General features: G+C 42.4%; 1 protein-coding gene across 1 annotated transcript; it reads right to left on the minus strand.

The window, feature by feature from the left end:
• Nucleotides 1–25,677: 25,677 nt before the first annotated feature.
• Nucleotides 25,678–60,962, minus strand: LOC106609045 (uncharacterized). The gene is made up of 13 exons (XM_014207387.3): nucleotides 60,197–60,962; nucleotides 52,204–52,377; nucleotides 40,271–43,373; nucleotides 39,578–39,651; nucleotides 38,287–39,099; nucleotides 35,799–36,037; nucleotides 35,508–35,698; nucleotides 34,960–35,192; nucleotides 34,578–34,713; nucleotides 28,911–29,012; nucleotides 27,823–27,993; nucleotides 27,599–27,727; nucleotides 25,678–27,424 (listed from the first exon to the last, which is right to left on the minus strand). The coding sequence occupies exons 2-13, from the start codon at nucleotides 52,257–52,259 to the stop codon at nucleotides 27,266–27,268; spliced, it is 5,406 nt and encodes a 1,801-aa protein (XP_014062862.3). The 5' UTR covers nucleotides 52,260–52,377; nucleotides 60,197–60,962; the 3' UTR covers nucleotides 25,678–27,265.
• Between the last annotated feature and the right edge of the window lie 83,217 nt (nucleotides 60,963–144,179).

Genomic DNA, 144,179 nt, shown 5'->3' on the forward strand with positions numbered 1-144,179 from the left:
CAGACCCTTTCCTCAGTACTTTGTTGAAGCACCTTTGGCAGCGATTACAGCATCAAGTCTTCGTGGGAATGATACTACAAGCTTGGCACATCTGTATTTGGGGAGTTCCTCCCATTCTTCTCTGCAGATCCTCTCAAGCTCTGTCAGGTTGGATGGGGACTGTTGCTGCTCAGCTATTTTTCAGGTCTCTCCAGAGATGTTCGATCGGGTTCAAGTCCAGGCTCTGGCTGGGCCACTCGAGGACATCCAGAGACTTGTCCCGATGCCACTCAAACGTTATCTTGGCTGTGTGCTGAGGGTCGTTGTCCTGTTGGAGGGTGAACCTTCATCCCAGTCTGAGGTCCTGAGCGCTCTGGAGCAGGTTTTCATCAAGGATCTCACTGTACTTTACTTTGTTCAGCTTTACCTCGATCCTGACTAGTCTCCCAGTCCTTGCCACTGAAAAACATCCCCACAGCATGATGCTGCCACCACCATGCTTTACCGTAGGGATGGTGCCAGGTTTCCTCCAGATGTGACGCTTGGCATTCAGGCCAAAGAGTTCAATCTTGGTTTCATCAGACCTTCTTTAGGTGCCTTTTGGCAAACTCCAAGCGGGCTGTCATGTGCCTTTTACTGAGAAGTGGCTTCTGTCTGGCCACTCTACCTTAAAGGTCTGATTTGGGGAAGTGCAGCTGAGAAGGATGTCCCTCTGGAAGATTCTCCCATCTCCACAGAGGAACTCTAGAGATCTGTCAGAGTGACCATTGTGTTCTTGGTCACCTCTCTGACCAAAGCCTTTCTCCCCCAATTGCTCAGTTTGGCCCGGCGGCCAGCTCTAGGAAGAGTCTTGGTGGTTCCAAACTTCTTCCCTTTAAGAATGATGGAGGCCACTACGTTCTTGGGGACATTCAATACTGGTATCCTTCCCCAGATCTGTGCCTCAACACAATCCTGTCCTGGAGCTCTACAGACAATTCATTTGACCATATCTCTTGGTTTTTGCTCTGACATGCACTGTCAACTGTGGGACCTTATATACACAGGTGTGTGCCTTTCCAAACCATGTCCAATCAATTAAAATTACCACAGGTGGACTCCAATCAAGTTGTAGAAACATCTCAAGGATGATCAATGGAAACAGGATGCACCAGAGCTCAATTTCAAGCCTCATAGCAAAGGGTCTGAATAATTATGTAATAAGGTATTTCTGTTTTGCCATGGAACAGATGGTGTTAAACCACCATGACAGGGTCATCTTCAAGGGCTGTTGCTCTCCAGGGGCGGACTCTATCACCCCAGGTATATATATATATTTTTTTATAAATATGCAAACATTTCTTAAAACCTGTTTTCGCTTTGTCATTATGGGGTGTTGTATGTAGATTGCTGAGTATTTTTAAAAAGTGTATCCATTTTAGAATAAGGCTATAACCAGTGACGATTTTAGCATGCAAATCTTGGTGGGGCAAAAAAATAAAAATGTGGGATGCATGCCATCAAAGCCACTACACAACACAACACTAAACAATACAATAATTGCACTATGTGACAAACGGTGCCCACAAACTGTTAGGGCCTACATAAACCTGTCCCAACAGCAGAGACCCAACTGCAGTCCCAACACCTTATCACTGCTACACCTGGCTTTCAGAAGAGCCTTGTCTGGCAGCGAAACAGTTAATTCAGCCCCAGTTACTGCCTTTTAAAAAAGCATAGCTGATATGGCAGATTTGCTTAAACAAATGTGGTTTCTACTGACAATTGAGATTTACAAACTATGGCATAAGGGGACGACAAGTGGATAAGAGGCAATCCGTAATTTTGATTACGACATTAATGAGAGAGCGAGCGACAACAGATGTAGTCTATATAACTATTTGTTACGAAAATCTTAAATGTTCAGCAACAGAATTCAGAACATGGGCCGTTCTTACAGTGTACAACAAGTCAGAACCGTAGCATAAGTAAAGGGGGCATATAAACAGACAATGACAGCTTTTACAATATTCAATGATTACGTTTCTCTAAAACAGGTAATAGGCTACATGTTCACCACCAAATTAAAACAGTAGGCAAAATTAAGAAGTGAAAATAGACCAAATTATTAGGGTGAGACACATTGAACGCCGTTTGGGTCTTTGCATGTCAAAAAAAGATACAAATCATATAACATGATTTGACACACTAAATAGGCTTTTAATTTGACACGTCAAATAACACAATTCTATTGTAGAATGTTGTGTGTGCTGAATTTGCACGTGCAAAACAAGCGTCACCACTACTATCGGTAGCACTGTCAAAGCTGTACACAAAAAGTTGTCAAAACAAGCACACACTGGCCATGAACGATGTGTTTACAATACCGCGTTGGTGAAAATAGACCAAATTATTAGGGTGAGGCACATGGGCTACTAACAGCTTACTGCACAACATACAGTTAGTATTACTTTCTTAGCTACAGTATACATATCTCCCTTGCATATTATTGTCACACCCTGATCTGTTTCACCTGTCCTTGTGATTGTCTCCACCCCCCTCCAGGTGTCGCCCATCTTCCCCAATATCCCCTGTGTATTTATACCTGTGTTTTGTTTGTCCATTGCCAGCTCGTCTTGTTTGTCGAGTCAACCAGCGTTTCTGTTCTCAGCTCCTGCTTTTCCCAGTCTCTCTTTTTCTCGCCCTCCTGGTTTTGACACTTGCCTGTCCTGACTCTGAGCCCGCCTGCCGACCTGTACCTTTGCCCCACCTCTGGATTATTGACCTCTGCTGACCCTGAGCCTGCCTGCTGTCCGGTACTGTTGCCCCACCTCTGGTTTACTGGTTTACTGACCCCTGCTTGCCTTGGGGTCAGTCTATTGCCTACCCCTGTTAGATAATGAACCTCTCTTGGGTAGGGGGCAGTATTTTGACATCCGGATGAAAAGCGTGCCCAAAGTAAACGACCTGTTACTCAGGCCCAGTAGATTTGGATAGAAAACAGTCACGTTTCTAAAACTGTGAGTATAAAATAACTGATTTGGCAGGCGAAACCCTGAGGACAAACCATCCAGGGAAAAAAAGACGTCATAGGATTTTCCAGATTTTCCAGTTCCTATGGCTTCCACTAGATATCAACAGTCTTTAGAAATTGTTCGATGTTTTTCTTTTGAGAAATGAAGAAGTAGTCCTATTCATTGTAAGTGTCACTCCAGGTGGACTCTACTGTTTTGGTGCGGGTGAACAGGAACGCGCTCCACAGTGTTTTTATCCGGTATTAGAAACAGTTTATTCCGTCTTAAATTTGATCAATTATTTACGTTTTAGGGTACCTGAGGTTGGATTAGGAAAGTTGTTTGAAATGTTTGGACCAAGTTTACAGGTAACTTATTAGATACTTTTTAGGCATGTTGGGCGAGTTGAAACCGGTGTATTTCTGAATCAAACGCGACAAATAAATTGACATTTTTGGGACATAAAGAAGGATATTATCGAACAAAAGGACCATTTGTGATGTTTCTGGGAGATTTTGGAGTGCCAACACAAGAAGATCTTCAAAGGTAAGGCATTAATTATATCGCTATTACCGACTTTTGTGTCGCACCTGCCTGGTTGAAAAATGATTTTCATGTGTTTGTATGTGGGGCGCTGTCCTCAGATAATCGCATGGTGTACTTTCGCTGTAAAGCCTTTTTGAAATCTGACACAGCGGCTGGATTAACAAGAAGTTAAGATTTATTTTGATGTATAACACATATATTTTCAAGAATGTAAAATATTTGAATTTAGTACTTTGGAATTTCGCGCTCTGCAATTTCACCGGATGTTGGCCAGGTGGGACGCTACCGTCCACCTGCACATAAGAAGTTAAACCAGTGTTAATTTGACGTGTCTGCATCTGGGTCTTACCTTGATTCCTGATAGTACGAACTGGCCATGACTGACCCAGCAGACCCGGGCCAGCTGCGCAACGCCATCTCCACCCAAGGAGCCACCATCGGTAGGCACAAGGAATTTCTTTGTGGCCTTGTGGAGGGGGTCCAAACGTTACTGGGCATTGGCCAGTTTGCTGGAGCAATTCCACGGGTTGTCTGGGAGGCCGCCTACCACGTTGGCAACCACACAGCTCCTCAGCTGCTAGCAGCGACATCTCATCGGTCACCCCACCTTCTCGGGAGCCCCTCTTACCTCCTCCGGAATGCTTCAATGGAGAGTCGAGCACCTGTCGGGCGTTCCTAGCTCAGTGTGCCCTCGTCTTCGAGCTTCCACCTGGTGCAGATATGGGAAGGGGACGAGTGGAAGACTGCCATCACCATGGCCAGCAGTCACTACGAGTATCTGGTCATGCCATTTGGCCTTACCAACGCCCCTGCTGTGTTCCAGGCTCTGGTCAATGATGTTCTCCACGACATGTTGAACCAGTTCATCTTTGTCTACCAAGATGACATCATCATCATCTTTTCCTGTTCCACCCAAGAACATGTGCTCCACGTCCAACAGGTTCTCCAATGCCTCCTGGAGAACCAGCTGTTTGTAAAAGCAGAGAAGTGCGAGTTCCATCGTTCCACCATCCCTTTTCTGGGTTTCATCATCGCCGCAGGGAGTGTGCAAATGGATCCCGGGAAGGTGAGAGCAGTGGTGGATTGGCCCCAGCCTACTTCCAGGGTGCAGCTGCAATGCTTCTTGGGGTTCACCAACTTCTAGCACCCTAGCTTCCCCCCTGTCCGCACACACCTCACCCAAGGTTTTGTTCACATGGTCTCCAGCTGCTGATCAGGCATTCCAGGACCTCAAACATCGCTTCACCACAGCTCCCATCTTGGTTCATCTGGACCCTTCCCATCAGTTCATGGTGGAGGCCTATGCTTTCGATGTCGGAGTGGTCCTGTCCCAGCGTTCTGCCCTGGACCTCAAGCTACATCCCTATGCCTTCTTCTCCCACCACCTCAATGCCACGGAAAATAACTACAATGTGGGGAATCGTGAGCTTCTTGCGGTGAAGATGGCATTGGAGGAAAGGACGCACTGGTTAAGGGGGCGGAACATCCATTCATTGTGTAGACCAACCACAAGAACCTGGAGTATCTCCGCACCGCCAAGCGCCTCAACTCCAGGCAAGCCAGATGGAACCTGCTGTTCACACGGTTCAACTTCTCCCTCTCATACCGGCCAGGATCCAAGAATGTCAAGCCAGATGCACTGTCCCGCCACTATAGCCCCACTGGTACCTCACTGGAGCCCGAGACCATCCTTCCCACCTCGTGCCTGGTGACGGCACTCAACTGGGGTATAGGGAAACAGGTCCAGGAGGCGTAGCAATCCCAGCCGAACCCTGGGTGGGGCCCTAATAATCGGATGTTTGTGCCTGACACTGTCCGCTCTGCGGTCCTGTAGTGGGCCTATTCCTCCAGGCTTGCCTGCCACCCAGGCTCCCGTTGGACCCTGGCCTTAGTGCAACAATGCTTTTGGTGGCCTACGAGGTTCCGAATGTCGCTGCGTTTGTCTTTGCCTGCAAAGTCAGTGCTCAGAAAAAGACCCCTCGGCAAGCTCCGGCTCCTTCTGCAACCACTGCCTGTCCCACACCCTCATTGGGTCATCGGCCAGCCTGTCCTCTGGATTCCACCCCCAGTCCAATGGCCAGTCGGAGCGAGCCAACCAGGATCTTGAGACTACTCTGCGCTGCCTGGTCTCCGCCAACCCCACCTTCTAGAGCCAGCAGGTGGTGTGGGTTGAATACGCCTGCAACACCCTTCCCTGCTCTGCCACGGACCTATCTCCATTTGAGTGTTCCCTAGGTATCAGTCCCCACTCTTCCCCAAGCAGGAGGAAGAGGTCGGCGTACCTTCTGCCCAGATGTTTGTCCTCCACTGTCGTCGTACCTGGAGGAGAGCCCGGTCGGCCCTCCTCAAGACCATCTCCAGGTATTGATGACATCGGACCCTGGCTCCCCGGTATCATCTTAGGCAGAAGGTATGGCTATCCACCCAGGATCTGCCCTTCCGGGTGGAATCCCACAAACTTTCCCTCCAGTTTATCGGCCCATTTCCCATCTCCAAGATTATTAGCCCCTCTGCTGTTTGTCTTCTGTTGCCCCGTACCCTTCATATACATGTGTCCAGAGTCAAACCTATGTCTCACAGCCCTTTGTCTCCTGCTTCCAGGCCAACCGCTCTCCCCATCTCATCAATGGCCAACCGGCTAATATGATGAAGCGTCTCCTGAAGGTTCGACTTCGGAGCAGGGGGTTCCAGCACCTGGTTGACTGGGAGGGTTATGGCCCTTAGGAGAGGTGCTGGGTCCCACCTCTGCCTACCCTTTGGACGCACTTTGTGAAGGTGGTGATGCAGTCCTTTATGGGCAAATTTTGTTATCAAACTTTGTCATTAAAGTCTGGCATTCTCTGGATTTATGGTGGCCACCCCATTGAATAGCAGGCTAATGTTAGTGGTTGCTTTGCAATTCTTGCATTTAGCCACTGATTCAATTTGAGATTTCCAACTTGTTATGTAATCTTTATGTCCAATGGCCGATGAGCACCGATATGTTTTATCTACATTTTCTATTCATTATTTCTCTTCATATGACAAGGATTAAAAAGGAGTAGACAGTCGACTCGATTCCAGTAGATAGTCGACTTGATTCATGATGATGACGGCTAGCTAAGACTTTGAAAGTAAGATGTTTACATGATCAGTCCAATCAATGCAACTGTACATATAATGTGATTTGACATCATTTGATCTGTGACCAATGACCTTGAGCCTTCTTGGAAGGGCACTTGTACTATAACTCTATGGCAGGACCCAAAGGGCTGACATTTTGGATGTCTACCCTTACTAAGGACTTAAACTTGACGATGACGTACTGTCCACAGGAGCGACAGAACACTGAGCCAATCATGGCGCAATGCTCCTATTTTCTGCTGGCTCCCCCCCCCCCCCCCCCCACCACAGAAAGTACTGAGCTAGGCTGAAACACCTACATTTTGGAGATGCCTTACTCAAGAAAACAAAAAAGAGATCATGTGTGTATGCAGCTTTAATAATTGAATGATTTATTATTTATTTTACATTATTTGCAAACTGATATGTGACACGTATTAATGCCAAAATAACGTGCAAAACAGGCAAGCCCCCAATTGTTATACACTGCTCAAAAAAATAAAGGGAACACTAAAATAACACATCCTAGATCTGAATGAATGAAATAATCTTATTAAATACTTTTTTCTTTACATAGTTGAATGTGCTGACAACAAAATCACACAAAAATAATCAATGGAAATCCAATTTATCAACCCATGGAGGTCTGGATTTGGAGTCACACTCAAAATTAAAGTGGAAAACCACACTACAGGCTGATCCAACTTTGATGTAATGTCCTTAAAACAAGTCAAAACGAGGATCAGTAGTGTGTGTGGCCTCCACGTGCCTGTATGACCTCCCTACAACGCCTGGGCATGCTCCTGATGAGGTGGCGGATGGTCTCCTGAAGGATCTCCTCCCAGACCTGGACTAAAGCATCCGCCAACTCCTGGACAGTCTGTGGTGCAACGTGGCATTGGTGGATGGAGCGAGACATTATGTCCTAGATGTGCTCAATTGGATTCAGGTCTGGGGAATGGGCGAGCCAGTCCATAGCATCAATGCCTTCCTCTTGCAGGAACTGCTGACACACTCCAGCCACATGAGGTCTAGCATTGTCTTGCATTAGGAGGAACCCAGGGCCAACCGCACCAGCATATGGTCTCACAAGGGGTCTGAGGATCTCATCTCGGTACCTAATGGCAGTCAGGCTACCTCTGGCGAGCACATCGCGGGCTGTGCGGCCCCCCAAAGAAATGTCACCCCACACCATGACTGACCCACTGCCAAACCGGTCATGCTGGAGGATGTTGCAGGCAGCAGAACGTTCTCCACGGCGTCTTCAGACTCTCTCACATGTGCTCAGTGTGATCCTGCTTTCATCTGTGAAGAGCACAGGGCGCCAGTGGCGAATTTGCCAATCTTGGTGTTCTCTGGCAAATGCCAAACGTCCTGTACGGTGTTGGGCTGTATGCACAACCCCCACCTGTGGACGTCGGGCCCTCATACCACCCTCATGGACTCTGTTTCTGACCGTTTGAGCAGACACATGCACATTTGTGGCCTGCTGGATGTCATTTTGCAGGGCTCTGGCAGTGCTCCTCCTGCTCCTCCTTGCACAAAGGCGGAGGTAGCGGTCCTGCTGCTGAGTTGTTGCCCTCCTACGGCCTCCTCCACATCTCCTGATGTACTGGCCTGGTCTCCTGGTAGCGCCTCCATGCTCTGGACACTACGCTGACAGACACAGCAAACCTTTTTGCCACAGCTCGCATTGATATGCCATCCTGGATGAGCTGCACTACCTGAGCCACTTGTGTGGGTTGTAGACTTCGTCTCATGCTACCACTAGAGTGAAAGCACCGCCAGCATTCAAAAGTGACCAAAACATCAGCCAGGAAGCATAGGAACTGAGAAGTGGTCTGTGGTCACCACCTGCAGAACCACTCCTTTATTGGGGGTGTCTTGCTAATTGCCTATAATTTCCACCTGTTGTCTATTCCATTTGCACAACAGCATGTGAAATTTATTGTCAATCAGTGTTGCTTCCTAAGTGGACAGTTTGATTTCACAGAAGTGTGATTGACTTGGAGTTACATTGTGTTGTTTAAGTGTTCTCTTTATTTTTTGGAGCAGTGTATATATACTGCTCAAAAATACCTTTGTGTACCATAGAATGCAGCTTGGCATTAGGTAGCACTAAAGGTAGAAGTGAATTAAACAAAAATATGTTGGGAGAACATGAATGTGCAACATATGACTTAAGAACTGAACTAAATGGTCCTCATAATGATAGGTTTACTATTGTAAAAAGTAGATATGAATGTTTCTACAGCTATGGAGATAATGGGATAGATGTGAGAAACACTACAGTTAATTGTTAAACTATTTGGGTGTTAGAAACTGCAGGAGTTAGTACATTTGATGATAAAGGAATGATTATGGATCACAAAGGTCCATGTGGTAATATAACTCAAGTAACACTATCTCTTGCAATATTAAAGAATCAGGACAGAAGTATAGCTGATAGTTTCGGGATGTGTGGGCAGAACAAACTCTTGAATGTTTTACCAGAAGGCTGGACTGTGCCTTGATTAGAGTAACACAACAGGTGTCTATCATTAAATCACAGCAGGATGAGTCTGTAAAGCATAGAGTAAGGGAAGCCTATGAATCAGATCCCAAGGTATATCTAGATGCGATTGGACAGGTGAGAGGAGTTCCTGATGAATACAAACCAAGAGATGAGGTTAAGTCAGGTTTTGAATCAATATTTCTTTGGATAACACCTAATAATAACAATGTACTAGATGGAACTTTTCCTTTAGCTATGACCAAACTGAAGGGATTGTGACAAGAGGTTAAGGACAATGAACCCATGGTTGTGTTCAAGGGTTTCCTGTTTTAGTAAAGCTCCTGATTATTATGTGCTTGATTGAAAACTGGACTGATGCAATGTATATAACCTGGTAATCATTTACTATGGAGTGTATTGTCTATTTCCTTTCTACCTTTGACAAGGGATAAATTAAGTTAGAACTTCTGAATTTTGTATACTTAAACTTGTGGGTAAAATGGGGAAATTCCGGTTACAAGTGTCCATGGACCATGTCCTTAGTCCTTTAGCAGGTGTTTTCATTTGTGATTTCACTGTTGTTACAGAGGTGTCTGCAAGGAAGGATCTTGTTTAAGTGTCGTATTTAGAATGACTTTATAACGGTTTTCTTATTTTCTTTATGTTTTAAATAACTGAGATAACCTCAGGGAAGGCTATGTATTACATGCTAATGCTTTTACATTGTATTTTCAGTTTGATTTTACTTTGTATTGGATCTTTTATTTCTTTCCATTGTATATGGATTGGAGATGTTTGGTCCAGTATATGTCTATGCTTTATTTCACATTTCGTTCAATGTTCATTATTCTGTGTGTGTATTGTTATCATTTTGCCTCCATCCTTGTTGCTTTTATTTAGGTATTGTTTTGGTGTGGGACTAATTAGTCCCAGAGGAGGGATTTATGTGGGAGATAAGCAGCTGTGCTGAAGGAGAAAGAACATAAATACATTGGCTATAGGAGGAGAAGATGACATCTGGTTCCAATAGAGCAACAGGCCACGGTGGGAGGCATAGCGACCTGACAACTCTCCTTGAGTTATGCAGAAAGGGCCCCAAATACATTCAAGATAGTCAGACAAAGGGGCACAGAGAAAAGGATGGCGGCAAGAGGACCACACATGAGCATGCAGTGCATGCATTATTTTTGTACCACATGAGGAGGCGCTGCTAGCATTATAACCTATACAGCTGTCAGATGTGGGCGTTAACAAGCAAAAACTGATATGGAGAGATAATGGTAAAGAACGGTCAAGGGAAGCTATTTTTATATAGAGGGAGGGGACTCTATACGTTATGCAAAGACAGAATCCTATAAAGATAGGACTCTGTAATATGAGAATTTAGTCTTTTCCATGGAGGGGCTTGGCTCTGTTACGTGTGTAATAGGGTCCTTTTATGAAAGGGCTCGGCTTTGCTACTCTGTATTAAAGTCTATATTGAATTCACAAGTTCTTGTGTTCACCATTCAAACAGTTTTAGAAACTTTAGGGTGTTTTCTATCCAAATCAAACAATTATATGCATATTCTAGTTTCTGGGCAGTAGTAATAACCAGATTAAATCGGGTACGTTTTTTTATCCAGCCGTGCAAATACTGCCCCCTACCCTAGAGAGGCTAGGATGTGTTATTATAGTGTTCCCTTTATTTTTTGAGCAGTGTATATATCTGCAGTCATTGTTTTGTTGAAGAAGGATAGAGAGAAAAATAACTACGGTCACTTTCTGTTTACTCCATCCATCCAAAACATATTTTGCTAAAAATATGGGGCTCAAAACAGGTGGGGCTCTGCCTGTTTTGGATGGATGTAAACAGAAAGTGACCGTAGTTATTTTTTTCTCTATCCTTCTTCAACAAAACAATGACTGCAGATATAATATTGTAGCATGTTCTAGGCTAACACACTAAGCCAAAAGCACAGCCAAGCCATAGAGTTTTACAGTAACTCAGAGATGTAAATGTGCTCATCTACTTCAGCTGGTGTGATTGCAATACAATTCCAACGTATCAATGATGGTTGTAAACCTATCCTCTCAATATGGGACCTTTGACTAAGCTTTCACAATGTTGTTCCCTCAGTTAGATGTTTTTAGTGAACTTCAATGGGACTCCTAAAGCTGCAGTCTGTGATTGGTACATACATTTTTTTTTAATGAATGATATACAGCCGTAGCTCCATCTGCCAGTGGTTCTGTTTGCTATTCTTGTGGGTCTAGAACTGTGTGTGTATTGTGCTCTGCCCAAACAATGAACAGATCTGACTATGCCAAACAGATATTATAGGACAGTGTTTTTGCCAGCGTCAGTATGCTAGTGTGTGTGTCTGCTAGTGATTGTGGCAGAAAGTGTTTTAGCCAAATTCCAAAGGACAATACAAGCCAGTGACAGCTCCAAAAACAGAGATATAGTCTTGACTCCAAAACAAACTGTGTGAATCCCAAATGACACCCTATTCCCTATATAGTTTACTACATTTATCCTATGGGCCCCCATAAAGTAGAAAGAACAGAGTTCAGGGTCTGGCTTTAAATAGAGTTGGATGAACATCGATGAGACTGTAGGAAGCAGAAGTGAAAGAGTAATACAATAAATAAATAAACATTTTTGCCAAAAGCTAGGGGGCACTATTTTCAAGTCCGGATGAAAGTGTGCGCAAAGTAATCTGCCTGCTACTCAGGTCCAGAAGCTAGGATATGCATATAATTGGTGGATTTGGATAGACACCACTCTACAGTTTCTAAAACTGTTAAAATTATGTCTGTGAGTATAACAGAACTTATTTGGCAGGCGAAACCCCGAGGACAAACCATCCAGGAAAAAATTTATTGAGGTCACTTGCAGTTCCTATCGCTTCCACTAGATGTCAACAGTCTTTAGAAATTGGTTGATGTTTTTCCTTTGAGAAATGAAGAAGTTGCCATTTCCTATCTGGGTGGATAGCCAAGTGTACTGCTGTGGTTGGGGCGTGTGACCTGAAAGCTCGCTCCACTTTGTTTTCGTCCGGTATTGAACACAGTTTATTCCATCTTAAATTTTATCGATTATTTACGTTTAAAGTTCCTAAAGTTGGATTAGGAAAGTTGTTTGAAATGTTTGGACAGCATTTACAGGTAACTTATTAGATACTTTGTAGTCATGTTGCGCTAGGTAACCGGTGTATTTTCTGAATCAAACGCGCTAAATAAATGGACATTTTGGGGATATAACGACAGAATTTATCGAACAAAAGGACCATTTGTGATGTTTAATGGATATATTGGAGTGCCAACAGAAGAAGATCTTCAAAGGTAAGGCATGAATTATATCGTTATTTATGAGTTGTGTGTCGTGCCTGGCGGGTTGAATTATGATTTTCATGTGTTTGTGTGCTCGGCGCTGTCCTCAGATAATAGCATGGTTTGCTTTCGCTGTAAAGCCTTTTTGAAATCTGACACTGTGGCTGGATTAACAAGAAGTTCAGCTTTAAACCGATGTATAACACTTGTATGATTTATGAAGTTTGCGCGCTGCTATTTCACTGGGTGTTGTCAAATCAATCCCGTTAACGGGATTGGCGCGCAAAGGGATCACTAAGAAGTTAAATGCAACAGTGTTAACCTCTTGACGGTCGCCTAGGATAGGGGGCGCTACAGCGCTTTTTGAAAAAAAATTGTGCCCATTTTAAACGGCCTCCTACTCAAACTCAGAAGCTAGGATATGCATATAATTAATACTTGTGGATAGAAAACACCCTAAAGTTTCTAAAACTGTTTGAATTGTGTCTGTGAGTATAACAGAACTCATATGGCAGTCAAAACCCCGAGACAGATCGAAACAGGAAGTGGAATTCTGAATTGCGGACTCAACTTCATCTCGTTGTCTATAAATCACACCGTGAGCAATGGTTCATTGAGCACTTCCTATTGCTTCCACTAGATGTCCCCAGTCTTTACAAAGTGGTTTGAGTCTCCTACTGTGAAAACTGCCTGAATGACACGCTGTGGAACGTGGTCACATGAGGAGGGCCATCACCATTATGACGCCAGCGCCCCTGGCTACCCTCCCCTTTCGAAACGTTTATAAAGACAATGCAATCGTCCCCCTTGAATCTTATTGGAGCTCTGGTTGAAAAAGGCCCTAAAGATTTTTGTTATACAACGTTTGACATGTTTGAACGAACATAAATAAGAAAAAAATGCATTTTGTTGAAAGAGTAGTCCCGCGGCCGACGGAGCTTTTGGTGCAGCCTTCAGAACGCGCTAACAACAACAAGCTATTGGAACATAAAGGATGAACTTTTTTGAACGAAAATACATTTGTTGTGGACCTGGGATTCCTGGAATTGCCTAAGGATGAAGATAATCAAAGGTAAGGGATTATTGACAATAGTATACAAGACTAGATTTGATATGCGATTGTTCCAAGATGGCACTGACCTGTATTGCTAGCCTATTGTTCTGAGTATCGCATCCCCTTTTATCGCAAAGTGTGATTACCCAGTAAAGTTATTTTTAAATCTGGCATTACAGGTGCTTTCAAGAGATATTCATCTATAAATCTTAGAATGACAATATTACATTTTAAAAATGTTTTCGAATAGTAATTTAGTAAATTGTAGCGCTGTTTCACCGGATGCATTTGAGGGAAAATAGTTAGTCAACGTTACGCGCCGATGTAAAATGCTGTTTTTATATATAAATATGAACTTTATCGAACAAAAGAATGCATGTATTGTGTAACATGATGTCCTAGGTGTGTCATCTGATGAAGATTGTCAAAGGTTAGTGCTGCATTTAGCTGTTTTTTGGTTATTTGTGATGCATGGGGTTGGTCGGAAAATGGCTATGTGGCTACTTTTACGATATATTCCTCTAACATAATCTAATGTTTTGCTTTTGCTGTAAAGCCTTTTTGAAATCGGACAACGTGGTTCGATTCAGGAGAGGTGTATCTATAAAACGATATAATTAGAAAAAAAAATGAAAAGAAAAAATTATTACATTTTGTTATGCTAATGGGATAGGATTTTTCGCTGGATGTAGCCCGACCAGGGGTTAACCCCTGAACTAAAACGTAGGTTTTCACTTTGGAAGTTGATAGTCCTCGGAGTGAGCTTACTCCTTAGCCAGAACATAGTTCAGTGACTGTGTGTGTGTTTGTGCGTGTGTGTGTGCGTGCATGTGTGTGTACCATTCATTTGTGCGCACACCTCTGGTATTCCTGATCCGCAGGCGTAAGATGCAAAGGCCCGGACCAATATAACAGCCAGGAAAGGGAACAGTAGAGCCCAGAACATGAACATTAGATAGTTGACTATGTTTGCTGCCACACCCTACAGGCAAAACAGGGGAAAAGACATGGTCAGTACAGTAACTGAATGCTTAGTTTCGAAAACCCGACCCTGGCCAACAGTGACTAGGACAACTTTCCCAACTCTTACCGAAAAAACTGGCTTCTGACAACAGTTGTGGCAAACCTTTGGCCAATTTGCCGCAAATTTAGCAGCAAGCTCATGTTTTCAAAATTAGTTGTGGAAAACTGTGAAACTTGTGAATTTCTGGCAAACAATTTTAGGACATTTGTGGCGAACATTCTACTGTTTGCTGCAAATTTGCTGCAAACTCGGTATGAATATGCAAATTAGATCATGTTTCTGGTTACTGTGTGTTAACATTGAAATGTATTTACAGAAACCAAATCACATAACTTCAACTTACTTCACAGAGAAAAAGCTAAACATACTAAATTTAGTAAATATACTAAACAACATGTATTCAATGTCTTAACAGATCAAAATAAATTCAATACAACTTGAAATCATTAGCAAAGACTGGATATTTCCCAAATAAAATGTTTAATCTTTTTATGTAGCAACAATTATTTACATGAGAGAAATGTGAACACTATGGGGATGTTGACCTTAGGATGTTTAAAAGTACAACTACATAGTTATTTACATGAGCCAAGTGATAACTGAGCAATAGATTTAAACCAATGGAAGTTTAAAATAATTAGAAACATATAAGTAATTAAAACAACAACAACTAAATCGAACCCAGTTCAGAACTATTGCCATTTTGAGTGAACTTTGGAGATGGTGGCCTATTGGAAATCCTTCATCCAAAGCCAGTTGAATGCCTGCCCTGAAACAATCAGAAAACAAAACAAACACAGTTAGGATACTGAAAACCTCTTAATAGGTAGATATTTTGTTATGCCTAATATGGCAATTCATATTATTTTTCCAAAATTAATTATTGCTTCTTAAAAATTGCTAACCCAATTTGGGTAATTTGGACAACCCAGCGCTGGGTCAATATTGGACAAATATAGCATTGGGTTAATTCAACTCAGTGGGTATGGGTTGTTCTTCTAACCCACCACTTGCGTTGAGCACATGACCCAACTGCTGGGTAAATTAGAGTATATGGCTGGGTTAAAACAAACCAGTGTGTTGGGTTGTGACATAAACCCAGCACATTGGGTTGGGGGACTGACCCATCAACTGAGTAATGTTTTATGTAAACCTTGGGTTATTTTCAGTGTCATATATTTGCTTTCTCTACCACCCCACCTCTCCCTTTCCTACACAATCAAGAATTTCAAATAATGTATTTGCATTGCCTGCATTTCAGAACATACAGTACATATCAGCACGTCAAAGACTTAATATATACTTTTTTTAAATAGCACATTGAAACAAAGCCCTATTGTCTATGTATGTGTTATTTCACAAGATAAGATTTCATAAGATAGGAATGATTATTAAAATGTATATACTGTATATTATTTAATGAACCAAACACTCCAAACATCAGATTAAAGCCTCAGGCTGAACTTGATTAGCACACTTAGATTGCAATCTGAGAAAAACAAACATGTGTGTGACACTGTCAGTATTAATACTGTGTATTAATACTGTCTGTATTAACACAGATCTGTCTATCAGACAGTGCCAGAGCTAATCAATAGATATTGACATTCACTGACACACTTCAGATATCTTAGGTGACAGCACACACACATCATGCTGTTTTGCCATACAATAATAGTCTACATTTGGGTCGAGTTAAAACATTGTTAGACAGAGAACAAGTGTAAAATATGACATTTGAAGGTCACTCTACTAAGGACATGGACTAATGACTGTCAGTACTTAAGAAATAACTGTGTTTCATTCGTAAAGCACTTTACACAATCCCCAAAATATAACATTTTCTATTTAAAATAAATTGTTGTGCTAGAATGAAAGTGTACTAAAACGCACTTCAGTAGTTTAACTAAAGGCAAATGAGCCACATTCTGTAGTGTAAGCAAAAAGCAGGCACAAATTCATAACAAAATATACTGAAAGTTTGATGGCCAAATCTTCAGTTACACAACACCAACCACATTTCCATCCAACCATTTCATGCGGATGAATTACCTGACACATGAAAAATGTCACAACCGGACTGATGGAAACATGAAACGCCAGTACAATTCTATAAATGCCAACAGACAGTATTCGTTTCCTCACAGTGAGATCTTTTGTGTCGTTAAAATTATTTATGCGAGAAATGGTACTGATACACACAAGGGGCATGAATTTTTTAGCTCTACCCCTAGATTTGGCGGTGACGTAGTGTCCCCATAAGTGACAGAACAATGAGCAAATCACGGTGCAACTAGAGAACTTTACCAACCCCAACACTCAGTATTTTCTGCTGGCTGCCCCACCACCACAGAAAGAACTAAGCTAGGCTGAAACACCTGCATTTTGGAGCTGCCTTACTCAAGAAATCAAAAAAGAGACCAAGTTTGTGTGTGGCTTTATTAACTCAATGATTATTAAACATTATTTACATTGTTTGCAAACTGATATGTGACACGTACTAATGCCAAAATAACATGCAAAAAGGCAAACCCAATTTTATAATACTTTTTTTTACAATTATCTTTAGCTAAAAAGGTGGGGCTCAAAACAGCCCCACCTGACCTGAATGACCGGTCGCCACTGCACCTTGTGTATCTGGAGAGAATAATATTTAGTTAATAACTTGATTATTTCAGGCAAAAAAAATTATGAGCATCTGAGGCATCACCAGCAGGGTCAACTACCTGCACTTCAAAGAAAAGATCTTGGGCCTGCTTCTCTCGGCTGGAGAAGCAAAGTTTTTTGTCCTTGAAGACCGCTATCCAGTTATCAGTGAGTTTCCTCGAGCAGACCGAGTTTAACATGTAGAAGTCCTGAGCAATCTGTAGTAAAGCAGACAAACAATTACTTTTTAAAATATTATTATCATTTTATTTTTGGGGGACAATAAACAAAAACATACATTGACAAAACAATAGACAACTTAACATTTACATACATATCCACAAACACTAATGACATCATACTTGCTCAGATCCACATGTTGCCACTGTATTCACACTCAATGCTGTTTCTAATGCTTGTAAGACTGCCCCATATGACTTAAAATTGTGTTATGTTGTAGCCAGACAAACAATTACATTGCAGTTAATCATTAGTCTGGCAAACACCTAACTATCGAAGTCCTCCCGACTTCAGAGTATGGAATGGCTCTTTGAGATTGTTGGCACAATGCGTCGATAATGAAGAGGGCTGTGCTGTTACTGGTTGGCTCTCCTCTATGGGGTCAATATCATGCCAAATGTATTCGCAAATGTAAATCACCAATCCACAAATGTAAATCACCAATCCACAAATGTAAATCCCTTTCCACAAATGTAAATCACTTTCCACAAATGTAAATCGCTATCCACAAATGCAATTCACTGTCCACAAACAAACACCTTTTGATTTGTATTTGTAAATCGAGGGCCTTAAGTAAAATGACTGCCATAAAGATTTGCACATAGATATGCACAAACATGCCAGATATGGCCGACCTGCAAATACATATTTGGAAGCACTTAGATCACCTGACTTTTGGCAGGGATTTGATGACAAAAAAAAGACAAGGCTTCCCCGTACACACAAGTTCCACGCATATGCTGAAGCAGCATCACAGGCAGCCCAGATCTTGATTCCATATTTTGCAGGTTTAGACAGTATGTAGATGGTATCTCTTTTTTCTCTCTCTCTTTCTCTTTCTTTCTTTCTTTCTTTCTTTCTTTCTTTCTTTCTTTCTTTCTTTCTTTCTTTCTTTCTTTCTTTCTTTCTTTCTTTCTTTCTTTCTTTCTTTCTTTCTTTCTTTCTTTCTTTCTTTCTTTCTTTCTCTCTCTCGGAGGACTTGAGCCCTAAGACCATGCCTCAAGACTACCTGGCCTGATGACTCCTTGCTGTACCCAGTTTTTCCCTAGCCACCGTGCTTCTACACCTGCATTGCTTGCTGTTTGGGGTTTTGGGCTGGGTTTCTGTACAGCACTTTGTGACATCAGCTGATGTAAGAAGGGCTTTATAAATACATTTCACTGATTGATACTACGTGAAGGGGCAGCTGCCCCAAAATGGCATAAGCTGTTTATCAACAGTAACGTTGGGCCCAGGGTTATTTCTAAGGCCCTCTGAGCAGAGATAATTTTTGCCTTACTGATTGATTGTGGTAAGGAGTCACACATGCAAAGCTATTTCTTTTTTTGTCCCTCCCCCAATTTGCACCTGGCTGGGGTAGATTGTGGGAAAATACCACACTTTTTACAATGTATCAAAATAATGTATTGGAATTGTCACGCCCTGATCTGCTTCACTTGTCTTTCTGCTTGTCTCTACCTCCCCTCCAGGTGTCGCCCATCTTCCCCATTATGCCCTGTGTATTTACAGTTGAAGTCGGAAGTATACATACACTTAGGTTGGAGTCATTAAAACTCATTTTTCAACCACTCCACAAATTTCTTGTTAACAAACTAGTTTTGGCAAGTCGGTTAGGACATCTACTTTGTGCATGACACAAGTAATTTTTCCAACAATTGTTTGTTACAGACAGATTGTTACAGACAGATTATTTCACTAATAATTAATTCACTGTGGATTCCAGTGGATCTGAAGCATATATACACTAAAATGACTGTACCTTTAAACAGCTTGGAAAATTCCAGAAAATTATGTCATGGCTTTAGAAGCTTCGGATGGGCTAATTGACATAATTTGAGTCAATTGGAGGTGTACCTGTGGATGTATTTCAAGGCCTTCCTTCAAACTCAGTGCCTCTTTTTGCTTGACATCATGGGAAAATCAAAAGAAATCAGCCAAGACCTCAGAAAAAAAATTGTAGACCTCCACAAGTCTGGTTCATCCTTGGGAGCAATTTCCAAACGCCTGAATATACCACGTTCATCTGAACACACAATAGTGTGCAAGTCTAAACACCATGGGACCACGCAGCCATCATACCGATCAGGAAGGAGATGCGTTCTGTCTCCTAGAGATGAACGTACTTTGCTGCGAAAAATGCAAATCAATCCCGGAACAACAGCAAAGAACCTTGTGAAGATGCTGGAGGAAACAGGTACAAAAGTATCTATATCCACAGTAAAATGAGTCCTATATCGCCATAACCTGAAAGGCCGCTCAGCAAGGAAGAAGCCACTACTGCAAAACCACCATAAAAAAGCCAGACTACGGTTTGCAGCTGCACATGGGGACAAAGATCGTACTTTTTGGAGAAATGTCCTCTGGTCTGATGAAACAAAAATAGAACTGTTTGGCCATAATGACCATCATTATGTTTGGAGGAAAAAGGGGGAGGCTTTCAAGCTGAAGAACACCATCCCAACCGTGAATCACGGGGGTGGCAGCATCATGTTGTGGGGGTGCTTTGCTGCAGGAGGGACTGGTGCACTTCACAAAATAGATGGCATCATGAGGCGGAACATTTTGTGGATATATTGAAGCATCAGACCAGTTTCATCAGACCAGAGAATCTTGTTTCTCATGTTCTAAGAGTCTTTATGTGCCTTTTGGCAAACTTCAAGCGGGCTGTCATGTGCCTTTTACTGAGGAATGGTTTCCGTTTGGCCATTCTACCATAAAGGCCTGATATGTGGAGAGCTGCAGAGATGGTTGTCCTTCTGGAAGGTTCTTCCATCTCCATAGAGGAACTCTGGAGCTCTGTCAGAGTGACCATTGGGTTCTTGGTCACCTCCCTGACCAAGTCTCTTCTATCCGGATTGCTCAGTTTGGCAGGGGTTGGCCAGCTCTAAGAAGAGTCTTGGTGGTTGCAAACTTCTTCCATTTTAGAATGATGGAGGCCACTGTGTTGTTGGGTACCTTCAATGCTGCAGAAATTTTTTCGTAACCTTCCCCGGATCTGTGCCTCGACACAATCCTGTCTCGGAGCTCTATGGACAATTCTTTCGATCTCATGGCTTGGTTTTTGCTCTGACATGCACTGTCAAATGTGGGACCTTATATAGACAGGTGTGTGCCTTTTCAAATCATGTCAAATCAATTGAATTTACCACAGGTGGACTCTAATCAAGGTGTAGAAACATCTCAAGAATGATCAATGGAAACAGGAAGCACCTGAGCTCAATTTCAAGTCTCATAACAAAGGGTCTGAAAGTTATGTAAATAAGGTATGTATTTGCAAAAATGTCTAAAAACTTGTTTTTGCTCTCATTATGGGGTATTGTGTGTAGATTGCTGAGGATGTTTTTTATTTAATCCATTTTAGAATAAGGCTGTAATGTAACAAAATCCCTACTGCCTCTGATCTGGCGGAAGTACAAACACAAATATTGTGTTTGTAAATTATGTCTGAGTGTTGTTGTATGTGCCCCTGGATGTCCGTAAATAAAATAAAAAAATGTTTAAAAAAATTAAGTAATCTGGTTTGCTTAATACAAGGAATTTGATATATAACATTTACTTGAACTTTTTTTTACTTTTGCTCAAGTATGACAATTGATTCGTTTTTACACCACTGTACTTAAGTACATTTAAAACTTTTACTCAAATAGTATTTTGCTGGGTGACTTTTACTTGAGCCATTTTCTATTAGGTATCTTTACTTTTACTCAAGTATGACAATTGAGTACTTTTTTTTACCACTGGTTTACAGGTGTCCTTCTTTTCACTCTGTCAGTTAGGAGAAAACTGAGGATGGATACTAACCTATCACAGCTATTAAACTCTGTAACTGTTTTAAAGTCACCGTTTGCCAAATGGTCAAATCCCTGAGCAGTTTCCTTCCTCTCAGGCAACTGAGTTAGGAAGGATGCCTGTATTTTTGTAGTGACTGGGTTTATTGATAAACCATCCAAAGTGTAATTAATAACTTCAAAATGCTCAAAGGGATATTCAATGTCTGCTTTCTTTTTTGCATTTCTTGTTGCACAGGTTAAGGTAAATCCCTCCCTGTTTCAGCCTGTTCTCTTCTGTTTGGTTTCTAATGAACATGACACCGATGTCTTTGTGACAGTTTCCAAGCAGCCAGAAAAGACAGCCAATGACAGAGCTAAACTGCAGGAATTGGGTTAGTGGAACAGATTGGGTTATCTGTGATCCTCTAGTCTAGTCAGGTCAACTAAAGGGATCTTGTCAGTACATTAGGTTAGTTCTTCACGGTATCTGGTTTACAACAAACATGCAAACAATTGTTGGCAAATGCTTGTTATAAATAACATTTGATTATGCTATTGTCAATGGCACATCTAGCCTGTAATTTAGTAGACCTTATTATTATTTATTGATGTGCATTTAATAATCTATTCCACTGTATTGAATATGACCTCAGAGAATATGATAACATGACAACTTTTCTTCAAGAAACTGTAATACCGAACATATATGTACTCCTAGTACCAATATAGCTGTTGATTCACATTCTTAATGTAAGAGAAGCTACATAGTGACACCTTGTGGGAATGGTAGGCTTCTTCTTCTGTGGTCATGAGGAGAATCTCAATTGCATTTTCTTGACTCCGCACATCCTCTCTCCTTGCCTACATCTCAAAACTCATTGGGGAATTAAGACTTTCTCATTCAATGGGTTTTGAGAAGGAGGCGGGAGAGAGGACTCGAGGAGTCAAGGAAATGCAACTGAGCTTCTCCCATGGTCTGGTGGTCCCTGCATAGGAGTCTTTGGTCTGTTTAGTGTTTCTTTGTTTTTCTTTCTTTCTTAAGATAGGTGAGGAGTAGAAGAAAAAGGGAGGTAGCGAGAGACAGTGTGCATGAGGCCTGGTTCATGTCTGTGTCCATGGATGTGTAATCAGCTTTTTCTCCCTCCTTCATTCATCTCATTTTATCTCTTTCCTCTTCTACCTCCCTTTCTCTTGCTCCACTCCATCACCTGCCCACATTTTAGAAAATATAAATATTTATCCACCTTGCCTCCCATAAAGGGTCAAACTTGTCCAGGGGGGAATGCTTTCTTTTATCCCTCTTTTTTATTTATTTGTTTCTCTCTCTCTCTCTCTCTCTCTCTCTTTAGCCAAGAAGAGCAGAATTGGGTTGAACTCTGGAATGCACACCCTGTTACTCTAATGGTGCTTCTTCACGTTCATGCCCCCCCCCCCCCCCCCCCACACACACACACAGAACTGTCTGGCTCTTTCTTTCTCTCCTGCTATCCTTCACTTCACTATCCTTCGCTATCCGCAGCTCATATGTTACCCTCCATTTGCTGTATGCACTGTTTACCTAACTATTACACTCGCACAGACACACACACACACACTCACACAGTTTCTCATTCCCTCTTTCTCCTGCTATTCTTCATTTCCGCTCTGTTTACCTAACTATTACTCCAAAGTGAATGAAATGTTACTAAATGAAACAAACAAAGCTTTACCTAACAGGACATAAAATAAATCACCACCCATGAACACACACAGACACTACACATATCCCGATTCTTAAACACACGGTAGTTTAAAATAGTATTATTAATTATGGTACTCGTCTCACTTGTCTTTTACTGAAAGATTTTTGCAATAAATCTAATAAAAAATACATATCAGAAAATACACAGCAGTATAAGTCTAGAATTAGCAGTGAATCCTAACCTCCACCGAAGAGTAACATTTTCACTTAAGTTTCCCATTGACATCAATGCATGACTAAGTGGATATCTTTTTACTTGTGGAAGTTTGGATTACTTGTGTGGAAGCTTGGAACCCCTTAATTGGTCCCAACCCATCGTTTCCAGTAGTGCACTATGTAGGGAATACAGTAAACAAAAATGTAAAAAAATAAGTAAATACATACACACGTACAGTGCATTCCGAAAGTATTCAGACCTCTTGACTTTTTCCACATTTTGTTACGTTGCAGCCTTATTCTAAAATAGATGAAATAGTTTTTTCCCCTCAATCTACCCAAAATAACTCATAATGACAAAGCAAAAAACAGTTTTTTAGACATTTTTGCAAATAATAAATAAATAAATGAAATATCACATTTACATAAGTATTCAGACGCTTTACTCAATACATTGTTGAAGCACCTTTGGCAGCGATTACAGCCTTGCGTCTTCTTGGGTATGACGCTACAAGCTTGGCACACCTGTATTTGGGGAGTTCCTCCCATTTGGATGGGGATCTCTCCAGAGATGTTCGATCGTATTCAAGTCCGGGCTTTGGCTGGACCACTCAAGGACATCTTGAGTGGTCCAGCCAGAGATCTGTCCTGAAGCCACTCCTCCGTTGTCTTGGCTGTGTGCTTAGGGTCGTTTTCCTTTTGGAAGGTGAACCTTCGCCCCCAGTCTGAGGTCCTGAGCGCTCTGGAGCAGGTTTTCATCAAGGATCTCTCTGTAATTTGTGCCGTTCATATTTCCCTCGATCCTGACTAGTCTCTCAGTCCCTGCCGCTGAAAAACATCTCCACAGCATGATGCTGCCACCACCAGGGATGGCGCCAGGTTTCCTCCAGATATCACGCTTGGCATTCAGCACAAAGAGTTCAATCTTGGTTTCATCAGACCAGAGAATCTTGATTCTCATGGTCTGAGAGTCTTCAGGTGCCTTTTGATAAACTCCAAGTGGGCTGTCATGTGCCTTCACTGAGGAGTGGCTTCTGTCTGATTGGTGGAGTGCTGCAGGGATGGAGTTCCTCTCCACAGAGGAACTCTAGAGGTCTGTCAGAGTGACCAATGGGATCTTGGTCACCTCCCTGGCCAAGGCCCTTCTCCCCCAGTTCCCCAGTTTGGCCCTAGGAAGAGTCTTGTTGGTTTCGAACTCCTTCCATTTAAGAATGATGGAGGCCTCTGTGTTCTTGAGGACCATGAGACATTTTTTCGTACCCTTCCCCAGATCTGTGCCTCGACACAATCCTGTCTCGGAGCTCTACGGACAATTCCTTCAACCTCATTGCTTGGTTTTTGCTCTGACATGCACTGTCAACTGTGGGACCTTATATAGACAGGAGTGTGCCTTTCCAAATCATGTCCAATCAATTGAATTTACCACAGGTGGACTTCGAGTCTCATAGCAAAGGGTCTGAATACTTACATAAATAAGGTATTTCTGTTTTTAATTTTGATAAATGTCATTATGGGGAATGGTGTGTAGATTGCTAAGGATTTTTTCTTATTTAATACATTTAAGAATAAGGCTGTAACGTAACAAAAAGTGGAAAAAGTCAAGGGGTCTGAATACTTTCCGAAGGCACTGTGTGTGTATCTGTGTGAGTGTGTGTGTGCACACCTGTGGCTCAGTTGGTAGAGCATGGTGTGTGCAATGCCAGGGTTGTGGGTTCGATTCCCACGGGGGGCCAGTACAAAAACAAAAAAAAAAATAATAATAAATGCATGAAATGTATGTATTCACTACTGTAAGTCGCTCTGGATAAGAGCGTCTGCTAAATGACTAAAATGTATACTTGTGAGTACCAGAAGTCCTCACAACAACAGTAAACCAACTAGAATTCAAGGAAGTGAGGATATTTGCCAGTCCTCATTTGTAAAAAGGCTATTTTAGGATTAGGGGTTAAGGTTTAAGGAAAATAGGATTTTGAATGGGAATTGTTGGTCCCCAAAAAGTCCTCACAAGTATAGTAAGACATAGCTGTCTTGCAAAAATAAAAATAAAAAGTATATGGTCTGACATTAAGGAGTTAGCATGATAGCACAAACAGACTGGCACTCAGGCTAGTATAGTGTTATATGAGAGTGGAGAGAAGCAGCTGTCTCTCTCAATTTCGGGACATATTACTGTAATAGGATTATATGTAATTATAGAATTGGATAGAGAGCTTTTCTTTGCAATAATGTTTTATGTGACAGCATGGGCAGCTTTTTGGCACATGCACCTCCATTTCTATGTTTTTGGTCAAACAGCCAATAATATATATAAATGAGAAGTTATGTCATTTATATATATATATATATATATATATATATATATATATATATATATATATATATATATATATATATATATATATATATATATACATGTCATATGGCATATATACGTCATATGGCAAAGTTCATCCTAATACAATACGTGCCCAAAACAATTCCTCAAAAATGTAATAAAAACGAAGTATTTTTTTGCCATATGACGTATATATGCCATATGACGTATATATATAAATGACATAACTTCTCATGACATATTTACACTACAATGATGGATTCCAGTTATAACACATGAATATCACTTCTATACACAACATTTAATATACACAATAATAATGAATGCATATACACACTGTAAGACAGTAATTTTAGGGCTCCGGGGTGACATTTCCTAGGATCAGCTTCCCCTCCCCCTATTTTAACCTTAACAATTAGTGTGGAAAATGCAAAACTGACCCAGGATCAGTGTCTAGGGGAAACTTCACCCTACACCAATATACACAATCTAAGGCATGGTGTGGTAGTGTTAAGGTAGTGTGGTAGTGTTAAGGAGGTGTCAATGCAGTGATGTGATGCAGTTATGGAGTATAGGGTTTTCCAGGGCCCAAATCTGTTTGCGCTCTTGGCAAACTCCATCGCTGTCATTGTCTGGCATGACAATAAGCGTTAAGGAGTTAGCATGATAGCACAAACAGACTGGCACTCAGGCTAGTATAGTGTTAAATGAGAGTGGAGAGAAGCAGCTGTCTCGCTCCATTTCTGGACATATTACTGTAATAGGATTATATGCAATCATAGAATTGGATAGAGGGCTTTTCTTTGCAATAATGTTTTATGTGATAGGATGGGCAGCTTTTTGGCACATGCACCTTCTATCCATTTCTATGTATTCAATGCACTCCCTAACAGTTTCATGAAAATACTCTCGTCTAGCACCCCAAATGCTCCCTGTCAGTATTGCTCAACAGAGTAATAAATAAATAAATACATTCTCCAGTCTTGTTCAGTAACACACACACTAAACAACAACTTATTCTTTGGCCTCATTTTGTAGTGCATGGAGTATGCGATTGTGAGGTTACAGTTGATAAGTGAAAGATAGTTGTTACTCTTGGGTGCACCAGTGTGTCTAACACCAAAGAGTAGGTGTGTATTTCTTAATGGACAAATACTGCCAAGTGCAGCCTTAATGCATTCTCTTGTGGGGTTTTAATGGCCACCTCTGTTTAACACAGTGTAGATGTTGGTGTCAGGAAAAGGACTGGAGTGTTTTAGGAAGTAGTGCCCATATCCCATCCCCAACTCTAACCCCATCCCTATTTACCCAACTCTAGGGCCTCCATGTGTGGGTTGGCTGTCTCCCTACAGTTCCCATACTTCACGGACATCCCTCAGCCCTACCCCTAAACTCTACCATAGCTCTCCAGGCTCTCTGTAGGTTGGGTTGGTTCTCTCTCAATAGTGTCCATACCCCATCCCACATCCTAATGTACCCCACTCTAGGGTCTCCTTGTGTAGGTTGCCTGTCTCCCCATAGTTTCCATACCCCATAGACATTCCATGGCTCTCCCAATCCCTAGCCCCATTCCTAAGCCCATCTGCACAACAACAAAGAGGAAGTGAATCACTGGTTGAGGTAAGTTTCTCAAAAACAAGTGAAATCGCAAAAAAAGAGTCTGGAATAGAGAGTTGTTTTTTAAAAAGCAAAATTGACCTTTAAGTTAGGGTTAGTTCTCTCAATAGTGTACATACCCCATCAACATGGACATCCCCAACACAGACTCTCCCTTAAGGTTCTTAACTTCTCTAACTGTCCCTGTTCACTTTCTCTCAATAGTGTCGATACCCCATCCATCTGCCCAGCTTTCAGGTCTCTTGGTTGGGGTTTAGTAGTGCCCATATCCCATGGACATCCCTAATCCCATCCCTAGACTCTCCCGTAGCCCTCTTAGCTGCTCTTCTCCCAGCCTGATCTTGTCCTCCAGCTGCCTCTGTTCTACCAGCAATGCTGCCTTCATCTTGACGTAATGACTGTAGTCACGGTGCTGTGGATCAAGAAGATAAAGATGACTTTACTGCCCAATTGTACACATGGTCCAAGATACATTTTACTTCTGCTTTATCCCAACCCTTCAGAAAGACAAACACACCACACACAGAGGTTGGAAGTTGGAATGGTTGGAGCAGTGCGAAGACAGTGTGTGTGTGTGCGTGTGTACCTGTTCTGGGGAAAGGCATCGTCTTAGCACCCTTCCCACAACCTGCTCCCGTCGGTCTACATGTTCTTTGAGGTCCTGGGCCTCTGACAGCTGCACCAGGAGCTGGCGCTTCTTCTCCAGGAGGGGGAGCTATGGAGGGAGGGAGGGAGGGAGGGAGGGGTGAGACAGAGAACAGAATTTGTTTTAAGGTTGTACTTTTTCTTATTATTTCTTTCTTTCCTCACCCTCTCATAGTGTCCAGTCTCGGCCTCCAGGTTGTCCAGTGAGCTCTCAACCCTAAGTAGCCGTCCGGAGAGAGACAGAAGCAGACTGACCACCTTATCCATATCCCCGATAAACATCCTGAACTTATCCACCTCATTGGGCTTACAGAACGCTAGCACCAGGCTCTCAACCTAGAGGGGAGAAGAGGAGAGGAGGAGGAGAGTTAGATCTTATGGCCTTGGTCTGGGAGGTGACCAAGAACCCGATTGTCACTCTGACAGAGCTCCAGAGTTCCTCTGTTGAGATGGGAGAACCTTCCGGAAGGACAACCATCTCTCCATGGTAGTGTCCAGACAGAAGCCACTCCTCAGTAAAAGGCACATCACAGCCCACTTGTAGTTACCTAAAGGTTACCTAAAGGACTGTCAGACCATGAGAAACAAGAAACAAGATTCTCTGGTCTGATGAAACCAAGACTGAACTCCTTGGCCTGAATGCCAAGTGTCATGTTTGGAGGAAACCTGAAACCATCCCTACGGTGAAGCATTATGGTGGCAGCATCATGCTGTGGGGATCTTTAGGCATCAGGGACTGGGGGAGGAGTGGAGAGGCAGGAGAGGCTTCCGGACAAGTCTCTGAATGTATTGAGTGGCCCAGCCAGAGCCCGGACTTGAACCCGTTCGAACATCTCTGGAGAAACCTGAAAATAGCTGTGCAACAATGCTCCCCATCCAACCTGACAAAGCTTGAGAGGATCTGCATTGAAGAATGGGAGAAACTCCCCAAATATAGGTGTGCCAAGCTTGTAGCGTCATCCCTAAGAGTCTAGGCTATAATCGCTGCCAAATGTGCTTCAACAAGGTACTGAGTAAAGGGTCTGAATACTTAAGTAAATGTGATATTTTAGTTTTTTATTTTGAATAAATTAGCAAAAATATATATAAAAAAACTGTCATTTGTCAAGCTTTGTCATTATGGGGTAATGTGCGAAAAAAACAATTTAATTCATTTTAGAATAAGGCTGTAACGTAACAAAATGTGGAAAAAGTCAAGGGGTCTGATTACCTTCTGAATGCACTGTATATATGTGTGTGTGTACTATACACACCTCCTCTCCCAGCTGTGTGTTAGCCCGTATATCCTCCTGTAGACCTCTCTGTGCCTCTCTCAGAATTCCTAGCTTCTTACGTAGACTCTCCATCAACTGTCTCTGTAAAGGGGGGAGACAGGGGGAGGGGGAAACAGGGGGGGAAGAATGGAGAGAGGGAGTAAAGAAAGGGTAGGTAGAGAGTGTTACAGAGAGAAAACTAAGTTACCGTAATTTCCGGACTATTAAGCGCACCTGAATATAAGCCGCACCCACTGAATTAAAAAAATATATTATTTTGAACATAACCTGTTGGGGCTAGGGGGCAGTATTTGCACGGCCAGATAAAAAACGTACCCAATTTAATCTGGTTACTACTCCTGCCCAGTAACTAGAATATGCATATAATTATTGGCTTTGGATAGAAAACACCCTGAAGTTTCTAAAACTGTTTGAATGGTGTCTGTGAGTATAACAGAACTCATTTGGCAGGCCAAAACCTGAGAAGATTCCTTACAGGAAGTGGCCTGTCTGACAATTTCTTGCGCTCCTTGATCATCTCTAACAAATACAGGGGATCTCTGGCATGACGTGACACTTCCTACGGCTCCCATGGGCTCTCAGAAGGCGGGAAAAAGCTGAACGATGTAATTCCATCCCCAGGCTGAAACACATTAGCGCGTTTGGCAAGTGCTCTATCAGAGGGCCATTAGACTGAGGCTTGTGCATGAGGGGATAGCATGCTTTTACTTTCACTCTCTTTGTAATAAAAAACGATTTCCCGGTCGGAATATTATTGCTTTTTTACGAGAAAAATGGCATAAAAATAGATTTTAAACAGCGGTTGACATGCTTCGAAGTACGGTAATGGAATATTTAGACAGTTTTTGTCACGAAATGCGCCATGCTCGTCACCCTTATTTACCCTTTCGGATAGTGTCTTGAACGCACGAACAAAACGCCGCTATTTGGATATAACAATGGATTATTTGGGACCAAACCAACATTTGTTATTGAAGTAGAAGTCCTGGGTGTGCATTCTGACAAAGAACAGCAAAGGTAATAACATTTTTCTTATAGTAAATCTGACTACGGTGAGCGCTAAACTTGCTGGGTGTCTAAATAGCTAGCCCTGTGATGCCGGGCTATCTACTTAGAATATTGCAAAATGTGCTTTCACAGAAAAGCTATTTTAAAATCGGACATATCAAGTGCATAGAGGAGTTCTGTATCTATAATTCTAAAAATAATTGTTATGTTTTTTGTGAACGTTTATCGTGAGTAATTTAATAAATTCACCGGCAGTGTTCGGTCGGAATGCTAGTCACATGCTAGTCACATGCTAATGTAAAAAGCTGGTTTTTGATATAAATATGAACTTGATTGAACAAAACATGCATGTATTGTACACTGCTCAAAAAAATAAAGGGAACACTTAAACAACACAATGTAACTCCAATTCAATCACACTTCTGTGAAACCAAACTGTCCACTTAGGAAGCAACACTGATTGACAATAAATTTCACATGCTGTTGTGCAAATGGAATAGACAACAGGTGGAAATTATAGGCAATTAGCAAGACACCCCCAATAAAGGAGTGGTTCTGCAGGTGGGGACCACAGACCACTTCTCAGTTCCTATGCTTCCTGGCTGATGATTTGGTCACTTTTGAATGCTGGCGGTGCTTTCACTCTAGTGGTAGCATGAGACGGGGTCTACAACCCACACAAGTTGCTCAGGTAGTGCAGCTCATCCAGGATGGCACATCAATGCGAGCTGTGGCAAGAAGGTTTGCTGTGTCTGTCAGCGTAGTGTCCAGAGCATGGAGGCGCTACCAGGAGACAGGCCAGTACATCAGGAGACGTGGAGGAGGCCGTAGGAGGGCAACAACCCAGCAGCAGGATCGCTACCTCCGCCTTTGTGCAAGGAGGAGCAGGAGAAGCACTGCCAGAGCCCTGCAAAATGACCTCCAGCAGGCCACAAATGTGCATGTGTCTGCTCAAATGGTCAGAAACAGACTCCATGAGGGTGGTATGAGGGCCCGACGTCCACAGGTGGGGGTTGTGCTTACAGCCCAAAACCGTGCAGGACATTTGGCATTTGCCAGAGAACACCCAAGATTGGCAAATTCGCCACTGGCGCCCTGTGCTCTTCACAGATGAAAGCAGGTTCACACTGAGCACATGTGACAGACATGAGAGAGTCTGGAGACGCCGTGGAGAACGTTCTGCTGCCTGCAACATCCTCCAGCATGACCGGTTTGGCGGTGGGTCAGTCATGGTGTGGGGTGGCATTTCTTTGGGGGGCCGCACAGCCCTCCATGTGCTCGCCAGAGGTAGCCTGACTGCCATTAGGTACCGAGATGAGATCCTCAGACCCCTTGTGAGACCATATGCTGGTGCGGTTGGCCCTGGGTTCCTCCTAATGCAAGACAATGCTAGACCTCATGTGGCTGGAGTGTGTCAGCAGTTCCTGCAAGAGGAAGGCATTGATGCTATGGACTGGCCCGCCCGTTCCCCAGACCTGAATCCAATTGAGCACATCTGGGACATCATGTCTCGCTCCATCCACCAGCGCCACGTTGCACCACAGACTGTCTAGGAGTTGGCGGATGCTTTAGTCCAGGTCTGGGAGGAGATCCCTCAGGAGACCATCCGCCACCTCATCAGGAGCATGCCCAGGCGTTGTAGGGAGGTCATACAGGCACGTGGAGGCCACACACACTACTGAGCCTCATGTTGACTTGTTTTAAGGACATTACATCAAAGTTGGATCAGCCTGTAGTGTGGTTTTCCACTTTAATTTTGAGTGTGACTCCAAATCCAGACCTCCATGGGTTGATAAATTGGATTTCCATTGATTATTTTTGTGTGATTTTGTTGTCAGCACATTCAACTATGTAAAGAAAAAAGTATTTAATAAGATTATTTCTTTCATTCAGATCTAGGATGTGCTGTTTAAGTGTTCCCTTTATTTTTTTGAGCAGTATATAACATAATGTCCTAGGGTTGTCATCTGATGAAGATCATCAAAGGTTAGTGCTGCATGTTGCTGTGGTTTGGGTTTATGTGACATTATATGTAAGTATAAGTAAGTCGCTCTGGATAAGAGCGTCTGCTAAATGACTTAAATGTAAATGTAAATGTAAATATGCTAGCTTGAAAAATGGGTGTCTGATTATTTCTGTCTGGGTACTCTGCTGACATAATCTAATATTTTGCTTTCGTTGTAAAGCCTTTTTGAAATCGGACAGTGTGGTTAGATTAACCTGTTATGGCTAGGGGGCAGTATTTTCACGGCTGGATAAAAAACGTACCCGATTTAATCTGGTTACCACTCCTACCCAGTAACTAGAATATGCATATACTTATTACATATGGATAGAAAACACCCTAAAGTTTCTAAAACTGTTTGAATGGTGTTTCTGAGTATAACAGAACTCATTTGGCAGGCAAAAACCTGACAAGGTTTCATGCAGGAAGTGGCCTGTCTGACAAGGTGTCGTTCTTCTTGTCTCTGTTTATTGAAGAGTGAGGATCTTAGCTGTCCCGTGACACTTCCTACGGCTGCCATAGGGTCTCAGAAGGCGGTAAAAAGCTGAATCGTGGCTTTGCAGGCTCTGGCTGAAAAAAAGTAACGTGTTTGGGTAGTGGCTGGTTACAGTACTGTGAGACTCAGGCTCGTGCCCGCGTTGACCGAAAGCTTTGTTTACTTTCCTCTGTTTAGCTAAATGGACATTCCCGGTCGGAATATTATCGCTTTTTTACGAGAAAAATGGCATAAAAATGGATTTTAAACAGCGGTTGACATGCTTCGAAGTACGGTAATGGAATATTTAGAATTTTTTTGTCACGAATTGCGCCATGCGCACGACCCTTATTTACCCTTTCAGGTAGTGTCTGGAACACACGAACAAAATGCCGCAATTTGGATATAACGATGGATTATTTTGGACCAAACCAACATTTGTTATTGAAGTAGCAGTCCTGGGAGTGCATTCTGACGAAGACAACAAAAGGTAATCAAACTTTTGTAATAGTAAATCTGATATTGGTGAGTGCTAAACTTGCCGGGTGTCTAAATAGCTAGCCCTGTGATGCCGGGCTATGTACTTAGAATATTGTAAAATGTGCTTTCACCAAAAAGCTATTTTAAAATCGGACATATCGAGTGCATAGAGGAGTTCTGTATCTATAATTCTTAAAATAATTGTTATGCTTTTTGTGAACGTTTATCGTGAGTAATTTAGTAAATTGTTAGCAAATTCCTCCGGAAGTTTGCGGGGGTTTTGCTAGTTCTGAACGTCACATGCTAATGTAAAAAGCTGTTTTTTGATATAAATATGAACTTCATTGAACAAAACATGCATGTATTGTATAACATAATGTCCTAGGTGTGTCATCTGATGAAGATCATCAAAGGTTAGTGCTGCATTTAGCTGTCTTCTGGGTTTTTGTGACATTATATGCTAGCTTGAAAAATGGGTGTCTGATTATTTCTGGCTTGGTACTCTGCTGACATAATCTAATGTTTTGCTTTCGTTGTAAAGCCTTTTTGAAATCGGACAGTGTGGTTAGATAAAGGAGAGTCTTGTCTTTAAAATGCTGTGAAATAGTCATATGTTTGAAAAATTGAAGTTTTTGTATTTTTGAGGAATTTGTAATTCGCGCCACGCCTATCATTGGATATTGGAGCAGGTGTTCCGCTAGCGGAACGTCTAGATGTAAGAGGTTAACGAGAGTCTTGTCTTTAAAATGGTGTAAAATAGTCATATGTTTGAAAAATTGAAGTTTTTGCATTTTTGAGGTATTTGAATATCGCGCCACGGGATTACACTGGCTGTTGAGTAGGTGGGACGCAAGCGTCCCACCTAGCCCATAGAGGATAAATAAGCCGCACATGTCTATAAGCTGCAGGTGCCTACCGGTACATTGAAACAAATGAACTTTACACAGGCTTTAACGAAACACGGCTTGTAACAAAAATAAATAGGCTTTAACGAAACACGGCTTGTAACAAAAAATAAAAAATTAGCAGTAAGCTTTATTTGTCTTTTTGCACTGAGTCAATTCCTCACGCTGCTGTTTCCAACGTCTTATCATCGACTCATTAAGACCAAGCTCCCGTGCAGCAGCTCTATTTCCTTTTTCAAACAGCCAGATCAATCGCCTTCAACTTGAAAGCTGCATCATATGCATTTCTCCGTGTCTTTGCCATGATGAGGGTGACAAAATGACTACCGTAGTCAGAATGATGGGAAGTTTGAGAGCGCTCGATTTATTCTAAACAGTAAGCAAAAAAGTTGTTTGACCTTAACCCGTTCGGCAATTTCATTGGTCTAATGAAAGCTTCATGCCACCAAAAAACTGAGCACGTCACAGAATGTGTTTTTTTGGAAGAAAAAAAATTGAAAGCGGGAAAAATCCATATATTGGCCGCGTCATTGTTTAAGCCGCGAGGTTCAAAGCTGGGAAAAAAGTTGCGGCTTATAGTCCGGAATTTACGGTACTGTCATCTTTGATCCTGTGTGTGTGTGTGTGTGTGTGTGTGTGTGTGTGTGTGTGTGTGTGTGTGTGTGTGTGTGTGTGTGTGTGTGTGTGTGTGTGTGTGTGTGTGTGTGTATGTTTAGTATACAAGCTAGGATTTATCATAAAAGAGTGTGCACGTGTGTTGTGTGTGTGTGTACCTTGTAAGACAGTTCCTCATCATCATCGTCAGTGTCTCTAGTGTCTGAGCAGTAGTCTTTCATCTGAGTGAGGAGCTGAGCTTTGGCTGCTGAGGTAGAGTAGTAGGACGAACAACTGGAGCTGGCACCAGAACGCCTGGATAAAGGAGGAGGACAGGAGAGGAAAGGAGAGAGGTAAGGATAGAGTTGATTAAATTCAGGATCTATGTAAAACAAAAAAAATATGTGCTAGATGAGATACCCCCCCCCCCCCCCGACAATGTTAAGTTATTTGTGGAATTTGAGAATCTAATGGAAAGTGCTACGTCAATCCACTTAATTGTGAATATTATGATATGTGTATACCATATAAATATGAAATACACATCACACATGCACTCACCTATCCAGGCTGTCTGTTTTGTGCTCCAGGTTGGGGCTACGGTAGGCCCCTCTCCAGCTCTCTGTGCCTGCCTCGCCCTCAATGCTCTGGGGAAACAGCTCCTCCATGAGTTCCTCTCTGGTCCTCATCCCCTGGTCCTCAATTTCTCCATCCAGAGACCCATTCTCCACTGTCATCCTACCCGCTGGCAAGGCCTCCTGATCAGGGAGCGTGTCGATGTCCGTCTCCAGCACCTGCAACAGAGGTAAGATTGTACCGGTAAGCTCACTCCACAGCTTAAATGCCTTGAGATGTCTCAACTCGTGTAGACCAATTGCTAGCTTTCTGGTGGTGCAACTGGCCAGTAAGTTGTCAAGCGTGTGGTCACGTTTGTTTGCAAAGCAGAGGTTCACTAGTTTGAGTCCAGTATAGTTATATAGGTTAGCATCAAGCTGCGGGGTAAAGGTTCCCCTAGGTACAGATCTAGCATTAGTTTCCCCTCCCCATATCCTGACCTTATGGGCAACTTCACCCTACGCCCTAGCAGCACAGTGAGGCATGTTACACACCGTGACGGGCAGGGCGAAACATTGTAGCTCTGTCCTGATTGGCTCTTCATCCTCTGGAAGCCCCTCCTCCTGGGAGTCGTCGATGTCCGTTTCCATGGGGATGTCCACTTCCTGTTCCAGGCTCTGGGCGGGGCTCGGGCCAAAATCGGATTCCGGTTCCAGTTCCAATAATTCTTGTTCCAATTCCGGCTCTGGAATGGGAATCAATCAATCAATCAATCATATTTTACGAAACCAATTTTTACAGCAGTTGTCACAAAGTGCTTTACAGAATTGTATGTCATTACTTACTGTTGTTATTGTTGTTGGGGTGATTCCGCAATCTTCTGTTCTGCTGTAACTGTTGTTGTTCATAGCCCATAGCGAAGTAGGACTCTGGTGAGATAACGCCATTCTCTATGGTGAGTTGACCTGAGACACTATGCACTCTGGGAGACGGAGTTCTCTCCCACTCAGCCCTGGCCCTCTGCTGTCTATGAGAGACAGGCTTCAATACAGCAGGACAATCTTGGTCAGCCATGTTCCACAACCTGCAGAGGGACATATAATATACAGTTAAACAGGTATGTGTTACATCATGCTAAGTGGAGGTGCTATAATATTAATAATAATAATTAAGAAAGGAAACACCACATGTACATTTAACCATTTATTAGAAAAGATAATGCACAGTCTTGGTTCTGCTCCTTCAGGGTAGCTGCCAGAGCGAAGCGTCATATGACGATAAAAATATACTGCTCAAAGAAATAAAGGGAACACTAAAATAACACATCCTAGATCTGAATGAATGAAATAATCTTATTAAATACTTTTTTTCTTTACATAGTTGAATGTGCTGAGAACAAAATCACACAAAAATAATCAATGGAAATCCAATTTATCAACCCATGGAGGTCTGGATTTGGAGTCACACTCAAAATTAAAGTGGAAAACCACACTACAGGCTGATCCAACTTTGATGTAATGTCCTTAAAACAAGTCAAAATGAGGCTCAGTAGTGTGTGTGGCCTCCACGTGCCTGTATGACCTCCCTACAACGCCTGGGCATGCTCCTGATGAGGTGGCGGATGGTCTCCTGAAGGATCTCCTCCCAGACCTGGACTAAAGCATCCGCCAACTCCTGGACAGTCTGTGGTGCAACGTGGCGTTGGTGGATGGAGCGAGACATGATGTCCCAGATGTGCTCAATTGGATTCAGGTCTGGGGAACGGGCGGGCCAGTCCATAGCATCAATGCCTTCCTCTTGCAGGAACTGCTGACAAACTCCAGCCACATGAGATCTAGCATTGTCTTGCATTAGGAGGAACCCAGGGCCAACCGCACCAGCATATGGTCTCACAAGGGGTCTGAGGATCTCATCTCGGTACCTAATGGCAGTCAGGCTACCTCTGGCGAGCACATGGAGGGCTGTGCGGCCCCCCAAAGAAATGCCACCCCACACCATGACTGACCCACCGCCAAACCGGTCATGCTGGAGGATGTTGCAGGCAGCAGAACGTTCTCCACGGCGTCTCCAGACTCTCTCATGTCTGTCACATGTGCTCAGTGTGAACCTGCTTTCATCTGTGAAGAGCACAGGGCGCCAGTGGCGAATTTGCCAATCTTGGTGTTCTCTGGCAAATGCCAAACGTCCTGCATGGTGTTGGGCTGTAAGCACAACCCCCACCTGTGGATGTCGGGCCCTCATACCACCCTCATGGAGTCTGTTTCTGACCGTTTGAGCAGACACATGCACATTTGTGGCCTGCTGGAGGTCATTTTGCAGGGCTCTGGCAGTGCTCCTCCTGCTCCTCCTTGCACAAAGGCGGAGGTAGCGGTCCTGCTGCTGGGTTGTTGCCCTCCTACGGCCTCCCCCACGTCTCCTGATGTACTGGCCTTTCTCCTGGTAGCGCCTCCATGCTCTGGACACTACGCTGACAGACACAGCAAACCTTCTTGCCGCAGCTCGCATTGATGTGCCATCCTGGATGAGCTGCACTACCTGAGCCACTTGTGTGGGTTGTAGACTCCGTCTCATGCTACCACTAGAGTGAAAGCACCGCCAGCATTCAAAAGTGACCAAATCATCAGCCAGGAAGCATAGGAACTGAGAAGTGATCTATGGTCACCACCTGCAGAACCACTCCTTTATTGGGGGTGTCTTGCTAATTGCCTATAATTTCCACCTGTTATTCTATTCCATTTGCACAACAGCATGTGAAATTTATTGTCAATCAGTGTTGCTTCCTAAGTGGACAGTTTGATTTCACAGAAGTGTGATTGACTTGGAGTTACATTGTGTTGTTTAAGTGTTCCCTTTATTTTTTTGAGCAGTGTATATCTATAGGCAGTGAGCACAATATGCAATGTCAAATCCCCTGAAGGAAGAAACACAGAACCCAGACAGGTGGATGCTGGGGGTGGTGGTGGGATAGAAACAGCAAGCATAGCGAGTAACAGCTAGTTACAGCACCAACGGCAGCAAGAGACAGCAGCACATGACATCCGGCATTGAGGAAGCATGTGTACAACTGGTCAACTTAAATAGACCGCATGTAAGTAGTGTAAATCAAATTGGTGCAATGTCCGCTGATGCAATCAGCTGACGCCACCAGATTCGGGCTTCCCTTCTGAACTGGCTCCGCTTTATTAATAATAATAATAATATTATAAGATGTATAAATGGCTCTGACTACATAGTGTTTCACATGCAGAAACCCACATATAGACACTCTGTAGAGTAGTGAGTAGTATAAGTGCTGATACACTTGTGTGTCATGCGTCTAAGTCTCTATCTCACCTGACACAGCTTTCTGATGGCGGCAGTGTGTCGTTGTAGCGAGGGGGAGTGTCTTTATCTCTTTGGGGCGGGGCCACCGGCCGGAAGGCCGTGTGTGTGAACCCTGGACTTGGCGGAGCCTGGGAAAAGCGCCATTCCTGGACTTGGCATCTGATGCAGCGCTGGCACCCCTCTAGCTCCTCCCTCTGGGGCGGGAGGCTGTAGGAGCGCTGACGCGTCATTTCACTCTTTTCAGGGTGACAGGGGTGAGATGAAGGGCGAGAGGTGGGACCCTCTGGTGGTATGAGAGGGAGAGGAGGGGGGGTGGGGTTTACCAATGGATGGACGGATGAAGAAACAGAGGTGGAGAAGAGAGGAGAGGTGAAGAGGGTGTGGTGAGAGGCTCTCCTGCGGTGGAACTGCTCCCATTTGGGGGGAGGTGGCCTCGGAGGGGGTAGAGTCTTATTTTTGTTAGCCGCTCCCCTAATTCCTCCCACTCCCATTCTTCCCCCTTCGATCCCGCCTCCCTCCTCCAGCTCGGACAGTGGTGTCACCATAGCAACCGAGGGTGAAGTACGGCGGTAGGTGGAGCCAAAGTGTAGATCGTTCTCGGACATGGCCCTGCTTCGTAGTAGTGATGAAGATGAATATGATGTGGGGTTAACCACCATAGACATCTGGTGATGGTCCTCCTCGTCCATACTACAGGCAGACAGCAAGCCATTCCAACAACCCCCACTTTGGGAGACTTGCTGGTGGTGGTAGTCAGGTGTTACTGTTATGGCACAATTTGGTGGCCCGGTGGATGAATCACGTCTGTACCGGGGGTAGTCCCTGAGAGAGGGATAGAGAAGGGGGGGGGGGGGGAGCAAGAAAGAGAACAATCAGGCCAAAGAGGAAGTCTACTGGGACCCATTATTTATTTCATTGTCTATTTATTTTTGTTTCTTTCTCTTAAAGCAGAGTGTCGAGACAGATGCAGCGTCCCAAAGGGTACCATATATTTTACATAGTGCACTACTTTTGACCAGAACCCACAGAGCGAGAGAGAGAGAGAGAGAGAGAGAGAGAGGGAGAGAGAGAGCGAGAGCAATCAGGCCAAAAAGGAACTCTACTGAGACCCATTCTTTATTTCTTTGTCTATTTCTTTTTTCGTTTCTTTCTCTAAAAGCGGAGTGTAGAGACCGATACTGCGTCCCAAATGGTACCCTATATTTTACATAGTGCACTACTTTTGACCAGAGCCCACAGGGAATAGGTTGCCATTTGGGGGGGGGACACAGAGACAGGAGGTGGACAGGAAATGACATACCTCTCGGTCAGGCTGAACTTCCTGTTGATCTGTGTCTGTTCCCACGGTAATGGTCGAGATGCAGCAGGATACGCCTGTGGAACACATCGGCCAAGTTATTCACAGGAGGACAGGGAGAGAAGCAGGAATGTCACTTGCTCGCCCAAGGATACGCTTTAAAGAATAATGCTCGTTGACACCAACGCTCATTTCCTACTTTAAAAAGTTATATAAGTGATGATAATGTGGGAAATATAAGCTTCTGGAACAAAAAGGAGGAACTATTAGAACAATGGAACCCTTTTAGAACCTTTGAATGTGTAAAATATGAAACCTTTTTCCAAAACTCAACTTGGGAGGACAGACATCTATCTGAGTGACAAGAGGTAAATAATAAAATGCACTATTCAGTTCCCATCTCAATGACTGGAATCAGTTGATTAAAAACCCCTCTAGTGTGTGTGTGTCTTTATATCCTCTTGTATTGGCCAACCATCCTCCTCCCTTAGGGTGCTTTAGGCAAGGCCAAGCAAGCTTCAAGATATTACATCCTCATTCAGATCTGGACCCATTAAACACTGTTCAATATCTCCAGATACTGTATAAAACCTTGACGTTGAACCAAAGGCCTTAATCTGAAATCAACCTGTGCGTGTGTGTGTGCACGTGTGTGTGAGTGTGTCTAGGTATTGTGTAACAGTAACCTATACTTGCCTCTGTTGGTGTGTAGCTCTGTGGTGGATACCTCTGGTGAAGAGCCTGGTTATCCTGGAGGAGAGCGGTGTTGACCGGGTGGAAGGCTGAACAAGGGGCCTCGTTCTGGGTTTGGGGATGGGAGTAGGAGTGGGGCTGGGGGTAGGCATGGGGTTGGGATTGACTGGCAAAGAGATCCTGAGCTGAACTGAGTGACTTTCTCTCCCTCTCTCTTTTCCTCTCTCTCTCACTTTGTCTCTCTTTCTCCATCTCACTATCTTGTTCCCTCTCTATCTCCCTTTCTCTCTCCATCTCCAGCTCTCTCAGTCTAGCCCTTTCCTCTCTTTGTCTCTCTTCCTCCCTTTCCCGCTCAAGTGCCATTTCCCTCTCTCTGGCCCTCTCATCTCTTTCCCTCTCCCTTACCATTTCCTCCCTCTCCAACAACCTCTCCCTCTCTGTCGCCCTCTCCTCCCTTTCCCTCTCCCTCTCTCTTTCTCTTTCCTCCCTTTCCATCTCCCTTTCTTTTTCCCTCTCCTCTCTCTCCCTCTCCTTTTCTCTCTCCCTGTTCCCACTAACCGATTGTCTCCGGGCCTCCATGGTACTAATCAAAAGGGGACTTTCTCGCTCGAATCCACCCTGGTAGGAGTACCTCCTCTGGGCTTGTCCCTGTCCATAGCCCCCTCCTTGGTTCTCCAGCATCGACAGATGAGGCTGCCTCTCATGTCTATCTGGCCTCTGCCGTCGACTCGTCAAACCTGGCAAATTTGACACCAATATACTCCTGCTTGTCTCCTCAAAGAACTTACAGCGGTCCGCAAAAGGTAGAATATCAGACTCCTCAGTGTGGGAAGAACAAGTGTTGGAAGAAGAAGAGGAGGCGGAGGATGCCCTCCCTCGTCCTGACACCCCCAAGGCCACTCCGACCCTCTCCCCCCGTCGGTTAGTGCCAATTTCTGGTTGGAGTTTATGTTCGGGTGTCCATCTCCATCGGCGGGACTTGCCGGCTGGAGCTAGCTCCTCCACGACCTGGATACCCATACCGCAGCTGGGCAAGGTTGGGTCAGACTTCTGGGGTGTCCTGGATGAGTCTGTAGCTTGGTCTTGGTTCCCTGGTGGTTCAGGTTCTTTATCCCTGGGGGGTTGTAGAGCTGAAACTGTGGCTAGGGACAGCTGGTGGAGCTGGAGGGTGGAAGAAGAGGATAGTCTGTTCAGACCTCCAGGAGCTGGAGCTGAGAGGCTGATGTCGGAACAGGTGTATACGCCTTGGGAGCTGCTCTCCTTGGCAGGCGGATCCAGGTCCTCAGCCTCTTTCCTCTGGAGGTCCTTGATTTCCAGGGCTGGATCTTCTTCTTCCTCAACTGTCTCCCCGCTGTAGAGCAACCCTCCTGGGCCTTTACTCTTGGACAGCTGGGCCTTCTTGTGCTGGATCTCGTTACGGAGGTTCGTGGCGAAACGTTCGCTGCGACGGCGTGCCCGGGACGAACGGTGACTCCTGGGTTTCTTCATCAGCACCTCTCCTTCATTATCATCCCTTCTTCCTCCTCCTCCTCTAAGACTTCCCTCCAGTAGGCTGTCTACACTGGCTGCAGCACTGAGAGGCCCAAAGTCAGTCTCCCATACCCGCTCAGAGCTCACCTCTCCCTGCGTACAATTTCCAGAGGGCTCCCCTGGCCCTGGAACACTCACCGGCCTACCCCAGGGGTATTGGACCTGGATGGGGGAGAGGAGATTACCAGCAGCCGCCACCACCTCCCTACTCTCCCAAACCACCACACTCACCTCTCCTGCCTCCCCAATCCCATCAATGTCCACCAATCCTGGGGTAGAGCATGGACTCCTTCCTTCCCACTCCCACTGGTTCTGCTGGAGGAGAAGGAGGGAGGCGTCGTGACTCCCTATATCCCCTCCTAGGTCCTCCCTGGGGGGGTTAAGGGGGGAGTGAGACCACTTGGAGCTGGAGGGGGAGACGGAGCTATGGTCCGAAGGGTCACTGGAAAACTCTAGATGACGTAGCTGCGATAAGAGTTTCTCAGGGACGCTTTGTTTGTAGAGACCTGATGAGCAGTGCTTGTTCTGGGGGAGGAGGTGGTTGGCTTCACCTGAGGGGTCTGGATCTATGGAGCTGTCTGGAGGTAGGGAGCTGGAGCCGGGGATGGAGGAAGAGGAGCTTCTCTCTAGGGCAGGGAGGTGGAGGGAGTCTGGATGGATCTCCTGGATCTCTGAGTTCTTATTCACAAGGGAATCTTTTTTTTTGGAGATGAGGGTGTAGTATTGCTCCAAAGAATCTCCTTTAAAATTCCCAACCCCATTCCTTTTCCCATTTCCCATGTCTCCCTCTGCCTTTGACGCCTTGCAAGGAGCGGGATAGACGTTCCAGCTGGGAATAACTGGAACGCCAGGAACGTTCTGAGGATTGTCGTCATCGTCCTCGGCATGGCAACGGAAGAGGCTGGGAATTCCGACGGGGGCAGAGATGCATCGTTGATCTTTGACATCTGTAATCCCCAAGCGACCCTTCGTGGACCTAAAACTGTCCTTCCTGGTTGGGGGAAGGGGGGGAATTGAGGCCCCCCTCTTCCCTCCTCCTCCACCCCTCTCCTCTCTCCTCTCCTCTCTCCTCTCCTCTTCAAAACAGTACGAAGATGGTCTCTCCTTCGCTTCCGGCTGCCTCACTCTTGGCCTGGTCAGCGACCTCGACTTTGGTAGTAGGGCTGAGGTACCGGTCTCATCCTGGGCCTCGCCTGACTCCCTCCCCAGGGATGGTGCATTGCCACAGGCATAAACCCGGCAGGCGGGTCCCCCTGGCCCAAGGCTCCGGAGGATATTCTCCATAGAACAGGCCTCACCGGGCCTTAATGAGACAGTATTGTCTGACATATTAGAACTAGCTGAGAAAGAGCTATAAGCAGAGTCTCTTTTATTGTTGAATATAGCAGGGTCCACTGGTGAATTGTGGTAATCATAGTCTCTCTTATTGTTGAAGATGGCCGGGTCCACTGGGGAATTATGGGAATCGTAGTACACTTGGCTGCTAGGAGGGTCAAGGCTGTCCATGCTACCTAGGGAACTGCTTCTGTCTGTAGAGTAGTGTCTGGAGAGCTGGTTCCACTGGATAGACAGATCACTGTAAAGAGGTGGAGAGAGGGTGGGGGAGAGGGGGAGGGGAGGTCGGAGAGGAAGGGAGACAGAAATGAGTGATTACTCATTTCTGTTAAGTAAATAGTATTATCATCAATACAAGTCATATTTTGGTCCTTTAAACGACATATACCAGATGCTACATTATTTACATCTTAAGAAGTAGGCCTACTGAAGCTGAATCTCTTCTATATTTGCACTAGTCTAAATGGAAAGTAAGAGAAGCATAGGATATACTACTTGATTTCATCTGCTTTACTGTATTCCTATTCATAGATCTACATCTGCCATGTGTTTCTGAAGGATTTGTAAGGAAGAAAAGAAAAAGGAGCAGATTGAACGGTAGCTTCTTTAAGCAGTCAGGGATTACTGCTGCATCGTGGGTAGAGAGGGTGACAGGAAATGATGTCGTAACCAGAGGAAATTACATCCCCTCCCTCCCGAACGTTCCATCAGGGGAAAATAAAGAACATGACAGAAATAACTACTCTATGGTGAATTAGAGTGGGGACACAAAAGTGGACACACACAATCATAGTCATCAAATTGGACTCGAGTCAGACTGTCAGCCTTTGTTTGAGGTCTTGATTAGCTATTTAAGGGGTTGTTTAACGTTTATGGAACTTCTGACGGTACATCCCAAAGGAAGTCACACACAGACAGACACAGACATGCACACACACGCACGCACACACGCACACTCTGTTTATTAACTGTCTTCCCCTCTTTGTCCACATGTTCTGGGAGTTTACATGCCATTGTCCTGTTATGCAGAGAGAATATGTCTCATCAGACATTGCATTGTCTGTGTGTGTGTGTGTGTGTGTGTGTGTGTGTGTGTGTGTGTGTGTGTGTGTGTGTGTGTGTGGTGTGTGTGGCAATAAAGGTGAGGACTGCATAATTCTGAGAATTGCAGCACAAAGCGATTACAGCTTTACGTAAACTCAAGCCTATCTACGCCACTCAAAACCATTAGTGTGTGTGATACATAAATACTGGACTATCTAAGCCCGTTAACCTGTTAGGGCTAGGGGGCAGCATTTGCACGTCTGGATAAAAAAAATGTACCCGATTTAATCTGGTTACTAATCCTACCCAGTAACTAGAATATGCATATACTTATTATATATGGATAGAAAACACTCTAAAGTTTCTAAAACTGTTTGAATGGTGTCTGTGAGTATAACAGAACTCATTTGGCAGGCAAAACCCTGAGACATTTTCTGACAGGAAGTGGATACCTGATGTGTTGTATTGACTTTAAACCTATCCCATTGAAAAACACAGGGGCTGAGGAATATTTTGGCACTTCCTATTGCTTCCACTAGATGTCCCCAGCCTTTACAAAGTGTTTTGAGTCTTCTGGAGGGAGATCTGACCGAACAAGAGCCATGGAACGATGATGTCCCATTAGACACCTGGCGCGCGAGTTCATGTTGGGTACCCTCGTTCCAATACGTTATAAAAGAGTATGCATTCGTCCACCTTGAATATTATTCATGTTCTGGTTAAAAAAGGCCCTAATGATTTATGCTATACAACGTTTGACATGTTTGAACGAACGTAAATATATTTTTTCCCCTCGTTCATGACGAGAAGTCCGGCTGGCTTAGATCATGTGCTAACAAGACGGAGATTTTTGGACATAAATGATGAGCTTTTTTGAACAAAACTACATTCGTTATGGACCTGTGATACCTGGAAGTGACATCTGATGAAGAGAATCAAAGGTAATGGATTATTTACATAGTATTTTCGATTTTAGATCTCCCCAACATGACGTCTAGTCTGTATCGCAACGCGTATTTTTCTGGGCGCAGTGCTCAGATTATTGCAAAGTGTGATTTCCCAGTAAGGTTATTTTTAAATCTGGCAAGTTGATTGCGTTCAAGAGATGTAAATCTATAATTCTTTAAATGACAATATAATATTTTACCAATGTTTTCTAATTTTAATTATTTAATTTGTGACGCTGACTTGACTGACGGTTATTGGAGGGAAACGATTTCCTCAACATCAATGCCATAGTAAAACGCTGTTTTTGGATATAAATATGAACATGATAGAACTAAAAATGCATGCATTGTCTAACATAATGTCCTAGGAGTGTCATCTGATGGAGATTGTAAAAGGTTAGTGCATCATTTTAGCTGGTTTTATGGTTTTGGTGACCCTGTCTTTGACTTGACAAAACATTACACACAACTCTTGTAAATGTACTGTCCTAACATACTCTAAATTTATGCTTTCGCCGTAAAACCTTTTTGAAATCGTAAAACGTGGTTAGATTAAGGAGATGTTTATCTTTCAAAGGGTGTAAAATAGTTGTATGTTTGAAAAATTTGAATTTTGACATTTATTTGGATTCAAATTTGCCGCTCTTGAAATGCACCTGCTGTTGATGGAGTGCACAACGGGTGGCACGCTAGCGTCCCACCTAGCCTATAGAGGTTAAAACTAGAGGTCAACCGATTATGATTTTTCAACGCCGATACCGATTATTAGAGGACCCAAAAAAAGTCGATGCCGATTAATCGGCTGATTTATTATTTTTTTTTATAATGACAATTACAACAATACTGAATGATGTCACGGCTGTTGAAAGGAGGAGACCAAAGTGCAGCGTGTGTGTCCTTCCACATTTTTATTTATACTGTGAAACTATGCAATATATATAAATACACTGAAATGAAAAAACAACAAACCGTGACGCAGAGTTGAACACATACACAACTCAAAATTAATCACCCACAAAACCCAGGTGGAAAAAACCCCTATGATCTCCAATTAGAGACAACGAGGACCAGCTGCCTCTAATTGGAGATCATCCCAAACAAAACCCCAACATAGAAATACAAAACTAGAACCTAAACATAGAAATAGAAAACATAGGGAAAAAAACCTGTCACGCCCTGGCCTACTCTACCATAGAAAATAACATATTTCTATGGTCAGGACATGACAAATGCACACTTTTATTTTAACTTAATATAATACATCAATAAAATCAATTTAGCCTCAAATAAATAATGAAACATGTTCAATTTGGTTTAAATAATGCAAAAACAAAGTGTTGGAGAAGAACGTAAAAGTGCAATATGTGCCATGTAAAAAAGCTAACGTCTAAGTTTCTTGCTCAGAACATGAGAACATATTGAAAGCTGGTGGTTCCTTTTAACCTGTTGGGTCTAGGGGGCAGCATTTGCACGTCTGGATAAAAAAAATGTACCCGATTTAATCTGGTTACTAATCCTACCCAGTAACTAGAATATGCATATACTTATTATATATGGATAGAAAACACTCTAAAGTTTCCAAAACTGTTTGAATGGTGTCTGTGAGTATAACAGAACTCATTTGGCAGGCAAAACCCTGAGACATTTTCTGACAGGAAGTGGATACCTGATGTGTTGTATTGACTTTAAACCTATCCCATTGAAAAACACAGGGGTTTAGGAATATTTTGGCACTTCCGATTGCTGCCACTAGATGTCACCAGCCTTTACAAAGTGTTTTGAGTCTTCTGGAGGGAGATCTGACCGAACAAGAGCCATGGAACGGTGATGTCCCATTAGACACCTGGCGCGCTACTTCATGTTGGGTACCCTCGTTCCAATACGTTATAAAAGACTATGCATTCGTCCACCTTGAATATTATTCATGTTCTGGTTAAAAAAGGCCCTAATGATTTATGCTATACAACGTTTGACATGTTTGAACGAACGGAAATATATTTTTTCCCCTCGTTCATGACGAGAAGTCCGGCTGGCTTACATCATGTGCTAACGAGACGGAGATTTTTGGACATAAATGATGAGCTTTTTTGAACAAAACTACATTCGTTATGGACCTGTGATACCTGGAAGTGACATCTGATGAAGAGAATCAAAGGTAATGGATTATTTACATAGTATTTTCGATTTTAGATCTCCCCAACATGACGTCTAGTCTGTATCGCAACGCGTATTTTTCTGGGCACAGTGCTCAGATTATTGCAAAGTGTGATTTCCCAGTAAGGTTATTTTTAAATCTGGCAAGTTGATTGCGTTCAAAAGATGTAAATCTATAATTCTTTAAATGACAATATAATATTTTACCAATGTTTTCTAATTTTAATTATTTAATTTGTGACGCTGACTTGACTGCCGGTTATTGGAGGGAAACGATTTCCTCAACATCAATGCCATAGTAAAGCGCTGTTTTTGGATATAAATATCAACTTGATAGAACTAAAAATGCATGCATTGTCTAACATAATGTCCTAGGAGTGTCATCTGATGGAGATTGTAAAAGGTTAGTGTATCATTTTAGCTGGTTTTATGGTTTTGGTGACCCTGTCTTTGACTTGACAAAACATTACACACAACTCTTGTAAATGTACTGTCCTAACATACTCTAAATTTATGCTTTCGCCGTAAAACCTTTTTGAAATCGTAAAACGTGGTTAGATTAAGGAGATGTTTATCTTTCAAATGGTGTAACATAGTTGTATTTTTGAAAAATTTGAATTTTGACATTTATTTTGGATTCAAATTTGCCGCTCTTGAAATGCACCTGCTGTTGATGGAGTGCACCACGGGTGGCACGCTAGCGTCCCACCTAGCCCCAAGAGGTTAACATGAGTCTTCAATATTCCCAGGTAAAACGTTTTAGGTTGCAGTTATTATAGGAATTATAGGACCATTTCTCTCTATACCATTTGTATTTCATATACCTTTGACTATTGGATGTTCTTATAGGCACTTTAGTATTACCAGTGTAACAGCATAGCTTCCGTCCCTCTCCTCGCCCCTACCTGTGCTCGAACCAGGAACACATCGAAAACAGCCACCCTTGAAGCATCATTATCCATTGCTCCACAAATGCCGCGGCCATTGCAGGGCAAGGGGAACAACTACTTCAAGGTCTCAGAGCGAGTACCGTCACCGATTGAAACACTATTAGAGCGCACCCCGCTAACTAGCTAGCCATTTCACATCGGTTACGCCAGCCTAATCTTGGGAGTTGATAGGCTTGAAGTCATAAACAGCTCAATGCTTGAAGCACAACGCAGTGCTGCTGGCAAACGCACGAAAGTGCTGTTTGAATGAATGCTTACGAGCCTGCTGCTGCCTACCACCACTCAGTCAGACTGCTCTATCAAATATCAAATCATAGACTTAATTATAACCTAATAACACACAGAAATACAAGCCTTAGGTCATTAATATGGTCAAATCCGGAAACTATCATTTTGAAAACAAAACGTTTATTCTTTCAGTGAAATACGGAACCGTTCCATATTTTATCTAACGGGTGGCATCCCTAAGTCTAAATATTGTTGTTACATTGTACAACCTTCAATGGTATGTCATAATTATGTACAATTCTGGCATATTAATTACGGTCTTTGTTAGGAATAAATGGTCTTCACACAGTTCGCAATGAGCCAGGCGGCCCAAACTGCTGCATATACCCTGACTGCTTGCACGGAACGCAAGATAAGTGACACAATTTTCCTAGTTAAAAGAAAGTCATGTTAGCAGGCAATATTAACTAAATATGCAGGTTTAAAAATACATACTTGTGTATTGATTTTAAAGAAAGGCATTGATGTTTATGGTTAGGTACACATTGGTGCAACGACAGTGCTTTTTTCGCGAATGCGCTTAAATCATCACTTGTTTGGAGAAGTAGGCTGTGATTCAATGAGAAATTAACAGGCACCGCATCGATTATATGCAACGCAGGACACGCTAGATAAACTAGTAATATCATCAACCATGTGTAGTTAACTAGTGATTATGTTAAGGTTGATTGTTTTTTATAAGATAAGTTTAATGCTAGCTAGCAACTTACCTTGGCTTCTTGCTACACTCGCATAACAGGTAGTCAGCCTGCCACGCAGGCTCCTCGTGGAGTGCAATGTAAGGCAGGTGGTTAGAGCGTTGGACTAGTAACCGGAAGGTTGCAAGATCGAATCCCCGAGCTGACAAGGTAAAAATCTGTCATTCTGCCCCTGAACAAGGCAGTTAACCCACCGTTCCTAGGCCGTCATTGAAAATAAGAATGTGTTCTTAACTGACTTGTCTAGTTAAATCGTCCACAATCGTTGTCCAAAAATGACGATTACAGATTGTTATGAAAACTTGAAATCGGCCCTAATTAATTGGTCATTCTGATTAATCGGTCGACCTCTAGTTAAAACTATTAGGGGTAATTGTAGTGAATTATATCATTAATAGTTATCAAATGGGAACCACTGCGTGCATGTGTGTGTGTGTCTCTGTGTGTATACGCTACACAGCTAACTGAGGACATTCTCATGTACTGAACATATCAGGCAATCTATTTTTTGTTGTTACTGGCTAAAGTCAGTAATGCACATAGGCACGCACACACACATAAAGCATAGTTATATTACTATACTGAACAAAAATATAAACGCAACATGCAAAAATGTCTACGATTTTACTGAGTTACAGTTCATTTAAGGAAATCATTAAATTGAAATAAATTCATTAGGCTCTAATCTATGGATTTTGCATGACTGGGCAGGGACGCAGCCATTGGTGGGCCTGGGAGGGCCATAGTTTTCCCCACAAAAGGGCTTCAATTACAGACAGATATACTCCTCAGTTTCATCAGCTGTCCAGGTGGCTGGTCTCAGACAATCCCGCAGGTGGTGAAGCTGGATGTGAAGGTCCTGGGCTGGCGTGGTTACACGACGTCTGCAGTTGTGAGGCCAGTGGGACGTACTGCCAAATTCTCTAATATGACGTTGGAGGTGGCTTATGGTAGAGTAATTAGCATTCAATTCTCTGGCAACAGCTCTGGTGGACATTCCTGCAGTCAGCATACCAATTGCATGCTCCCTAAAAACTGTGGCATTGTGTTGTGTTACAAAACTACTCATTTTAGAGGGACCTTGTATTGTCCCCAGCACAAGGTGCACCTGTGTAATGATCATGCTGTTTAAATCAGCTTTTTGATATGCCACACCTCTCAGGTAGATTGATTATCTTGACAAAGGAGAAATGCTCACCAACCGGGATGTAAACAAACTTGTGCACAACATTTGAGAGAAAGAAGCTTTTCGTGAGTATGAAACACTTCTGGGATCTTTTATTTCAGCTCATGAAACATGGGACCAACACTTTACATGTTACTTTATATTTTTGTTCAGTATATATTATGTATAAGCTTTGGAAACGTTTTAATGTACTTATTATTAGTGTTGACTTTAATCAACTAAAATCTCCTTAAACCTATTTTCTCTCAACCAATTCATTGTTTTTTCTTAACTCTTATATAGATTTTTTTTGTAGTTGTTGAAATCATTGGTGGTTCTCCTTCCTCACAGATTTAGGATCAATCCAAAATTATACTATTCGCTCAGGCTAAAAGCAGTGCACTATGAGGGAATAGGGTACCATTTGGAAAGCAAGACTTATACCCTTTTTATACAATGGTACCCGACCCAAATTAAACTGTGCTGGCTCAAATATTATTCCCGCAACTTTGGCTCGGCCCGGTTTGTCTCAGTAGTGTGAAAAGCCATTTTGAAAGTTTGAGGGTCCTACCATTGAGTGATCAGCCAGTGAGGAATGCGTGAATCGATGGCTGTCTGAAAATACCCCTGTTATCCGGCGTGATGCTATTGACTTTCGAACACGATGAGGTCACTAAGCCTCCTGATGATTGTTAGTCTTTGGAAACAGGTCACAGGTCAAAATACCCTTAGTCTGCTCTGTGTGTGTGCGAGTGAGTGTGTGTGATTTCTAGTCGTCAGAAACATGTCACAGGGACAAAATTCCCCTGGTCTGGTCTGCCCAACGATACACTCCCACAAGACTGTGTACCCAGCCTCAAACACACACAGCTCAGATATGCACACACACACAGCTCAGGTACGCACACACATGCGAGCGCACACACACACACACACACACACACACACACACACACACACACACACACACACACCCACACACACACACACACAGGGGTTGGAAATTATTTGGGGAAATTATATTATTTTATACTAACACAATTGCTCAGAGAAAGAGATTTTGTTTAACAAGTTATAATAATTGTTCTCAAAACGGTACGGGTTAAAATGATTGACATCCCTAAATATTCTTATAAATAAAGTAGTCAAAAGTTTAGTATTTGGTCCCATATTCCTAGCACGCAATGACTATAATGAACCGTGTGACTCTACAAGCTTGTTGGATGCATTTGCAGTTCGTTTTGGTTGTGTTTCAGATTATTTTGTGCCCAATAGAAATTAATGGTAAATAATGTATTGTGTGAATTTGGAGTCACTTTTATTGTAAATAAGAATATATGTTTCTAAGCACTTCTACATTAATGTGGATGCTACCATGATTAAGGATAATCTTGAATGAATCGTGAATAATGATGAGTGAGGAAGTTACATCGGGTCAAAGATCATACCCCCAAGACATGCTAACCTCTCACCATTACCAATAAAAGGGGAGGTTAGCATTTCTTGGGGGTATGATGTTTTACCCTCTGTAACTTTCTAACTCATCATTATTCACGATTCATTATAATCAGTATTATAATTATGACACACACAAACGTGGCGTGTGCAAACGTAGCTTGATAGAAGGTTGGGAGACAAGATTCTCCGGGGGAATCGGATAGAATGGGACAGACTGCTCTAAACTCTAATTCACATATAAACCAGGGTACTTAGTCTTCCCGTATCTTCCAATATAAATTACCATTACCTGCTGTCTGCTGTGCCAGGGTAGTGTATATGGCCCAGTGTGTTTGTGTCTGTATATATGCATCTGTGTGTGTGTTACCTGTTGTCTGCTGTAGAGTGCCAGGGTAGTGTGTAGGGCCCAGGATGGAGCTGCATGGCAGATGGGGGGGAAGGGGGGGTAGGAGGGGGGACAGGGGTAGAACTGTGGGGGGACTCCGTTGAGGAAAGCTTGGACAGGTGCCACGAGTGAGGCCTGATCACAGGTACACTGCGTCTGGAGAGAGAGCGAGAACACACATACAGGTGAGGGATTGGCTCCCGAGTGGCGCAGCAGTCTAAGGCGCTACATCTCAGTGTTTGAGGCGTCACTACAGACACCCTGGTTCGAATCCAGGCTGTATCACAACCGGCCGTGATTGGGAGTCCCATAGGGCGACGCACAATTAGCCCAGTGTCGTCCGGGTTTGGCCGGTGTAGGCCGTCATTGTAAATAAGAATTTGTTCTTAACTGACTTCCCTAGTTAACCTGTTAGGGCTAGGGGGCAGTATTGACACGGCTGGATAAAAAACATACCCGATTTAATCTGGTTACCACTCCTACCCAGTAACTAGAATATGCATATACTTATTACATATGGATAGAAAACACCCTAAAGTTTCTAAAACTGTTTGAATGGTGTCTGTGAGTATAACAGAACTCAAATGGCAGGTCAAAACCTGAGAGATTCCTTTACAGGAAGTGGCCTGTCTGACCATTTCTTGAACTTCTTTTCCATCTCTATCTTTTACTAAGGATCTCTGCTCTAACGTGACACTTCCTACGTCGTCCATAGGCACTCAGAGCCCGGGAAAAAACAGAATGTCGTCATCCCAGCCCCAGGCTGAAACACATTATCGCCTTTCTCAAGTGGCCGATCAAGGGACACTGGGCTTAGGCGCGTGACCCGACTGCCCCCGCCTTTGTGATTTTTTCCTCTGTTTGCCAAAAAGGAGATTCCCTGTCGGAATATTATCGCTTTTCTACGAGAAAAATGGCGTAAAAATTGATTTTAAACAGCGGTTGACATGCTTCGAAGTACGGTAATGGAATATTTAGAATTTTTTTGTCACGAATTGCGCCATGCGCGCGACCCTTCTTTACCATTTCAGATAGTGTCTGGAACGCACGAACAAAACGCCGCTATTCGGATATAACGATGGATTATTTTGGACCAAACCAACATTTGTTATTGAAGTAGCAGTCCTGGGAGTGCATTCTGACGAAGACAACAAAAGGTAACCAAACTTTTATAATAGTAAATATGATTATGGTGAGTGCTAAACTTGCCGGCTGTCTAAATAGCTAGCCCGTGATGGCTGGGCTATGTACTTAGAATATTGCAAAATGTGCTTTCACCAAAAAGCTATTTTAAAATCGGACATATCGAGTGCATAGAGGAGGTCTGTATCTATAATTCTTAAAATAATTGTTATGCTTTTTGTGAACATTTATCGTGAGTAATTTAGTAAAATGTTAGCGAATTCCCCGGAAGTTTGCGGGGGGTATGCTAGTTCTGAACGTCACATGCTAATGTAAAAAGCTGGTTTTTGATATAAATATGAACTTGATTGAACAAAACATGCATGTATTGTATAACATAATGTCCTAGGGTTGTCATCTGATGAAGATCATCAAAGGTGAGTGCTGCATTTAGCTGTCTTCTGGGTTTTGGTGACATTATATGCTGGCTTGAAAAATGGGTGTCTGATTATTTCTGGCTTGGTACTCTGCTGACATAATCTAATGTTTTGCTTTCGTTGTAAAGCCTTTTTGAAATCGGACAGTGTGGTTAGATTAACGAGAGTCTTGTCTTTAAATAGCTGTAAAATAGTCATATGTTTGAGAAATTGAAGTAATAGGATTTTTAAGGTTTTGAAAATCGCGCCACAGGCTTCAAGTGGCTGTTACGTAGGTGGGACGAATTCGTCCCGCCTAGCCCATAGAGGTTAAATAAAGGTTAAATAAAAAAAAGGGATAATGTAACTACAGTAGGGGTAACATGATTTGTCGGTACACCCAAAAGGAAGTCTGTGTACACCCAAAAGGAAGTACCATAAGCAGTGTATATATGCCCGGTAGGAGCCTGGAACAAACTTCGGTGAGTTCCCAGGAGATTCCTGCTCATGAATGGCCCATTATTCTGAAGTTATTAATAACTTCGGAATAACGCACCGGGAATAACTCTGAAAAAGCTTTCCTCTCAGGAGAGAATTTCGACAGAGGAATTCCGGGAATATTATGGAGGAAGAATGAGGATCTGGCACAGTCGGAAGTCAGAACACTTTGGGAATATTTCTGTTTATGATTTATGGCCATTCATTAAAGTAAACGGAATAGTTCCTAAAATTGCTCCTTTTGGATTCCTCTCAGGACGATTGTGTGTGTGTGTGTGTGTGTGTGTCCATGTGTGCACTTGTCAGAATGATTGTCTGTTTCCTGAAAATGTTCCTCTTGGTATAGTTCAGGAATTAGGGAGAGATTTTGGAAGTTCCCAAACGGTATAGAACAAACACTATTATCATTTATTCCAGGACTATGAATGGACCTAAGATTAGTTTTGCCCCAGGACTGTTAATGGAGCCCAGATTGGGCCTGGGTGTCGTGCCCTGACCTGAGAGAGTCGTTTTTCTCTGTTTGGTTAGGTCAGGGTGTGACATGGGGTGGGCATTCTATGTGTTGTATGTCTATGTTTTTATTCTTTTTTGGCCGAGTATGGTTTCCAATCAGAAGCAGCTGTCATTCATTGTCTGATTGGGAATCATACTTCGGCAGCCCTTTTTCCCACAGTCAGTTGTGGGATCTTGTCTTTGTGCTGCATGTGTTTGCACATATAGCTTTTCGTTCATTGTATTGTTTATTGTTTTTGCTGGTTCACATTAAAATAAAGTATGATGAACCCAACTCACGCTGCGCCTTGGTCTACCTTTAACCTGTTAGGGCTAGGGGGCAGTATTGACACGGCTGGATAAAAAACGTACCCGATTTAATCTGGTTACTACTCCTGCCCAGTAACTAGAATATGCATATAATTATTGGCTTTGGATAGAAAACACCCTAAAGTTTCTAAAACTGTTTGAATGGTGTCTGTGAGTATAACAGTTCTCATATGGCAGGCAAAAACCTGAGAAGATTTCATGCAGGAAGTGGCCTGTCTGACAAGGTGTCGTTCTTCTTGCCTCTGTTTATTGAAGACTGAGGATCTCTGCTATAATGTGACACTTCTTACGGCTCCCATTGGCTCTCAGAAGGCGGCAAAAAGCTGAATCGTGGCTTTGCAGGCTCTGGCTGAAAAAAAGTAGCGCGTTTGGGTAGTGGCTGGTTACAGTACTGTGAGACTCAGGCGCGTGCCCGCGTTGACCGAATGCTTTGTTTTCTTTCCTCTGTTTACCTACACGCAGATTCCCGGTCGGAATATTATCGCTTTTTTATGAGAAAAATGGCATAAAAATGGATTTTAAACAGCGGATGACATGCTTCGAAGTACGGTAATGGAATATTTACAATTTTTTTGTCACGAATTGCGCCATGCTCGTGACCCTTATTTACACTTCGGATAGTGTCTTGAACGCACGAACAAAACGCCGCTATTTGGATATAACGATGGATTATTTTGGACCAAACCAACATTTGTTATTGAAGTAGCAGTCCTGGGAGTGCATTCTGACGAAGAACATCAAAGGTAATCAAACTTTTGTAATAGTAAATCTGACTTTGGTCAGGGCTAAACTTGGTGGGTGTCTAAATAGCTAGCCGTGATGGCTGGGCTATCTACTGAGAATATTGCAAAATGTGCTTTCACCGAAAAGCTATTTTGAAATCGGACACCTCGATTGCACAAAGGAGTTCTGTATCTATAATTCTTAAAATAATTGTTTTGTTTTTTGTGAACGTTTATCGTGAGTAATTTAGTAAATTCACCGGAGGTTTGCGGGGGGTATGCTAGTTCTGAACGTCACATGCTAATGTAAAAAGCTGTTTTTTGATATAAATATGAACTTGATTGAACAAAACATGCATGTATTGTATAACATAATGTCCTAGGGTTGTCATCTGATGAAGATCATCAAAGGTTAGTGCTGCATTTAGCTGTCTTCTGGGTTTATGTGACATTATATGCTAGCTTGAAAAATGGGTGTCTGATTATTTCTGGCTGGGTACTCTGCTGACATAATCTAATGTTTTGCTTTCGTTGTAAAGCCTTTTTGAAATCGGACAGTGTGGTTAGATTAACGAGAGTCTTGTCTTTAAAATGCTGTAAAATAGTCATATGTTTGAGAAATTGAAGTAATAGCATTTCTAAGGTATTTGAATAACACGCCACAGGATTCAACTGGCTGTTGAGTAGGTGGGACAAATTCGTCCCGCCTAGCCCAGAGAGGTTAACAACGGACAACTACAGAAGATCCCACCACCAAAGGACCAAGCAGCGTGGGCCGATGGACTGGACATGGGAGGACATCCTGGATGGCAAAGGATGCTGGACGTGGGAGGAGATCCAGGCCGGAAGGGATCGCCTCCCATGGGAACAGGTGGAAGCAGCGAGGGAGGAACAGCGACGAGATCAACAGGCAAGGCAACAACGGAGGCCCGAGAGGCAGCGGCAAAAAAATGTTTTGGGGGGGGGGGCACACGGGTAGATTGGCTAAGGCGAGGTTAAGACCTGAGCCAACTCCCCGTGCTTACCGTGGGGAGCGAGTGACCAAGCAAGCACCGTGTTATGCGGTGATATGCACTGTGTCGCCAGTGCGTACTCACAGCGCGGTGCGCTCGGTGCAAGCTCCTCACCGTTGCCGTGCTAGAGTTGGCCGGCAGCCAGGGAGAAGTGCACCGGCTCAACGTATCTGGTCTCCAGTGCGTCTCTTCGGCACAGGTTATCTTGCACCTGCTCTACGCACGGTACCCCTCATTCACCAGCACAGCCCAGCTCGTCCTGTACTAGCGCTCCGCCCTTGCCGGGCTATCGTCAACATCGAGCCAGGACGGGTTGTGCCAGCCCTAAGCGCCAGACCTCCAGTGCGCCTCCAAGGCCCAGTGTACCCTGTGCCTGCTCCGCGCACTCTCCCTCCAGTGCGCCACCATAGCCCAGTACGTCCTGTGCCTGCTCCGTGCACTCTTCCTCCAGTACGCCTCCATAGCCCAGTACGGCCGGTGCCTGCTTTGAGCACGCGGTTCTCAGTGCGTCTCCCCAGTCTGGTGAGACTGGTTCCAGCTCCCCGTAGGAAGCCTCCAGTGATGATCAATGGTGCGAAGCCTCCAGTGATGATCAATGGTCTGAAGCCTCCATTGATAATCCATGGCACGAAGCCTCCAGGGATGATCAATGGTCCAAAGCCTCCAGTGATACTCCGTGGCATGAAGCCTCCAGTGATGATCCATGGCCGGAGCCTGTAGTGATAATCCATGGCCCGGAGCCTGTAGGGATGATCCATGGCACGAAGGCTCCAGTGATAATCCATGGCCCGGAGCCTCCAGTGATGATCCATGGCACAAAGCCTCCAGTGATGATCCATGGTGTGGAACCAGTAGCGATGATCCATGGCACGGAGCCTGCAGCGAAGGTCCCCAGTCCTGAACCTACAGCGAAGGTCCCCAGTCCTGAACCTACAGCGAAGGTCCCCAGTCCGGAACCTACAGCGAATGTCCCCAGTCCGGAACCTACAGCGAAGGTCCCCAGTCCGGAACCTACAGCGAAGGTCCCCAGTCCGGAACCTACAGCGACGCTCCCCAGTCCGGAGCCTCAAGCGACGCTCCCCAGTCCGGAGCCTCCAGCGACGCTCCCCAGTCCGGAGCCTCCAGCGACGCTCCCCAGTCCGGAGCCTCCAGCGACGCTCCCCAGTCCGGAGCCTCCAGCGACGCTCCCCAGTCCGGAGCCTCCAGCGACGCTCCCCAGCCCGGAGCCCCCAGCGACGCTCCCCAGCCCGGAGCCTCCAGCGACGCTCCCCAGCCCGGAGCCTCCAGCGACGCTCCCCAGCCCGGAGCCTCCAGCGACGCTCCCCAGCCCGGAGCCTCCAGTGACGCTCCCCAGCCCGGAGCCTCCAGCGACGCTCCTCAATCTGGAGCCTCCAGCGACGGTCTGCAGACCCGAGTCTTCAGCGACGGTCCGCAGCCCCGAGTCTTCAGCGACGGTCCGCAGCCCCGAGTCTTCAGCGACGGTCCGCAGCCCCGAGTCTTCAGCGACGGTCCGCAGCCCCGAGTCTTCAGCGACGGTCCGCAGGCCCTAGTCTTCAACGACGGTCCGCAGCCCCTAGTCTTCAGCGACGGTCCGCAGCCCCTAGTCTTCAGCGACGGTCCGCAGCCCCTAGTCTTCAGCGACGGTCCGCAGCCCCTAGTCTTCAGCGACGGTCCGCAGCCCTGAGTCTTCAGCGACGGTCCGCAGCCCTGAGTCTTCAGCGGCGGTCGGCAGTTCAGAGCCTCCGGCGTTGATCCACGGTCTGATTCCTCCGGTGACACAAAAGCGGAGGGATCAGCGGGCGGAGTGGGGGCCATGCCCCGAACCGGAGCCGCCACCATGAGTAGATGCCCACCCGGACCCTCCCCTATAGGTTCAGGTTTGCGGCCGGGAGTCCGCACCTTTGGGGGGGGGGGGGGGTACTGTCACGCCCTGACCTGAGAGAGTTGTTTTTCTCTGTTTGGTTAGGTCAGGGTGTGACATGGGGTGGGCATTCTATGTGTTGTATGTCTATGTTGTTTTTTCTTTATTGGCCGAGTATGGTTTCCAATCAGAAGCAGCTGTCATTCGTTGTCTCTGAATGGGAATCATACTTCGGCAGCCCTTTTTCCCACAGTCAGTTGTGGGATCTTGTCTTTGTGTTGCATGTGTTTGCACGCATAGCTTTTCATTCGTTGTATTGTTTATTGTTTTTGCTGGTTCACATTTAAAATAAAGTATGATGAACCCAACTCACGCTGCGCCTTGGTCTACCTTTAATGACGGACGTTACACTGGGATGATTGATGACTATGAAAACCAAGCTAAAATAAAAAAACAAGAAGCAAATATAGAAAGGAAATAAATCTGTGTCTGGAAAAACCAGCCCATACTGTATTTAGAGATATACTGTACTTAGAATCTGATCCATTGAACTACACTAGGAAATACATGAAGAAAAATTATTTAGAAGTATACTGCCGAAGACAAAAATGTGAGATATTTGATATCCAAATATCTCTAATTTTTGTCTTCTGCAGTATACTTTGAGATAATCTACTGTACTCAGACATCTTTGTGAAACATGATGTGATGAAACAGAGTTATTAAAAATATATATTGAAATGGAAAAAAAAGAGATATAATGTAGTTCTACTATACTCAGCCAGAATGTGTTCCACTGACCTAGTCCTAGTGTTACATTTGTCAAGCAGCCAGATACAAAGGAACAGTTAATCGCCCTCGACATACCAAGCCACAGTTAACCTGATTAGCCAGTTAGCGACTGGAACCAATCAGTGTCGGACACTGTCAAACATTCAGGAAATCAAATAAACTTCACAAGACAAGACCGTCCTTAGTTCTATTTATAAACATAGTCTACAGAACAGTAGCTGAATGCTTTACTCTGACTGATGGATGGATAGCAAGATAAACCATGTTCCATGGTTTATGTATAGACATTATTTATGTCACTTTGACCCATAAAACATTGTGAATGTATGACTGTGTGAAAAAATGATACAGAAACAACTGATAATACTGTATGTGGTAGAAGAAACTAGAACAGCTGACTGATACTGACTCCTAAACTAGAATAAAGTTGAAGAGACTAGATTGAAGGTCATTTACTCTGAGTCATAATGACACTGAGTAATGAAATTATATACACATTAAGACACACAAAAACAGAGATCAGACACACACCCAGTCACACCTTGAAGACGCCTACAAGTTCAAAGACACAAAGAGGAGTGAAGGTAGAACAGTACACACTGCACAGAAGTGAGAAGATTAATGGAAGGTAGGGGATAAAAAGAGAAAAGGAGAGGAACTAAAGGAGATGATAAGAGGAAACAAACACCCAATACTTTCTAACTGTTCCCAAGTCAGTCTATAACATACCAGAGTGGATCCACACAGAAGAGGCCCTAGTCACACCTGATCCTAGAACCGTGTCTACTGGGTCACAGTCAGGGTCAGGCCCAACGCTAGTTCAACCATAGACTGGTCTGAGAGCAATCCTTATAAAGATGCCCAAAGATCTTCAATCCAACACAGATGACAATGGACTTAGGCCAAAAAAAGGTGGTCCGGCTACTACTGTTTATCAAGTCTTCAACATAACATTTCCACTGCGGTGTTCAAAAGAGGCAATAAAAACTGTTGGGATAAGAAGTTCCCTTAAATTCTCAATCCTCTTGTCTCCTTCCCTCCTTAATCCAGTTCTCTGGCCTTGCTAGGTGGGTTTGGTTCTGTCTCTAGGAGTAGTCCAACAGTCCTAGCCCTATTAAGAGAGTTAGGTTCTGTTTCTAGGAGTAGTTCTATCCATCGGAGCAGCACCATAGTCCTCTAGTAACAGAACGAGACAGTGTTCAGTCTTCTCTCTCTCTGTGGTCCATCTCAACTGACCTAGACTCCAAAAAAACAACCGACAAACCTCATCTACCCTCTTGTCCCTCTCTCTCCCTCCCTTTCACCGTCCCTCGCTTCAGTCACTTAGACCAAACATAGCTCTCTCTCTGCCTTTGTTTCCCCCATCCTCCCTCCCTCCCCCACTCCCATTCAATCCCTCTATCTCTCTCTAGGCAGAATACTGTGAGTGACTCAGGGGGAGAGGAAGAGAGAGAGAGAAACAGAAAGAGAGGCAGAGAGGAAGCTATGTTCAGAGCAGATAAAGACTGGGACGCTGTTAAAATAATACCCAGAGTTCCACAGTGTTATTGTTCCACACAGGGAAATATGCAGAGGTACTTCCTGTCTAGAAGAGAGAAAGAGGGGGGAGGGAGCAGGAGGGAGAGAGAGAGAGGGAAGAAGAGAGAGGAAGGGAGGGGAGAGATGGAGCGAGAGAGAGAGAGATAGAGAAGGAGGGGGAGAGAGGGGGGAAGAGGGCAGGAGTGAGAGGGAGAGAAAAAGGAAGTCACCAGTTTTGGAACTGCAGAAGCAACGAGAGAGAACATTTCAGAGGGGCTCAAATGGAAAGAGAGATGGAAAGGGAGAAATAGAGGGGTAAAAAGAGAGAAGGAAGAGAAGAAGAGATTAGTGTTATTGTGGCATCTAGCCAGACTGGTGTTTTCTTGCCCTTTGCTGAGTAGCGATAGTACAACACAGAGATGAGAAGACCTCAGCAGGGTATGTATAGGAGAGAGTGGAAAAGAGCAGTAGAGGACGGGGAGAGAAAGAAAGGAGAGAGCAGTGGGAGAAGTAGGCAGTCTGAAGATTCAAAATTCATCTATAGAACTCCTGTGAGGCCTCCCGAGTGGCGCAGCGGTCTAAGGCACTACATTGCGGGGCTTGAGGCATCACTACAGCCCAGGGTTCGATCCCAGGCTGTGTCACAGACGGCCATGACCGGGAGACCCATGAGGCAGTGCACAATTGGCCCAGCGTCGTCCGGGTTAGGGGAGGGTTTGGCCGGCCGGGATTTCCTTGTCCCATTGCGCTCTAGTGACTCCTTGTGGCGGGCCGGGCGCTTGCAAGCTGACCTTCGTTCGCCAGATGTACAGTGTTTACTCCGACACATTGGTGCGGCTGGCTTCCGGGTAAAGCAAGCAGTGCGGCTTGGCAGGATCGTGTTCTGGAGGACGCATGGCTCTCGACCTTCGCCTCTCCCAACAGGAGTTGCAGCGATGGGACAAAACTGTAACTACCAATTGGATACCACAAAATTGTGGAGATAAAGGTGATAAAAGATCAAGAACTCCTGCTGAAAATTCACTTTAACAACATCCAGAACAGTGGGAGAAGACAGACTCCGATCGAGAACTCGCGCACACACACACACACAATATTAGTCTGAACTTGGGGTTGAAGAGGATTTGCAGATGCCACCGTCGCTGCAATCTTCAAGCGTGTCAGTGTGTGTGTTTAGATTTCTTACATAACGTGCTATCTTCAGAAGGCAGAGGGTTAACTATAGTCACAACCTCAACACCCCTCTGTCTCAAACCTCCTCCCCCTCTCCCTGATCTCACCCCTTCTACCCCCTCTCACTCTCTCCCCCCTCTCCCTTTGTGTTCAGACTGCAATCACCGCATATTTGTTTGCTTTATGGGTCCTCAGTATGTGTGTGTTTCTCTACGTACCAGACTGAAATCAGACAGTTTGTTTACTTTGTGGTCCCCCATCACAAACACACACCAGTTAATCAGTGCAGGGAGACTAAGGTCCATTCCAGGGGGATCTATCAGGAAGGGAGAAGTCCACAGAAGGACAATACCCTGTTTGTTACTGAGACTGTGTGTGTGTGTGTGTGTGTGTGTGTGTGTGTGTGTGTGTGTGTGTGTGTGTGTGTGTGTGTGTGTATGCACAGTTGAAGTCGAAAGTTTACATACACTTAGGTTGGAGTCATTAAAATTTGTTTTTCAACCACTCCACAAATTTCTTGTTAACAAATTATAGTTTTGGCAAGTTGGTTAGGACACCTACTTTGTGTATGACACAAGTCATTTTTCCAACAATTGTTTACAGACAGATTATTTCACTGTATCACAATTCCAGTGGGTCAGAAGTTTACATACACTAAGTTGACTGTGCCTTTAAACAGCTTGGAAGATTCCAGAAAATGATGGCATGGCTTTATAAGCATCTGAAAGGCTAATTGACATAATTTGAGTCAATTGGAGGTGTACCTGTGGATGTATTTCAAGGCCTACCTTCAAACTCAGTGCAGCCAAGACCTCCGGAAAAAAATTGTAGACCTCCACAAGTCTGGTTCATCCTTGGGAGCAATTTCCAAACGCCTGAAGGTACCATGTTCATCTGTACAAACAATAGTATGCAAGTATAAACACCATGAGACCACGCAGCCGTCATACTGCTCAGGAAGGAGACGCGTTCTGTCTCCTAGGGATGAACGTACTTTGGTGCGAAAAGTGAAAATCAATCACAGAACAACAGCAAAGGACCTTGTGAAGATGCTGGAGGAAACAGGTACAAAAGTATCTATATCCACAGTAAAATGAGTCCTATATTGACCGTTCAGCAAGGCCGTTCAGCAAGGAAGAAGCCATTGCTCCAAAACCAACATAAAAAAAACAGACTACGGTTTGCAACTGCACATGGGGACAAAGATTGTACTTTTGGAGAAATGTCCTCTGGTCTGATGAAACAAAAATAGAACTGTTTGGCCATAATGACCATCGTTATGTTTGCAGGAAGAAATGTTGACGCTTGCAAGCCAAAGAACACCATCCCAACCGCGAAGCATGGGGGTGGCAACATCATGTTGTGGGTGGTGCTGCAGAAGGGACTGGTGCACTACACAAAATGGCATCAAGAGGGAGGAAAATTATGTGGATATATTGAAGCAACATTTCAAGACAGTCAGGAAGTTAAAGCTTGGTCGCAAATGGGTCTTCCAAATGGACAATGACCACCAAGCATACTTCCAAAGTTGTGGCAAAATGGCATAAGAACAACAAAGTCAAGGTATTGGAGTGGCCTTCACAAAGCTCTGACCTCAATCGCATAGAACATTTGTGGGCAGAACTGAAAAAGCGTGTGCGAGCAAGGAGTTCGACAAACCTGACTCAGTTACACCAGCTCTGTCAGGAGGAATGGGCCAAAATTCACCCAACTTATTGTCGGAAGCTTGTGAAAGGCTACCCGAAACATTTGACCCAAGTTAAACAATTTAAAGGCAATGCTACCAAATACTAAATGAGTGTAGCCTTCCCTGTAGCTCAGTTGGTAGACCATGGTGTTTGCAATGCCAGGGTTGTGGGTTCGATTCCCACGGGGGACCAGCACAGAAAAGCAGAGAAATGTATGAAATGTATGCATTCACTACTGTAAGTTGCTCTGGATAAGAGCATCTGCTAAATGACTAAAATGTAAATGTGTATGTAAACTTCTGACCCACTGGGAATGTGATGAAAGAAATAAAAGCTGAAATAAATCATTCTCTCTACTATTATTCTGACATTTCACATTCTTAAAATAAAGTGGTGATCCTAAGACAGGGAATTGTTATTAGGATTAAATGTCAGGAATTGTGAAAAACTGAGTTTAAATGTATTTGGCTAAGGTGTATGTAAACATCCGACTTCAACTGTATGTATGTATGTCTCCCCACTTTCTCTCTCTATATCTCACTTACTTACTTTCTATAGCTATTTAAAAAGAAAGGAATGTAGTTAAATGCCAATGTGACAAACACCCCCCCCCAAAAAAAAATAATAATTTGGAACCCTCTCCCCCATGGTTCCTGTGTTAATTAAGCAATTAAGGTCCCATCATGCCTAGGGTTACATTAGTGAAAGCAGGTGCTTCCCCACAAGTGTGGTTCCTGAGATAATTAAGCAATTAACATCCCATCATGCTTAGGGTCATATATAAAAATGCCTAGATGCCCATTATTTTGGCTACCATGGCTAGAAGAAGAGATCTCAGTGACTTTGAAAGAGGGGCCTCAAAGGAGCATAGGGGGTTTAAAGAGTGTGTGTGTGTCTCAGTCACCAGATCTCAACCCAATTGGACACTGGGAGATTCTGGAGCGGTGCCTGAAGGTGAGTTTTCACTACCATCACCAAAACACCAAATTATAACATATCTCGTGGAAGAATAGTGTCACATCCCTCCAATAGAGTTCCAGACACTTGTAGAATATATGCCAAGGCACATTGAAGCTGTTGTCAGGACGTGGCCTTCTTTGGGTATAGCGAGTGGCTTCCCGCATTCTCCATTCTACACCCAGGTTCTGTTATCTCAGGTCGTAAAGTCTTGGAGGAGACCATGCAGAAAGAGACACAGAGAGAACAAAGGAACTTCTTCTACATCACAGAACTTGAGAACTGAACAATATCCATGTTTTGGAGAATGTGTAAATGGTCGGTGGTGAAGCCAGCTACGACCCAGTCCATTTTGTTTCATGTTTGTGACCTCATGAAAGACAATACAGCCACATTACCATAACTCTGTTTATACAGGAGCCTCCGTTATGAGGTTTGCGTCTATTTATTGTTTAAAATGAATGAGTGAAGAGGAAACTATTTGTGAAATTATGTAATGTGATTTTAAACCATTAATGTGAGAGAATTGTATTCCCTTTAAAGTTTAACTAAGTCATTGACCCGCCCCCATGAGCACAGACATGATCTGACTCATGGGACAGCCCTTTTCTACTGTTACAAATAAAAACCCCACCTGAAGAAATTCTCTTCAGACCATGCGTACCTCAGTCAGCTGAGGGGGCGAAGGTTTGAGTAGAGACCACAAAAACCTCAGTGTCCACTAAGGTTACAATGGTTGTTGATTTCCTAACCATACCACGTGGAGCATTGGCTACACGGGTGGAAATGGTTAAACTCTGAGACTATCGATCCCGACAGAATAAGAGCAAATCTTAGATACTAATTACTAGTCTGCAGCTAGAAATTATGTGCCATGGGATGAGAAGACTGACAACCGCCGAAACATCTATTCTATAAGAATATTTCTGAATGGTACTTTGAAGTAACCATTCTAACCATGAAAGACTTCAGAGAAGCAGAGAGATGCTCGGATGAACTTTCCAACAGAAGGACTGACGATTCCAACAGAGATCCCGATGACACACTGGGCGTAAAAATATATTGATTGCAATTATTCCCGAATGAGTGAGCGTTCATGTGCAAAGTATTAGCATTTCAATTAATATAATTATCAACTGTGTAGTGACTCTTTTGTAATTCCCTCCCTTCTCAGTCCACACCCACTTCCCTTTGTCCACCATGCCGGCATATCGGCTTAGCCCACTAGGGAACCTCCCCTATCATTTCCTCGTAACCATATCTACCGTTTGTTTGTTTATACATTTCTGTGATTATTTAGTTAGTTAGTAAATAAATTATTAAGACAATTGGTGTATGGATGATTCATAGTAAAGGCTGGGTTCGTGCAGATAACCAACAATTTATGATGTTTGGAATGAGACGAACGTGAGGTAAAGAATAATTCATTAATTAGAAGACTAATTGATCAGATATTAAAATATCTGAAGTTATATTCCGAAAATTATAACTTTGTAATCTGAAGATTTTCCTTGGTGCCCCAACTTCCTAGTTAAGTACATTTACATGATAAGTTTAATCACGTAATAATAATTACAGAGAATTGATTTGATAAAATAACAGTCTTCACTTTAATGATGCTAAAGACATGACACTGTTCTGGCGGCTCGTGGAGGCCCAACGCCCTATTAAGACACTTTATGTTGGTGTTTCCTGCCTGTATATCACCATTGTCACTCCAGAGAATAAAACATACGAGTGGTCTAGTCGCTGCCTTCAGAGCACATTCCAGTGTTCCAGTGCTGGCATGGGTTCGAATCATGCCCCACACCTTTCTACCATCTCTCTTCCTTACTTTATTGTGTGTCCTCCCCATGTCTATCCAACAAACTCGAGAAAAATATATACTGAACAAAAATATAAACGCAACATGTAAAGTGTTGGTCCCATTGTTTCATGAGCTGAAATAAAAAGATCCCTGAAATGTTCCACACATACAAAAAGCATATTTCTCTCAAATTGGCTTACATCCCTGTTAGTCAGCATTTCTCCTTTGCCAAGATAATCCATCCACCTGACAGGTGTGGCATATCAAGAAGCTGATTAATCAACATGATCATTACACAGCTGCACCTTGTGCTGTGGACAATAAAAGGCTGCTCTAAAATGTGCAGTTTTGTCACACAAAACAATGCCACAGATGTCTCAAGTTTTGAGGGAGCGTGCAATTGGCATGCTAACTACAGGAATGTCCACCAGAGCTGTTGCCTGAGAATGTAATATTTATTTCTACACCATAAGCAGTGTCGAGTATGGCCTGCATACTCCGACATGTCACCCATTGAGCGTGTTTGGGATGCTCTGGATCGACTGTGTGTTCCAGTTCCTGCCAATATCCAGAAACTTCGCACAGCCATTGAAGAGTAGTGGGGCAACATTCCACAGGCCACAATCAACAGCATGATCAACTCTATGCGACGAAGATGTGTCACACTGCATGAGAGAAATGGTGGTCACACCAGATACTGACTGGCTTTCTGATCCACGCACCTACCTTTTTTTAAGGTGGATGTGACCAACAGATGCATATCTGTATTCCCAGTCATGAAATCCATAGGTTAAGGCCTAATGAATTTATTTCAACTGACTGTTTTCCTAATATGAAATGTAACTCAGTAAAATCTTAGAAATTGTTTCATGTTGCGTTTATATTTTTGTTGAGTGTATATTTAAAAAATATGGAGGACCTTTTACCAGCCATAGACAGTGATCACACACACACTCACCGTGGTGCTATTATGTCCATCGTCATGTTTCACATTCTCACATGCAGTTGATCTGACAAGATCCTATCCCTCTTCCCACGAGACATGCACATCTTGTCGTAGTGTATGTGTGTGTGTGAGTGCATGTGTGTGTGTGTGGGTGGAGGTCATGTATCATTGGAATCTCTGTTTAATGGGACAGCTAATAGAAGCCAGGAGGACTCAGCTGCAGTAATCACTATAGCAGGCCACACGCAGAGAGGACATGCACACAAAAAAGAGAAACGCACAGAGATAAAAAGAGACGAAACACACACACAAAGACACAGACAAAGGCATAGAGACGAAACACTCACAGAGAGACACTAACCAACACAGAAACACAAATACTGAGACACACACACACACACACACAAAGACGATTTCTGTCTACTCCGCAGGGCACATTTCAACTGTGGCAGAATCCTGCATTTAAAACACACACACCCTGGGTCTGATTAGTGGTAGAGAAAGATATGGTTTGTCCTCCTCTGGGAAATACATTAAAGAAGAGAGGAGTTGATGTGTTGAGTTAGTCATTGTCCCAAATGGCACCCTATTACCTTTATAGTGCACTACTTTTGACCAGGGCCCATAGGACTCTGGACAAAAGTAGTGCACTTTATAGGGAATAGGGTGCCATTTAAGACACATTCAGAGAGAGGAAGAAAGAACGGGGATATGAGATGGGATGAGTTAGAGAGAGAGGAAGAGGCATTAGGAATGGCAGGAATGCCCATTGTTTTGTCAGGAGAAGGAGGAAGGTAAGGGGGTTAGGGTATTGTTTTACCCGTTCCTTGGCACAACGGGGGAGGTCTTGCCAATAGCCTTCGGGGAGGGGGGTGCGTGTGAAATCAACTCAAATCAATATATTTGGTTTGATGTTACCTAAAAAGGTGATTTTTTTTACTTGCACAATTGTCCCCATCACTTCCATTGATGGTTAGCTAGCGGTGGCTAAAATGTGTAGTATCTGTTTAAAGAAAACTGAACCACATTTGGTTGGGTTTATGAAGGTCTTAGGTAACAAAATACGATATGTAAATATTTGTAAGAACATTAGTTTATGTTAATGTAGGCTATATGGACAAATGTAAAACCACTAAAAGCACAGAACTTCAAGTGTAAAATACATTTTATTATTGGAGTGCCTTTGTTACAACTATGAAAAAAAGCATGTGCTTTGAAACACAATAAAATCTTATTTTATAATGACAAAACAAATACAAATACCCAAACTACAAGACAAACAGTCAAATAAGAAAATAAAAATATCAGAAAAATATCAGTAGCCTAAACATCAGTATAAGCGCCAAGCATGCTTGTGAAGTGAAAATCAGCACAAAAGCAATAATGGCATTATAATGAATTTAAGTGTCGATATGACAGCAGTCAAAAATAGTCTATTATTGTCAGTAATTGGACACATTATTTATGGCCTTGCTCGTGCTTACAGTATGCCGTGCGTCTTTACGCAACAGTTGGATCTCATTTAGCTGTTATCCATTGTCCTAAAAGTCACCACAAATCTTTGTCACTTTCACTTGATTGCAACACTTCCCGCAAACATGTCGCTCGCAGCTGAAACAGGTGTCATGGGTTCTGTTTCAAGTGCATCTGCCCACCTTGCAGTTTTTCTTCCCCGGGAGCTGTGCGCAATTAGGCACATGTAGCAACTTTGCTGCTGCCTTGGCCCTCATATGTCTCTCACGTAGCCCTGTGTGCCAGACTCATGATGAAGTCTCTTCTGCTCATGGTGTTATTCACGCACTGCTTGAACAACACGTGTGCATTGATAGCAGTCAAGTCAAACATTTTGTAGAACACAGCACAAGGCCAGCGTGCTATGTGCTGTCCTCCTTTCAACTAGTACAGCCATGTCAACTGATCCAAAACATTATCTGACACTCGCTCACCGCTGCCCAATATGGATCCTTTCCCAGGTATGGAAAGCCGTTCAGCATGAATCAGAATACCTAATCATCAGCGTTATCCTAATCCATTTCTTCCCCGCCATCCGAGTCATTTTCATTTAGATCTTGTAGCAACGCTAACGCAGCATGTGCATCCATTAGTCTTGGTCTTGCCATTGTAAATTACACAGGCTCTCACTTTGTAGACTACTCCAAGGAGGCTTAGAGTCCACTAATAACACTGCTTGGATTCAGTGGACTGATATAGGGTACATCGTTTTGAGATTATAATTAGAATAGATGAATAAATTAGAATGGCCCGCCCTGTATTTCTTTCATAACTCACCCATTCTCCCCCATCACACTATACTTAATTTTTATATGTGTGAAATTAGTTTTGTTATAGTTTAGGTTCAGTTTTGAGGCAATTATCTGGGTGATTATCAACTGGGCACGGCACATTCAATTCATGGAGAAGGAGCAGACCAGGCCGGGGAAAACCATTCAAACAATGACATGCCCTCCTAAAACTGGTTATAACTCCAGTTCTGTTTGTGATATTAACATTCTAACGACTGTGTTATATAAACTTATTTAGTACAAGTCAAGGACAAGGGGGGCATGACTTTACAAATGAAATGTGAAATGCACCAATCCCTCCTGCAGCAAAGCACCCACACAACAAGATGCTGCCACCCCCGTGCATCACGGTTGGGATGGTGTTCTTCGGCTTGCCAAACATAATGGTCATTATGGCCAAACAGTTCTATTTTTGATTCATCAGACCAGAGGACATTTCTCCAAAAAGTACAATCTTTGAAGTTGCAAACCATAGCCTGGCTTTTTTATGGCAGTTTTGGAGCAGTGGCTTCTTCCTTGCTGAGTCCTATATCGGTTATGCCGATATAGGACTCGTTTTACTATGGATATAGATACTTTTGTACCTGTTTCCTCCAGAATCTTCACAAAGTCCTTTGCAGTTATTTTGCACTTTTTGCACCAAAGAATGTTCATCTCTAGGAGACAGAATGCGTCTCCTTCCTGAGCGTTTTTTAAAAATATATATTTTTAACCTTTATTTAACTAGGCAAGTCAGTTAAGAACAAATTCTTATTTTCAATGAACGGCCTAGGAACAGTGGGTTAACTGCCTGTTCAGGGGCAGAAAGACAGATTTGTACCTTGTCAGGTCAGGGATTTGAACTTGCAACCTTTCAGTTACTAGTCCAACACTCTAGGCTACCCTGCCGCCCCGGTATGACGGCTGCGTGGTCCCATGGTGTTTATACTTGCGTACTATTGTTTGTACAGATGAACGTGGTACCTTCAGGCATTTGGAAAATGCTCCCAAGGATGAACCAGACTTGTGGAGGTCAACAATTTTTTTTATGAGGTCTTGGCTGATTTCTTTTGATTTTCTCATAATGTCCAGCAAAGAGGCACTGAGTTTGAAGGTAGGCCTTGAAATACATCCACAGGTACACCTCCAATTGACTCAAATGATGTCAATTAGCCTATCAGAAGCTTCTAAAGCCATGACATCATTTTCTGTTTTTTTCCCAAGCTGTTTAAAGGCACAGTCAACTTAGTGTATGTACACTTCTGACCCACTGGAATTGTGATACAGTGAATTCTAAGTGAAATAATCGGTCTGTAAACAATTGTTGGAAAAATTACTTGTGTCATGCACAAAGTAGATGTCCTAACCGGCTTGCCAAAACTATAGTTTGTTAACAAGAAATGTGTGGAGTGGTTGAAAAACGAGTTTTAATGACTCCAACCTAAGTGTATGTAAACTTCCGACCTCAACTGTAGATATTCCCCAGAAAATCTGCCATTTCCAGCTTCTATAGTCATTTACAACATTAACAATGTCTACACTGTATTTCTGATCAATTTGATGTTAATTTAATGGGCAAAAAAAATGCTTTTCTTTCAGAAACAAGGACATTTCTAAGTGAACCCAAACTTTTGAATGATAGTGTGTATGTACACACACACACACACACACACACACACACGGTCCAAAGTTTTAGAACACCTACTCATTCAAGGGTTTTTCTTTATTTTTACTATTTTCTACATTGTAGAATAGTAGTGAAAATATCAAAACTATGAAATATCACATATGGAAGGATGTAGTAACCAAAAAAAAAGTGTTAAACTCTTAGCATTCTCTCAACTAGCTTAACCTGGAATACTTTTCCAACAGTCTTGAAGGAGTTCACACATATGCTGAGCACCTGTTGGCTGCTTTTCCTTCACTCTGCGGTCCGACTCATGCCAAACCCTCTCACATTGTTTGAGGTCGGGGGATTGTGAAGGCCAGGTCATCTGATGCAGCACTCCATCACTCTCCTTCTTGGTAAAATAAACAGCCTGGAGGTATGTTGGGTCATTGTCCTGTTGGAAAACAAATAATAGTCCCACTAAGACCAAACCAGATGGCATGGCTTATTGCTGCAGAGTGCTGTGGTAGGCATGCTGGTTAAGTGTGCCTTGAATTCAAAATAAAAGACAGACACTGTCACCAGCAAAGCACCCCCACACCATAACACCTCCTCTTCCATGCTTTACGGTGGAAAATACAACATGAGGAGATCATCTGTTCACCCACACCACGTCTCACAAAGACACGGCAGTTGGAACCAAAACCTCCAATTTGTACTACAGCCCAATCAAACAATTTCCACCAGTCTAATGTCCATTGCTCGTGTTTCTTGGCCCAAGCAAGTCTCTTCTTATTATTGGTGTACTTTAGTAGTGGATTCTTTGCAGCAATTCAACCATGAATCCCTGATTCACACAGTCTCCTCTGAACAGTTGATGTTGAGATGTGTCTGTTACTTGAACTCTGTGAAGCATTTATTTGGGCTGCAATTTCTGAGGCTGGTGACTCTAATGAACTTCTCCTCTGCAGCAGAGGTAACTCTGGGTCTTCCATTCCTGTGGCAGTCGTCATGAGAGCCAGTTTCATCATAGCGCTTGATGGTTTTTGCAACTGCAAATGCAACTGCAAATGTTCCGTATTGACTGACCTTCATATCTTAAAGTAATGATGGACTGTCATTTCTCTTTGCTTATTTGAGCTCTTCTTGCCATAATATGGACTTGGTCTTTTACCAAATAGAGCTATCTTCTGTATACCCCCATACCTTGTCACAACACAACTGATTGGCTACAACGCATTAAGAAGGAAATAAATTCCTTCTTGACTTCTCTGAACCGCAGCTGAAGCCTGCCAACAGCTTACCTACCCTGTCCATTACAATGCAGAAAAACACATATCAGCTATAGTTATCCATATTACCGGAGCTTCATCTTATTGTTTCTAACTATTTCTACAGCGGATTCGCAGCCGCAATATATGGAAGATGCCAAAACTTGAGATAACAATAGATGGCGAAGTCAAGATTGGTTTCCATCTGTCGTGAACTTTTCACTAAATCAATGATTATGACAAATCTAGCTCCAGAACCAGCCATAGAGCCAGCTGGCTAATGTTTTGAATACGGTGTAGTGAAAAATTCCCCAGCAAAAACAGATAACATTAGATAGCTAGATAAGGTTAGCAAGATAGCTAGCTAGCTAGAAACAATTAGCATGCTAGCTAGCTACATGGACAGTTGTCAGTGCTCTATTTGTTCCAAAGCTTAGCAGGGTACATGGGGGTAGGCATCGGTATGGTAGATTTGTTCTCACTGAAGTGTGAAAGTGTTTAGAAACATTATATTCTTATGTGCAATAAAAGTGATTCCAACAAGTTTGAAGAGTCACAAGCTTGATTGAATCATTGCGTGCTAGGAATATGGGACCAAATAAAAAACTTTTGACTTTTGACTTGATTGAGTAGACATAAGTTAATTTGTCCCCCAAAAAATTGTCCCCTAAAATGGGGGGACTATGTACAAAACATGAAGTATTTTTTTTAAACGGTTCACCCAATATGGTTGATAATACCCTCAAATTAAAACAGACAATCTGCACTTTAACCTCGTACTCATTGTATCATTTCAAATCCAAAGTGCTGGAGTACAGAGCCAAAACAACAAAACATCTGTCACTGTCCCAATACTTTTGGAGCTCACTGTATTTGTGACCCATTTCAGGAAGCAAGGCATATGTCACATGTCACATGTCACAGGAGAGGCATTTTTGAATTTTTTTATCAAAATGTGTTTTGGGGCAGAAATGCCTTCTGGAACATGTGAACTTTCATGTGCCTTAATAAACTTGAATGCCATCTGTAAATAAAAAATAATAACAAAAAAGACGAGTCAAGTTGGTTTAGCCACAGAAAAAAGACATGAACATTCCCGCTAGCCGTGATTAACTGAGATAATGGATGGGCTGGATGCCAAGAGATGAGTTCGGATTGGTCTGCCATGTAGCATGCTTCTGTCTATGACATGAGCTGCTCAGTATGTGTAGATAATCCTTGCTACTGCAGCTTTTTTGAAAGATATAACATTAGCCATGGAGACTGCAGAAGTGTTACTACTGTTCTCAACAACATTTCTGCCCTGAATTTTGCAGGCACTATCAACAAAGATCACTGGGAAAATGTTGTGACTGACTACTTTCTGCACATGGTCAGTGTGAACTGGAGTGACTTGACACAATGGGCCAAACAAGCTGTAGCTACAAACAAAACGGTAACGACACAGCCGGATGTCTTACTTAGTGAAAGTGGTTCCAGTCTGCCATGAAGCGTTTATCCATGTAAAAAGGTCTAGACACATTTTCAGATTGTCAGAAAGTAATTTTCATTGCAAGTTAACCTGCTGGGGCTAGGGGGCAGTATTTGCACGGCCGGATAAAAAACGTACCCAATTTAAACTGGTTACTACTCTTGCCCAGAAACAAGAATATGCATATAATTAGTATATTTGGATAGAAAACACTCTAAAGTTTCTAAAACTGTTTGAATGGTGTCTGTGAGTATAACAGAACTCATATGGCAGGCCAAAACCTGAGAAGATTCCATACAGGAAGTGCCCTGTCTGACAATTTGTTCTCCTTCTGTGGCATCTCTATAAAAACTACAGCATCTCTGCTGTAACGTGACATAGCATGTATATAGCATTTCTTTCACATGACCCATCAATTTAGACAACTGTGTCTGGGTAAGCATCATCTAACTATAAAATATTTTGATCGGGACACTTTCCATTTTTGATATTGCTACTATGCAAGTAACCATTTCACTGTACTATTTACACCTTCTGTATCCTGTGCATGTGATGAATACATTTTGATTGTATTTGATATAGTGTGTGTTTACCAGAGACGGTAACGTGAGGAACAACATGACCCGCACCAAAGTCATATTAGCATATACAGTACAGTGCATTCGTTAAGAATTCAGACCCCTTAACTTTTTCCTTATTATAGGCTACTACTTTCAGCATGGTCTAGCAGGTTATTCTGGTTGACCAGCATGTTCTAGCTGGTCAAGCTGGTCTGACCAAGCCCATCATGTTTATATTTCCCAGCATGCTCTATTGTAGTTGATTCTTAAGAACTGCTTGTTTCAATATCTTTTTTGTTTTTACATGTACATTGATTGATGAATTCATATAATGCTAGTCAAAGATAGATAAATATAAATTCTAGATAAATATACATTCTAAATGAATATAGTCTGTCAGTTGGACTTCTTGCACCCGTTACTGAATTTGTTTTTTCCAGTGTAAAAGTTCCAGTTGTTGGATATCTCCACTCTGGCTGGATTCCAATAGGAATTTAGCAAGCCATTTTAACCTGTTAGGGCTAGGGGGCAGTATTGACACAGCCGGATAAACAACGTACCCGATTTAATCTGGTTACTACTCCTGCCCAGTAACTAGAATATGCATATAATTATTGGCTTTGGATAGAAAACACCCTAGAAAACAAGTTTCTAAAACTGTTTGAATGGTGTCTGTGAGTATAACATAACTCATATGGCAGGCCAAAACCTGAGAAGATTTCAAGCAGGAAGTGGCCTGTCTGAGAAGTAGTGTTTCATCTGGGCTCTTTTTATTGAAGACTCAGGATCTGTGCAATAACGTGACACTTCGTACGGCTTCCATAGGCTCTCAGAGCCCGGGAAAAAGCTGAACGATATCGAGGCAGGCTCTGGCTGAAACACTTTATCGCTTTTGGCAAGTGGCCACTCAGAGTACTATGGGCTTAGGCGTGTGCCCGCGTCGACCGAATGCTTTCTTTTCCTTTGTCTGTTTACCTAAACGCAGATTCCCGGTCGGAATATTATCGCATTTTTATGAGAAAAATGGCATAAAAATTGATTTTAAACAGCGGTTGACATGCTTCGAAGTACGGTAATGGAATATTTAGAATTTTTTTGTCACGAATTGCGCCATGCTCGCCACCCTTATTTACCCTTTAGGATAGTGTCTTGAACGCACGAACAAAACGCCGCTATTTGGATATAACGATGGATTATTTTGGACCAAACCAACATTTGTTATTGAAGTAGCAGTCCTGGGAGTGCATTCTGACGAAGACAACAAAGGTAATAAAAATGTTCTTATAGTAAATCTGACTTTGATGAGTGCTAAACTTGCTGGGTGTCTAAATAGCTAGCCCTGTGATGCCGGGCAATCTACTGAGAATATTGCAAAATGTGCTTTCACCGAAAAGCTATTTTAAAATCGGACATATCGAGTGCATAGAGGAGTTCTGTATCTATAATTCTTAAAATAATTGTTATGCTTTTTGTGAACGTTTATCGTGAGTCATATAGTAAATTCACCGGCAGTGTTCGGTGGGAATGCTAGTCACATGCTAGTCACATGCTAATGTAAAAAGCTGGTTTTTGATATAAATATGAACTTGATTGAACAAAACATGCATGTATATTATAACATAATGTCCTAGGGTTGTCATCTGATGAAGATCATCAAAGGTTAGTGCTACATTTAGCTGTGGTTTGGGTTTATGTGACATTATATGCTAGCTTGAAAAATGGGTGTCTGATTATTTCTGGCTGGGTACTCTGCTGACATAATCTAATGTTTTGCTTTCGTTGTAAAGCCTTTTTGAAATCGGACAGTGTGGTTAGATTAACGAGAGTCTTATCTTTAAAATGGTGTAAAATAGTCATATTTTTGAAAAATTTAAGTAATAGCATTTCTAAGGTATTTGAATAACGCGCCACAGGATTCAACTGGCTGTTGAGTAGGTGGGACGCAAGCGTCCCACCTAGCCCATAGAGGTTAATGTGACTTGATGCTGGTTTTGCTAGCAACCAGCATTCAAAAAATAGCAAATATTGGTCACCAGAAAAAACACAGCGAAGGCTGGCTACCAGTATCCAAAACACAGCAATGGTTGGTCACCAGCAAAAACACAGTGAAGCAGGGGGTTGGCGCGCACACTCATACACAATCGGTAAGGGTGTGTTGGGGACTTTTTAGAGTCTTCCAGCTTTGCCAATGGTCACTAGCTGTAAATACATTGTTTCGTCTTCACATGGTCCCATGGTGGTGATGTGTGTTTGGTCAGTTTCTAACAGTGAGCAGCAGTGGAGTGACATTCTTTACCCATCGCATCACTTCCTGTAACTCCCAATGTTTCCCTTCCTGACTTCCTGTTACTTAGACAGACCTACTGTAGGAGGACACACACACACACACCCATCCACCCACACAGTATCTGCTGCAATGTCCAAAACATGACCCCTACTGTCCACCTTATGATAAAAGGACCACACAGGCCAGAGAGACGATCCCTGCACAGAACCGTACCAAAGCAAGAGGTTCCCTGCACTAATCCAACCCAGAGTCGTTAGAATGGAATTGTCTGATAGGAATTAACTTATGGCTGATAGGATGAAGCCTGAAAGTATAGGATTCCAAAACTAGTACAACAAACATGTTTTCTCTTTGATACACAAACAGACGCACGCAAACACACACACGCAAACACGCGCAAACACGCGACACACACACACACACACACACACACACACACACACACACACACACACACACACACACACACACACACACACACACACACACACACATTACAGCTGGCCGGTACAAAGGCTTTGTCATAACAGGAAGAAGAATCCATCTGCATCCCAAACGACACCCTATTACCTACACAGTGCACTACTTTTCACTAGAATCGGTTAAAAGTAGTGCACTAATAGGGTTCCGTTTGGGATGCAGCCTAAAGAGGTATTTCAAGGTCAGAATAACCTGAAAACATCCACATTAATTTCCTTTGCGCTTGCACACACACACTGGAATATGCTCGGGGATTCATCCAATGGCATTGAGGAGTATACCACATCAGTCACCGGATTCATCAATAAGTGCATCAAAATATATCGTCCCCACAGTGACCATACATACATTTCCCAACCAGAAGCCATGGATTACAGGCAACATCCACACCGAGCTAAAGGCTAGAGCTGCCGTTTTCAAGGAGCAGGACACTAATCAGAAAATCCCCCTATGCCCTCAGACGAACCATCAAAAAGGGCAAAGCGACAATACAGGACTGAGATTGAATCCTACCACACCGGCTCTGACACTCGTCGGATGTGTCAGGGCTTGAAAAATATTCCGGACTACAAAGGGAAACCCAGCCATGAGCTACCCAGTGATGCAAGCCTACCAGACAAGCTAAATGTTCACTTCGAGGCAAGCAACACTAAAGCATTCATGAGAGCACCAGCTGTTGTGATCACACTCTCCGTAGCCGATGTGAGCAAGACCTTTAAACAGGTCAACATTCACAAAGCCACGGGGCCAGACGGATTACCAGGATGTGTACTCAAAGCATACGCGGCCAAACGGAAAGTTTCTTCACTGACATTTTCAACCTCTCCCTGACCGAGTCTGTAATACCTTCATGTTTCAAACAGACCACCATAGTCCCTGTGCCCAAGAAATGATTACCTTCCCGCAGGACTCATGTTGGTAACCATGAAGTGCTGTGAAAGGCTGGTCATGGCGCATATCAACACCATCATGCCAGAAACCCTAGACCCACTCCAATTCGCATACCTCCCCAACAGATCCACAGATGACGCAATCTCAATTGCAGTCCACACTTCCCTTTCCCACCTGGAAAAAAGGAACACCTATGTGAGAATGCTGTTCATTGGCTACAGCTCAGCGTTCAACACCATAGTGCCCACAAAGCTCATCACTAAGCTAAGGAGCCTGGGACTAAACAACCTTCCACTGCAACTGGATACTGAACTTCCTGACAGGCCACCCCCAGGTGGTAAGGGTAGGCAACAACACATCTGCCACGCTGATCCTCAACACTGGGGCCCCTCAGGGGTGCGTGTTTAGTCCCCTCCTCTACTCCCTGTTCACCCACGACTGTGTGGCCAAACACGACTCCAACACCATCATTAAGATTGCTGATGACACAACAGTGGTAGGCCGGATCACCAACAATGATGAGACAGCCTATTGGGAAGAGGTCAGAGACCTGGCAGTGTGGTGCCAGGACAACAACCTCTCCCTCAATGTGAGCAATAGAAAAGAGCTGATTGTGGACTACAGGATAGGGAGGGCCGAACAAGACCCCATTAATATTGACGGGGCTGAAGTGGAGCGGGTCGAGAGTTTCAACTTCCTTGGTGTCCACATCACCAGCAAACTATCATGGTCCAAACACACCAAGATAGTTGGTGAAGAGGGCACAACACCTTTTCCCCCTCAGGAGCCTGAAAAGATTTGTCATGGGTCCCCAGATCCTCAAAAAGTTCTACAGCTGCACCATCAAGAGCATCCTGACCGGTTACATCACCGTCTGGTATGGCAACTGCTCAGCATCTGACCGTAACACGCTACGGAGGCTAGTGCGTATGGCCCAGCACATCACTGGGGCCAAGCTTCTTGCCATCCAGGAACGACATACTAGGGTAACTAGGTGGTGACAGAGCAAGGACAAAAAAATTGCCAAAGACTCCAGTCACCCAAGTCAAAGACTGTTCTCTCTGCTACCGCATGGCAAGCGGTGCCAGAGCGCCAAGTCTAGGACCAAAAGGCTCCTTAACAGCTTCTACCCCCCATGCCACAAGACTGCAAAACAATTAATCAAATGGCCACCCGGAGAAATTACAATGACCCCCCCATCCTCTGGTTTTACGACTGCAACTCGCTGTTTATCTGTGCATAGTCACTTTACAAATTACCTCGACTAACCTGTACCCCCACACATTGACCCTGTATATAGCCTCGTTATTGTTATGTCATTTTCTTGTGTTACTTTTTGATAAGATTTTTTTCACTTTACTTTAGTAAATATGTTCTTAACTCTATTTCTTGAACTGCATTGTTGGTTAAAGGCTTTTAAGTAGAATTTCACGGTAAGGTCTACATCTGCTGTATTCGACGCATGCAACATATACAATTTAATTTGAAAGCAAGACCCAGCGTTACCTCTGCTGCAGACGATAAGTTCATAAGAGTCAACAGCCTCAGAAATTGCAGCCTAAATAAACACACATCTCAACATCAACTGTTCAGAAGAGACAACGTGAATCAAGCCTTCATGGTCAAATTGCTGCAAAGAAACCACTACTAAAGGACACCACTAAATAGAAGAGACTAGCTTGGGCCAACAAACACGAGCAAAGGACATAGACTGGTAGTAATCTGTCCTTTGGTCTGATGAGTCCAAATTTTTGATTTTTGGTTCTAACCCCCGTGTCTTTGTGAGACGCAAAGGTGCACGGATGATCTCTGCATGTGTGGTTCCCACCGTGAAGCATCGAAGTGGTGTGATGGTGCTTTGCTGGTGACACTGTCAGTGATTTATTTAGAATATAAGGCACACTTGAAGTGCTAAGAAAGTATTTACTAAAATACACCAAAGTAAAAAATAAATAAATAAAAAATAAAATAGAAAAATAAATTAAAAAGCAACAATAAAATAACAGTAGTGAGGCTATATACAGGGGCTACCGGTACAGAGTCAATGTGCTGGGGCACAGGTTAGTCGAGGTAATTGAGGTAATATTTACATGTAGGTAAATGTAAAGTAATTATCCATAGATAACAGAGAGTAACAGCAGCGTAAAAATGGGGGTGGGCGGGTCAATGCAAATAGTCCGGGTAGCCATTTAATTAGCTGTTCAGGAGTCTTATGGCTTGGGGGTAGAAGATGTTAAGAAGCCTTTTGGACCTAGACTTGGCGTTCCGGTACCGCTTGCCATGCGGTAGTATAGAGAACAGTCTATGACTAGGATGTTTGGAGTCTTTGTCAATTTTTAGGGCCTTCCTCTGACACCGCCTGGTATAGAGGTCCTGGATGGCAGCAAGCTTGGCCACAGTGTTTAACTGGGCCATACGTACTACCCTCTGTAGTGCCTTGTGGTCGGAGGACGAGCAGATGTCATACCAGGCGGTGATGCAACCATTCAGGATGCTCTTGATGGTGCAGCTGAATAACTTTTTGAGGATCTGAGGACCCACGCCAAATGTTTTTAGTCTCCTGAGGGGGAATTGGCGTTGTCGTGCCCTCTTCACGACTGTCTTGGTGTGTTTGGACCATGACATTTCATTGGTGATGTGGACACCAAGGAACTTGAAACTCTCAACCTGTTCCTCTACAGCCCCGTCAATGAGAATGGGGGTGTGCTCGGCCCTCCTTTTCCTGTAGTCCACGATCATCACTTTTGTCTTGATCACGTTGAGGGAGAGGTTGTTATCCTGGCACCACTGCCAGGTCTCTGACCTCCTCCCTATAGGCTCTCATCGTTGATCAGGGCTACCACTGTTGTGTCTTCTGCAAACTTAATGATGGTGTTGGAGTCATGCTTGGCCATGCAGTCAAGGGTGAACAGGGAGTACAGGAGGGGACTGAGCATGCACTCCTGAGGGGCCCACGTATTGAGGATCAGCGTGGCAGATGTGTTGCTACCTACCCTTACCACCTGGGGACAGCCCGTCAGGAAGCGCAGGATCCAGTTGCAGAGGGAGGTGTTTAGTCCCAGGGTCCTTAGCTTAGTGATGAGCTTTGAGGGCACTATGGTGTTGAACGCTACGTGTGTGTACATGTGTACGTTTGTGCTCACGTGTGTCTATGCTCACTAACAAATCCTTCCCTTTTATCATTCTCAAACTGGGAGTGGATTCTGGCACCAGAGAATGTTCCATAAGTTCCGTGACCATTAGGCTAGTGGTGTGACACCATTGGCAGAGAGAATAGGTCAGAGGGCGAATAGGACCCACCGTCAGAGAGACAGGGGGGCGGGGGATTGAGTGAGACACAGGCTATCAGCGTCAGTTATCTGATGTAAGGGGCATAATTCTGTCCATTACTAGCAGTATATTTATGCCAAGCTACAGCATAACCCATAACAGTCAATGGTAAACCCCCCCCCCCCACACACACACACACTCCTACTCTATGTTTCTAAACTAACACCAAACACAGAAATGTTACATTTATGTCCCAGTTTCAATCCACACACATCTTGTTAAGGATGCCTCCCTTAGTGATGGTATGGGGAGAGGGGGAGATGAGGGTGTGTGTAGGGGTGTGTGAGAGATGAGGGGGTATAGTCCAAAAGGACATGGTCAGTGAAGCCCAGAACAGAATTTCAAAATAACACAGCTACTTGGGCAGAGAGATATACATGGGTGAAAGTAAGGCTGTACGGTAAAACATTAGCATATCACAATAATTAAAACAAAATGACTAAACTGTAGGCTATTTCACAATTTGTTTTCATTACCGCATGTCAGAGGCATGAACAATGCGTTGTGGTTTGACGAAAAAAACAACATTTTGCCAAGGCAGAGAAGTGGCCGACAACGAGACACAAGCAGACAGCAGTGAACACACATTTTGGCCTAATAACAATTGCCAAATGTCATTACACACTGGTGTTTTGTGTAACAGATGTCTGGAAATATGGAAATATGTTGCAAGTGGATGAACGTGCACGGGTAGCCTAGTAAAGGAACCCTTTGAAGTGATTGTTTGACAATCAGATGAAAATATCATGATAAAAAGTAATACATTTAAAAAGTTAAAGGATAAATCTTTGCAACTAGGCCCACAAAGATCCTATTGAATTAATAGGGATTCTATATGTAATTCTATGATTGAGGCCCATAAAATAACAGTGCACACGATAGAAGGTCCCGTACAGGGAAGAAATTAGTTCTACTTACACCCCTGGATATACAGTAGGCTTGGGATTTACTGGTAGATATCAGTATATATGTGATTCCACACACACACACGCACACAGTGTAGGGGAGGAGAAGTTGGGGGGATAAGAAAACAAACCTGATGACGGAAGAGAGGTTGATGATGACAGGAAATCAGTGGGGAAGCATGTATCAGTCTAAATTACAGGTGAAACTCCTGCAAGTAACCCACAATGAGTGACAAACACACCATCACAACATTGTCATAGCAACACAAATAATGCCCTCACACTGGTGAGAAAATCCCTCTGAGTAACACACATATATCAGACAATGTGATGCACACATGCACGGGAGCACACGTACTCAGACCACACCACTCACACACACCCCTGTTTGATACTGTTGATTAACAGCTTCCCAGACTAGAATGGCTTCCTTCTTAGCTTTTGGTGGTGAGAGGGCAGTCCACCACAAACAAACTCCTTTGTCTGGTGTGTGTGTGTGTTTGTTACTCCCCCTTCCAGGATGGCCACAAGGCCCTCACCCGCCCTCACTTTTGCAAATGAGATCACGACTCCATCCAACGGGATATTAAAAACTGTAATATCTTATGTTTCACCGATTCATGGCTGAACGACGCTGGGTTTTCCGGACAGAACAGCTACGTATGGTAAGACGAGGGGTGGGGGTGTGTGTCTATTTGTCAATAATAGCTGGTGCACAATGTCTAACATTAAGGAAGTCTCGAGGTATTGCTCGCCTGAGGAAGAGTACTTTTTTTATATTGTAAGTTGACCGAGGACACATTCTCATTTACAGCAACGACCTGGGGAATTGTTACAGGGGAGAGGAGGGGGATGAATGAGCCAATTGTAAGCTGGGGATGATTTGACCACAATGACCATGATGGTATGAGGGCCAGATTGGGAGTTTAGCCAGGACACCGGTGTTAACACCCCTACTCTTACGATAAGTGCCATGGGATCTTTAGTGAACACAGAGAGTCAGGACACTAATTTACTGTCCCATCCGAAAGACAGCACCCTACACAGGGCAATGTCCCTAATCACTGCCCTGGGGCATTGGGATATTTTTGTAGACCAGAGGAAAGGGGGCCTTCCTACTGGCCCTCCAACACCACATCCAGCAGCATCTGGTCTCCCATCCTGGGACTAAACAGGACCAACCCTGCTTAGCTTTAGAAGCAAGCTAGCAGTGGGATGCAGGGTGGTACCTCATGATACGCTGTAGACCACACTATCTACCATTTTTCATAGCCGTCTATTTACTACCACAAACCGATGCTGGCACTAAGACCGCACTCAACGAGCTGTGTAAGGCCATAAGCAAACAAGAAAATGCTCTTCCAGAAGCGGCGCTCCTAGTGGCCGGGGACTTTAATGTAGGCAAACTTAAATCCGTTTTTCCTAATTTCTACCAGCATGTCACATGTGCAACCAGAAGAAAAAAAAAACTCTAGACCAGCTTCACTCCACACACAGAGATGCATACAAAGCTCTCCCTCGTCCTACATTTGGCAAATCTGACCATAAGTCTATCCTCCTGATTCCAAGCAAAACTAAAGCAGGACATACTTGTGACTCACTCAATACGGAAGTGGTCAGATGACACGAATGCTACACTACAGGACTGTTTTGCTAGCACAGACTGGAATATGCTCCGGGATTCATCCAATGTAATGAGGAGTATACCACTTCAGTCATCGGCCTCATCAATAAGTGCATCGACGACGTCGTCCCCACAGTGACCATACATACATATCCCAACCAGAAGCCATGGATTACAGGCAACATCCGCACTGAGCTAAATGCTAGAGCTACCGCTTTCATGGAGCGGGACACTAATCTGGACGCTTATAAGAAAACGCAATATATGCCCTCAGACGAACCATTAAACAGGCAAAGCATCAATACAGGACTAAGATTGAATCCTATTACACTGGCTCTGATGCTCGTCCGATGTGGCAGGGCTCACAAACTATTATGGACTACAACGGAAACCCAGCCGCAAGTTGCCCAGTGACGTGAGCCTACCAGATGAGCTAAATGCCTCTTATGCTCGCTTCGAGGCAAGCAGCACTGAAGCATAAATGAGAGCACCAGCTGTTCCCGACAACTATGTGATCATGCTCTCTGTAACTGATGTGAGCAAGACCTTTAAACAGGTCAACATTCACAAGGCTGCAGGGCCAGACGGATTATCAGGATGTGTACTCAGAGCATGCGCGGACCAACTGTCAAGTGTCTTCACTGACATTTTCAACCTCTCCCTGACCAAGTCTGTAATACCTACATGTTTCAAGCAGACCACTATAGTCTCTGTGACCAAGAAGCAAAGGTAACCTGCCAAATTTACTACCGCCCCTTAGCACTCACGTTGGTAGCCATGAAGTGCTTTGAAAGGCTGGTCATGGCTCACATCAACACCATCTTCATCCCGGACACCCTAGACAAGGCCTGGGCAAAGGCCGGCCCGGGGGCCATATGTGGCACGCGACCTGATTCAATACGGCCCGCGGAATCATGCTCAGATCAAAGAATTTGCAATAGTAAAGTTTTGAAAAAAGGAATTTGTTATTCAAATTAAATGCCCAATGAATACTCGCCTTTGTGTAATGATTTAACTCCCACCGCTTGTGGGACATCTATTTGAAGACACGTATAAATAATAACTGAACGAGGACAGGCTGACACACATGTCACAGTTACAAAAAGTAGCTAGCAAGAAATTGCGCAAAAATGTGTTTTTCAAAGATTTCAAAGAAAAGGAAAGTCGACACTGAATGTAGGGTGTTCCAGCAAGAGTGGACATCAAAATATGTATTTATTGAGGTATCAGGGAAAGCTGTGTGCTTAGTGTGCAAAGAGAACTTTGCTGTCTTGAAAGACAACAACTTGTCCCGACACTTCCATATGGAGCATGCAGAGAAATATAGGAATATGTCTTCTGAGCAGAGGGCAAGTTCATTGAAAGAGTTGCTTTCTCAGTTGCAAAAGCAGCAAGGACTTTTCACAAAACTGCATTCAGCAAACGACAGAATTGTGAGAGCTAGCTATGTACTGTCCAACAAAATTGCTAAACATAGCAAGCCATTTGCTGAGGGTGAATTCATTAAAGAATGTTTAATTGACTCTGTAGCAATACTTTGCCCGACAAGAAATAGCTGTTTGAAAATGTTTCCCTGTCAAGACGAACAGTGACACAAAGAGAATATGGAACAACAGTTGAAAGACAAGGTAAAGGATTTCACCTATTTCTCAAAGACAAGGTAAAGGATTTCACCCATTTCTCCTTGGCCCTGGATGAGAGCAGTGATGCATGTGACACGGCGCAGTTGTTGATATTCTTACGAAGCATAACCCCAGACTTTGAAATTACAGAGGAGCTTGCTTCAGTGCAGTCAATGAAGAACACAACCACAGTGAAAGATTTATTGGAGGAGGTTAGTGTGTGGCAAAGCTGGGACTGAGTTTTGAAAAGTTATCCAGTGTGACCACTGATGGTGCCCAAATTTGACAGGAAAAAATGTTGGCCTTTTGAAAAGGATACAATATCAAGTAGCTGAGCTGAACCCAGATCAGAAAATTATTTTCCTGCATTGCACTAGTCATCAGGAGGTGCTCTGTAAATGTGTTCTGAAAATGAGCCGTGTTGTGGATATAGTCATACTAAAGTGGTAAACTTCATAAGAGCAACATCTTTAAACCACAGGCGGTTCGTCTCACTGTTGGAAGAGTCAGAGTCGGGTCATGCAGATCTCCCCTATCACACAAAAGTGAGATGGCATAATTTGGGGAAGGTGCTTAAAAGGGTGTGGGACCTGAAGTTGGAGATTGCTGAGTTTTTGCAAATGAAAGGAAAATATGTGGATTTCCCTCAACTGCAAGATAAAGAATGGTTGGCTGATTTTGCTTTCACCGTGGACATCATGGCCCTCATGAATGAAATGAATTCCAAACTACAAGGGAAGGGCCATTTTGCACATCAGATGTACAGACTAGTCAAAGCCTTCAAGGGAAAATTACTCCTCCTGATCCGCCAAGTAGAAGCCAACAATCTCACCCACCTTCCGACACTACTAGTCTGTTCAATATCAGATGACCAGCGGGAGAAGTATACATCGCTGCTGCGTGCTTTGAACGGTGAGTTCTCGTCATTTTGAGGATTTCAAAGTGTTGGAAAATAACATGCTGTTGGTTTCCACTCCTTTCACCTTCAATGTGGATAACGCTCCCACTGACCTGCAACTTCAGCTTATCGATCTTCAATCTGATGCAGTGATTGGAGAACTATTCGAAAAAATGTCACTGACGAGGTTCTATGCATCTCTCGATGAACAAAACTTTCCAAAGACTAGGAGTCATGCTCAGAAGATGTTTGTACTCTTTGGGTCAACCTATGTATGTGAACAGACATTTCCAGTGATGAAATATAACAAGTCAAGGCACAGATCATCTCTTACTGACTTACTGACCTCTCAGCAATCCTGCACATAGTCAGCAGTGCTGTCAACAGATACCCCTCGTGGATGACTGCGTTGCAGCTAGCGTTAGGAGAAGACAGTGTGGTTAGTGGAGACGGCACTGTGACCATACGTGATTGGTTTTCCAATTCATCAGCGCGAGTAAACGAAGCATCAAGTCTGCTCCGAGCAGCAGATGTTTATTTTCAAGGCTGGTAACATACACAGGGTGAACAAGCAAATACGTCCTGGAAGTGTAGTTTCAGCATGAGTCTCAATGGGATAGGCGAGGTAGTCTGAGTGAAACCTCAAAGTGCAGTGTCGCATCGTTCCCTCTGGAACCAATGTTTAGTTGGCTTCAAAGCCCTTTTGAGATCATTGAACAATATTTGAGAGATGAGCGATATTGTCGAGCCCGAGTCAATTAGCTCATGACAGGTTAAGGTATGGCCTCTGAGTTGCGTGTAGTGGACATATTCCCCACAAAGTGGAGTGGTTGTTCGCAACGACGTGATGTGTCATTTCTGTTCATGGTGAAAGCAGATCGACTTATCGTGTTTTGCGTGGACTTGGCTTTGGCGAAGCTTTTGACCTTTTTCTTCGCAACATTGGAATCAGAGTCTATAGACAAAGCCTGTGGTCTTGTTTCTTGATCGAGCGGGCCCTGGATAGGGTCTCGAGTGAGAGCGGGAGAAATTTGATTGTTATAACGTCCTTGTTAACCTCTCTTGGGAAGGTGGGACGAAATCGTCCCACCTACGTAACAGCCAGTGGAATCCTGTGGCGCGTTATTCAAATACCTTAGAAATGCTAGTACTTCAATTTCTCAAACATATGACTATTTTACACCATTTTAAAGACAAGACTCTCGTTAATCTAACCACACTGTCCGATTTCAAAAAGGCTTTACAACGAAAGCAAAACATTAGATTATGTCAGCAGAGTACCCAGCCAGAAATAATCAGACACCCATTTTTCAAGCTAGCATATAATGTCACATAAACCCAAACCACAGCTAAATGCAGCACTAACCTTTGATGATCTTCATCAGATGACACACCTAGGACATTATGTTATACAATACATGCATGTTTTGTTCAATCAAGTTCATATTTATATCAAAAACCAGCTTTTTACATTAGCATGTGACGTTCAGAACTAGCATACCCCCCGCAAACTTCCGGTGAATTTACTAAATTACTCACGATAAACGTTCACAAAAAACATAATTATTTTAAGAATTATAGATACAGAACTCCTCTATGCACTCGCTATGTCCGATTTTAAAATAGCTTTTCGGTGAAAGCACATTTTGCAATATTCTAAGTAGATAGCCCGGCATCACAGGGCTAGCTATTTAGACACCCACCAAGTTTAGCCCTCACCAAAGTCAGATTTACTATAAGAAAAATGTTATTAGCTTTGCTGTTCTTCGTCAGAATGCACTCCCAGGACTTCTACTTCAATAACAAATGTTGGTTTGGTTCAAAATAATCCATAGTTATGTTCAAATATCCTCTGTTTTGTTCGTGCGTTCAAGACACTATCCGAAGTGTAAAGAAGGGTGACGCGCCCGATGCGTTTCATGACAAAAAAAATCTAAATATTCCATTACCGTACTTCGAAGCATGTCAACCGCTGTTTAAAATAAATTTTTATGCCATTTTTCTCGTAAAAAAGCGATAATATTCTGACCGGGAATCTGTATTTTAGTACAAAGAGAGAGAAAATAAAAACATGGGGTCGCCTCGTGCACGCGCCTCAGTCTCATTGTCCTCTGATAGACCACTTACCAAAGGTGCTAATGTTTTTCAGCCAAGGGCTGCCTCGACATCATTCAGCTTTTTCCCAGGTTCTGAGAGCCTATGGGAGCCGTAGGAAGTGTCACGTTACAGCAAAGATCCTAAGTTTTCATTAAAAAGAGTCAAGAAGCCCAAGGAATGATCAGAGAGGGCACTTCCTGTACAGAATCTTCTCAGGTTTTTGCCTGCCATATGAGTTCTGTTATACTCACAGACACCATTCAAACAGTTTTAGGAACTTTAGGGTGTTTTCTATCCAAAGCCAATAATTATATGCATATTCTAGTTTCTGGGCAGTAGTAATAACCAGATTAAATCGGGTACGTTTTTTATCCGGCCGTGTAAATACTGCCCCCTAGCCCTAACAGGTTAAGGGTGTTAATTCCGGCAGACCTGTTGTCCGGCAATTCCACGTCTCATCCTAGTGATTTATCTTTTTCCCTTTTCTCGCTTTAATTCTCCATGTAGTAGAACTTCTAGAGAACATTGCTCTACATTTCAATCATCCTTGAACCCTTTGTTAACCTTGTGTTCTGACACTTTGTGTGGGTTGGGTGCAGGAACGTAGCGATCAGGTCGATTGTAGCTGTAGTCGTTTCGATGGCGACGTACTTTACAGTTATTTCCGCGGTGGGTATTGATATTGTGCTTTCGTGGGAGAAACCATTTTTGTGCGTAATCTTGCTACGCTCAAATACCTGACAATGCACCCTCTAACTGGAGTGAGTGCTCCTGGTCAAACTTCAAAACCGAGATGTCAAGGCTCTTAGCGTTGCATGCTGTTGATGGCTCAAAAGCTGTGCTTGCAAGCTCTCTGAGTTGTAAGATAGGCAAGCCAACGTGGGCTGTAGGGCCCAAGTAGGTAATGAAAGTGGGATACATGTTCGACAGAAACATTTGTATGAATGGTAACAGCTCTTCTATTCCTGTTTCAGTGAGTAGACCAAAGTAAGGGCCAAGAGGAGAAGCCAATCTTTGGCTTTGTTTACGGAGAGGTGCCATATGCCATCCCACTGCAGGCTTGCTTCTGAAGTTAAGGGAGGGTTGGTCCCTGGATGGGAGACGAGATGCTGCTGGAAGTGTTGTTGGAGGGCCAGTAGGAGGCACCTGAAGTTGCCCTGTGTAGGGTGCCGTCTTTCAGATGGGACGTAAAACGGGTGTCCTGACTCTGTGGTTACTAAAGATCCTATGGCATTTATCATAAGAGTAGGGGTGTTAACACCGGCGTCCTGGCTAAACTCCCAATCTGGCCCTCATACCATCATGGTCATCTAATCATCCACAGCTTACAATTGGCTCATTCATCCCCCTCCTCTCCCCTGTAACTATTCCCCAGGTCGTTGCTGTAAATAAGAATGTGTTCTCAGTCAACTTACCTGGTAAAATAAGGGTTAAAAAATATATACTCTGTGCTGAATGGACAAGGGGAGAAGACTGAGGGAGGCAAAGTCTGAAAACTTCTTTCATCTTCACTCCTTTGAGTACCGAGCTCAGGTTGCTTGGTTGGGTAGACACGCTGTAGTGCGCGACCGTTTTGCAATACCTTTCTTGTACCTAACGGTGGTATTCTTCTGCAAAGCAGAGTCCACTTGAGCTCTTAGAGTACTGATTTTAGACACGCGAGTGTCAAACTTGTTCCGTTCGGCCTCATACTTATCTGTCATGGTTTGCAGGTAGAGGTCTTGAGTGCGAAGCGAGAGATTCAGTGATGAGATTTCCTACGCTTGCTTAGAAATTAATATTTCCATCTTCATCACCTGAGTTCTCTCATCACTCATTTGGTAAGCGACTTCAATGAGTTCTGCTGATTTGTCATCCAACTTTGTCATTGTGTTCATTAACTGATCGTCTTTGGTCTGCAGCATTACGACTAGAACATTATTGCTTTGAGTAACATTCATCAAAACTGCATGCATGTTATCAAGTTGTGCACTCCTGTTTGTAGATAACTCGACAGATTTATCTAGTTTGGAGTGGACTACATCGTATTTAGTTTTGGCTAAATCGAGTTGTTCTTGTAAAAGAATTTTTTTTTGAAGAGTTTGTGCTCATTCAGCGTCATAAGTTTTTGCAATTACTTTTAATTGTTCAGTTTTCAAACGCAGTTCCTTGACTAACAGAATGTTTTCATTTTCTGCTTTTGTCATTAGTTGCTCAGTTCTCCTCACCTGTCCCTTTATATCAGGCATTTCTTGCACGTGCTGCTCATGACTGTGGTACTGTACTGATGCCAATCTCTGATGGCAATACATCAGGGATAAACTGTAGAGAATCTTTACAAGGCCTGCGCCTGATGGTTGATTTTGGAGAGCGTTTGTCGCAAATTCTGCAGTTTTTCCGCGAATGGCATAGTTAGGCTTTGTATCACTGCGGAGGTCAGTGATCAATCCTTTTATGGGTGAGGGTTCACTAATTAGCAGGGGACTGGGAACCACCCACACTGATAGCTTGCACATTATAACATTACATTTTTTTTGTCGGTTTTGAGTTGTTGGAAGCTGCAAAAACGATTTTAATCTATTTAAAGACGTTAATGAACCATCAATACTGGATCAGTAATGTGGGAGTTGAACGTGAATGAATTTGCAAAAGCAAATTTAAATTGTTAATCAATATTAATGATCAATCATAACTGTATAGGCTATCTGGAAAATACACTTTAATTAACCTGAAAACATTGCTGCATCTAGGTTCATTTGAAAAAGTTTAACATGCTCAAATTAAATGAGACACCGATATCAAAATCAGTTGAGATTGGTTGGATATCCTAAGTGTAACCCATTGGTTACAAATGTGAGCATACGGGTTGCTGTTAAATGAAATCAATTATTAAAACAAAAACAAAAAATACTGCCGATTCTTTACCCCCAGGGGTCACTGATCACAGAAAGCTGAAATCAAAACGGGAGTCCAAAGGAGGCGGAACTTCCATTTTCTCCGGCACAGGCATGCCGCCCTGTGAACAAAAGAAAAATGGCTGCTCTCTTTGTTAGCCTAGCATTTTGTGCAAAGCGAATCCTACTTTTTACAGGAATTCTCACTTCCGAGTAACATAGGGTCCCCTTCAGCAAGGGAACGGTTTTACTAATAACGTCTCACATTAAAACCCTTTCTGGGTTATTTTCCGCAATGTTTTACCGGAACACGCGGAAACATGGAGAAGTACACCTTGATCTACTCTCGCTACCGAAACGCAAGAGATGGATAGATAATTACTCACTTGGTCAAGCTAATATCTACTCAAATTTCTCTAATTGGCCAGCCCATATGTCTGGCTCAAGAAATTAATAATGACCGAGTCTACTCGCTCCTAAAATGCGAGAGACAGAAATAGTACTATGTTTGGCCCAACGCTCTATTTCTGAAATTTCTATAATTGGCTGGATCGTGCCCTAGCACAATACATTTAATAACTAACCCTACCCACTGACTAAGTCAGAGAAAAACACAGAGGCAACCTCAAGATCTTGATCAAATGGCAACACACACATCTCAAAAATTCCGACCTACAGCCCTAATGGTGTATACTGAAATCTGGGTGTATAATTTAATTTAATGTAGGCTGAATGCACATGAAGGCCTCATTCTATCTTAGATTCCTCGTGATTCCACGTTTGGATTTGAAAAATAATGTTCCAATACCCGATTTTTGCTGTTTTAAGTTTTGGCAAGATTCTATCTCCACACACAAAGGAATTTTGACTTCTCCATACTGCAGTGCACAAGAGAGAAAGTTTACAACCAGTCATTAAAGTCATAGAACCAGCCCTCACTCCCCGTCTTCCTCTCTGGTGGGAGAGAGGGGGGGGGGGGGGGGGGCTATTTTTGATCTTCACCCAGGAGCGATGACACAAGACTGCAAAATAGCTAATCAAATGGCTATCCGGACTACCTGCATTGACCATTATTTGCACTAACTCTTTTGCACTGACTCTATGCACACTCACTGGTCTGTACCCACACACTACATACTTACACCGACACCCCAACACACACACACACTACATATTCCCACATACACACATTCCCACACACACCACTGCTAGTCACTTTACGCCTACCAATATGTATAGCTACCTCAGTTACCTCGTACCCCTGAAAATCGACTCGGTACTGGGCGCACTTTTGAGCCCTGGGTATATGTGGACACTCACCACTGATAAAGGTCAGATATTTTTCACCCCCCAACGTTAAAGGTTAAGACTGATTACAGGGTAATCTTATCCTAGATCTTTGGTTAGGGGCAACTTCTTTCTCAAACAGCTACTGCACTTTGTGACAATTGCTGATGTAAAAAAGGGTTTATAAAATATACTGAACAAAAATATAAATGCAACATGTAAAGTGTTGGTCCCATGTTTCATGAGCTAAAGTAAAAGACCCCAGAAATGTTTCATATGGACAAAAATCTTATTTCTCTCACATTTTGTGCACAATTTTGTTTACATCCCTGTTGGTGAGCACTTCTCCTTTGCCAAGATAATCCATCCACCTGACAGGTGTGGCATATCAAGAAGCTGATTAAACAGCATGATCATTACACAGGTACACCTTGTGCTGGGGACAATAAAAGGCCACTAAAATGAGCAGTTTTGACACACAACACAATGCCACAGATGTCTCAAGTTTTGAAGGGGGTATGCAACTAGCTTGCAGAGATTTGAATGTTAATTTCTACCATAAGCCGCCTCAAACATCGTTTTAGAGACTTTGGCAGTATAACCAACAGGCCTCACAACCGCAGACCATGTGAAACCATGCCAGCCTAAAACCTCCACATCTGGCTTCTTCACCTGTGGGATCGTCTGAGACCAGCCACCTGTACAGCTGATGAAACTAAGGAGTATTTCTGTCTGTAATATAGCCCTTTTGTGGGGAATAACTCAATCTGATTGACTGGGCCTGGCTCTCCAGTGGGTGGGCCTATGCCCTCCCAGGCCTGCCCATGGCTGCGCCCCTGCCCAGTCATGTGAAATCCATAGATTAGGGCCTAATGAATTTATTTATATTGACTGATTTCCATATATGAACTGTAACTCAGTAAAATCTTTGAAATTGTTGCATGTTGTGTTAATATTTTTGTTCAGTTGATTGTACTTTGTAAATTGTAATTTATTTTATGTAGTTCCCACCCTGGCCACACAGAGGCAGAACTTCACTGTGAGAACCAGACCAGGGGAAAGTCCCTCTCGCCATGCAAACCCTGGATGAGTAAGAAAGAAACACTGTACTACCATTAGTTCTGCTAACTAGGACAGGCACAGCCAGGTTGAGGCACTGAAAAGAGCGAGAGAGAGCGAGAAAGAGCGAGAGGGGTCAAGGGTGACCTAGCATTCCGTTGCCAACGTTAGTCTGACGTAAGCAGACCTCCGATCAGCCAAAACACACAGCTTAGATAAAGACTGACATTGTCACAAGATCACACATACACGCACGCACACCCACACACTCCAGGATGAGAGAGAGCAGACGCAACCCTGTCCTCCCAGCTTCAAAGATTACTGTCAAACCCTAAAAGGTCAAAGGCCACTTTCTATGACACGTTACACACACACACACAAAATAACACAGTGTACAAAACATTAAGAACACCTGCACTTTCCATGACTGAGCAGGTGAATGCGATGATCCCTTATTCATGTCACCTGTTAAGGAGATGTTTATCTTTCAAAGGGTGTAAAATAGTTGTATGTTTGAAAAATTAGAATTTTGACATTTATTTGGATTCAAATTTGCCGCTCTTGAAATGCACCTGCTGTTGATGGAGTGCACCACGGGTGGGACGCCTGCGTCCCACCTAGCCCATAGAGGTTAAATCCATTTCAAATCAGTGTAGATGAAGGGGAGGAGACAGGTTAAAAAAATATTTTTAAGCCTAGAGACAATTGAGACATGGATTGTGTATGTGTCATTGAGAGGAGGAAAGGGCAAGAAAAAATATTTTAGTGCCTTTGAAAAGGGGTATGGTAGAAGGTGCCAGGCGCACCAGTTTGAGTGTGTCAAGAACTGCAACGCTGCTCTTAAGAAGGTGCTCCTAATGTTTTGTACACTCAGCGTACATACCACACACGCATGTACACCAACATTACGAGGGTTAAGGTGAACCATGAATAAGAAGACAAGATGATGCCGATAGACATGGTCGCCTGGTTCCTGGCTCTTAAGCAACTTTGCAGTCTTTTCTTTTTTATTATTTCTAACATTATTAGCTCAGAACGTTTTTGCCATTATTACATACAGCCGAAAAGAACTTCAGGATATTAGAACCGGGGATAACTCACCAGCAATTTGACCAAAAATATGACTTTCCTGAATTGGATCCTTTGTTCGTACCTTCCAAGGCGATTCCTCTTATCCCAGAGGCTGCCGGCGGAGAAGAGTTAATCAGAGTGGATTTTTAGTCTGACTCAGGAGGCGGCAAACCGTCTAACCCCTTCCAAATGTACTGCTCGCTAACGTTCAGTCCATGGACAATAATGTAGACAAGCTCAGGGCAAGGTTCTCCTTCCAGAGAGATATCAGGGACTGTAAAACTCTGTTTCACGGAATCATGGCTCTCTCCGGATATACTGTCCATGTCCATACAGCCAGCTGGGTTCTCAGTACATCATGCAGACAGGAATAAAGAACTCTCCAGGAAGAAGAAAGGCAGAGGTGTATGATGCATGATTAACTACTCATGATGTGATTGTGGTAATGTGATTCGTTTCAGGAAACTAGGCATATGTCATGCGTCACTACTTCACAGGAGAGGCATTTGAATGTAAACATTTATCAAAATGTGTTTTTTTGGTGGAAATGCCTTCTGGAACATGTGAACTTTCATGTGCCTTGATAACAAACTTGTACACTATCTGTAAATACAAATAAAATTGTTACATTTTGGTTTAGCCAGGGAAAGGCAGGAACCTTCCCGCTAGATATGATTGGCTGAGATAATGGATGGGCTGGGCATGCCTAGAGATGAGTTTGGATTGCTCTGCCATGTAGCATGCTTCTGCCTATAACATGAGCTGGTCAGTACGTGTAGGTAATCCTAATGTGGCGTTTTTGAAAGATATAATGTAGTAGAACTGCAAAAGTGTTGCTCTCCACTTTCTGAAGGACCAAGTTTTGAAATCTGTGGAACGCCCGGTGGAATTAGAGCATGATAGCTAAGGAGATCGAGAAAATTCTGGTGTTTGATTGCAAACATGCAGAGGGAGTCGAAAAGAGAACACAGAAGACTGCTGTATAAAACACCTGTATCCGGATTACAACTTCAAACTAAGGGCAACCATGACATCAGCGACAGACAGGGGAAGGGTCCATCCATGCACATGGGTAAGAAAGTCTAGCTAGATACATTTTCAGATATACGTTTTTCATTTTTTGAGAAAGTTGTTTTCAATTCAAGTTCTAGCGTACTGTTAGCTAGCTAGCTAACATTAGCTGGCTGGCTTGCTAGGTAACGTTACTTGTATGATATATATATAGCAATATTATTCATATCACAGAGCCATTTGCATCAAATCATTTCAATGTTAAACAGAGACGATAATGTGAAGAACATGACCTGCACAAAGTCAAATTAAGATATGAGACAGTGTCCAAATTCTAAAATACTTTGGTAGAATTCCCTGCTTTTATTTCGTAACACTCACAGCGGTAGGCCATTTTCTGTAATTGGCTCCCCATTAACTTGTAAATAATGATCTTGTTGCGAGTTTATTTTCCTGTAATAATGAAGACAAATGAGCAATTGTGAAGATGTCAGCTATATGATATGGACATTATTTGAACTGTTTAGCCAGCTAACATAACATTAGCTAGCTAGCTAACAACCTAGAAACGAACGAAAACATTGTTTAGAAAGTTGCTTTTAGTTGCCTGGATTGCTAGATTGACATGCAGTACCAGTCAAAAGTTTGCAAACACTTACTCATTCAAGGTTCTTTATTTTTACTATTTTCTACATTGTAGAATAATAGTAAAGACATCAAAACTATGAAATAGCACATATGGAATCATGTAGTAACCAAAAAAAAGTGTTAAGCAAATCAAAATATATATTTTATTTTAGATTCTTCAAAGTGGCTAACCTTTGCCTTGATGACAGCTTTGCACACTCTTGGCATTCTCTCAACCAGCTTTATATGGAATGCTTTTCCAACAGTCTTGAAGGAGTTCCCACATATTCTGAGCACTTGTTGGCTGCTTGTCCTTCATTCTGCAGTCCAACTCATCCCAAACCATCCCAATTGAGTTGAGGTCGGGTGATTGTGGAGGCCAGGTCATCTGATGCAGCACTCCATCACTCTCCTTCTTGGTCAAATAGCCCTTACACAGCCTGGAGGTGTGTTGGGTCATTGTCCAGTTGAAATAAAAATGGTATTCCCACTAAGCGCTAACCAGATGGGATGGCGTATCTCTGCAGAATGCTGCAGTAGCCATGCTGGTTAAGTGAGCCTTGAATTCAAAATAAATCACGACAGTGTCACCAGCAAAGCACCATCACACCTCCTACTCCATGCTTCACGGTGAGAACCACACATGCGGAGATCATCTGTTCACCTACATTGTGTCTCACAAAGACACAGCAGTTGGAACCAAAAATTGTGCATTTGGACTCAGACCAAAGGACAGATTTCCACCGGTCTAATGTCCTTTGCTCGTGTTTCTGACCTTCTTGTCTTGAAGTAATGATGGACTGTTATTTCTCTTTGCTTATTTGAGCTGTTCTTGCCATAATATGGACTTGGTCTTTCACCAAATAGTGTATACCACCCCTACCTTGTCAAAACACAACTGTTTGTCTCAAACGCAATAAGAAGGAAAGAAATTCCACATATTAACATTTAACAAGGCACACCTGTTAATTGAAATGCATTCCAGGTGATTACCTCATCAAATCAAATTGAATTTGTCACATACACATGGTTATTAATGTTATTGCAAGTGTAGCAAAATGCTTGTGCTTCTAGTTCCGCCAGTGCAGCAATATCTAACAAGTAATATCTAACAGTTGCACAACAAATACATAATACACACAAATCTAAGAAAGGAATGGAATAAGAATATATAAAATATACGGATAAGCAATGTCAGAGCGGCATAGGCTAAGATGCAATTTATAGTATAGAATACGGTATATACATATGAGATGAGTAATGCAAGATATGTAAACATTATTAAAGTGGCATTATTAAAGTGACTAGTGTTCCATTTATTAAAGTGACCAGTGATTACAAGGTGACGAAGACGTGGATGTCAATTAACTTAGGGCTAGGCCCCTTTTTTTCTCCACTTCCTGTCTGAATGACGTGCCCAAAGTAAACTGCCAGTAGCTCAGGCCCTGAAGCCAGGATATGCATATAATTGGTATCATTTGAAAGAAAACACTTTGAAGTTTGTATAAATGTTAAAATAATGTAGGAAATGTTATTTATTTGAGAGACCATCCTCTTAGATATGCAAGAGGGGTCATATTGAGAATTAGCTCCCTGGATGCAATTCCTATGGCTTCCGCATGGTGTCAGCAGTCTATGTTCAAGGTTTCAGGCTTGTAACTTCAAAAAACAAATAAGAAATAGCAGTCTGAGCAGAAGGACACAGTCTTGGAAATTTGTGTTTGCGCGCGCCCTGAAGAAATGACGCACCTCCGTAGGAAATATTGTAGTTTGATTACATTTTAGGGTATCTGAGGAGTAAAGAAAAACGTTTTTTGACTTGTTCAAACAAAGTTTATGGGTACATTTTTGGATTCCTTTCTCTGCATGTTGAACGAGTGGATTACTCAAATCGATGGCGCCAACTAAACTGACCTTTTGGGGTATAAAGAAGGATTTTATCTCACAAAACACTACATGTTATATCTGGGACTCTTTGGATGACAAATCAGAGGAAGATTTTCAAAAAGTGAGTGAATATTTAAATCGTTATTTGTGAATGTATGAAGCCTGTGCCAGTGGAAAAATATTTTGATGTGGGGCGCCGTCCTCAAAAAATCTCATGGCATGTTTTCGCTGTAATAGCTACAGTTAATCGGACAGTGCAGTTAGATTAACAAGAATTTAAGCTTTCAGCCGATATGAGACACCTACAGTGGGGGAAAAAAGTATTTTATCCCCTGCTGATTTTGTACGTTTGCACACTGATAAAGAAAGGATCAGTCTATAATTTTAATGGTAGGTTTATTTGAACAGTGAGAGACAGAATAACAACAAAAATATCCAGAAAAACGCATGTCAAAAATGTTATAAATTGATTTGCATTTTAATGAGGGAAATAAGTATTAGAATAGAACACTATGAAAAACCTGGCAGCCTGGTATTCAAAGCTGCCTTTGAAAAGGCCTTTGATAAAGTATAACTGGAATTGATATATAAATGCCTAGACAAGTGGTTCTTAACCTTGTTGGAGGTACTGACCCCCACCAGTTTCATATGCGCATTCACTGAACCCTTCTTAATTGGAAAAATAAAATTCAAAACATAGGTATATATTTTACTGGTGCACAAAATGAACCGTGCATCAACATCAGTGTTCAAAGAACAAAACCATTAAAACATGATTTTCACACAAAAACAAAAACATAATAATGAATATTTACTGCAAATCAGTGTGACTTCTACTGTTGCCTTTCAGAGACCAGTTAGGAAATGCGCGGCTTCACCTTGGAAAGTGCCACTCTCATGTCATTTTCGCAACAAAGTCTGTTCCTTTTCTTCGTTTTTATGTCCAGCATCCTCGAAAAGGATTGCTCGCAAAGATATGTTGTAACAAACGGTATGAAAATCTCCAGAGCTTTCTTAGCAATAACAGGGTACGTTACCATTTGTTGACACCAAAACGTTGAGAGCGTTGTTGTTCTGAAGAGTTGCTGTTGAACCTGGCTCTGCTGAATTTCAATGATTTCATCGAGGTATTCATCATTGACATCTATTGTCTCAACACTAAATGTGAATGGCTGTCTCACCCATGCTGGATATGACTCTCTTGTAGGGAAGTATCCGTCGAGAGACTTTGCAAGCTCATCTAAGTGCGTGGCAATTGCTTGCTTCAGTTCCGCGGGTACAGAAATGTCTCCGATTCCAGATACATCTTCGATCTTACTTACACAGTCGTCCAGCAGGGGAAAGTTTGCGAAGTTATCGTTCTCTGTTCGTCGTTTCCATAACGGTAGCTTTTTTTGAAAAGCCTTCAGGTTTCCTTCCGCTTCGATGATGTTGACTCCAACGCCCTGCATCTGTTGATTGAGATGATTGAGAGCTGCGAAGATATCAGCCATGTACGCTAAAATGAGAATGAACTCAGAATTTTTTAAGCAATCTGCATGACGATGTTGGTGCTCTTGCAAAAACAGGGCTAATTCCACACGCACGGCAAAAACACGATTCAGCACCTGTCCCCGGGATAACCACCGAACGTTAGAATGGTACAGAAGTACCTCGAATTCAGAGCCCATTTCTTTACACAGCTCACTGAAGATGCGGTGCCTCAGAGCACTATTTCTCACATAGTTCACGCATTCCACTACAATTTTTAATACTTCTGCCAGTTTTGGAGGCAAGGTTTTTGTTGCCAACGCATGCCTGTGCAGAATACAATGCGTAACAATGATGTGTGGTGCATCGGCTTTCACTAGCGCACCAAAACCAGACTTTCTTCCCAGCATGACTGGAGCTCCGTCCGAACAAACTGCAGAAACCATATCCCACGAAAGATTGTTGTCTTTGAAGAAGTCATCCACAAGTTTCTTCACATCGGCTGCCTTAGTTGTTGTCGTAAGAGGCTTACAAAATAAAAAATCTTCCTTTATCACGTCGTCTTTCACATAGCGCACAAATACAGCAAGCTGGCTTAGATTGGAAACGTCTGTGGTCTCGTCGAGTTGAAGGCTGAATTTTGCCGGGCTTGAAATCAGATCTGCAACTACTTGAGCCAAGATGTCTTTGCTCATGTCCTCTATTCTGTCGCTAATGGTGTCATTTGGAAGAGGAATTTGGGATAACTTAACTTCAGCCACTTTTCCCAGCATGATATTCGCCATCTTCAACACAGCTGGTTTTATAAGTGTTTCACCAATGGTGTGTGGTTTGCCCTGCTTTGCGATTAGGTAAGCAACTTCGTACGATGCTGTGAGGATCGGTTTGTTCATGGGTACAAAGCCGAGAACAGGCAGAGTAGCCTTTTCATCGAATCTGGCTCTCTTCACCTTGAATTCAGCGAGCGTTGTGTTCTTGTATTGTCCATCTCCATGCAGCTTAAGGAAGTGTTCTCTTAGTTTTGCCGGTGCTAGACTAGAATTGCCCAACTTGGCATTGCAAATCATGCAGTTAGGACGCTGACTCTCATCACGTTCCGTTATACATGTGAATCCATATTGTACATATTCGTCGGACCACTTTCTTTTTTTGCTCGACATAGTTAGTATGAAGGGATTAACATATTAAGAAAGAAATCACACGACGTACCATCACGACAGTCACAATTCGACTACTGAGCGCACCAAATTCCCTGCAGCACAGATAGGCCAAGCAATGTTGCGTGATCACCTGCAGCCAATGATGGCCAAGCGGGGCGTGTCATCACGAATCATATGAGTCGGGTGTGTGTCTTGACCTCCGCCGAACCCCTGAGACAGACTCACCGAACCCCTGGGGTTCGATCGAACCCAGGTTAAGAACCACTGGCCTAGACTATTTTATTTTAGGAGAATCTCTTATACAATGGGTTTAAAGATATGTATAGCAACCCCAGGTGTAAAATAGTAAATAATGACTACTTCTCAGAAATAATTAAAATTGTCAAAAGGAGTAAAACAAGGCTGTCCACTATTAGCATATCTATTTATTATGGCCATCAAAATCAGACAATATCAAGGGGCTAGAAAATCCAGGGTTTAAAAAAAGTGATGTTTTAAATCCACAATTTGCATCCCTGCACAGTCTCAGAGGAGCTAGAAATGTTTCGAACCTCTCTGGATTAAAACCGAACTATGTGCACCATATTACATATTGAATCAAAAAATACTTTTACATTACCGGGTAGTTTACCAATAAAATGGTATGATGGTTAAGTGGACATACTCGATATTCATATCCAGAAATAAATCAATAGTCTTATTGAAATACATTTTTATAGAAAGTTAGCCAAATTAGATAACATTTTGCTACCATGGAAAGGACACCTTTCTATTTGTGGAGAAATCACCCTGATTCATTTATGTCATGCCAATTTACCTATTTACTTATGGTCCTGCCTATATCTAGCGACTTGTTTTTTAAATTCTATGAGCAAAAAATATTCCACTTTATTTGTAACGGTAAGCCAGACAAAAAAAACGTGCCTATTTATATAATGAATATGAATTCCGAGGGCAGATATTAAATATTAAAGCATTGGAGTTCTCACTAAAGGCTTCAGTTATACAAAAACTTTACTTAAATCCAAACTGGTTGTCCAGTGGATTAGTAAGAATGGGTCAACCCGTGTTCAAGAATGGCCTCTTAACCTTCATTCAGATTACAACCTCTCACTTTGGACTATTTGAAAATAATCTCCAAAATATCACTTTTTAAACAACGAATAGAAAACCAGTTGCAATTTCAGTTTAATTACCAGAAAAGACAGAACAAATATTAGAACAAATATGGTTAAACTCAAATATACTAACTGATGAAATAAAAACTTTGGGTGAAATTATATCACACATGGAGAAAACACAAATATATGGAAATGTCTGCTCTATCCAAAATTATAACCAAATGATTGTAGGCAAGTGGAAAGGGGAGAAGGAATTTGTCTGTTGACCCTGCATTAAAGACCAAAACTGGCTAAAGAAAATTGTGACAAATAAAAAAAGTATACCCGTTACCGCTGCGCCATACAGGTTGCAAAATAGTTGGGAGGAGATTTGCCACGTACCAATTCCATGGCACATGGTCTATGAACTGATACACAAAACGACACCGGATTCAAAACAGAGTTTTTCAATATAAATTATTATACACAATTCTTGCAACCAATAGAATGTTTACACACACACAACCGTTCAAAAGTTAGGGGTCAATTATAAATGTCCTAGTTTTTGAAAGATAAGCACATTTGTCTATTAAAATACCATCAAATAGATCAGAAATAAAGTGTAGACATTGTTAATGTTGTAAATTTGAACATCTAGGCCATGTGCTGTTATAATCTCCACCCGGCACAGCCAGAAGAGGACTGGCCACCCCTCATAGCCTGGTTCCTCTCTAGGTTTCTTCCTAGGTTTTGGCGTTTCTAGGGAGTTTTTCCTAGCCACCGTGCTTCTACACCTGCATTGCTTGCTGTTTGGGGTTTTAGGCTGGGTTTCTGTACATCATTTTGAGATATCAGCTGATGTAAGAAGGGCTGTATAATTAAATTTGATTTGATTTAAATGACTATTGTAGCCGGAAACTGCTGATTTTTTTATGGAATATCTACATAGGCTTACAGAGGCCCAAAATCAGCAACCATTTTACAGTAGCTATTAAAGTGAAAGAATACCATGCTATTGTTTGAGGAGAGTGCACAATTATGAACTTGAAAAAGTATGAATAAACCAATTAGGCACATTTGGGCAGTCTTGACACAACATTTTGAATAGATATGCAGTAGTTCATTGGATCAGTCTAAAATTTTGCACATACACTGTAATCTAGTGGCCAAAGTCTAAATTGCACCTGGGCTAGAATAATTAATTATGGCCATTCTCTTGCAATTCAAAGATGATGGTACAAAAAATGCATGATTTTTTCTTTGTATTATCTTTTACCAGATCTAATGTGTTATATTCTCCTACATTAATTTCACATTTCCACAAACTTCAGTGTTTCCTTTCAAATGGTATCAAGAATATGCATATCCTTGCTTCAGGTCCTGAGCAACAGGCAGCTAGATTTGGTATGTCATTCTAGGTGAAAATTGAAAGAAAAGGGTGGATACTTAAGAGGTTTTTAAGGACGGTACAACTAAATAACTGTAACTCTACAAATGTACACGGTCCAGTTATCAGATTTACATATAAAAATTGTAAAACTTATGATTGAATATGAAACTGTGGGAAGATGACATGTGATTTTACCCTTCTAAATGACCATTCATTTTATATATAAACATTTACCAAGTAATTAACCACGCCACATGAACACAGACATTGAGGCAATGTGACGGAATCACCCTCCAAGGCCCAAGGCGAGTGCATAAAAAGGACTGCTAATGCAATTTAAATACAGACCAGTACACTGCTGGGCTGCTACTGGCATGTAAAATGATCGGGAGCTGAACCCTGAATAATCAACCATTGAGACCAAGCAGGCGGACGGTGTTGAGCCAGACGTCACAAATGGTTAGACTGTACCAGACCAGAAAGCATGGACAGGTGGTTCCACGTTGAAATGGTTACAATTTAAATACAGACCAGCGTGAGCTGAATGTTATGAAATGGTAAGACCCTGTGAGGCGTCTGTTTCTCAAACTAGTCACTCGAATGTATTTGTCCTCTTGCTTAGTTGTGCACTGGGGCCTACCACCCCTCTTTCTATTCTGGTTAGAGCCAGTTTGCGCTGTTCTGTGAAGGGAGTAGTATGGGTAGCTCAGTTTAGCCATGTAGCCTCAGAGAATGTCGACTTATACGCCGATTCGGTGAGTGAGTTTATAAGGAAGTGTATAGAAGATGTTGTACCCACTGTGACAATTAAAATCTACCCTAACCACAAACTGTGGATAGATGGCAGCATTCGCGCAGAACTGAAATCGCGTACCACCGCATTTAACCACGGCAAGGCGACTGGGAAAATTGCAGAATACAAACAGTGTAGTCATTCCATCCGCAAGGCAATCAAACAAGCAAAATGTCAATAGACTGATGAGTTTCAGAAGAAAGTTCTTTGTTTCTGGCCATTTTTAGCCTGTAATCGAACCCACAAATGCTGATGCTCCAGATACTCGACTAGTCTAAAGAAGGCCAGTTTTATTGCTTCTTTAATCAGAACAACAGTTTTCAGATGTGCTAACATAATTGCAAAAGAGTTTTCTAATGATCAATTAAGCCTTTTAAAATTATAAACTTGGATTTTGCTAACACAACGTACCACAGGAGTGATGGTTGCTGATAATGGGCCTCTGTACGCCAATGTAGATATTCCATTAAAGTCAGCCGTTTCCAGCTACAATAGTCATTTACAACATTAACAATGTCTACACTGTATTTCTGATCAATTGTATGTTATTTTAATGGACAAAAACACTTGCATTTCTTTCAGAAACAAGGACATTTCTAAGTGACCCCAAACTTTTGAATGGTAGTGTGTATATATATATATGATACAACCATCCCAGCTCTGCTGATTTTACTGCGATAAGACAGAATCATTAGATCACTTGATTTGGTACTGCCTATAGGTAGCTTGTTTTTGGTCACAGGTTCAGGAATGGCTGAAAAATATTTACTTGAAACTAACTCTGCAAATAGCACTGCTGGGTGATTTGAAAAGTCAGTCAAATCAATCAATAATATAATAACACTCTTAGTGTTTATCTTTAACTTAAAATCTGTAGAGACTATGAGAAAAGAAAGGCTCATAACTTTTGTGAAACATCACAGCACAGTGGAAAAATATATGGCAGCTAGAAATCAAAACTGGATGGGAGGGGTTGAAGGTAGCTGGGACTAAAAACAAACAAAAGATAACTAAGATCCCCAAGAACAGTGGCCTCCATAATTCTTAAATGAAAGAAGTATGGAAACAGTAAGACTCTTCCTAGAGCTGGCCACCTGACCAAACTGAGCAATTGGGGGGGGAAGGTCCTTGTTCAGGGAGGTGACCAAGAACCCAATGGTCACTCTGACAGAGCTCCAAAGTTCCTCTGTGGAGATGTGAGAACCTTCCAGAAGGACAACCATCTCTGCAGCACTCCACCAATCAGGCCTTTATGGTAGTGTGTATATTTGGCCTTGTGTTTTAGTTATTATCCTGCAGTCTGAATACTTATGTAAATAAGGTATTTCTACTTTAAAACATATACATTTACAAAAATGTATAAAAACCTGTTTTGCTTTGTCATTACGAGGTATTGTGTGTAGATTGATGAGGAAAAAAACCCAAATGTAATCCATTTTAGAATAAGACCGTAGCGTAAATAAATGGAGGGTTGGAAATGCAGACAATTACATTGATAGAAGCCATAATCTATCTGCCATATTAAAGCAGATCTACCCCCCAAAAAAGTAATCATGTTTTGTATAGTGAACGTTTTCTTTTAGTTTTTGTGATGTCCTGTATAAAAAAATAGGGTATATTAATATTTTTTTTATTAAAAATACTTATTTTGGTGAAAAAGATGATTGAATTGTTGGTCATAAATTGGTCAAATCACATTTCATGAGCCATGGGGAGTCAATTATTCAATATTCAGACTTAATGTCAACTATAAAATAATGGCTATAATAGTAATACAAAACTGCACTTTGTCATATGTCTCTCAATGTAGTCTGAAGTGGGAAACATGGTGGAAGAACCTGGATCATTTGAAATTTCAGAAAACCATTTTGAGGGACATTGCACCACGCACCACCTGAAAAAGTATTCATTTAAAATGTAATACAAAATGACCATAAAATATTCAAATTTGACATAAGTCCTCATTTAACAAAGCTTACCTATCTATAAAAACCATTGAAGCAGACCTAAAGTAATGTTTGTAATATTGTTGAGATGAATAAAAATGCTATGCAATTTGCTGGTATGACTCTCTTGACTTCTCAACCGCCTGGTAGAGCTCTGTTAATTCCAAAATAAACAAAGTTTAAAAAATAAAAATAAAAAATACAAATCTTATTTGAGTTGTTAGTAATTTTGTTCAAGATACATTAAAATACATTTAATGCCTAGTGCAGTCAAAAACGTGATTTTCCTGTGTTTTATATATATTTCCACACTACGAGGTATACAATTTTGATAATGCCCTTTCAGTGTAAGAGTTGTTTTAAAAGACCGCCTGAAATTTCAGCCTGTTTTGGTATGATGGAGTTCTTCCCTGTGGCTCAGTTGGTAGAGCATGGTGTTTGCAATGCCAGCATGGTGTGTGCAACGCCAGGGTTGTGGGTTCGATACCCACGGGGGGCCAATACAAAAATAAATGACTAAAATGTCAAATGTAAATGGTGAAATCGTCAGATGGTAAAAATGTGTTAATAGACCAATAAGAAAAAAAAAGACTTCCAAACCTCTCTGACAATAACAGCTAGTTTTCAGTTTTCCCCTCCCCACTCAGACCACTCCCAGACAGTCCAAGCAAAATTCTTGCTTATGAAATGGCTCTATGCTAAGAAGCTATTGTTGTTTATTTTTAAAAAAATTTGACCACAGGCAAGTACTTAATTGTAACCCAGAAATTGTATGATATTGATATCATGACGGCTGCATTGGACCTTTTAAGCATTAATGTAACCTCTACTTTGAAGGAGCTCACCTTTTTGTACCCTCTCAATCACCAAGTCTGACAGTGATTCACTAGACCTGTTGAGGTATTTTACAAGCATTTGAAGATAGGATGGGACACACGACAAAAATCACAAAATGGGTGCATCTCTCACCTCTTGTTACATTTCCCTTATCTGTTCACACACACAATCTCAACACACTGTCACACATACAAATGGTCTGTCAATTCCTACCTGCGTACGGTGATCTTTAGTATACGGTAGGATCCTTTGATAAGTATAACAGCTTCCTGTCTTGAACCGTAGAGGGCTGATCCGTTTATATTCACCAGTTCATCACCCACCCTCAGCTTCTTACATTGTTCTGCCTTACCACCTTCCTCAATCTGTAGGGAGAGAGAGGTGTGGGTTAAAAACATGCATTGCGCACACACAAACACACACACTGTGTCCTTTCAGGCTATGTCTAAAATAGCACCCTAATCCCTATAGTGCACTACTTTTGACCAGGCCCATAAGGGTACCATTCGGATATAAGCCCAGTCCTCCATTCCAAGTAGGTCACTGTCCCCATGGAAACTATGCTCGGCACAAAACCACAAAACATTTTGGAACAAACAGCCAAGTGACAAACATTCTCATTCTCGTTGCTACATTCCGCGGTCATTGAGAGATTCTCCTCTGGTTAGCAGTAAGTACACTACCGTTCAAAAGTTTGGGGTCACTTAGAAATGTCTGTATTTGAAAGAAAAGCAAAAAAATATATATTAAAATAACATACAATTGATCAGAAATACAGTGTAGACATTGTTAATGTTGTAAATGACTATTGTAGCTGAAAACGGTAGATTTTTTATGGAATATCTACATAGACGTACAGAGGCCCATTATCAACAACCATCACTCCTGTGTTCCAATGGCACGTTGTGTTGGCTAATCCAAGTTGATAATTTTAAAAGGCTAATTGATCATTAGAAAACCCTTTTGCAATTACGTTAGTACAGCTGAAAACTGTTGTTCTGATTAAAGAAGCAATAAAACTGACCTTCTTTAGACTAGTTGAGTATCTGGAGCATCAGCATTTGTTGGTTCAATACAGGCTCAAAATGGCCAGAAGCAAAGCCTTCCTTTTGAAACTTGTCAGTCTATTCTTGTTCTGAGAAATGAAGGCTATTCCATGCGAGAAATTGCCAAGAAACTGAAGAGCTCGTACAAAGCTGTGTACTACTCCCTTCACAGAACAGTGCAAACGGTCTCTAACCAGAATAGAAAGAGGAGTGGGAGGCCCCGGTGCACAACTGAGCAAGAGGACAAGTACATTAGTGTCTAGTTTGAGAATCATAAGCCTCACAAGTCCTCAACTGGCAGATTCATTAACCTGTTAGGGCTAGGGGGCAGTATTGACACGGTCGGATAAAAAAACGTACCCGATTTAATCTGGTTACTACTCCTGCCCAGTAACTAGAATATGCATATAATTATTGGCTTTGGATAGCAAACACCCTAAAGTTTCTAAAACTGTTTTAATGGTGTCTGTGAGTATAACAGAACTCAAATGGCAGGCCAAAACCTGAGAAGATTCCATGCAGGAAGTGGCCTGTCTGACAAGTTGTGTTTCATCTGGGCTCTTTTTATTGAAGACTGAGGATCTTTGCTCTAACGTGACACTTCCTACGGCTCCAATAGGCTCTCAGATCCCGGGAAAAAGCTGAACGATATCGAGGCAGCCTCTGGCTGAAACACATTATCGCTTTTGGCAAGTGGCCGATCAGAGTACTATGGGCTTAGGCGCGTGCCCGAGTCAACCGAATGCTTTATTTTCTTTCGTCTGTTTACCTAAACGCAGATTCCCGGTCGGAATATTATCGCTTTTTTATGAGAAAAATTGCATAAAAATTGATTTTAAACAGCGGTTGACATGCTTCGAAGTACGGTAATGGAATATTTAGAATTTTTTTGTCACGAATTGCGCCATGCTCGTCACCCTTATTTTCCCTTTCGGATAGTGTCTTGAACGCACGAACAAAACGCCGCTGTTTGGATATAACTATGGATTATTTTGAACCAAACCAACATTTGTTATTGAAGTAGAAGTCCTGGGAGTGCATTCTGACGAAGAACACCAAAGGTAATAACATTTTTCTTATAGTAAAGCTGACTTTGGTGAGTGCTAAACTTGCTGGATGTCTAAATAGCTAGCCCTGTGATGCCGGGCTATCTACTGAGAATATTGCAAAATGTGCTTTCACCGAAAAGCTATTTTAAAATCGGACATATCGAGTGCATAGAGGAGTTCTGTATCTATAATTCTTAAAATAATTGTTATGCTTTTTGTGAACGTTTATCATGAGTAATTTAGTAAATTCACTGGCAGTGTTCGCTGGGAATGCTAGTCACATGCTAGTCACATGCTAATGTAAAAAGCTGGTTTTTGATATAAATATGAACTTGTTTGAACAAAACATGCATGTATTGTATAACATAATGTCCTAGGGTTGTCATCTGATGCAGATCATCAAAGGTTAGTGCTGCATTTAGCTGTGGTTTGGGTTTATGTGACATTATATGCTAGCTTGACAAATGGGTGTCTGATTATTTCTGGCTGGGTACTCTGCTGACATAATCTAATGTTTTGCTTTCGTTGTAAAGCCTTTTTGAAATCGGACAGTGTGGTTAGATTAACGAGAGTCTTGTCTGTAAAATGGTGTAAAATAGTCATATGTTTGAAAAATTGAAGTTTTTACATTTTTGAGGTTTTTGAATAACATTTACATTTAAGTCATTTAGCAGACGCTCTTATCCAGAGCGACTTACAAATTGGTGCATTCACCTTATAATATCCAGTGGAACAACCACTTTACAATAGTGCATCTAAATCTTTTAAGGGGGGGTTAGAAGGATTACTTTATCCTATCCCAGGTATTCCTTAAAGAGGTGGGGTTTCAGGTGTCTCCGGAAGGTGGTGATTGACTCCGCTGTCCTGGCGTCGTGAGGGAGCTTGTTCCACCATTGAGGTGCCAGAGCAGCGAACAGTTTTGACTGGGCTGAGCGGGAACTGTGCTTCCTCAGAGGTAGGGAGGCGAGCAGGCCAGAGGTGGATGAACGCAGTGCCCTTGTTTGGGTGTAGGGCCTGATCAGAGCCTGAAGGTACGGAGGTGCCGTTCCCCTCACAGCTCCGTCGGCAAGCACCATGGTCTTGTAGCGGATGCGAGCTTCGACTGGAAGCCAGTGGAGAGAGCGGAGGAGCGGGGTGACGTGAGAGAACTTGGGAAGGTTGAACACCAGACGGGCTGCGGCGTTCTGGATGAGTTGTAGGGGTTTAATGGCACAGGCAGGGAGCCCAGCCAACAACGAGTTGCAGTAATCAAGACGGGAGATGACAAGTGCCTGGATTAGGACCTGCGCCGCTTCCTGTGTGAGGCAGGGTCGTACTCTGCGAATGTTGGAGAGCATGAACCTACAGGATCGGGTCACCGCCTTGATGTTAGTGGAGAACGACAGGGTGTTGTCCAGGGTCACGCCGAGGCTCTTAGCACAAGGGAGTTGTCAACCGTGATGGCGAGATCATGGAACGGGCAGTCCTTCCCCGGGAGGAAGAGCAGCTCCGTCTTGCCGAGGTTCAGCTTGAGGTGGTGATCCGTCATCCACACTGATATGTCTGCCAGACATGCAGAGATGCGATTCGCCACCTGGTTGTCAGAAGGGGGAAAGGAGAAGATTAATTGTGTGTCATCTGCATAGCAATGATATGAGAGACCATGTGAGGATATGACAGAGCCAAGTGACTTGGTGTATAGCGAGAATAGGAGAGGGCCTAGAACAGAGCCCTGGGGGACACCAGTGGTGAGAGCACGTGGTGCGGAGACAGATTCTCGCCACGCCACCTGGTAGGAGCGACCTGTCAGGTAGGACGCAATCCAACCGTGGGCCGCGCCGGAGATGCCCAGCTCGGAGAGGGTGGAGAGGAGGATCTGATGGTTCACATTATCAAAGGCAGCAGATAGGTCTAGAAGGATGAGAGCAGAGGAGAGAGAGTTAGCTTTAGCAGTGCGGAGAGCCTCCGTGACACAGAGAAGAGCAGTCTCAGTTGAATGCCCAGTCTTGAAACCTGACTGATTAGGATCAAGAAGGTCATTCTGAGAGAGATAGCAAGAGAGCTGGCCAAGGACGGCACGTTCAAGAGTTTTGGAGAGAAAGGAAAGAAGGGATACTGGTCTGTAGTTGTTGACATCGGAGGGATCGAGTGTAGGTTTTTTCAGAAGGGGTGCAACTCTCGCTCTCTTGAAGACGGAAGGGACGTAGCCAGCGGTCAAGGATGAGTTGATGAGCGAGGTGAGGTAGGGGAGAAGGTCTCCGGAAATGGTCTGGAGAAGAGAGGAGGGGATAGGGTCAAGTGGGCAGGTTGTTGGGCGGCCGGCCGTCACAAGATACGAGATTTCATCTGGAGAGAGAGGGGAGAAAGAGGTCAAAGCACAGGGTAGGGCAGTGTGAGCAGGACCAGCGGTGTCGTTTGACTTAGCAAACGAGGATCGGATGTCGTCAACCTTCTTTTCAAAATGGTTGACGAAGTCATCCGCAGAGAGGGAGGAGGGGGGGGAGGAGGATTCAGGAGGGAGGAGAAGGTAGCAAAGAGCTTCCTAGGGTTAGAGGCAGATGCTTGGAGTTTAGAGTGGTAGAAAGTGGCTTTAGCAGCAGAGACAGAAGAGGAAAATGTAGAGAGGAGGGAGTGAAAGGATGCCAGGTCCGCAGGGAGGCGAGTTTTCCTCCATTTCCGCTCGGCTGCCCGGAGCCCTGTTCTGTGAGCTCGCAGTGAGTCGTCGAGCCACGGAGCAGGAGGGGAGGACCAAGCCGGCCTGGAGGATAGGGGACAGAGGAAATCAAAGGATGCAGAGAGGGAGGAGAGGAGGGTTGAGGAGGCAGAATCAGGAGATAGGTTGGAGAAGGTTTGAGCAGAGGGAAGAGATGATAGGATGGAAGAGGAGCGAGTAGCGGGAGAGAGAGAGCGAAGGTTGGGACGGCGCAATACCATCCGAGTAGGGGCGGAGTGAGAAGTGTTGGATGAGAGCGAGAGGGAAAAGGATACAAGGTAGTGGTCGGAGACTTGGAGGGGAGTTGCAATGAGATTAGTGGAAGAACAGCATCTAGTAAAGATGAGGTCAAGGGTATTGCCTGCCTTGTGAGTAGGGGGGGAAGGTGAGAGGGTGAGGTCAAAAGAGGAGAGGAGTGGAAAGAAGGAGGCAGAGAGGAATGAGTCAAAGGTAGACGTGGGGAGGTTAAAGCCACCCAGAACTGTGAGAGGTGAGCCATCCTCAGGAAAGGAACTTATCAAGGCGTCAAGCTCATTGATGAACTCTCCAAGGGAACCTGGAGGGCGATAAATGATAAGGATGTTAAGCTTGAAAGGGCTGGTAACTGTGACAGCATGGAATTCAAATGAGGAGATAGACAGATGGGTCAGGGGAGAAAGAGAGAATGTCCACTTGGGAGAGATGAGGATTCCAGTGCCACCACCCCGCTGGCTCGATGCTCTAGGGGTATGCGAGAACACGTAGGCAGACGAGGAGAGAGCAGTAGGAGTAGCAGTGTTATCTGTGGTAATCCATGTTTCCGTCAGCGCCAGGAAGTCTAGGGACTGGAGGGTAGCATAGGCTGAGATGAACTCAGCCTTGTTGGCCGCAGACCGGCAGTTCCAGAGGCTGCCGGAGACCTGGAACTCCACGTGGGTCGTGCGCGCTGGGACCACCAGGTTAGAGTGGCAGCGGCCACGCGGTGTGGAGCGTTTGTATGGCCTGTGCAGAGGGGAGAGAACAGGGATAGACAGACACATAGTAGACAAGCTACAGAAGAGGCTACGCTAATGCAAAGGAGATTGGAATGACAAGTGGACTACACGTCTCGAATGTTCAGAAAGTTAAGCTTACGTTGCAAAAATCTAATTGACTAAAATGACGAAAATGATACAGTGCTGCTGGCTGGTGGAGTAGGCTAGCTAGCAGTGGCTGCGTTGTTGACTTTGAACATGTAGCTGGCTAGGTAACCTCGATAGTTTCAGTACTACACCTTGTCATGATACAAAGCAACTTTGTAGCTAGCTAGCTAACATAACACTAATCAAGACGTTCCTTGTAATGTATTTAGTTTCTACAATGCTGCTCGTCGGTAATAGTTGGCTGGGTTAGGAAAAATGGCGTCGCGGGGGACGGAAATAGCTGGCTAGCTAACCTCGATGGCTGGCTAGCTAACCTCGGTAATTACTAAACTACACAATTATCAAGCTATGACAAAGACAACTAAGTAGCTAGCTAGCTAACACTGCACTAGTCAAATCGTTCCGTTGTAAAGTATTAGTATCTACAGCGCTGCTAGTCGGTAACGGTTGGCTAGCTAGCAGTGGGTTAATGATGACTAGGTGTGTTGACTAAGTCTGGCGCCGCGTCGCGGCTGGCTAGCTCACCTCGATAATTACTCAAACTACACAATTATCTTAGATACAGAGACAGCAAAGACAACTATGTAGCTGGCTAACTAACACTAACACCACACTAATCAAGTCGTTACGTTGTAATGTAATAGTTTCTACAGTGCTGCTAGTCGGTAGAAGTTGGCTAGCTAGCAGTGATGACTAGCTAGCTAGCAGCTAGCAGTGTTGACTACGTTAGGAGGACGAAGATAGCTAGCCTCGATAATTACTCTAATTACTCTAAACTACACAATTATCTTTGATACAAAGACGGCTATGTAGCTAGCTAAGAAGAATTACTCAGATCAAACAAATCAAGCCGTTGTAATGTAGTGAAGTGTAATATTACCTGTGGAGCGAAGCGTAGTGCGACTGCTCGCTCCAAACCATATATAGATTCGTATATATATATATAATAACATAACATATAATAACATAACATATAATAACGCGCCACGGGATTACACTGGCTGTTACGTAGGTGGGACGATTTGGTGCCACCTACCCTAGAGAGGTTAAATAGTACCTGCAAAACACCAGCCTCAATGTCAACAGTGAAGGGGCGACTCCAGGATGCTGGCCTTCAATCTACACACACACCCCATAATATAAATAATAAAAAAAAGGTTTTTGAAAAAAACTTCAATATCACATCAACATAAGTGTTCAGACCCTTTACTCAGTACTTTGAAGCCCCTTTGTTAGAGATTACAGCAGAGTCTTCTTGGGTATGACGCTACAAGCTTGGCACACCAGTATTTGGGGAGTTTCTCCCATTCTTCTATGCAGATCCTCTCAAGCTCTGTCAGGTTGTATTGGGAGAGCCACTGCACAGCTTTTTTTCAGGTCTGTTTGATCGGCTTCAAGTTCAGGCTCTGGCTGGGCCACTCAAGGATATTCAGAGCCGTCTCGAATCCACTCCTGCATTGTCTTGGCTATGTGCTCAGTGTCATTGTCCTTTTGGAAGGTGAACCTTCGCCCCAGTCTGAGGTCCTGAGAGCTCTGGAGTAGATTTCAATCAAGGATCTCTGTACTTTGCTCCATTCATCTTTGCATCAATCCTGACTAGTCTCCCAGTCTCTGCTGCTGAAAAACATCCCCACAACATGATGCTGCCACCACCATGCTTCACCGTAGGGATGGTGCCAGGTTTCCTCCAGATATGATGCTTGGCATTCAGGCCAAAGAGTTCAATCTTGATTTCATCAGACCAGAGAATCTTGTTTCTCAGGTTTGGAGAGTCATTTAAGTGTCTTTTGGCAAACTCCAAGGGGGCTGTCATGTGCCTTTTTCTGAGGAGTGGCTTCTGTCTGGCCACTCTACCATAAAGGCCTGATTGGTGGAGTGCTGCAGAGATGGTTGTCCATCTGGAAGGTTCTCTCATCTCCATAAAGCCAGGTGTGTGCCTTTCCAAATCATGTCCAATTAATTGAATTTACCACAGGTGGTAACCAGTTGTAGAAACGTCAAGGATGATCAATGGAAACAGGATACACCCGAGCTCAATTTCGAGTCTCTTAGCAAAGGGTCTAAATACTTATCCGTTTTTCTTTTTATTTACAAAAAAATTGTCATTATGGGGTATTGTGTGTAACAAAATGTGGAAAAAGTCAAGGGATCTGAATACTTTCCGAATGCACGGTCAGATTTTATGGTTGCAATCACACACACCACGACACCATTATTTTTTCTGGTCCGACTCTGGAGTCCAAAGCCTAGCCAACCCTGTCAACCCAACCTAACCCTGCCCAGCCAAACACGAATACATACTCCTTGGGTTAACCGTTAATGCTGACGTTACCCCTATAGTGAGAGAGGCAGTTGAGGTGTGTGTGGCAGGTAGCCTAGCAGTTAGAGCATTGGTCCAGTAACCGAAAGGTCGCTGGTTCAAAGACCCAAGCCGACAAGGTGAAAAATCTGCTGACGTGCCCTTGAGCAAGGGACTTAAACATAATTTGCTCCAGGGGCGCTGTACTTCTATGGCTGACCCTGTAAAACAACACATTTCACTGCACCTATCCAGTGTAAGTGACAACAAAAACGTGTGTTTTAGGGCTCGGCGGTATACCTTATTTTACTAGTGCCATCAAAAACTATTCACACCCCTTGACTTTTTCCACATTTTTTTGTGTTACACAATACCCAATAATGTCAAAGTCAAATTATGTTTTTAGATTTTTTTTTACTAATTACAAAAAAAAGTCTTAAGTCAATAAGTATTTATCCCCTTTGTAATGGCAAGCATAAATAACTTCAGGAGTAAAAATGTTCTGTACAAATCCGTTAATAAGTTGCATGGACTAACTTTGTGTGCAAAAATGGTGTGTAAACAGGATTTTTTTATGACTACCCCATCTCTGTACCCCAAACATAGAAGTACTGCTCGACTGGTCCCTCAGTAAATTTCCAGCGCAGATTCAACAGCAAAGACCAAGGAGATTTTCCAATGCCTTGCAAAGAAGGGCACCTATTGGTAAATATATATTTTTTTAAATAAACATACATAAAATACCTTTGAGCATAGTGAAATTATTAATTACACTTTGGATGGTGTATCAATATACCCAGTCACTACAACTATACAGGGGTCTTTCCTAACTCAGTTTCCGGAGAGGAAGGAAACCGCTCAGGAATTTCACCATGAGGGCAATGGTGATTCTAAACCAGTTACAGAATGGCTGTGATAGGAGAAAACTGAGGATGGATCAGCATTGTAGTTACTCCACAATATTAACCTAAATGACAGAGTGAAAAGAAGGAAGCCTGTACAGAAACCAAATATTTCAAAACATACATCCTGTTTGCACTAAGGCACTAGAGTAAAACCTCCAAAACAATTGGCAAAGCAATTAACTTTTTGTCCTGAACACAAAGTGTTCTGTTTGGTGCAAATCCAACACATTACTAAGTACCACTCTCCATATTTTCAAGCATAGTGGCGGCTGCATCATGTTATGTCTATGCTTGAAATCGTGAAGGACTTGGGAGTTTTTCAGGATTTAAAAATATACGTAAATGGAGCTAAGCACAGGCAAAATCCTAGAGAAAAGTCTGTTTTCCACCAGATTCTGGGAGATGAATTCATCTTTCAGCAGGACAATAACCTAAAACACAAGGCCAAATCAACACTGGAGTTGCTTACCAAGAAGACAGTGAATGTTCCTGAGTGGCTGAGTTACAGTTTTGACTTAAATCTACTTTAAAATCTATAGCAAGACCTGAAAAGGGTTGTCTAGCAATGATCAACAACCCATTTGACAAAGCTTGAAGAATTATGAAAATAATAAATGGGCAAATGTTGCACAATCAATGTGTGGAAAGCTCCTAGAGACTTACCCAGAAAAACTCACAGCTGTAATCACTGCCAAAGGTGCTTCTACAAAGTATCGACTCTGTATTGCATTTTCAATAATTTTGCTACATTTATAAAAACATGTTTTCACGTTGTCATTATGGGGTATATTGGGTGTAGATGGGTAAGAGAACAAATATACTATTTAATCCATTCTGAATTCAGGTTGTAACACAACAAAATGTGTATTAATTCAAGAATGTTTTTTGAAGACACTAAGATCTAAAGAGACAGGAATACCTATGGGGGAGGTGTTTCTGTATATGTTCAAAGCCATATTCCTGTAAAGCTTAGAGAGGACCTCATCTCTAATGTTGTTGAAGTGTTGTGATTGCGAGTTCACCATCCTCATCTAAAGCCTCTTATTTTGGAGTGTTGCTATAGGCCACCAAGTGATGACAGTCAGTATATGGATAATATGTGTGTAATGCTTGATAATGTGTGTGATGCTAAAGAGAGGTCTATTTTCTGTGGGCGGACAGCTTGGTTTTCATCAAGCTGTCCCCTCAAGAAGAAGCTTCTGATAACCCCTTTCATTACACATATCAAAATCCCACTCATTTACTATGCCTGCATTTTTATACCGGCTTTTTCATATATGTGAAAGAGGTAGGGGGTAAAAAACATGGGGAAATAAAAGCCACCTGAAGACCTAACCATGATTTCTGCATATTCATAGACCTTATAAACAAAATACAGGTATCGGGTTGTTGTGAATGGTTCTCTGCTTTTTTGCACTTTCGTTGTTTTACTCAGGAACAGGAGTGGAGAAGATTTTCACATGTAGTCAGGCGGATGGGTGATTAGCAATTGCATGCATTTGCTGCTGAACAAACAGCTGGCCCGCACACAACTAAAACAGAGCGAATATCAACAAGATGCATGCAAGTCTCACCTGGCTTAAAGTAGAAGAAAGATTAGCTGCATCACTTATGGTTCTTATAAGAAATATTACTGTGAATTCCAAATTGTCTGCATAATCAAGAATGATACTGTTCTGTTTATTTGAAAGAGTCATTTATTTTCTGAAACGTGTGCCGTTGCTTGGCTATTAAGGCGGCTATTTGAGAATGCCTTTAATTTAAGTGTTACGCCATATTACTCTTAACTTTCTTTTTATAGGTTAAGTACACGCCCCAGGCGTCAATGTCATTGCTTAAGTTGGTACAGTTTAACGTCATTTATTGAAACTGGAGTGATTCAAGTGCAATACATCGTAGGCTGGGTTTCTGTACAGCACTTTGAGAATATCAGCTGATGTACGAAGGGCTATATAAAAATAAATTTGATTTGATTGATTTGATTTGAATTTGATGACATTAACTGTGTGTGTATGTATATGCACGCATGTGTGGGAGTGAGTGAGTGCGTGAGTCCCTGCATGTGTGTGTGCGCATTCCTGCATGTGTGTAGAGGGCAGTGCCATGGTGATATTTGCCCAGGCAGGGTGAGGTCATGCCAGGCTGAGGAGAAAAGAATGCCCCTTCTCCGAACACACACGCACTGTTCCCGTTAGTCCACAGGGCCTGAGGTCAGCCATCAATGCTCTATTAATAAACGGGTCAGTCTGTCTGTCTGTGTGTGTATGTCTGTGTGTGTGCGGTGGCAGTGTGCCCACCATTGTGCCAAAAGGGAATTTCCATGACGGTCATAAGAACCTATGGGACTTTTTCTGTCTGCCTGGTAACAAGGACTTATGTCAGTATACTGAGGGCCGCAAGGTTCTCTCCTAACCCAGCAGTGAGACCCCTGATCAAGGTGCTTAGTTGAATCAGGTGTAATGGCACCAAGCAAAGGGGTGGGCAATCTTTTCTGAAAAGTGAGTTGGTGCTTTCTAGTTCTTTAGCCCAGAATGATCTACTGCAAAGAAAGAATCATTAACAGAAGAGAGAGAAAGCCCAAACAGTGTTTCTATGTGAGTACATGTGACGGTCCATTAAAACGGCAATCAGCAGTTAAAACAATAACAAAGCCTTTTCCCAACCACAGTAAATAGCTGAGGGATTGGGCTGGAGAAATGTAACCACTCTCAAATTCAAAAGACAGGGCTATGGATGCATGGACTGACCATCTATGATATCAGCATTTATACAGTGACTTCAGAAAGTATTCACACCCCTTGACTTTTTCCACATTTTGTTGTATTAGAACCTGAATTTTAAATGTATTAAATGAACCCGTTCACACGTACCATCACACGGGTGTGATTGTTCTACAGTGGTCCCTGAAGCATACGATCACACCCGTGTGATTAGAACGCTTATTAAGAACGGCCAGTTTTGAATGCCGCAACAATCTGCATTTGAGCTGGCTACATTTGTCCTAGCGCTAACTGAGGAAAGATTGACGCAACACAAGCGGTCCTATTTTATAACTCTCGGCTGACATAAACTACAATATGAATTAGCTAATATCAATTACTACTTATAATTAATCATCACGGGTGAGCTCACCATTGATCGAAATAATTGAGTAAAACACTTTCTAGAAATCGAAAGTAATCCGACGATGATTAGTTTCAACACGCCGCCATACATTTTTTCCCCTCACAGAAACCAAAGATAATAAGACAAGACGAGTTTGGTCTGTTTATAGTATGCATGTTGAAGGGGTGTGTCATCTACCATCGTTCACATCCCACCATTCACTTCCTGAAGTTCTCAAAAGATGAGTGAACCCTTACTCACCTCATTATGTTATCGCATCTTTGGTCCAACAGACAATTACATGAAACCCTGAATGCATTTTATGTCAACAAACATGGCTACACGCAGCTGGAATTAGCTTAGCTCATCATAATCAGTACAACTTTCACAAAAGTATTTTACACACATAATATGTGCCCATTACAATCTATGCAAAAATCAGAATGCATGATTTATCACTGGTACTTGAAAAACATGAATAAAACAGTAAATATTAAAAAAATTAACTCAAACCATTTTCTGATAGTGATTTATTGATGCAAATGGTGCATGCAGGCAGTCAATCACGTAACCTCTCACTCCCACTCTGAGCCATTCAGTGTTGTTGTTTATGTATGTAGCTAGTGAGCTAAGCTGTAGCATTTGCAACATCTTTCAAAAGGAGACAACTCAAATGCGGAAATTCTGGAGATTTTTTAAAATTCTGACAATGAGTTTGAAAGTCAGGAATCAGATTCTGACAGTGACAGTGAGGAGCTGCCCCCCAGCCATTGAGAACCCTGAATCTGAGGACCCCTTCTCCACTGACAAAGTCCCAGTTCCCTTTGAAGATGCTGGTGGTGATTGAGGCAGACCGACAGTGGATGAAGTACAGGAGTTCTGTGGTAGCTGGAAGGCTGCCAGACTTTTCACCCCTCCTGGCCCTGCTGTTTGCTTTGATGAGTCCCAGTCTGGAGTGCAACATTCCTTGCCATTTCCATCTGAGGCAGAGTGCTTCAAGATGTTTCTGACAGAGGAGCTGGTGGAGACATAGCAGAGACCAATTGCTATGCCTTGGAGCTACAGGAGAAGAGAGAGCCAGGAGTGGGTAGGACAACCACAATTAGTGAAATGTATACCTTCCTGGTGACAGTCTTTCTCATGGGGAAAGTAAAGAACTCCCTAAGAGAATACTGGAGCACAGATCCTATGTTTGCAACTCCCTTCTTCACCACCCTCTTTTCCCAAGACTGCTTGCTAGCTCTGCTGCAATGACTGCATTTCATCAACAATGCTACTGCCACCCATAATGACCTGTTATACAAAATAAGAAATGTCAACAGCTGGCAGTAAAGTGGCATGACAAACGAGACATCCATGTCCTCTCCACTGTCCATACAGCAACCATGTCTGCCACAGGGAAGGTGGACCACCTGACTGGAGAGAGGAAAATCAAACCAGAGTGCATGCTTGACTATCACCTCAAAATGGGAGAAGTGGATAAGGCAGACATGATGAACAGCTTTGTGGAATGCACTCCAAGAAAATGACCAAATGGTATAAGATATTTTCCCATCTGATCAACGCAGTCCTCAATAGCCACATAGTTCACTGCCAACGAACAGGTGAGATGATTAGTGAACAAGGGAGTTTTTGCAATTGGACATGCATGCAAATCACATACAGAAACTATTAGCGTAATAAGGGACTTACTTTGATAGAAACACAGCCTGGATTTGAACCAGGGTGTCTGTAGTGACGCTTCTAGCACTGAGATGCTGTGCCTTAGACAGCTGTGCCACTTGGGAGTCGTAAGGCCAGGGTAGCTTCAAAATACAACACATGCTAATACTTCACTGACACAATTAGCATTGTTTTACAGAGCTAATAGAAGAATGTAGCTAGCTACCTAAGCATTGAGTATAACACCATAAAGGTTATGAAATGAGTAACATTACCTCACGTATCCGGTTACAAATATTATGCTACAGTAGAAACGACATAACGACATGCAGAAACTATTATAATGTAATAAGGCACTTACTTTGATAGAAACGAACACATTTTCAAAGTTATTAATTGGTAACGAAAACAACTATGACTGCGATGCAGGCAACAGAGGGAAAATGTGAACACGTGTGTGCAGGACGGGAGATGAGCAAATGTCTGCAGACTTGAACTGCACAAACAATTGGGAAGTGTTTAGGGAATTTTGTCCGGGTCAGAAAATTAATCGGTCCGCAAAAGTAAAAACGACTACTTTCATGTGAATGAATGAGGCGGAACACACTTCAATTCAAACTGTTCTTAGAAAATAAAAAACTTGTTAGAAAATAATTTGAAATGGACAAGTTGAAAACAGCCAATAAATAAAAACAGTCTGCGTGCCTTGGTTTGAGGGCAGAACGGATTCAATGTACTGTTGCGTAACAATCCCATTCTGGAATGGAGAGAACATTCTAACATCACGTGCATAAAAAAAAACACACTGGGGAAACTGTTAGAGATATTTGGAACTCACACATGAAAAGGTTAAGATTTTATGTCACTGGCACACACAATACCCAATAATGTCAAAGTGGAATTATGATTTTAGACATTTTTACAAATAAATATTAAATGAAAAGCTGAAATGTCTTGAGTCAAGTATTCAACTCCTTTGTTATGGCTATCCTAAATGATTTCAGTTTGCTTAACAAGTCACTTAAGTTGCATGGACTCACTGTGTGCAATATGTTCCTCAACGAGGACTATCCTGAAGCTCTGCGCCAGAAGAGGAAAGAACTTATCCCAGCCATGAAAGCTGCCAGAGCGCATGGGGACATTGCTTACATCTGCTATGATAGGCTGATTGTCCAACTTCCCTCCCAGAAGCCTGGAAGAAATTACATAGCCAAGCCTCGTAGATTCAACCCCACAGCACACACACACACACACCAATTGTGTATGGATGTACACTACCGTTCAAAGGTTTGGGGTCACTAAAAAATGTCCTTGTTTTTGAAAGAAAAGCACATTTTCTTTGTGCATTAAAATAACATCAAATTGATCAGAAATACAATGTAGACATTTTTATGGAATATCTACATAGGCATACAGAGGCCCATTATCAGCAACCATCACTCCTATGTTCCAATGGCATGTTGTGTTAGCTCATCCAGGTTTATCATTTTAAAAGGCTAATTGATCATTAGAAAACACTTTTGCAATTATGTTAGCACAGCTGAAAACTGTTGTCCTGATTAAAGAAGCAATAAAACTGGCCATTAGACTAGTTGAGTATCTGGAGCATCAACATTTGTGGGTTCGATCATAGGCTCAAAATGGCCAGAAACAAAGAACTTTCTTCTGAAACTCGTCAGTCTATTCTTGTTCTGAGAAATGAAGGCTATTCCATGCGAGAAATTGCCAAGAAACTGAAGATCTCGTACAACGCAGTGCATTACTCCCTTCACAGAACAGCGCAAACTGGCTCTAACCAGAATAGAAAGAGAAGTGGGAGGCCCCGGTGCACAACTAAGCAAGAGGACAAGTACATTAGAGCGTCTAGCTTGAGAAACAGACACCTCGCAAGACCTCAACTGGAAGCTTCATTAAATATTACCCGCAAAACACCAGTCTCAACGTCAACAGTGAAGAGGTGCACTCTGGGATGCTGGCCTTCTAGGCAGAGTTCCTCTATCCAGTGTCTGTGTTCTTTTGCCCATCTTATTCTTTTCTCTTTATTGGCCAGTCTGAGATATGGCTTTTTCTTTGCAACTCTGCCTAGAAGGCCAGCATCACGGAGGCGCCTCTTCACAAATTCTTATTTACAATGACCCCAAGCATACTCCCAAAGTTGTGGCAAAATGGCTTAAGGACACAAAGTCAAGGTATTGGAGAGTCTATCGCAAAGCCTTGAACTCAATCCCATGGAAAATTTGTGGGCAGAACTGAAAAAGTGTGTGCGAGCAAGGAGGCCTACATACCTGACTCAGTTGCACCAGCTCTGTCAGGAGGAATGGGCCAAAATTCACCCAACTTATTGTGGAAAGCTTGTGGAAGGCTACCCGAAACATTAAACAATTTAAAAGGCAATGCTACCAAATACTAATTGAGTGTATGTAAACTTCTGACCCACAGGGAATGTGATGAAAGAAATAAAAGCTGAAATAAATCACTAATATTATTCTGACACTTCACATTCTTAAAATGAAGTGGTGATCCTAACTGACCCAAGACAGGGAATTGTTACTAGGATTAAATGTCAGGAATTGTGAATGTCAGGAACTGTACATAGGCCAATATCTGGATTTGATTAGAGCTACATGAAGTACATTTAATGAGCCTAAGCCCAAATGATTGTGACGTTATCCAATAGCCTACATATATGATATAGTCTACTGCACATTACACACAACAATCTTTTTGCATGTGAACTGTATTACTGTCATATTATACTGCATTATATGGACTGGAATTACGCACATCTTTCAAAACATGATAATGCAGGGAGAGAAGATGCGTTTCTGGTGCAACACATGCAGCCTACAACGTTAAAAGTATAGGGTAGCGAATTAGATTTTCATTATGAGATATAATAGGGCCTATTTGTATAATTAGTAGACTGATATATATATATATATATATATATACCTTCCATAATATTTCCCCTAATGTTATTAGCCAACCTAATCGTTCTCTCTCTATTGTTGCATCAATCCTTCCTTGCTTGCTTTTAACATGTGAGTTCCAAATATCTCTAACGGTCACAACACAGCGTGAGTTATTTTATGCACGTGATGTCAGAATGCACTCACTGTTCCAAAATGTGATTGTTACGCAACAGGACAATTAACATGCGCTGCCTGCTAATTATCTATAGGCTATTTCAACTTGTCAATTTCAAAGAATTTTCTAACAGTTTGAATTGAGGTGTGTTCTGCCTCCTCATTTATTAACATAGAAGTAGACCATTTCAGTGTTGCGGACAATTGATATGTTTGAGGGTTTACTGAGCCCTACAAACTTCTCTCTTCGAGGAGAGCCCAAGCACCAATGTTTCCGCAGATCAAGTATGCAGACATTTGAGCAGTCTTGCACAAATTGGCACATTTTCTGGCTGGCGCTCACATTGCCTTCCTTGTCGTTTTCCTTGTCGTTTTCCTTACAAATAATAATTTTGGACATGCATTCCTATCAATGTAAGTGCCTTATTTTCTGTATATCTGTTGTCATTTCTACTGTAGCATACAAGTATGTATGTATGGAGCATGATGTATTTAGTTTTAATCACGTTTTCAAGTTCTGGTGACAAATTATTGCATAGATTGTAATGGACACCTATGATGTGTGTAAAATACTTATTTGAAGGTTCTACTGATTATAATGAACTAATGCTAAGCTATTTGCCAGCTATGTGTAGTGCCATGTTTGTTGACATTACACAATGCATTCTGGGTGTCACGTAAACGTCTGTCAGATCAAATATGTTAAAATGAGGTGAAGGGTAAACTTCCGGAAGTGAATGAAGGGAAGTGAATGGTCGTAGACGACACATCCCCTTCAACATGTATACTGCAAACAGACCAAACTCATCTGGTCTCTTATCTTTGGTTGACGTGAAAAAACAAACATGGCGGCGCGCACAAACTACCCATCGTCGGATTACTTTATATTTCTAGAAAGTGTTTTTTACTCAATTATTTCGATCAATGGTGAGCTCACCCGTGATGTGATGAATTATAAATAGTAATTGCTGTTAGCTAATTCATATTGTGGTTTCTGACAGCCGAGAGTTATCCAAATATTACCGCGTGTGTTACATCAATCTTTCCTCAGATGGCGCTAGGACTAATGTAGCTTACATTTTCCGGTTTGGATGATTGTGTATGCTGTCTCAACTTCTGTGAATGTCTGAACACTGCATCCAAAAATAAACTGGTCACATTCAGGACATAACTTTGTAAAGATTGTGTTTGTGCCATTTACTCCGATTTCAGAGCACTCTCGTCTGAGTGTGCCAGAGTGCAGAATAACTGATTAATTTACGAACGCTCAACACCTGTTGAATATGGCCAGTGTCAGTAAACCTTGGCAAAAAAGCATAATTAAATTGTAGCCAGTAGCACAGTTGCAGTCACCAACGCTCTGGATAACATAAAAACAGCCTAACCAGCTCTGCTAGGGTGAGTAAAATGGTCAGAGTGAGAAGTTCTCTCACTTGTATGGAAGTAGCTAGCAAGCTAGCCAACGTTAGCCAGTCAGCTTGAGTGCTTGACTGTTGTTAGGTCCGAACGCTCGGATCAACCCTACTTTTCAGCCAGAGCGCTCTGAACGCTCTTAATTTACAAACTGAAAATCTGACAAAGCTCTGTATTTACGAACGTCCAGAGCACACTCTGGCACTCCAGATTAAATTTACGAACACACACGTAGTATAAGCCAGTCTTTACTCTTGAAAATGTCAAATTTTGCTACATAAGACCGAATCGAGCCTTATGTCACATATAGGGCTATATACCGTATCAATCTAGAATGCATTTTGAATGGAATTGATGGAGAGCGAGAAAGACTGCGAGAGAGTGCTCGTGCATGCATTGATTTAAAGCAACGATATTCGAGTGATAGGCTGTTATGGATAGGGGGCAGTATTTTCACAGCCGGATAAAAAACGTACCCAAATTAATCTGATTATTACTCCTGCCCAGAAACTAGAATATGCATATAATTAATAGTTTTGGATAGAAAATACTCCAAAGTTTCTAAAACTGTTTGAATGGTGTCTGTGAGTATAACAGAACTCATTTGGCAGGCCAAAACCTGAGAAGATTCTGTACAGGAAGTACCCTGTCTGACCATTTCTTGGCCTTCTTTGCCATCTCTATCCATTACAGAGGATCTCTGCTGTTACGTGACACTTCCTACGGCTCCCATGGGCTCTCAGAAGGCGGCAAAAAGCTGAATCGTGGCTTTGCAGGCTCTGGTTGAAACAAAGTAGCGCGTTTGTAGCTCAGTTGGTAGAGCATGGTGTTTGCAACACCAGGGTTGTGGGTTCGATTCCCACGGGGGGCCAGCACAGAAAAAAAATGTATGAAATGTATGCATTCACTACTGTAAGTTGCTCTGGATAAGAGCGTCTGGTAAATGACAAAAAAAAAAAAAGTAAAATGTTTGGGTAGTGGCTGGTTACAGTACTGTGAGACTCAGACGCGTGCCCACGTCGACCGAATGCTTTGTTTTCTTTCCTCTGTTTACCTAAACGCAGATTCCCGGTCGGAATATTGTCGCTTTTTTACGAGAAAAATGGCATAAAAATTGATTTTAAACAGCGGTTGACATGCTTCGAAGTACGGTAATGGAATATTTAGTAATCTTTTGTCACGAATTGCGCCATGCTCGTGACCCTTATTTACACTTCGGATATTTGTCTAGAACGCACGAACAAAACGCCGCTATTTGGATATAACGATGGATTATTTTGGACCAAACCAACATTTGTTATTGAAGTAGCAGTCCTGGGAGTGCATTCTGACGAAGACAACAAAGGTAATCAAACTTTTGTAATAGTAAATCGGAGTTTGGTCAGGGCTAAACTTGGTCGGTGTCTAAATGGCTAGCCGTGATGGCTGGGCTATCTACTGAGAATATTGCAAAATGTGCTTTCACCGAAAAGCTATTTTAAAATCGGACATATCGAGTGCATAGAGGAGTTCTGTATCTATAATTCTTAAAGTAATTTATGTTTTGTGAACGTTTATCGTGAGTAATTTAGTAAATTCACCGGAAGTTTGCGGGGGGTATGCTAGTTCTGAACGTCACATGCTAATGTAAAAAAGCTGGTTTTTGATATAAATATGAACTTGATTGAACAAAACATGCATGCATTGTATAACATAATGTCCTAGGGTTGTCATCTGATGAAGATCATCAAAGGTTAGTGCTGCATTTAGCTGTGGTTTTGTTTTTTGTGACATTATATGCTAGCTTGAAAAATGGGTGTCTGATTATTTCTGGCTGGGTACTCTGCTGACATAATGTAATGTTTTGCTTTCGCTGTAAAGCCTTTTTGAAATCGGACAGTGTGGTTAGATTAACGAGAGTCTTGTTAAGTGTCACGTTACAGCACGTTACAGTGTCACGTTACAGCAAAGATCCTCAGTCTTCAATAAACAGAGTCAAGAAGCTCAAGGAATGGTCAGACAGGCCACTTCCTGTAAGGAATCTTCTCAGGTTTTTGCCTGCCATATGAGTTCTGTTATACTCACAGACACCATTCAAACAGTTTTAGAAACTTTAGGGTGTTCTCTATCCAAAGCCAATAATTATATGCATATTCTAGTTACTGGGCAGAAGTAGTAACCAGATTAAATCGGGTACGTTTTTTTATCCGGCCGTGCAAATACTGCCCCCTATCCCCAACAGGTTAAGAATGGTGGAGGCCACTGTGGTCTTGGGGAACTTCAATGCTGCAGATTTTTTTTGGTACCCTTCCCCAGATTTGTACCTCGACACAGTCCTGTCTCGGAGCTCTACGGAAAATTAATCCGTCCTCATGGCTTGGTTTTTTCTCTGACATGCACTGTCAACTGTGGGACCTTATATAAGACAGTTGTGTGTTTTTCCAAATCATGTCCAATCAATTGAATTTACCACAGGTGGACTCCAATCAATTTGTAGAAACATCAAGGATGATCAATGGGAACAGGATGCACCTGAGTTCAATTTCAAGTCTCATAGCAAAGGACTCCTTAAGTTAGGTATGTGTTTTTTATTTGTAATACATTTGCAAACATCTAAAAACATTTGTGTTGTCAATATGGGGTAAATAAATGTACAAAAATATATGCAGTTGAAGTCAGAAGTTAACATACACCTTAGTCAAATACACTTAAACTCAGTTTCACAATTCCTGACATTTAATCCTGGTACAAATTCCCTGTCTTACGTCAGTTAGGATCACCACTTTATTTTAAGAATGTGAAATTTCAGAATAATAGTAGAGAATTATTTATTTCAGCTTTTATTTCTTTCATCACATTCCCAGTGGGTCAGACGTTTACATACACTTAAGTAGTCTTTGGTAGCATTGCCTTTAAATGATTTAACTTGCATCAAACATTTTGGGTAGCCTTCCACACTAAGTTGGGTCAATTTTGGCCCATTCCTCCTGACAGAGCTGGTGTAACTGAGTCAGGTTTGTAGAACTCCTTGCTCGCACACACTTTTTCAATTCAAATTTTCTATAGGATTGAGGTCAGGGCTTTGAGATGGCAACTCCAATACCTTGACTTTGTTGTCCTTAAGCCATTTTGCCACAACTTTGAAAGTATGCTTGGGGTCATTGTCCATTTGGAAGACCCATTTGCGAACAAGCTTTAACTTCCTGACTGATGTCTTGAAATGTTGCTTCAATATATCCACATACATTTCCGCCCTCATGATGCCATCTATTTTGTGAAGTGCACCAGTTCCTCCTGCAGCAAAGCACCCCCACAACATGATGCTGCCACCCCCGTGCTTTGCGGTTGGGATGTTGTTCTTCGGGTTGCAAGCCTCCCCCCTTTTCCTCCAAACATAACAATGGTCATTATGGCCAAACAGTTCTATTTTGTTTCATCAGACCAGAGGACATTTCTCCAAAATGTACGATCTTTGTCACCATGTGCAGTTGCAAACCGTAGTCTGGCTTTTTATGGTGGTTTTGGAGCAGTGGCTTCTTCCTTGCTGAGCAGCCTTTCAGGTTATGTCAATTTAGGACTGGTTTTCCTGTGGATATAGATAATTTTGTTCCCATTTCCTCCAGCATCTTCACAAGGTCCTTTGCTGTTGTTCTGGGATTGATTTGCACTTTTCGCACCAAAGTACGTTCATCTCTAGGAGACAGAATGCGTCTCCTTCCTGAGCAGTATGACGGCTGCTTGGTCCCATGGTGTTTATACTTGCGTACTATTGTGTGTACAGATGAACATGGTACCTTCAGGCGTTTGGAAATTGCTCCAAAGGATGAACCAGACTGATTTCTTTTGATTTTCCCATGATGTCAAGCAAAGAGGCACTGAGTTTGAAGGTAGGCCTTGAAATACATCCACAGGTACACCTCCAATTGACTCAAATGATGTCAATTAGCCTATCAGAAGCTTCTAAAGCCATGACATCATTTTCTGGAATTTTCCAAGCTGTTTAAAGACACAGTCAACTTAGTGTATGTAAACTTCTGACCCACTGGAATTGTGATACAGTGAATTATAAGTGAAATAATCTGTCTGTAAACAATTGTTGGAAAGATTACTTGTCATGCACAAAGTAGATGTCCTAACCAACTTGCCAAAACTATAGTTTTGTTAACAAGAAATTTGCAGAGTGGTTGAAAAACAAGCTTTAATGACTTCAATCTAAGTTTATGTAAATCTCCGACATCAATTGTATACATTTCCTGATGTTTTTTATCTCTCAGACAGACACTTCAGAACAAACTTCCTTTAGATGTTTCATGCAGTGAATGTGTTATTGAATATGTTTGTATGGGCTAATAGCAGTAAGGCCAAATAAAATATTGAAAAAAAAAATTATATACCCTTCAAGGGGTCTTAAAATTCCAAATCAAATAGCAAAATGACCCTTCGTTAAAACAATTCCACATACAGTTCATTTGGAAATTATTCAGACCCCTTGACTTTTTTTTAGGTTACAGCCTTATTCTAAAATAGATTTAAAACAAAAAATAAATACTAAAATCGAAAACACAATACCCCATGATGACAAAGCGAAAACAGGTTTAGACATTTTTGCTAATTTATATAAAAAAACAGAAATACCTTATTTACTTATTTAAGTATATTTATATACTTATTTAAGTATTCAGACTGCAGGACAATAACCTAAAACATACACTGGAGTTGCTTATCAAGACGACATTGAACGTTCGAGTGGGCTAGTTACAGTTTTGACTTAAATCTGTTTGAAAATCTATGACAAGACTTGAAAATGGCTGTCTTGCAATGATCAATAACCAACTCGTCAGAGCAAGAAGAATTATAAAAAGAATGTGCACATATTGTACAATCCAGGTGTGCAAAGCTCTTAGAAACTTACCCAGAAAGACACAGCTGTAATCACAGCCAAAAGTGATTTTAACATGTATGAATGAATGAAAACTTGGGTGATTCTGCAACTATGGGAACTTCTATGTTGTCAGGGTCAATTTTCGGGATTCAATTTTTTAAAAATATGTTTTTATTCTTTATATGTTAAGTTCACACTACAATCACCCCAGATTCTTTTAACACCACTCTATCAAGTATTTTAGCTACTTTTCAGATGCATTTTATACCTCAATTCACTGTTTTGCCCTTGTCCCTGAGAGACTTTTAGCTTCTACAATGTTTTTCTATGAGAAAACAATAATTACACATTGTTATGTTATCTTCTAGAGAAAGAGTCAATTAAATAAAATCTATATCAATATTTATTGTGAGTATGCCCTTTACATTGTTATTTACACAACATTTTCCTTTCCTTTGGTAGTGGTGTCATTTCTACCACTGAGGGCAAATTCCTCATTAATAAAGTTTTGTCAAGAGAATGTTAACTTAGTTACCATGGAAACATATTGTGATGCTGAAGCACATGGCTGCAGCAGACAGTTGTTCCAGAAGTGATGTCCAGAAGTTGAAGAAAAATCTAGGTAAATATTACTTGGGTAGAGAATATTTTTATTGTCAGTCATTTCATTTTTACATTTTAGTCATTTAGCAGACACTCTTATCCAGAGCGACTTGCAGTAGTGAATGCATACATTTCATACATTTTCATACATTTTTTCTCCGTACTGGTCCCCCGTGGGAATTGAACCCACAACCCTGGCGTTGCAAACACCATGCTCTACCAACTGAGCCACACGAGATTTCCAAACTGGCTATAATTTCTTAAATTTTATGTAGAATTTAGATTTTTTAAATATATGTATTTAGTGTAAACTATATGCTAGCTGTAATACTAGCCAAAGCATGCTAAGCAGTCTGTCATTTTTCTCCAAAAACAGTAGAAGCGTCATTTCCATCACAAACATAACGGTTAGAAATGACAGAACATGGTGGAAATGAAAAAAAATCCATTATGTTATTACTTTTTCCTTTTTGTTTATATTTTTTACTTTAGGCTTATTTAATCATGTTTTAAATTCCTTTATTCTAGAAAATGCTCCAAGGTGTGCACAATTGGAAAACTTAAGTAGTGTGTTTTTTTTGTTTTTAGAAGATGCCACATAAAACAGCACAGAGGTCACAGACATAGAAATAAAATAAAAAACGATCCTATACAATAGCAGGAACATCTGCAAAAAGACGGAGAGATACTGGAAGAAAAAAGAGAAGGGAGAAGTGAAATCCATCTCTGAGCTTACAAAGTGAGAAAGAAGCAAGAAATGGCAAAATGTAACCAAAGGAATAGAAGACAGACTTTAAAGAGAACAGTTGCAATTGTGACCTACCCATTAGGCAACCCAACACCTTAGTCACCAGATGACTTGCAGACAGAAATTGAGGCCATCATACCTGCCCCTAACTTAGTGGTTCCTCCTTTAAAAGTTGTGAGTTTACACCGCGGGACCAATCATATTGAGTGGTTCCAATGACGAATTTGACGCGAGCCACCTGTCCCTGGTGACTTTCTTCAGCAAAGATGGCTGACAAAACATTACGGGGGAAACAAATGTAAGTATTTATAACGTCATAATGAGTCAAGCAAAAAAATTACAACTGAGAGGAATATGTTAATGTAGAGACAAACAATTATGACAAAAGAATATGCAAAGTTAACAGCCTAATAGAAGTATTTTTTTTATTAGGCCTATTTACAATTGCAACTGGTCAGAATAGCATCCTACATAAAACAATCATTTAAAGAAAAAAAGTCTGCACGTTCGAACTAAAACAATGTTACTAATAATTAAAAGCGCACATTTGTAAATCCCAAACTCTAAAAGTAATTGAAAAGGTAGATCCAAATTATGCGTTGACATTGTGGTTACAATAAATAATGTAGCCCATCTTGCAAATGTTTCCTATTAGCAGGACAATAGACATTTTATAACCCCGCTACTGTTGTGAAAATCCCTCAACTTGCAATGTATTTGATGCTTAAGTACTCTAAAGTCTTACATTTCTAACTCAAAACAGCAGTACAGTATTTCTTCATCAACATCTTTATGCTTTCGTTAATAAAATAATATAATGAGAAAAAAGACATTCAAGCGCGGATGTTTATATTAACTACATTTTAGTCGCACTTCCACGACCACAGGTAAAACCATGCCGAGATGATCAAGGTATTTGTTGCATTGTTGTATCGTCAATTTCTCTAGCCAAAACATCTTGACGGACTTGACCAGTTCATCTTTGCCTGTCGGCTTGGCAGAGTTACGGATGAATGTTTTCAGTTGATGCCAAACAAGTTCGATCTGGTTTAAATCAGGAGACCTACATGTAGAGATTAAAAAAATATTTGTAGATATACTGTAGGCCTACCGAAGGTGTTGTAGGTCTTTTATTTATTTAACTTCATAAAGGTCTACTTACTCTGCTGGCGTCTTGACCCAGTTTATGCCCTCATTTGCAATGCAAACCCGGGCGGCAGTGTTTTTGGTCATTGTCTGAATTTGGAGAAGAAAAAAAATACATTTAGCCTAACAGCCAAAATTAGGTACAATAATATAAATATACATGTAAATAGGCCTAAACAACAAAATATTGCTATAGTCCTACCTTGAAAGAAACGATTTGGTCCCAGAAACACCTCTCTGACATAGGATCCAGCATATCTCTTGATGATTTCTTCCTCAAAGAACTCTCAAGCCATGATACCTGAAAAAGGAGGCAAGAGTGAATTATTCTGGAACACATAAGTCTGTGAGGTGTAGGCTACAATATTTAATGTACCTTTTGCTTTGTAAATAGCAAAACTTACCATCAAAAATCAAATATGGGCCTGGTCCCTGCCGAGAAATTGCCCCCACACATGGAGTTTGAGTGGGTGCTTGGGACTCGGCTTGCTTGATCTTCTTCCTTTTTTTCTGTAGCAATTTTGAGCAAATTTCTCAAGGTCCACGGTTGATTCGTCTGTGAAGATGACATTATTGAATGTCTCGCCAGCTTTGATCCATGACTGGGCCTGCAGGACGCAAGTTCTTTGTTTGTCAGATGAATCATTGGGTCGAAACTACAGAACAGTACAAAACAAGCTAACACAAATGGTTAATGTTCTGATAATGTTTTAAAAATAATATATAAAATATAAAACATTTCTTACCGAGCCTTTCATTAATCCACACAAGTTTCTTCAACTGTCTTCTGATTGTAATTTGAGTGATGTTGATGTCGTGCCGTGATGCCAGCAGATTAGATTGCCTTTGCTGATCACTTATCATCTTCATGAATATAAATAAGCAAGTGATGTCTGCTAAATAATCAAGTTAGTTTTCTCCAGAAAGAATTAGAAAATTAGGGTGCAAAAAGTGTAACCTTTATTTAACCTGTTAGGGCTAGGGGGCAGCATTGACACGGCTGGATAAAAAACATACCCGATTTAATCTGGTTACCACTCCTACTCAGTAACTAGAATATGCATATACTTATTACATATGGATAGAAAACACCCTAAATTTTCTAAAACTGTTTGAATGGTGTCTGTGAGTATAACAGAACTCAAATGGCAGGTCAAAACCTGAGAGATTCCTTTACAGGAAGTGGCCTGTCTGACCATTTCTTGAACTTCTTTTCCATCTCTATCATTTACTAAGGATCTCTGCTCTAACGTGACACTTCCCACGTCGTCCATAGGCGCTCAGAGCCCGGGAAAAAACAGAATGTCGTCATTCCAGCCCCAGGCTGAAACACATTATCGCCTTTCTCAAGTGGCCGATCAAGGGACACTGGCTTATGCGCGTGACCCCGACCGCCCCCGCCTTTGGGATTTTTTCCTCTGTTTGCCGAAAAGGAGATTCCCTGTCGGAATATTATCGCTTTTCTACGAGAAAAATGTCGTAAAAATAGATTTTAAACAGCGGTTGACATGCTTCGAAGTACGGTAATGGAATACTTAGAATTTTATTGTCACGAATTGCGCCATGCGCGTGACACTTCTTTACTAATTCGGATAGTGTCTGGAACGCACGAACAAAACGCCGCTATTCGGATATAACGATGGATTATTTTGGACCAAACCAACATTTGTTATTGAAGTAGCAGTCCTGGGTGTGTATTCTGACGAAGACAACAAAAGGTAATGAAACTTTTATAATAGTAAATATGATTATGGTGAGTGCTAAACTTGCCGGGTGTCTAAATAGCGAGCCCGTGATGCCTGGGCTATGTACTTAGAATATTGCAAAATGTGCTTTCACCAAAAACCTATTTTAAAATCGGACATATCGAGTGCATAGAGGAGGTCTGTATCTATAATTCTTAAAATAATTGTTATGCTTTTTGTGAACGTTTATCGTGAGTAATTTAGTAAAATGTTAGCGAATTCCCCGGAAGTTTGCGGGGGGTATGCTAGTTCTGAACGTCACATGCTAATGTAAAAAGCTGGTTTTTGATATAAATATGAACTTGATTGAACAAAACATGCATGTATTGTATAACATAATGTCCTAGGGTTGTCATCTGATGAAGATCATCAAAGGTGAGTGCTGCATTTAGCTGTCTTCTGGGTTTTGGTGACATTATATGCTGGCTTGAAAAATGGGTGTCTGATTATTTCTGGCTTGGTACTCTGCTGACATAATCTAATGTTTTGCTTTCGTTGTAAAGCCTTTTTAAAATCGGACAGTGTGGTTAGATTAACGAGAGTCTTGTCTTTAAATGGCTGTAAAATAGTCATATGTTTGAGAAATTGAAGTAATAGGATTTTTAAGGTTTTGAAAATCGCGCCACAGGATAGCAGTGGCTGTTACGTAGGTGGGACGAATTCGTCCCGCCTAGCCTAGAGAGGATAACAGAACTCATATGGCAGGCAAAAACCTGAGAAGATTCCTTACAGGAAGTGCCCTCTCTGACCATTTCTTGGTCTTCTACACTCTCTTTATTGAAAACTGAGGATCTCTGCTGTAACGTGACACTTCCTACGGCTCCCATAGGCTCTCAGAAGGCGGCAGAACGTCGAATGATGACTTTGCAGCCCATTGCTGAAAAACAGTAGCGCATTTGGATAGTGGTCAATCAGAGAACAATGAGACTGGGGGCGCGTGCACGAGATGACTCCATGTTTTTATTTTTTCGTCTTTGAACGAAAACAGGGTTTCCCGGTCGGAATATTATCGCTTTTTTACGAGAAAAATCGCATAAAAATTTATTTTAAACAGCGGTTGACATGCTTCGAAGTACGGTAATGGAATATTTAGAAATTTGTCACGAAACGCGTTGGGCGCGTCACCATTCGGATAGTGTCTTGAACGCACGACAAAACAGAGGATATTAGAACATAACTATGGATTATTTTGAACCAAACCAAAATTTTATTGAAATAGAAGTCCTGGGAGTGCATTCTGACGAAGAACAGCAAAGGTAATCCAATTTTTCTTATAGTAAATCTGAGTTTGGTGAGTGCCAAACTTGGTGGGTGTCAAAATAGCTAGCCCGTGATGGCGAGCTATCTACTCAGAATATTGCAAAATGTGCTTTTGCCGAAAAGCTATTTTAAAATCGGACATAGCGATTGCATAAAGGAGTTCTGTATCTATAATTCTTAAAATAATTATGTTTTTTGTGAACGTTTATCGTGAGTAATTTAGTAAATTCACCGGAAGTTTGCGGTGGGTATGCTAGTTCTGAACGTCACATGCTAATGTAAAAAGCTGGTTTTTGATATAAATATGAACTTGATTGAACAAAACATGCATGTATTGTATAACATAATGTCCTAGGAGTGTCATCTGATGAAGATCATCAAAGGTTAGTGCTGCATTTAGCTGTGGTTTGGGTTTATGTGACATTATATGCTAGCTTGAAAAATGGGTGTCTGATTATTTCTGGCTGGGTACTCTGCTGACATAATCTAATGTTTTGCTTTCGTTGTAAAGCCTTTTTGAAATCGGACAGTGTGGTTAGATTAACGAGAGTCTTGTCTTTAAAATGGTGTAAAATAGTCATATGTTTGAGAAATTGAAGTAATAGCATTTCTAAGGTATTTGAATATCGCGCCACGGGATTCCACTGGCTGTTGAGTAGGTGGGACGATTTCATCCCACATACCCTAGAGAGGTTAATCAAATTAAGCCAAATTTCTTAAAATAAATCCCACATACTATGTTATTACAAAAAAGGTTTTAAATTCTTTGGTAATGCCAATACAGAATAATATCAAATGCTTCTCAAAGATGCCCTCTGGTGGTCAAACTAGCAATAACTTGCAGTAACAGAAAAAATGGCTTACATTTAAATGACGTGCCACAGAATGCTGCAGCAGCTTGCAAGGTGTACCGTAGTATTACGCAACTTATAAAGTAAGAACCACTCTACCTGCCCGATGCATGCCCTGATACCCCTTCCTCATCATCTGCAACAGGAATGAGAAGTTGAATACTTACTGGAAGGAAAAAGGTTGGAAGAGGTCTCTCAAAAACAGATCTTGCATGACAAATGTCAAACTTGATAAAGCTTAACAGAAAACTGAAAAATACAAAAAAAAGGTATGATCAACAGATGAAATAAATGGAGACAATATTCCAAAAAGACAAAACAGGAAATGAAGGGAACTCCGAAGAACTTGAAGGATTTTATTGTTTCAAAATGCCATCATTGCAAAGTTAAAGCAAAAGTATTAAAAAAAAAATACACAGTGCCAAGGACAAACAAGTGGCTTCAAAAATGCGCAGAGGCAACATCCTAAGAAAGTATGGCCTGGTCAAAGCCGCAAACAGAAAATTTGGATTTTCAGCAAAGCAATGAGTGCAAATGGAAACAGGTCAACAAGTCTTCAATACTCCAGGAAAAAGCAGTGTAACATAATTAGCACAGCCACAGAAGAGAAATCACTAGATTCTATGAATGTGATGTCAACAGTAAAGCAACAACAGGGAAAAAGGACACACAAGAAAAAAAAAAGCAGAAGTGCTTCTTGAAGGCACAATTCAGAACCTTTAATCATAATTTTAAGAGGGAATATTCAGAGATTAAAATGTCCTACTATGAATTCGGCAAAATACGTCCTTTTTGGGTTGTCAAGCCAACAGTCCAGGATAGGGACACATACCTCTGCAAAAATAAAGTGTATGATATTTCATTTAACTCAAATTTATGTTTAATGACGTGATGTAAATTACATTTGTCTATGGCTGTCTGAGAAAAATGAGAACAATATAAAATTCCTGAATAGTACGATCACAGCCATTATCAGACATTATGTCTTGACAAATCAAAGAATTATAATACATTTTTATTTCTGAAAGCTTGCATGGTCAAAGTGCCCGAAGTTGCAGAATCACCCACTTATGTAAAATGAGATTGTTCTGTATTTAATTTTTCAATATATTTGCAAACATTTCTAAAAACATATTTTCACTTGGTCATTATGGAGTATTGTGCATGGATGGGTGAGGGGGGAAAAAAGTATTTAATTCATTTTGAATTCAGGCTGTAACAACAAAATTTGGAATAAGTCAAGGGGTATGAATACTTTCTGAAGTCACTGTAGTTACATCCTTCAAGAGTGTAACTGCTGATTACCCCTTTAAGGTTGAATTCATGACTAGGCTATATATGTAGGTTCACTAAAAGCCACAGAGTTCAATTGATTCACTATACACAATGAGACTGATTTTGGAAATCCAGGTCTGGACAAACACACAGAAGCATGGAATTGGATTAGTGTGCAGCTCAGCAAATGAGAGGAATTGAGCCCACGCTGCGAAACTCTCTCACACACACAGTCTGCTTCTGCTTTATTTTTGTAGACAAGATCTTCCCACAGATGTATGTTAACACTGCCTTCAACTTCTCCTTATTCATGGTACATTGTGATCATGAGAGTGAGTGTGTGCCTGTGTGTTATAACAAAACCCTCAACAGACAGTGAAATACACTAAAACAGCAACAATCACAGTTAATAATACATGGGACTTACACTGCTCAAAAAATAAAGGGAACACTTAAACAACACATCCTAGATCTGAATGAAAGAAATAATCTTATTAAATACTTTTTTCTTTACATAGTTGAATGTGCTGACAACAAAATCACACAAAAATAATCAATGGAAATCCAATTTATCAACCCATGGAGGTCTGGATTTGGAGTCACACTCAAAATTAAAGTGGAAAACCACACTACAGGCTGATCCAACTTTGATGTAATGTCCTTAAAACAAGTCAAAATGAGGCTCAGTAGTGTGTGTGGCCTCCACGTGCCTGTATGACCTCCCTACAACGCCTGGGCATGCTCCTGATGAGGTGGCGGATGGTCTCCTGAGGGATCTCCTCCCAGACCTGGACTAAAGCATCCGCCAACTCCTGGACAGTCTGTGGTGCAACGTGGCGTTGGTGGGTGGAGCGAGACATGATGTCCCAGATGTGCTCAATTGGATTCAGGTCTGGGGAACGGGCGGGCCAGTCCATAGCATCAATGCCTTCCTCTTGCAGGAACTGCTGACACACTCCAGCCACATGAGGTCTAGCATTGTCTTGCATTAGGAGGAACCCAGGGCCAACCGCACCAGCATATGGTCTCACAAGGGGTCTGAGGATCTCATCTCGGTACCTAATGGCAGTCAGGCTACCTCTGGCGAGCACATGGAGGGCTGTGCGGCCCCCCAAAGAAATGCCACCCCACACCATGACTGACCCACCGCCAAACCGGTCATGCTGGAGGATGTTGCAGGCAGCAGAACGTTCTCCACGGCGTCTCCAGACTCTGTCACGTCTGTCTCATGTGCTCAGTGTGAACCTACTTTCATCTGTGAAGAGCACAGGGCGCCAGTGGCGAATTTGCCACTCTTGGTGTTCTCTGGCAAATGCCAAACGTCCTGCACGGTGTTGGGCTGTAAGCACAACCCCCACCTGTGGACGTCGGACCCTCATACCACCCTCATGGAGTCTGTTTCTGACCGTTTGAGCAGACACATGCACATTTGTGGCCTGCTGGAGGTCATTTTGCAGGGCTCGGGCAGTGCTTCTCCTGCTCCTCCTTGCACAAAGGCGGAGGTAGTGGTCCTGCTGCTGGGTTGTTGCCCACTACGCTGATAGACACAGCAAACCTTCTTGCCACAGCTCGCATTGATGTGCCATCCTGGATGAGCTGCACTACCTGAGCCACTTGTGTGGGTTGTAGACTCCGTCTCATGCTACCACTAGAGTGAAAGCACCGCCAGCATTCAAAAGTGACCAAAACATCAGCCAGGAAGCATAGGAACTGAGAAGTGGTCTGTGGTCACCACCTGCAGAACCACTCCTTTATTGGGGGTGTCTTGCTAATTGCCTATAATTTCCACCTGTTGTCTATTCCATTTGCACAACAGCATGTGAAATTTATTGTCAAAGTGTGATTGACTTGGAGTTACATTGTGTTGTTTAAGTGTTCCCTTTATTTTTTGAGCAGTATATATATATATATAGCACTTTTCAAGGACCCAACATCGCTTTACAACTGTAGAAATTAAACAAACAAAAACAGGAGTCAACTAAACATCAGACTAAACAAAAACATGAATAAAGAGAGTGGTGGGCTCAAGGAAGGGAAAGAGCATGATATATCAGTGTATGGGAAAGGTTGGAGTTTGGATACAAGCCCAGTTTAGAGTAAGGGGTGGGATTATGATACAAACCCGGGTAAGGGTTTGGGTTAAGTGGTGCTCAGTATGGTGGAGAGAGGAGTGTCTTTCTAGTGTATTTCTTTGCTTGTTTGTGTCTAATTCCCATAGACGAGCTAAAAGTGTTTAAAATAGTTTGGAGTCTAATTTAACATCACCTAAACAAAGCTAAATGAGACAAAACATCTCAAATTGCACCTTATTCCCTATGGGCACTGGTCAAAACTAGTGCATTATGAAGGGAATTGGGTTCCATTTGGGACACATTCTACTCAACCCTGACGTCTAGAAGTTGGTTACAACTTAATCAGTTGGTCTGATTGTCATATTGATCCTAACCTAATGTAGCAGGCGTAAAAGAAACGCCTGAAACTAGATACTCGTCTTGACAAGATGAAAAAATGTCAGGGAAGGTTCTATTTGGCACTGTTTAACCAATCCAATAAATGTGGAGGAGGAGTTAACCTCTTACATCTAGATGTTCCGCTACGTTTTTTATCCGGCCGTGAAAATACTGCCCCCTATCCTAAACAGGAAGATGGAGTGTTAACCTGTCTGGGCAATGTATGTTTTTTTATCCGGCCGTGAAAATACTGCCCCCTATCCTAAACAGGAAGATGGAGTGTTAACCTGTCTGGGCAAGGGGGCAGTATTTTCACAGCCGGATAAAAAAACATACCGATTTTAAACTGGTTACTACTCTTTTCCAGAAATGAGAATATGCATATAATTGGTAGATTTGGATAGAAAACACTCTAAAGTTTATGAAACTGTTTGAATGGTGTCTGTGAGTATAACAGAACTCATATGGCAGGCCAAAACCTGAGAAGATTCCATACAGGAAGTGCCCTCTCTGACCATTTCTTGTGCTTCTGTGGCATCTCTGTCGAAAATACAGCATCTCTGCTGTAACGTGACAATTTCTAAGGCTCCCATAGGCTCTCTGAAGGCGACAGAAAATGGAATGAGATCTCTGCTGTCTCTGGGCTAGGTACAGGAGCGCTGTTTGTGAGTGGTCAGGCTGGTGGCTCAGAGACAGGAGATGCGCGGCCCCGAGAAGTGGCCTTGTTTTTCTTTCAGCCTTTGAACGAAAACAACGTCGCCCGGTTGGAATATTAATCGCTATTTTACGAGAAAAATAGCATAAAAATTGATTTTAAACAGCGTTTGACATGCTTCTAAGTACAGTAATGGAATATTTTGAATTTTTTTGTCACGACATGCGTCCGCACGTCACCCTTCGGATAGGGACCTGAACGCACGAACAAAATGGAGGATATTTGAACATAACTATGGATTACTTTGAACCAAAACAACATTTGTGGTTGAAGTAGAAGTCCTGGGAGTGCATTCTGACGAAGAACAGCAAAGGTAATCCAATTTTTCTACTAGTAATTCTGAGTTTACTGAGCCTCGATGTTGGCGAGTGTCTGTTTAGCTAGCCTTGATGGCCGAGCTATCTACTCAGAATATTGCAAAATGTGCTTTTGCCGAAAAGCTATTTTAAAATCAGACACCGCGATAGCATAAAGGAGTTCTGTATCTATAATTCTTTAAATAATTGTTATGTATTTTGTAAACGTTTATCAAGAGTAATTTAGTAAATTCACCGGAAGTTTTCGGTGTGTATGCTAGTTCTGAACGTCACATGCTAATGTAAAAAGCTGGTTTTTTATATAAATATGAACTTGATTGAACAAAACATGCATGTATTGTATAACATAATGTCCTAGGAGTGTCATCTGATGAAGATCATCAAAGGTTAGTGCTGCATTTAGCTGTGGTTTTGGTTTTTGTGACATATATGCTAGCTTGAAAAATGGCTGTGTGATTATTTCTGGCTGGGTACTCTCCTAACATAATCTAATGTTTTGCTTTCGCTGTAAAGCCTTTTTGAAATCGGACAATGTGGTTGGATTAACGAGAGTCTTATCTTTTAAATGGTGTAAAATAGTCATATGTTTGAGAAATTGAAGTTATAGCATTTAAGGTTTTTGTATTTCGCGCCACTCGATTCCACTGGCTGTTGACTAGGTGGGACGATTTCGTCCCACATACCCGAGAGAGGTTAAGGAGCTTCTTTAGCACATCAGACTCAGTGACCGCCAGCAAGGAGAAGCTATGTTGCGGGGCATGTGGGAAAAGAGGGAGGAGCATCAGGGCTAGTCGCATTAGAAGGGCTGAGAAATTAGGAAGTGTTGGATAGATGTGGCATAATCAAATAGGAATCCTGACTTAATGAAGTGTTGATTCAAGACCTCAGCCTTGTTGTTACTGACTTCTTGTCAGTAACTACTACATCATCAACATTAAGGGACATGGGCAGCTGTTAGGAAGAAGGTTTTTCACAATTTTCCAGAACTTCTTGGGATAAAACCCATAGAGAGAGAAATGCTCCTTATTAAAATAACAAACTTTGGCCTTCCGGATAGCCTGAGTGCACTTATTTCTCATTTGCCTGAACGACAGCCAGTCAGCCTGAGTATTTGTGTGCCAAGCCTTTCCCCAAATGAGTGACGCACAAAACGGTATCTACCACGAAACCACAACACCAATGGTCCATTTCAGGTTGTCAGTTATGTGTACCCCAAAGAACTTGAAGCTTTTCACCTTCTCCACTGCGGTCTCATCAATGTAGATAGCAGAGGGTGCACCCCCCTGTTTCCTGAAGTCCACGATCAGCTCCTTCCTTTTGTTGACCTTGAGTGAGAGGTCATTTTCCAAGCACCACACTCTCAGAGCCCTCATCTCCTCCCTGTAGGCTCTCTCATCATCATTGGTAATCAAGCCTACTACTGTTGTGTCGTCATAAAAACCGACACCGGACAATTTACATTGACACACAGCCCCCCCCCCCCCCCCCCTGTACACTGCTGCTACTCGCTGTTTGTTTGTTACCTATGCATAGTCACTTCGCCCCCACCTACATTTGCAGATTACCTCAACTGGCCTGTACCCCTGCACACTGACTCAGTAGCGGTGCCCCCTGTATTTAGCCTTGTTATTGTGATACTTTTTTATTTTAGCCTACTTGGTAAATATTTTCTTCGTCTTGAACTGCAATGTTGGTTGAGGGCTTGTAAGAAAGCATTTCACGATAAAGTCTACACTTGTTGTATTCGGCGCATGTGGCAAATTAAGTTTGATTTGATCTGTAGAAGTTTGTGAGGGTCTTAGGGGCCAAGCCAAATTTCTTCGGCGTGAAGGGACCATTTCAGGTCCTCAGTGATGTGCACGCAGAGGAACTTGAAACTTTAGAACCGTATCACTGCGGCCCGTCGATGTGGATGGGGGCATGGTCTCTCTGCTGTCTCCTGTAGTCTACTATCAGCTCCTTCATTTTGTTGACGTTGAGGGAGAGGTTATTTTGCTGGCACCATTCCACAATGGCTCTCATCAACCTCCCTGTAGGCTGAAACGACCTTGCCCACTTCACCAAAACCTTCCCCTCCCCCTATTTTCCCCTCCCTCCTCCTCTCCTTGGGAAGATAAGGTCCTTTCGTGTGGTTTCTCTAATGGACACGTTCAAACACTGGCCGAAACTTCAGGATGTGTTATGTAGGAGTGTGACAGAGAGGGGTGTGTGTGTGTTTGTGCGTGCACTCCACTGTAAATTCCCCAATTCCCAACTGTTCCTAAAAACATTGGTTCCTATTCACTAGTTCCACTGTTCCATTTAAAGTAGAGGAGGGGGGAAGGAAAAGTATGACTATTTCACCCTGAGGTACCAGTTACACCGGTGTGTGTGTGTGTGTGTGTGTGTGTGTGTGTGTGTGTGTGTGTGTGTGTGTGTGTGTGTGTATTGCGTCCT

Source organism: Salmo salar, chromosome 07, assembly GCF_965601325.2.
Source record: "Salmo salar chromosome 07, fSalSal1, whole genome shotgun sequence".
Lineage (NCBI taxonomy): Eukaryota > Metazoa > Chordata > Actinopteri > Salmoniformes > Salmonidae > Salmo > Salmo salar.

Coding starts and splice junctions, on each gene's coding strand:
- LOC106609045 (XM_014207387.3), bottom strand. CDS start 52,259: ATGCAGCTCCATCCTGGGCCCTACACACTACCCTGGCACTCTACAGCA. Junction 39,100..39,577: donor AAGTTCAGCCTGACCGAGAG/GTATGTCATTTC, acceptor TCCCTCTCTCAG/GGACTACCCCCGGTACAGAC. Junction 27,728..27,822: donor AGACTGGACACTATGAGAGG/GTGAGGAAAGAA, acceptor CTCCCTCCATAG/CTCCCCCTCCTGGAGAAGAA.